We start from the raw sequence: 119,469 nt of genomic DNA, 5'->3' as shown, positions 1-119,469 counted from the left end.
TACAGTATCACAGCTTGAACACCCCTGTCGTAGTGCAATCTGTCCCAACTCAGGCCCTCTCTATAAATATGGATTTCAAGTCCCAGAATCCTCTAAGCACCCATGGTGGGTGGAGAATTCTGGGAATTGTTATAATCACTATGGAGAATGTAGAATGGGAAAAAGTGCTTTAATAAAAGGGATATGGTCTCAAATTCCCTCCCTAGCAGACAAACCACCACCAAATGCTGGGATGTCGTCATTTCAGCTGTAATTTAATTAAAGCAATTTTGTGTTTCTATTTGTGTGTTTCCTGGACTACTGTTCGTAACCTGTTATGATGGGCCACCAAAAGGCTGTGCATCTTTATCAAGCTAAGACTGGGAATGAATGTGAAGAACTGGCAGATATCCTAAGCCAGTTTTCCTCAACCTTGGGAACTTTAAGGGAGGTGGATTTCAACTCCCAGAATCCCCTAGCCAGCATTGAATTCTGGGAGTTGAAGTCCACACCTCTTAAAGTTCCCAAGATTGGAGAAATACCATTCTGTACTGCCTTAATAAAGCAGCATTTTTCTTGACTTCTGGGTGAAGGAAAGAAAGCGGATGTGTAAATAATTCTAGGTTAAATCGGCGTTTCTCAGATTTGTCAACTTTAAGAGATGTGGACTTCAACTTCCAGAATCCCCTAGCCAGCATTTAATTCTGGGAGTTGAAGTTACAGTTCCCAAGGTTGGAGAAACACCCTTCTGTGCTGTCTTAATAAAGCAGCATTTTTCCTGACTCCTGAATTAAGGAAAAAAAGGCAGATGTGTAAGTAATTCTGGGTTAAATTGAGGCTTCTCAAAATTTTGCAACTTTAAGACAGGTGGACCTCACCTCCCAGAATCCCCCAGCCAGTGTGTCCACATGCCTTAAAGTTTCCTAGTTTGAAAAACCCCAGCTTAGATCTTGGCATCTTTGACTATAAAGTTTCAGCAGGGTGAAACAAAGTGTTGTGACCTGTTGGCAGCTGGCCCTTCCAGTGAACGAATCACAGGAGGCAGCGGCCTGGGAGTCAGGATCAGCATGAGAGCTCCTAGGGGGAAGAGGAAATGGAGCTGGCAGAGACAGACACAGAGGCAGGCTGTTGAGGTAATTCCCCGTTAGGAGAATGAGCACATACAGGGAGACATATTTGAGAGTAGTGTTTGAATAATACACACACAGCACACAGATACACTGTACAGTAAATGTAGGTTTTTACTTCCAGAAACGTTAAGCAAAGTTCAAACACAGTCCAAAGTCATTCACAGGTAAGGCAGTCAATTTTCAGTCCAGGGATAATTCAATAACAAAGTCCAGTGTCAAAAACAGTTCAGTAACAGACTTACATCAAATCAATGAATAACGGTCAATTAGGAGGAACGGCAATACTCTCCAACAGAAGGAAAAACAGAGACTCACTGAGACTAAGACTAAACAACCCAGGTTTCTGGCTCCATCTTATGGCCGTTTGAGAAACCACACCCAATTACAGTTTTTTTGCCTTTTCTTAAAGAGACAGTATTAAAATGTCTATCCTGTTTATATATTTCCAACCCAAATAGCTGTTAGGTGACTTATATTCCTAATACAGACCCCCAGGTCCAGAGGTGGCTGATGAGGAAGAGGAGGAACAGCTGGGTCCAGTGCCTAATGCACAGCTGCGCAGAAGGCAAGAGAGGAGAGCAGTGGAAATCTAAGGGCCGGTCCTCGGGACAGAAGAGCCACTGCTGATAGTGAAGCCCCACCCAGCTCTGGAGATAAAAGACAGAGGGCGGAAACAAATAGATGCGGCAGACAGCTATTCATCTTCCGGCCAGCCAGATTTGTTTGCCTGCAGTGAGAGAATTTTTTTGCTGGGGCTGCCGGCTCTCCTAATAAAGGAATATTTGAGTTAACTTCAGATTTTTTTTTTGTCATATTTGGGGAGCTGGGTCAGAACTCAATAATTTCAAAATTATGTCTTTGTGTTGTGGTGATGTGAGTGGGCAGGAAGAAGAAAGAAATCCAGACGTTTCTATTTTTACTGCGCGAGACATTTATTGTGCACCATTTCAACTGTCTACAAACAAGCCGTGCGAGCCGCAGCCTCCTTCAGTGTTTGTTCATTTCGGCTAGCATCCACCGGTGGTTCTGAATAATTTCATGCAACTTGGTGTATTCTTCTACTAACTTCTCAAATTCCGGCCCTAGGACCTCGTATTTCGAAAGGACACTGCGGAAAGTGGCTACATTTATTTCTTCCTTGCTCAAGCTCTCCTGCAGTTCGTCCCTGGAGAAGAATAAAAGTGTCATGCCCTTGTTAGAATCTGACTCCGTGGGCTCTGGCTCCAGAAGTTGTGGGGGAAACTGGGGAAGGGCACAGACCGGTTGGGTATTCAGAGGAAGGCCTAGGCCCATCCCCTCTTCATCCTAGGGCACGCAGGGAGAAACGGATAAGGGAGAAACGTGAATGGCGTGGTCTACGGGGGAGGAAAAGGCCTTGATCCCCTTCACGGGCTGCAGCTGTGAGGACTGTTTAAAAGAACAAACTGCACATGGGCCAATGCTGGAAGCAAAGCGTGAAAATATTTCTAGTCTGTTAGTTCTTATCTGAGTTCTGGCTTTCAATATCTGTGGACATCTTCAAGCCCTTATCCTGCCTAGTCTCATTAATTGCTTCAGTGTAGTTTGTGTTGTTTTTTTTCCTATTTATAATTTATAGATATTTTGAGTTTGAATGGAAGTTCTTCCTTTTTGCAACTGTTTGTGGGGAAGTTTTTTTCTCCTGTCAATGATAATTGGACCTTTGAAGCCAAGTTGAAGGAATTAAAGGGACTTCCCCTGTTTCTGTGACTTTGTTGCTTTTGTATCCCATCCCAGGTCATCACAGAAAGAACTGATAAAACATACACAGGTAGTCCTCGGCTTATAACAAGTTCACTCAAAGGGCCCTGAAAACAGTGACTTTAGGACAATTTTGGCAGAGGATCGACCGTGGCGTTCTACGTCAAAATTCAGACGTTTAGCAACTGGTCTGTATATATGAAGGTTGCAGTGGGTCCGGGGACCTCGTGATCCCTTTTTTGCGACCTTCTGATAAGCAAACTCCACGGGGAAGCCAGATTCCCTTACGCGCCGTGTAACTAACTTTTGTGATTCATTTAACAACGGCAGCAAGAAAAGTTGTAAAATGGGGCGAAGCTCATGTCGAACCCGAAATCGACATAGATGTAGCCATTTTATTTAGCTCTATATTCTCATCATGCATTCCTTTCTCTTTGCTGGTATAAGGCGGGAGGGTTTCGGCTCGCCATCTTCTTAAGGTAGGAGGAATGGTTAGATCCGTGATGGCAAACCTAGCACACAGAGCCATTTCTGCTGGCACGTGAGCCGTCACCCGGAACTGATGCACTGGGACGACAAAAAGATTAGCCATCACTGCGTAAGATAATGAGGATTGTTTTTGGCTAGGTGACTTTCCTTCCCGTAGGAACAGACCTGCCGAGACCTGGAGGTGAAAATTGAAGACACCAGGCGACATTGATTTAATTCTATCGGGGAATGTTGACTTTTGTGGGTTGTTCCTCATTTATAATGCTACAATGTGGGGTAATTAGGTTTGTGTCAGATCCAGAATTACAACAGACTTTGTCCAATTTGATGCTTACCTAAATAAAAGAGATTTGTTTTGGAAGATGGGGCGCTTTGCTGATTTCTTTTTGAATGGGTTTCATGACTTGGAAACCTGACAGCTCACCTCACAACTGTCTCATTTAGGAACAGAAATCTGGAGCTCAACTGTGGCCGTAAATCCAGGACTACCTGCACTCACTTCTAACTACACTCGTGGGACCCTCAAGATTCTCACGTCACTCCTCCACCTGCCACCATAAAGTTATTTTTTTCTCTCCCAAACTATGCAGAAACATCACAGTGGTTGGAATGGGGTCTGTCTAGTTTAATGAAAAGAAGGACTAGGGCAGGCACGATAGCAATGTTCCAGTATTTGAGGGGCTGCCACAAAGAAGAGGGAGTCAAGCTATTCTCCAAAGCACCTGAAGGAAGGACAAGAAGCAATGAGTGGAAACTAGTCAAGGAGAGGAGCAACTTAGAACTGAAGAGAAATTTCCTGAAGGTTAAAACAATTAACCAGTGGAACAACTGGCATCCAGAAGTCGTGGGCACTCTGTCACTGGAGGCTTTTAAGAAGAGACTGGACAGTCCCTTATCTGAGGTGGTATATATTCTCCTGCTTTTACAGGGGGCTGGACTAGAAGACCTCCAGGTCCCTTCTAGCTCTATTCTATTCTGTTCTATTTCTATTCTTTTCTATTCTATTCTATTCCTATTCCATTTCAATTTATTTTATTTTATTATTCTATTCTATTCTATTCTATTCTATTCTATTCTATTCTATTCTATTCTATTCTATTCTATTCTATTCCACTCCCATTCCCATTCTGTTCTATTCTATTCCTATTTGTATTCTATTCTATTTCTGTTCTATTCTTTATTTTATATAACAGCATCGAACATGTTACTTTAAGAAGTAATATACACTTTAAGAAGAGATCAGACAGCCACTGGATTGTTATAAGGGCTTCTGCTTGAGCAGGGGGCTGGACTAGAAGACCTCCAAGGACCCTTCCAACTATTGTATTGTGTATTGTATAGTATTTTGCATTGTATTTTATCGTATTGTGCATTATATTGTATTTTGTATTGTACTGTATTCCCTTCCATTCTATATCTTCCCTTCTCTTCCCTTCCCTCCCATCCTTTCATCAGCTCACCTGATCATCTGATGCACGTTCACTATCTCAGGTGTGTAAGTTTCCAACAGGATCTTCATTTCCTCGACCCTAGAAGCAGCAAAATAGTTTGGAGTGGGGATTGGTAGATGTGAATACTCCAACGTTGGAAGTTTTTTTTTTTTTTTAAAGGGACTTTTGCCACCGATTGGTCTGTCTGGAGAAGGTTTTCTACCAACCAACCAAACCAAACCAACCACTCTTTAACAACATGTGGAAAGTTGCCCACTACAAGAAAAGTCTGTTAGGAGTGTTTTAATTGGGTAAACCATTTTTTTGACTTCCAATTGAGGAAAGGAGCTCACTGTATCTTCAGCAACAAAGCATTGGTTTTCATCTCCATATACTGGATGAGGACCTGGTCCAGGTCGGACTGGGCCCCAAGGCAAAACTCCTGGGCCATTCGTCTCAAGAGGCCCAAACAACGCCCCAAGACCTGAAACGAACGAGGAACAACAGTGCAAAGAGACAATCACAAAGGAAGGCGTGAAACACTTTTTAAGTTATCGTAAACATTTATCCCTTGCCCAGGTCAATCTTGTGGGACAACTGCACCCTTTCCTGGAAGGCCAGTCTCTCCTCAGAGTAATTCATGCCTGAGACGCCTCAAGTGAACCAATCTGCTTTAGTGGCGAAAGTGCTGGGCCAATCACTAGGAGACAGGGAGTTCTAGTCCCGCCTTAGGCATGAAAGCTGGTTAGGTGACTTCGGGCCAATCACCAGGAAAGGATGAAAGAAAGAAGGAAGGAAGGAAGGAAGGAAGGAAAGAAGGAAGGAGGGAAGGAAGGAAAGGAGGGAGGGAGGGAGGGAAGGAAGGAAGGAAAGAAGGAAGGAGGAAGGAAGGAGAAAGGAGGGAGGGAGGGAGGGAAGGGAGGGAGGAAGGAAGGAAAGAAGGAAGGATGGAAGGAAGGAAGGAAGGAAGGAAGGAAGGAAGGAAGGAAGGAAGGAAGGAAGGAAGGAAGGAAGGAAGGAAGGAAGGAAGGGTGATAGATAGAGACGATTAAAGTGCTGGCCTAGAAATCAGGTGCCTGTGAATTCTAGCCTCATGTTAAAACAACCCAGCGTACCTCACGGAATTCTTGTGAGTAAAATTGATGTGGGAGGAAGAAGGAATATCTCATATGTTTGCCTTAAGTCACTATAAGCAATCGTAAAAGTGGGATAAAAATCCAACCGCATAAAAATCTCAATCTAGGCGCCATCCTGACGAAATAAGGAGAGCTCCAGCCTTTGAGCATAATGAGTTTCGCTGGGACAGACGCTACCAGACACCCGCTTGAGGTGAGGGGGGTGGGTTTTACAGCAAGGATTACAGAAGCAAATGATACGTTATCTGGGATTCAAACCATCCCGGCTTTTTCAAAAATGCAAACAGGGTTTATTTTAGAAGCCCGAATGCAGATTGCAGACTTTAAAAGGTTGCTGTTTAAAAGCTTGCTCTAATCTTGGCATTCCTAAAGAAATTGGAGGTTCTCTATGCTGAGCAGAACTGATACGTTGTGGGCGGGACAGACTTTTTTTTCTCCTTACCTGGGAATAAATTGCTTTCTGTTGGCCCAGACATCCGCTCAGCTGTTTCTCCTGAGTTCTGGCCTCCTTCAGTTGCTGCTTGTCAAAGGCTAAACGCTCCGCCAAGCTGCCAAACATAATCATCTGAGGTGCAGCTCCAATGTTTTCTGCAGGAAACAAATTTGGAGGCGACAAGAGAGACAGAATCACAGAGTTGGAGATGGAAGGGACCTTGGAGGTCTTCTAGTCCAACCCTCTGCTCTAGCAGGGCAGCCTATACTGGACACATGGCTGCCCAGTCTCTTCTTAAAAACCTCCAGGGAAGGCACCTGGAGGCCAGACATGGAATAATGGACAGAAACTGATCCAGGAGAGATTCAACCCGGATGTAAGGAGGGATTTTCTGACAGGCAGAACAATCAGCCAATGGAACAGAAGTTTCCTTTGGAAGTTGTGGGAGCTTCATCCCTGGAGGTTTTCAAGAAGAGACCGGACTGTCATCTGTCAGAAATGGTGTAGGGTCTCCTGCTTGGGCAGGAGGCTGGACTAGATGACCTACAAGGTCCCTTCTGATTCTGTTCATCTGTTAATATCTGCTGAATATAACTCCGCATTGGCAACAGAAAGGGCAGCCGACCAGTAAACACTCAGCTCCATTCAGTTGCCCAAGCTCCACCCCACAAAGGATCATGGGAGCTCCATCCCTGGAGGCTTTCAAGAAGAGAAACTAGACTGCCATCTGTCAGAAATGGTGTAGGGCAGGGTCTCCAACCTTGGCAACTTTAAGACTTGTGGACTTCAACTCCCAGAGTTCCTCAGCTAGCTTTGCTGGCTGAGGAACTCTGGGAGTTGAAGTCCAAGTCTTAAAGTTGCCAAGGTGAGACCCTGTGTAGGGTCTGCTGCTTGGGCGGAGGTGGTGGACTAGATCCGTGATGGGGAACCTATGGCACGTGAGGCATGGAGAGCCCTTTCTCTGGGCCCGCGAGCCGCCACCCCAGCTCAGTTCTGCTGTGCATGCGCGCGCCTCCCACAGGCCAGCTGGTCTTCGGGTCTCTGCCGTGCATTCTGCCGTGCATTCACCAGGAGGGGGCACATCGTGAGAGTCATATGTGCATGCGCAGAGGGGTGGGAGAACATGCGTGGCAGGTAGGGGAGTGACACACGCAAGTGGTGTGTGGGGTGCATGCGCAGCGTGCACACACATTGCATTTTGGAGATGTACGCACACTTTGGGCACTTGGTGCCGAAAAGGTTAGCCCTTCCAACTCTGTTATCTGTTCATCTGTGCATTTAGTGCCCCCCCCTCCCAATTTGGGATCCTAGCCTGCACCCTCGGTTTCACCCACCAGCACTGTCTTCCTCCAGGCCACCTCATACGTATTATAATTCCGAATTTACCAGTGTTGCGATGATAGTAACTGAGCAATTGCAAACAGTTGGCCTTCAGAAACTTCCCCACCTCGGCTGGGAGCTTTTTTTGCATTTCTTCCAGGTCCTAGAGAAATACAGACAGAGAAATGTATTCCTTTCTCTGACAAACTTCAGTTGATCACCTGTGCTTTCTGGGACTAGATAGTTCTCCACGTCAGGGGTGGGATTCTACCAATTCGCACCTATTTGCTAGAACCGGTTGTTAACATTCTGAGCAGTTCGGAGAACCGGATGTTAGAAGAAATGACTGGCCTAATCCTGTAAGGAAAGCAGGAAGGAAACATTCTGGTGTTGCTTACAGAAACTGCCTCTCTGTTAACCCTTATTACATTCTTGGCAGGACTAGACTTCCTGTCTCAGGAACTTCTCTGGAGTTTTTTTTCCCTCCTTTGCTGGTACTTTGCTTGTGTGGTGACCATTCAAAGTTACAATGGCACTGAAAAAAGTGACTCATGACCATTTTTCACACTTACGACTGTTGCAGCATCCCCACAGTCATGAGAGGCCAGGCGAGAAGATGCGTGCCTCAATGTGAGTGATATTGAGTTGGCCACACCCAGCCAATAACATGACCACCAAGCCATGCCCACCAACTAAGCCATGCCCACAGAACCGGTTGTTAAAAAAATTGAATCCCACCCCTCCTCCACGTAAGTATGACCCCCATCGAGCCCACGATTTCCATGGCTAAACGAGACAGCTGTGAAGTGAGTTTCGGCCCGTTTCACGACCTTCCCTGACACCGCTGTTCAGTGAATTGCTGAGGTTGTTCAGTTAGGAACAATGGTTGTTAAGTGGATCTGGCTTCCCCGTTGACTTTGCTGGTCAGGAGGTCGCAAAAGAGGAATCGGGTGAGCCCCGGGACACTGCAACCGCCATAAGTAGGAGTCAGTTGCCAAGCATCTGAATTTTGATCACGTGATCAAGAGTCGTGTGAGAGTGGCGTGGTGGCCTAGAGGCGGAGCTCTCGCCTCACAATCAGGAGGCTGTGAGTTCGATAGTAGGTAGAGGCAGATGTTTCTCTCTCTGGGCACAATGAGAATATATCTGCTGAACAAAACTCTGCATTGGCAACAAGAAGGGCATCCGGCCAGTAAACACTCAGCTAGCTTCATTCAGTTTCTACTCCATCCCACAAGGGATTATGGGGTCGTTAAACAATGATGATGATGATGATGAAGTCATGTGAAAGGTTATGTCACTTTTTTCCTGGCCTTTGTAACTTCGAACGGTCATTAAACCAACTGTCGTAAACCAGGGACTATCTGTATTAAGGATTTTATTGCAGACAATATTCTTCTGCTCAGAATTAAGACTTTGAAGCATATTCTTCATGGGGGGTATCCATTGTTTAGGAAAACTTGAACAATGAGTCATTTCCCACAACCCAAGTTGATTGAACTTGTGACATTACAACCAGACCTCAACATACAACCGTAATACAGCCTTGTCCACCACGGCCGTAAATTGAGGCAGTTGTAAAATGGGTCGGTCCCGTGACCGACCTGATTTTACTTTTTTTAAGGGGGGGCCATTAAACAAATCTGCAATCGCTAAGAAAACCAACGGTTCATCACTGAGAGAATGGGGTTGCTGAATAAAAGTCAATTTTTGGCAGCAGCGTTGTAAAAAACACAGTTCTTGGGTGCTGAAAAATGGCTGCCATGTTGTCATGTGACCGTGGAGACCCGGCCGCTGGAACTTTGAATCTGGATAAGAACCCGGAAGCAGACCCCGTCGTAACTTTGGTCATAAATTGAGGAAAACCTGTAGTGTCAATACAACATTGTGGGCTATCTGGGTTCCTAAAGTAGGAGTAAAGCTACACCAGGGAATATTATAGGTAGTCCTCCAGTTATGAAAGATCACTTAGTGACTGTTTGAAGTTACAACGGCATTAAAAAAGGTGACCTATGAGCACTTTTCACACTTATGACCATTGCAGTCATATGATCAGAATTCAGACGCTTGGCAATTGACTCGCATTTACGACAGCTGCCGCATCCAGGAGTCATGTGATGCCCTTTTGCGACCTCCCAACCAGCTTCACTTAAAGCCCATGATCCTAACTGAATCACCGCTGGGATTCACTTAAGAACGGCAGCAAGGCGAAACGGGGCACAAAATTCACTTCACCCCAGTCTCGCTTCGCAACAGAACATCCGCGGTTCAATTCTGGCCATAACTCGAGGACTACCTGTAGAGCAAAGAAAAATGGATTTTACGCCGTTTTGACAGGACAGGCCTCTCTCTCCACAAGGAACGGGGTTGGCCCTTACCTGGTGAGGAGGCAGAAACTCGGTTAAATGCTGGGTTTCCAGGTTTAAGATAGACACACAGACATTTTGCTTGGATAAACAGAGAGTGAGCATCCGTTTAAGCTCGGTTACTAGCAGCTGCTGTTCCAGGCTTTCTGAGAGCTTGAGGGCAGGAAAAGAAGATTTAAGGGGAAAAAAGAGAGAGATAAATAAACTTCACCCAACCAGAACCTTCCCTCCAGACAACACATTAAGCTGTAAAATGTCTGGTTGGCTGAGCCACCGAGCCAAAGACAAACAAATCCAATCAAGGCTTATATGAGTTGGCTGTTAGGTTAAACCACAACGGGGCCTGGGTTTTGCTTTGCGATTTGTGTAAACATGCCAGCGAGTGACTTGTTTAATTATAACGGACGGTTGAGCCGTGTTTGATGGCTGTAGCTTTCTTTTAATATATATAATAATGTTTTTTATTTTTCAGTTTCAAAAATACATACATTCCATTTTTTTTCTCAAACAGTGTGTCATCTTTTGTGCTACGTTTTTCACCATTTACGACTTCTTCACATTAATATTATTTCTCTAAACTTAGAATTAAGATTCATCAAAAAGCTAAACAAGGTATATATATAGGTATATTAACAACTAGCTCGATACCCGTGGTTCACTATGAAACTATGTGGTCGGGCTTAGTTTTTGGAGAGGAAAATAAAGAGAAAAAAAATTCTGCCTGTCTACCAGCATCCATTGGTATTCATCTGGCTAGCGTCCTGTCTGTGTGAGAGTTGAGGGCTGTTTGGAAACTGAAACAGTATTTGCTATGTGAGCAAGGAGGCAGCAAGGAGCCTGGGCGTGGCTTAGCTCAACTGTTCTGTACTAAAGCTGCTTGGTGCTGTGAAACTGAAACTCCTCTCTACTGCTTGTGTTTTGCATTTGGAAGAGATTTCTTTTCAGGTGGGGAAGCGGAGTAGAACTCCTTAGCATCAGAGTGTGTTAATAATACTAATAATATAGGAAATATTCTAAATGCTCTGATAGTCATTTCGAAAAATCCTTTCCTAGTGAGCACCTAGAAGCCAAGAGGAAGATACGTGCCAAATTTCAAGTTTGTAGGCCTTACAAATCATTTTGTGATGATGCGTGAGTGGTATTTCGCTTTTATATATATAGATTATCATCTTATGCCTATCTTTATCTTATCCTATTTTCTGTTCTCCTTTATTCTTCTTCTTCACTTCCAAATTCCTCTTTTATTATCTAACCATTGATAAAATGTTTCCCATACCATACAGTACTCAATTTGGTCTTTCTCCTTGATTGCTACTGTTAATTTGTTTATCTCTCCACAGTCTAATATTGTCCTAATTACCTCCTCATCTGAGATAGGGCCATCAATTCTTCTTCTTTTTTTGAGTTTATGTTTTTTTTTAAATCCAGACAGTTTGAATAGTTTGAACAGTGCATTGTCAAGGCATATCATTTACAAAAAAATCAAGAAGAAAGAAACAAGAGATATTAACGTGTATGCTAATGACAATAATAATAGTGTAACGAAGTCATTTTAACTAGATTTCTCTTTATATTATCTTGTTTATAATTCTGTAAATTAACAGAACATATTTGTAACATATTTGTAATTATAAACCCTCTTTCTTGATGGCTCTGAGCGATGGCTATCAATAATAATAATAATAATAATAATTATTATTATTATTATTATTATTATTATTTTAATCCTGTTATTTCTAATCCTAGCTTTTCTCGGAGAGATTCCAAAGGATGCTCTGGAGGTTCCCCCCACAATTTTTATCCCGGCGGCCAAGTAAATAACTTGCTCGATGCCATTCGACAGGCCTCTGGGGCCGCAACTCAAAGGCTTATGGATGGAAGAGAGTATTCATAGCTCAGGGTCGAAAGGAGTCATCTTTGGTGCCCTCTGAGCTTGGTGGTTTCCTTGAAGACATTTCATGACCAAATTAGGTAACGTCATTACTGCTAAAAGGGACGGGTTTATGGAGAGGAGGAGGAGGATTGTGGGGTCCCTGGTGGTTTGTGAGCTTAAGAGTTGTTATCTTGAAGGCATCTCATTATTAAACTAGAAAACACCAGTAGTACAAGGGAGTGAGGCTGGTGGAGATGAGGAGGAGGAAAAAGGAAGAGGAGGAGGTAGAGGACGAGGAGAGGGAAGAAAAGAAGGAAAAGGAGGAGAAAGAGGAGAAAGGAAAGGAGGAAGAGGAGGAGGAGGAGGAGAAAGAGAAGGAAAAAGGAAGAAAAGGAAAAAGAGGAGAAAGGAAAGGACAAAGAGGAAGAGAAAGAAGAGGAAGGGGGAAGAAAAGAAAGAAAAGAAAGAGGAGGAGGAAGAAACAACAACAACGGGGTCCCTGGTGCTCTGAGTTCGGTTGGGTTTTTTTTTTGCAGACGTTTCATTACCAAACTAGGTAATACCATCAGTGCTCAAAGTTCTGAATCGAGGAACCAAGAACACTCCCACCAAAACTCACAGGGCAAACCCCACTCATCATCACTTGCACTGATGATGCTCCCTAGTTAGGGTAATGAAACGTCTGCCAGAAAACCAGCAAGCTCAAAGAGCAGCCAGGACCCTCCAAAAGGTTCTCTGTTGCACATCAGCATTTCCCCTCTTGGCTCTGAATCGCATTAAGAGCGCTCCGGTGTTGCCTTTTTCAAGGTTGCGACAACACCCTGACTTACGGCCGCTTTTCAAAAGTTACGACCTTTGCAGCCTCCCCACATGGCCGGCAGGATCCAAATTTGGATGCTCGGCCACCGGTTCATACTTACGGCCTTTGCGGTGTCCCAAAGTCACGTGATCCCCTTTTGTGACCTTCCGACAAAGGGCGGAGGGGGAGGGGAAGGGAAGCCGGCTTCATTTAACAACCGGCTGACTAACTTTTATCCATGGCAGTGATTCCCTTAACCGCCGGGTCAAGGAAAGTTTGTAGAACAGGGGCAAAACTCACTTCTCCCATGTCTCTCTTAACAACAGAAACGGCGGGGTCAATTGTGGTTGTAAGCCAAGGACACACACACACACACCTCGTAGGCTGCTTATCCTGTGCTGGATCCAGTTTAAACAGAATGTAATTAGAGAGCTGACATCAAACCCTCTGGCCAAACCAATTAATTTTTATTCCGCTTTTCTGCTCCGTGGAAATTAGACCGCCAAATCTGCTCACCACATGGGATGGTTTAGTTGCTTGCTAACGTAACGCTCCCTTGCTCTTGCCGACTGCCCAGGCCAGCTTTGTGTACTGCCTTATCCAAAGGGTTTCCTGCCCCCACCACCACTTACATTTTGTTTCAGGAGGATGGGGTCGGCTCCCGGCTTCAGCACAATCTTCTGCAAAATCCAAAAGAAGGTTGCCGGCTTTAACCAGTTGGCACGGTGCGCCTGCATCATTTTCCTGGCCTGCGAGAGGAGGGGAGGGGTGGTGGAAAAGGGGAGAAAAAAGGTTTTAATAAGGGCGAACGGGCACTGGCTCAATTACATGAAATAGCCGCTGGCAGGAACGGTCCCCAGGCTCCGGCCCAAATAACCTTGCCAAAGAGAGGAGCCACCATCTTTGACTACAAAACAGCGAGGGGGGGGGAGGTTCCTGGAGCTGTCTGGCAGGCACTTCTTTTAGTGTGTGGGGGGCCTGCATATACATGGGGAAAGAGAGATTGAGAGAGGGAGAGGGAGGGAGGGAGAGGGAGGGAGGGAGCAAGAAGGATGGAGAGGGAGAGGGAAGGAGAGAGAGCGGGAGGGAGGGGAGAGAGCGTGAGAGAACAGGAGGGAGATTGAGAGAGAGGGAGCGAGAGGGAGGGAGGGAGAGGGAGGGAGAGCAGGAAAGAGAAAAGGGGAGGGAGAGAGATTGAGAGAGAGGGGGGGAGGTTGAGAGAGGGAAAGGGAGGGAGAGATTGAAGAGGGAGGGAGGGAGAGAGTGAGAGGGAGGGAGGGAGGGAGGAAGAGAGATTGAGGGAGAGGGAGGTAGCGAGATTGAGAAAGCGAGAGGGAGAGCAGGAGAGAGGGAGAGAGAAAGGGAGATGGACAGAGATTGAGAGAGTGAGAGGAAGGGAGAGAGGAAGAGGGAGGGAGGGAGAGAGCGAGAGGGAGGGAGGAAGAGAGATTGAGGGAGAGGGAGGTAGCGAGATTGAGAAAGCGAGAGGAAGAGAGAGAGAGGGAGGGAGACAGCAGGAGGGAGAGGGAGGGATTGAGAAAGAGGGAGAGCAGGAGAGAGGGAGAGAGAAAGGGAGATGGACAGAGATTGAGAGAGTGAGAGAGTGAGAGGAAGGGAGAGAGGAAGAGGGAGGGAGGGAGAGAGATTGAGAGGGAGGGGAACGAACATTAACTGTCTGTCTACTGATCAACCTTAGATAGGTATACAGACAGATATATGGTCAGAAAGAGATAGATGGATAGAGACATATAGATTCAGATAGATATAAATTGATAGAGACACAGAAATTGATAGACAGTAAACATAAAGGGGACAGGCAGGTAGATGGGAAGATTACCTGTCTACTATCTCTGTTCATCTGTCTCTTTTTGTCTATATCAATATCTACCTACCTATCTAGGTTCGACAGATATATAGACAGAAAGAGATAGTGATGAATAGAAAGACATAGATAGATATGAGGGAGATAGAGATTGATAGAGAAACAGACAGTAGATAGAGGAAGACAGATGTACGTATGTATGTCGAGAGACAGAGAAAGAGACTAAGGCACCAGGTTAGAAAGCGGATCATCAGTTCTAGTCCTGCCTTCGGCACAAAGCCAACTGAGTGACCTTGGGCTAGTCACACTCCTTCAGCCAAACCCACCTTGCAGGGTTGTTGTTATAGGTAGATAGGTAGGTAGAAAGAAAGAAATTAAGAAGTTGATCGATAGCTATAGGTTGATGGAAGTTAGGGAAAGATTGATAGAGATTAGATAGAGACAGAGATATTGACATACATAGCGACTAGTTATGATAGAGAGAGAGATAGACCCGTCACTTGCTGAGCCCCACAAAGGAGGCAAGGGCAAGCCACTTTAAAAAACTTGGCAAGAAAAAGGGGAAAAACATGTCCAGACAGTCTTCAATAATCAGACATGACCAAATGAAAAATAGACGGGGGGAGAGAGAGGGATGGAGGGAGAGAGGAAGAGAGGAGGGGAGAGGGAGAGAGAGAGGAAGAGGGTGGGATGGAGAGAAGGAGAGGAGAGAGGAGGGGAGAGGGAGGGAGGGAGGGATAGAGGGATGGAGGGAGAGGGAGAAAGAGGGTGGGAGGGAAAGGGGGAAGGGAGAGGGAGAGAGGGGAGGGAGAAGGGAGAGAGGGGAGGGAGAGGAAGGGAGGGATGGAGGGAGAGGGAGAGAGAGAAAGAGAGTGGGAAGGAGAGAGGGAGAGGCAGGCCAGCCAAACAGGCAGACAATGTATAGAAGCTGAGACTATTCAGTTTAAGGCACTGAACAGAGATCATTTTGCAAGAAGACACCAAAACACATGACCATATTTTCCCAATACTTTTTTTTTTGAGTGCTAGCAGGGAGAATTAACCTCCAGTTAACTTTATTTCAGCCCTGCTGAATATCCTGGGTCCCTGTATGTATGTATATTTAACCCAGAAAGAATCCGATTCACATAACCTAACAGATCTTTGAACCGAACTGGACAAAACGCAGATTTTCTGTGCGCCCTTAGGAACTAATTAATGTTAAGGTTTCTCCTTATTATTTCTAAAAAGGTTTCCCCTTATTATTTCCGCTGTCTTCTTGTGGTTGGGTAGCTGCTGTATGTATGTCAAGCGCCGTAATACATGAAACGTATGTCTGCCTCAAGAGAACTCGAATTGGTAAATATTTTTTTCTTTGTGGTGTTTATTTTATATCTCTCCGCACTGCAGAGATGATCGACTGGGTTTCTCACACCCTGAGGGGGGAATAGGATCCATTTGCTCATTCTTCCTTAAGATGATCTGCAATGCAACATATTCCTCCCTTAGCACCTTCCTTAAGTTTTACCTCATGCATTTCAACCTTGATCATTGAAGAGGGATGGACTTCAAGTCCCAGAATTCCCCAGCCAGCTAGGCTGGCTGGGGAATTCTGGGAGTTGAAGTCCACCCATCTTCAAGTAGCTGAAATTAAAAAACATTGATTTAGATCCTAATTTTTGCAACACCCAACCCCAAACAAGGAAAAATGGGATTTTTCTAGAATTCAGGCAGTCCTTCACTTACGATGGTTCATTTAATGACTGTTCGCAGTTACGACAACACTGAAAGTGATTTAAGGCCACTTTTCACGCTTATATGACCGTTGTAGCATTCCCAGTCACATGATTTACACTCGGATGCTGGGTAACTGACTCATCTTTATGACGGTCACATAAGGGGTCACGTGATCCCCTTATGCGACCCGACGAGAAAGTTGTGAAAGGGGGCAAAACTCACAGCATAAATCTATGGCTGGCCTTCTACTTATCATAGTTCATTTAGCGACTGTTTAAAGTTACAACGGCACTGAAAAAAGCAACTCACGACCGTGTTTCACACTTGTGACCACTGCAGCATTCCCCAGGGTCAGGTGATCAAAATTCAGGTGCTTGTCCACTGGTTCATATTTATGATGGTTGTGGCATCTCGGGGACATGTGATCCCCCTTTTGTGACCTTATGACAAGAAAAGTCAACGGGGAAGCCCGATCCACTGAACAACGGCATAAGTAATTGAACAATGGCCGCGATTCACTTAACAAACATGGCAAGGGAAGCCGTACAACAGGGCAAAACTCACTTAACAAATTTCTCACTTAGCAACATCAATTTGGGGCTCGATTGTGGTCGCAAGGTGAGGAAGGCTGCCTTCAGAAGTACTGGGAGCTTTCAAGAAGAGACTGGACTGCCGTCTCTCAGAAATGGTGTAGGGTCTCCTATTTGGGCGCAGGTTTGGACTAGATGGCCTACAAGCTCCTTTCCAAGTCAATTAATCTGTATCTGTCTGGAAGGGTGTAGGGTCTCCTTGCTTGGGCAGAGGGGGTGGACTAATGACCTACAGGGTCCCTTCCAACTCTGTTCATCTGTTAATATCTACTGAATATAACTCCTCATCGGCAACAGGAAGGGCATCCAGCCAGTAAACACTCAGCTCCATTCAGTTGCCCAGACTCCACCCCACAAGGGATCATGGGAACTTCATCACTGGAGGCTTTCAAGAAGAGAAACTGGACTGCCACCTGTCAGAAATAGTGTAGGATCTCCTGTTTGGCCTGGGGGTTGGACTAGATAACCTACAAGGTCCCTTCCAACTCCGTTAAATCTGTTAAAGGCTACCCGTATGCCAGGTATTATCCACTTCCTTGCCCCCATCCTCCCCCCACCTGCCCTCTCTCTTCCCACCTCTTCCAATGGTTGGGCCAAAGCGATGCTCATCCCTGAAGAATCCATATGATTTATCAGATGCATAAGGAAGTTAGCTAAGCCAGGATTAGCAGAGAGATCATCGCCTATCAACGAGAAAAAAGGCAGCTGGCTTGTACAATCTGCGGAAAGAAAAACGGGGGCGGGGGGGGAGAGAGAAAGCGAATTACCACCCTTTTTAAAAAAAAATTCCCAGAAATCCATGGTGATGATGACATTGTTATAGGATATTACCTTTCGAATCCCCCATTCCTTCCCGTTTCCTCAGGGAAACTGCCAAGAAAAAAAAAAAAAAGGAAATAAAATCGGAAGAAGCCATGAGAGGGTGGGATATGACTGGGAAATAAATCCGGCGAATTCCTTTCGGCAGCAGAGATGTGTAGAAGCATGCAATGGTTAGATCAGGATTTATTTTATTTTTTAAAAAATTCAACCTGGTGTCCTCCAGATTAATTGGCTGGTAAGCTTTTGAACAGGGGAAGGGATGATTAGGATTCGAACTCGTGCCCATGGGAAAGAGCTACCGGTTGGAGAGGAGGCGGAACCTGACACTTGCTATTTATAGGGTTGATACCAAGTTTTAGGGTGGATGTTTCCCTCAGTATGAACTGAGCCTAAATTCTCTCCTTTCGCACAGAACATGGCTAGTTTAAGGCGCCAGGCTAGAAAGCGGGAGATCATGAGTTCAAATCTGGCTTTAACCATGAAAACTGGCTGGGTGACATTGGGACAACCACCAGGTGACTGTGAGTTCTAGTCCCACTTTAGGCATGAATGGCGGCTGGGTGACTTTGGGAATATCAACAGGTAATGGTGAGTTCTTGTCCCACCTAAGGCAGGAAAGCTTGCTGGTGACTCTGTGCTGAACATCAGGATGGTGAATTCTAGTTTCCCTTAGGCATGAAAGCCAGCTGGATGACTCTGGGCCGAACACCACAAAATGGTGAATTCTAGTTCCACCATAGGCACGAAAGCTTGCTAGAGAGAATCCCAGGGCTGCAAAGGGGCACCAGAGATCATCTAATCCAACTCCCTGTGTAGGGCAGGGCGGGGCTTTATTCTGATTTTTTTTTCCCCTGCCCCCAAGGAAAGTCGCTGCCAAGGGCCCCCCCTCACAACAACCTGCATCCTCTCCGATCCCACCCTTCCAAAAGCCCACCCCTCGGTGGTCCTTGCTATAACCTGCCCAATAGCAGGCAGGATATGCAACCGATAAAGCTTTCCTGCCCCCAGCTCCGCGGCTGCCTCCCCCATCTCCGATCTACAAAGCAATTGCAAAGCCAAGAAATAAGGGGAGGGGAGCGAAAGTGATGGGGATTAAATTCCCCCCTCCCCACGGGCACCCCGCAATTTCTCACCCTAAAGACACCCCCTCTTCCTTGCAAAGCCCCGGCAAGCCAACCTGTGACGTCACGGGAGGGAGTGGCTACTCTACCCGCCCTTTTTTTTTTTAATCCCACGCGCTCGACGCATCCGCCCCGCCCACGCCGAGGACCGACTCAGACCCTCCGCCTCGCGCGCCGAGAATTCTACCGAAAGGCTGGCGGGAGGGATTGGTCCTGAGCGCGAGGGGCGGGGCCGCTGAGTGGAAGCCGCCAATGGGCAAACGAGAAGCGCAAGGCGGGTCGGAGCCGGTGAAAGTGAGGGTGGGGGAGGAAACTGACTCTGAGCGGGTTTTTTTTTTGAAGCATCCTGATTGGTCAGCGCCTGGGATATTTCCCTCCAGCAATCCAAAGGGGGCGCTGACGGACACTTTCTCCATAGTCAGCGTTGAGTTAGCTCGCCTTCTCCAACCGGGCGCCCGCCGCTCAATTCTATCAGATCTGGCTTGCAAAAACTCCGGATTAAAAAACAAAAATCATTTCCTTGGCTTTTAATAATCATCGGGGGGCGGGGGGTTCACCTCTGGGATCTGGAAGCTGTGCCCTCCGTTGTCTATATACACAGACCCATCATCTCCTGCCAGCATGGGCTTTGGCAGGGATGAATGGGAAATCGTAGATATGAAATTTAGGGAAGCTGATTGAAGTGGCTGCGCCTTTCCTTTCTCTGCGCACGAAAATCTGAATTCTGCAAGTAGTAGTTTCCATTTGAATTAATATTAATGCTCAATCCTGGTTTTTCTCTTCAGTATTTTGCTCTTCTGGTGAACGAATTTGCAAAGAATCAAATAAATAATAATTCAAGAATAGAGACTGGATGTAGCTGGGAAGCTAAATTTTACCTGCCTTCTTTGGGATAGGAATTCTTCATGATGCTTGGATCTGGCCCTTGTTTTCAAAGTGAGAAACTGGCTAGAAACCAGGAGACGCGAGTTCTAGTTCCACCTTGGAGATGAAAGCCAGCTGGATGACTTTGGGCCAATCACCAGGAGACAATGAGTTCTAGTTCCCTCTTTGATATGAAAACCAGTTGGATGACTTTGGGCCAATCACCAGGAGACAAAGAGTTCTAGTTCCGTCTTAGAAACGCAGCTGGATGACTTTGGGCCAATCACCAGGAGACAAAGAGTTCTAGTTCCATCTTAGATATGAAAGCCAGTTGGATGACTTTGGGCCAATCACCAGGAGACAAAGAGTTCTAGTTCCGTCTTAGAAACGCAGCTGGATAACTTTGGGCCAATCACCAGGAGACAAAGAGTTCTAGTTCCATCTTAGATATGAAAGCCAGTTGGATGACTTTGGGCCAATCACCAGGAGACAAAGAGTTCTAGTTCCGTCTTAGAAACGCAGCTGGATGACTTTGGGCCAATCACCAGGAGACGGTGAGTTCTAGTCCTGCCTAAGGCATGAAAGCTGCCTGGGTGACTTTGGGCCAGTCCCTTTCCCTCAGCCCAGCCCACCTTACAGGGTTGTTGTTCTGAAGAAAATGAGGGGAAGAAGGAACATAGTGTGTTTGCCACCTCAAGTTATTTATAAAAATTCCTTGTGTGTCCAATCAGACTTGGCCAATAAAGGTGGCATATAAACCAAACACATAAATAAAAACTTCAGCAGATTAAACAGGCTCTCCCACCAACAAATTATAGATCCCAGGATGTCCATACCTTTCTAATGGTCCCAAAAGATTTTCTAATTTTCACCAGTATTCACCAGTATTTATAAAAGACAAGAACAAAGAAAGGAAAGTAACAGATATGGAGGGATGAGAGCCGCACGATGCAAGAAAAAAGACTTTGTTGATTTCTTTTTTTCAAGATTGAAAAATCACAGGTAACAAGTCCAGGAAATCCTCATGATCACAATAGGGATCAGAAATTTTGTTGTTAAGCAAACAGGTTGTTAAGTGAAACACATCTGATTTTATCACCTTTTTTTTTGTTCAGCAAATCACGTCAGTGAACCAGGCCATCATTAAGCGAATCCAGCTTTGCCTCATTGACTTTGCTCCACGGAAGCCAGCTGACCAGCTCGCAAATGGGGTTGGGCTAGATCAGTGGTCGCCAAGGCCGTGAGAAAATTTTGATGAGCCGCAAAGAAATCTCACCCCCAGAGCACCCCCCAAAGCAATTAATCCAGGCTGCGCAGAAACACAAGGCTGTGCCATCCGCATGGCCTGCGGGAACCCTCCCCGCCCACTCACTCCTTACCCAGCAAGCTTGTCTGCTAAGTTGCTATTTTTCCTTTTTCCGACCATCATCTGTTCTGCTGTGCCAGGAGATTTAGATTAGCTAGGAAGCAGGAAATGGTTGGATTTCTTGCTTTCTAGCTAGTCTTTAGATCTTCGGCTCTGCTTCCCTTAGGACTGAAGGTTTGCTTGCAAGCAAATTCAGTGCAGATTCAGGGCAAACAAATTTGAGAGACTGAGCTTGCCGATGGCAGATAGGTAGATTACTGAATGATTCTGTGAGCAATTCAATCTGCCTGCTTTGCCTGATTTTGGGTAAAAAATGCTTTTTTATATAAAAAATTCAATATTTACATACATGGTGTGTTGTGAGTTAGTTTTATGAGTTTGCTTGCAAGCAAATTTTATGAGTTTGCTTGCAAGCAAATTTTATGTGACAGACTGAGCTAGCCAATGGCAGATAAATAGATTCTAAATGAATCTGTGATTCTGTGAGCAACTCAATCTGCCTGCCTACTTTGCCTGATTTTGGGTAAAAGTTGTTCTTTTTAAATAAAAATGCAATTATTTATATATTTATAATATTTACATACAAGCCATGCCCAGCAAGTCACATGACCACCAAGCTACACCCACAAATTAGGCCATGCCCACAGAACCGATTAGTGGTTCCTGGGATATAAAATTATGAGTTTGGTGGTCCCTGAGGTCCGAAAGGTTGGTGACCCCTGGACTAGATAACCTACAAGGACCCTTCCAACTCTGTAATTCTGTTTATCGAGCGCCCAAATTTGTAATCATTGGATTGTGGAGATGCTGCGATGGTTTTAAGTGCAAGGACCGGCTGTAGGTCGGTCCTTTTTTAGTGCCCTTGTAACTTTGATCACTAAACGAACGGTTGTAAGTTAAGGATGGCCTGTTTCATACATTGGGATCATTCTTCCGTTTGTAATACTGAAATGAACCACCAGGGGGCTGTCACGGCTCACCAAGACAGATGCACTAAGCCAACATGACTCCCAGAAATGCAGAAATGATTTTAAGCTGTTCCTTTTTTTTCTCTTACAAACAACGGCTTTAATCTTTCTGCAAATAAAATAGAGGTCTACAGGACTCTAGCCAAAAGGCTGAGCTCAGGGGATAGTAGGGAGGCCACCAGTGTACGGCTCATTGACGGGGGTCCATCAGTACCCAAAACCTGTCACGGCTACCATTCAGGAGGCACAAATATGCAGGTATTCCCTGGGGCTTACTGTTCTGACCTAGGGTTCCCCAAAAAACACTAAGCAGATTTTTTTATCTCGGCAAAACCCCTTTTACTAAACGAAGGTGAATTGCTTGCATTCACCTTCCGCCAAAGGCCTGACAAACAGTCTTTCAAGGGTCTAATGAGGAGCATAGACCTTATATAGCTTGGAGAGCTGCAAAGTAACTATTTCCAAATGCAGTGCTGACAAGGAAGGACTCAGCACGGAGTCTCTGAGAAGCAGATAGATCTTCACACTGCTGCAACAAATGAATTGTTTCCTGCAAAAGCCCCCTCCCCTTTTGCTCCTCTTTTAATCCCTATGGGAGGGGCCATTCACCATCCATCTGTGGCCTTACTCCCATATCGACCCTTAGTTCATAATTGTTCTTTTCTTTTGGCAGCTCTACGCATGCGTAGGCTGGGAACTGACTCCAGCTGTTCCCCCGCCTCACTGCTGTCAGAATCTGAAGGCAGCTGATGATTGCCAGCCTGCCTTGGCCCTATCTCTGCCTCTGATGCAGAGCCCTCATCTGAGCGTTCCTCCGCCTCCAGCACTGGCCCAAGTTCCTCCCCAACCTCCTCACTGTCCAACTCTGCTGCCAACTCCACTAGCCGCCAGCGGGCCACAACACAACTGCAACGGAGTCCAAAATCTCTGTGGTTAAGCAAAACATTCATTAAATGAGTTTTGCCGTTTTACAAACTTTTGTCAACCCTGAAGCTGACCTGATGGAGGCCATTTTGAGGCTTCAGTGTTGCCACACTGGAGCTGTGGGAGAGGGTGGGGAAATAGAGATAGAAGGGGATTGGGGTCAAAGCAAAATATTTTCTCTTGGGAACCAAGGACATTCTCACAGGTGACCAGGGAGAGGCGGAGTGATGTCACCCCGCAACCAGAGGGGACCTTGATTGGACCGTGTGACTGACTGACTGGGAAATGAGAGAAACTTTTACTTTTAATTAGATGAAAACCATGGGAATGTTCAGACTCGGTTTTCACCAGCTTATGCCAATATGGTATGTCCCATAAACCAATTCTTGGAGGAACCTTGTCTCGGAGGTCTGATTATTATGAATGTAATACTCGGGACCCCGACACCTTTATTACGTCCGCTGTTAAGTGAAGCACTGCAGTGGTTAAGTGAGAATCACTTGGTTGTTAAATCCAGCTTTCCCCGCAACTTTGCTTGTCGGAAGGTTGCAAATGGGGATCGTAACTCCAGGGACACCGCGACTGTCATAAATGCGAGTCTGTTGTCAAGCCTATGAATGTACATCACGTGACCATGGGGTTACTGCAATCGTCATAAGTGTGAACAGTGTTCCCAAATCCCTTTTTTCAGGGCTGTTTGAACGGTCACTAAATGACCATACAGAAAGTCCTTAACAACAGTCCATTTATTTTCAACGTCATGGACTTATGACCATTTTTCACACTTAACAACCCGGACGTTTGGCGACAGACTCACATTTACAACGGTCGCAGTGTCCCAAGGTCACACGATCCCCTTTTGTGATCTCCTTATAAGCAGTGGGAAAGCTGGATTCACTTAACAACCGGGCGACTAATTCAACAACTGCAGTGATTCACTTAGGGGCAAGAAAGGTGGTCAAATTGGCCAAAAAGTTCCTTCAAACAGAAATTTGGGGGGCTCGATTGTTGTCGTAAGTCGAGGACTGCCTGTAATAGTGGGATCCACTGGATCTCTTCTGCTCCATAATTGTCATTCTAAAGGGAAGATTCCTCCTTTCAGGTCCATCCTTCTCTTCTTGCTTAATCCAGAACGTGCCACTGGTTTCCTTCCTCAGCTCAAATTCAGACAACCAGAAAAACCTTATCCTCGACTTACAACCACAAATGACCCCCAAATTTCTGTCACTAAGCGAGACCTTTATTAAACAATTCCTGTCCCACGTTTCGATCTTTCTTCTCGTAGTCGCCAAGCAAATCACTGCATTGGATAAGCTAGTCACCCGGTTGATAAGTGAATCGGGCTTCCCCCAGATTTGGCCCACCAGAAGGTCACAAAAGGAAATCACGTGACCTACAACGACACCACAAAAACGATTTTAAGTCCGAACCGTTTGCTAAGCTTTTGAATTTTGCAGAGATGCTGCAAAGGTCATAACTAAAAAATGGCTATTGTGAGGAGAAAAAAAATCACTTTTTTCAAGGCCATTGTAACTTCAAACGTCGCTGAGACCACTCAGAGAGCCCTCGACTTAACAACAGTTCATTTAGTGACCATAGTTACAATGTCACTTTAAAAAAAGTGGCTTACGACTGTTTTCCCACTTAACAATGCTTGTAAGTAACTCCACGGTCAGGTGATCAGTTTGGAGGCAAGTCAGTTTTTTCAGGCCTTCAACTTCGAAAGGTTGCTAAATGAACCGTTGTAAATCGAGGATGAACTGTGAGCAACCCGGTCCCCCTCCCCCCACCCCTTCCTGGTGGTTTTAGTCAGCCGGCCATCGTGGAAAGGAGCCGAGGGTCCTCTACTGGTCCTTTTCTACTTTGATCTCCACAAAGGAGTTGAGCTCGGAGCCGAAAGCTTTGTGGCATGGGGTGCCCATTTTGGGGTCTTCCTCTTGGAAGTGGGGGTTATACAGCTGTGGGGGCAGAAGCTGGACTTCGGCAGAGGGCAGGCGCTCGGAGGGCGGCCCGTAGACCCGGTTGGCTTTGGTGCCATGCTTGGAGTTGGCATCCAGACGGTAGCACAGCTGGCTGAGCGACATCGCACGGAAGCGAGGCGATCGCGCTATCCACACCCGGCTTCGTGGGTGCTGTCTTCCTCGTCCGACATCAGCTCTTCGGTGACCCCTCGCCACAGACGCTGCTCATCTGAGCCCAACAACCGGGCCACCCCCGAACGGTTGGCGAAAAGCTTGAAAAGGGAAGGATGGAGGGGAGGGGAAGAGAAGCCACTTTTATGTTAAGTGAATCTGGCTAAGACATTCGCTGCGCTTGTCAGAATGTCACAACATTTGATCCCACGACCCCAGGACACTGAGGTCCACTTGCCAAGCGTCCGAATTTTGATCACCTCACAACTCCAACTCCCAGAATTCCTCAGGCAGCAGGGAATTCTGGGAGTTGAACTCCACAAGCCACAATTTTGATCGGCCCCTGGTGCAATACGACACAACAGTATTCCCCTTTCCTGACATCGCTAAGGGAAACATCCTGCAACAATCGTAAGTGTGAAAAATGGCCATCTCTTTTTTTCAGCGGCGGCGTAACTTTGAACAGTTGCCAAATGAACTGTTATAAGTCAAGGACTACCTGTACATAGGAGCAAATTGGGAGGCGAGCTGCTGCTTGGGAAAATAATATTTTTGTGGGGGTTTGTTTTAAGAAGCCAGAAGCTTCTCACCCATCATCTTAGGCACATTAATTCAAGGGGGTAGAGAGGAAATTAAATTTATTTCTTGGAGACGTCCATTCATGACTTAAGGAGATGATAACTATAAAAAAAAATATCCCGGGGACATTTTCTTATTAAAGACCTTGCTTGTTTAAGCAAAGGATAAAACTTAAATCATGTCTAGTCTTGTAAAAGGTTCATTTCGGAATTTTTATGCTCTTTTTTTTCCTAGTGAAGTATTATAAGCCTACTGTTGCTTTCTAGCCCTGAATTGGATGATTAAGAGGCGGCTGAATTATTCTTTTTACAAAACTATCCTATTCTGAGGGTTGAGCGGTGTGGTGGCCTAGAGATAGAGTTCTCGCCTCACAATCCGGAGTCTGTGAGTTTGATCCTAGGTAGAGACAGATATCTCTCTCTCTCTCGGGGCACATTGAGAATACATCTGTTGGGGGGGAAAAACTCTGCATTGGCAACAGGAAGGGCATCCGGCCAGTAAACACGCAGCTCCATTCAGTTGCCCAGACTCCTCCCTGCAAGGGATTATGGGGAGGGCGATCCTATTCTGAGGGTTAAACGAATTACTGGGGCGGGGGAATCTGAAATCGGCAAGAAGACTCTACTGAATTAGGTTTGTTTACCCCTAAATAAACCAGGATGAAAATACTGTAATACTTTCTCCCGTGCGTCCCTAGGAAGAGGAGACAGAAAAGGCCATCAATACAGAGATATCACAATCTGTGTGACACTGCTGTGATTTTCTTTTGACTCCTCAGCTTGTTGTTGTTGTGTTTACATGGAAGCACAGATAACAGCTATGACCTGGATAACAATTATTTGTTATCCAGTAATTATAGAAGATCCGTTGGAGTAAGAAGGAACGATCACTACTAGCTCAAAATCCCATTATTGTCAGTAGTCTCTCGGCCGTGTTTCTCAAGCTTGGCTACTTTATATCACATGGACTCCAACTCCCAGAATTCCTTAGGCAGCAGGGAATTCTGGGAGTTGAAGTCCACAAGCCTTAAAGTTGCCATGCTGGGAGACACCCCTCCACTTCCTGGTCTCATTTTATTGCACCATTTTGATAAGCCCGTGGTGCAATACGATACAACGCTATTCCCCTTTATTGACATTGCTAAGGGACGCATTTGTTAAGTGAGTTTGGACTGGTTTTACGACTTCTTCTTGCCACAGTGGTTAAGTGAATCACTGCCTTTGTTAAAGTTAGTCACACAGTCGTTAAGTTAATCTTTGCTTTGTCAGAAGGTTGCAAAAAGGAGACCGTTTGACTCCCAGGACACTGCGACCATCATAAATATGAACCCATTGAGAAACATCTGAATTTTGATTATATGATAGGATATTGCAACGGTCACATGTGTGAAAAAATGGGCATAATGTCACTTTTTTCGGTGCCTTTGCAACTTTGAATGGTCGCTAAATGAACTATTGTAAGTTGAGGAGAACTTGCATGTTCCACGCTGCGATTAATTGCAAAGTGGAGGGATTACAACTTAAATCTAAATTAAATCCAGTAAGGTTTAATATCTCACTTAATGTTGATAGACTGCCAGCCTCAATTGTATATCAGCCCAGGAAGATAATGGAACTGACACTTCGGTAAATACAATTAAAGGGAGGTCGTAAAAAACAGAAGTTTGCATTTTAAAATAAATAAGGCTAAGGCTGGAATTGACAAAAAGCCCAACGTTTTATGGAGTCTAGAAGGAGAAGTTCCCTATATCAATGAAGAAGCTTGAGATGAGCTTGCGTTTAAATTTTGAAATATTTTATATTTGCCTTCTGAATAATTCATATTTTCCTATGAAACGGAGAGGGCTGCATTTGTAGCTATCGGGTCTGAACCTCAGCCTTCTGGGCTAAGCCCCTATTACAGGAAGTCATCAATGTACGACCACAAGGGAGGCCAACATTTCTGTTGTGAACGGAAACAAGGGAATTTTGAGCTATTTCTCATCACCGTTGCTAAGTGGATCACAGCCGTTGATAAAATTAGTAACATGGTTCTTAAATTGCTTGTCAGAAAGTTGTAAAACAGGAATCACGTGACTCCGAGATAAACTGTCATAAATATGAATCAATTGCCAGGCATCTAAATTGTCATCACGGGATCGTGGGGGACACTGCAATGGTTGTGTGAAAAATGGTCAAAAGTCACTTTTTTCGGTGCCGTTGTAACTTTGAACGGTCACTAAACTGTTATAAATCAAGGACCACCTGTATTCTATCACCTGTGAGGGGGAAAATAGCCTTTTCTCTATAGATTTCAGTGGAATATTGGTAATTTCTTCTTCCATACTGGGGCCAGCTTCAACTTTTTTGTTAACAGACATCCTGAAATAAAATCGATGGAAGTCTGTATTGGCTTTTAAAACGTGACCAAAAAAAAAAACCTTGAGTAATAAATGGAATAGTTATTGGCTTATTGGGTCACCTGTAACCAAATAACAAAATGATAATAGAATAACAGAACAATAGAATAAAAATAATAGAATAATAGTTGGAGGGACCTTGAAGGTATTCTAATCCAACCCCCTACTCAAACAGAATACCTTACACAAATTGTCCTGCAATGTCTTCTTAAAAACCTCCAGTGATGGAAAATCCACAACTACTGAATTAACCACCGATTAATTCTTTCATGAAATTTCTCCTAAGTTCCAGGTTGCTTCTCTCCTTGATTAATTTCCATTTGTTGCTTCTTCTTTTGCCTTCTTCTCCTCTCCTTCTCCTGGAGAACAGGTTCAACCCCTCTTCTTTGGGGGCAGCCCCTCAGATATTGGAAGACTAGCTAGATATCCGTGCTTCATGATGAAACTTTGTGATCGGGCTATGCGGGAGAAATTCAGTTCACATTCTGTTGGCTCACTGGTGGTCAGTGATTGAAACACATAAAGGTTTCCTTTCCTTTCCTTTCCTTTCCTATCCCTTTCCCTTCCTTCTCTTTTCCATTCCTTTCCATCTATCCATCATGTATCTATCTGTCTGTCTGTCTGTCTATCTATCTATCTATCTATCTATCTACCTATCTATCTCTCTATCTACCTAATCTATTTAATCTATATCTATCTATCTGTCTGTCTGTCTGTCTATCTATCTATCTATCTCTGTCTATCTGTCTGTCTGTCTACCTACCTACCTACCTAATCTATTTAATCTATATCTATCTATCTATCTATCTATCTATCTATCTATCTATCTATCTATCTATCTATCTATCTATCTATCTATCTATCTATCTATCTATCTATCTATCTATCTATCTATGTCTGTCTGTCTGTCTGTCTGTCTATCTATCTATCTATCTATCTATCTATCTATCTATCTATCTATCATCTCTCTCTCTCTCTCTCTCTCTCTCTATCTATCTATCTATCTGTCTATCTATCCCTGCATATCTATCTATTTATCTATATCTATCTATCTATCTATCTATCTGTCTGTCTGTCTGTCTGTCTGTCTCTATCTATCTCTGTCTATCTGTGTCTACCTACCTACCTACCTACCTACCTAATCTATATCTATCTATCTATCTATCTATCTATCTATCTATCTATCTATCTATCTATCTACCTACCTACCTACCTACCTACCTATCTATCCAGCAAAAGTGTTATAAAATACAATCCTCCAACTGTTGTCCCAAAGGGGCTTTTTTTCAGGAGATAACTGGACTTTCTGATTTTTCTTTGAAGATGTTTTGCTTCTCATCCAAGGAGCTTCTTCAGCTCTGACTGGATGGTGGATAATAAAAATACTAATACCTTTGATGCCAAAGTAGCTTCCTGGTTGTAAGTGTAGTTTGCATCCTTTTAGAGGGTTGTTGAGGCAACTTGGAGGTTTGTCTGTGTCCTTAGGACACCTAAGTGGTGCAAATGGCCATGGACTTAGTGGAATGTGAGTGACTGAATGTGAGGCAACTGGCAGTTGGAGCAGAATTCTTTTGAGGTGGGGAGCGGGAGTAGAACTCCTTAGCATCAGAGTGTGTTAATGACTATATTAAGAAATACTAATGCTCTGATGGCCATTTCAAAAAATCCTTTCTTAGGGAACCCCTAGAAGCCAAGAGGAACATACGTGCCAAATTTTGTGTAGGCTTTACGCTTCTGGAGATTTTGTGATGATGCATGAGTGGTATTTCACTTTTATACATATATAAATTGCTATGTTTCCCCCCGCACACCCCATTCCAAGACATATCCAAAACATGTGGAATTACTAATTGCCTTACCCGATACCGCCTGCTTCGTAATTTCTTCTCCTCTTTCTCCTTAAGCCCTTTGAAGGGATTGAGAGAGTTCCGATATTCGCGTCGCTTAGTCAGAAAGTAGGCCACGCAAGCACCTAAAAGGAGAAAATGTTGTCTGGGCACAAGTGTGCAGAAATCAGCAATCCAGAATGCAGAATTAGGGTCTAGAATAGCCGGCGGCTGCTATAAACGCGTCTCTGCGTACACAATTCAACCTTTCAAATATCATCCATCAGTTGCAGACTAAACGCCAGCAGCTATTGCTAAAGCCAAAGAAAATTTTCTGTTTAGCGAAGCAGAAAGAAGTCATTTTTTTTTCCCAGTGAGGCAGGGGAATGCAGGCAGTCCTCGATGTACGACCATGATTCCAGACCCAAATTTCCACTGCTAAGTGAGCAATGTGTTCAGGGAAGTTTTGCTTTGTTTTGTGCCACAGTTGTTAAGTGACTCATTGCCGTCATTAAGCGAATCCGGCTTAACCTTGACGTGGCTTGCCGGAAGATCACAAAAGAGGACCACCTGACTCCGGGACTCTGTAACCGTCATAAAGCGGAATCCATTGTCTAAATTTTCATTGTGTGACCATTGGGGATAGTGCAACTATGTGAAAAATGGTCTAAGTCACCTTTTCCAGTGCCATTGTAACTCCCAATGGTCACTAAATGAAGCATTGTAAGATGAGGAGTAACTGTACATTCTAGCACTGAAACCCAGAAACCGAACGGGTGCAAAATAAAAAAAAAATTACCTCAGCTCACCTTTTAGTTCCTTATCCGTATAATTATGGTGATTGGAGACTAATTCGTGTTTCAGTTTTTCCAGCAAAAACTTGACTACCGAAATATTCCAAGATGATTTAATGCTGTAAAAGAGGAGAGAGAGTAAAATATTCAGATTATGAATGAAGAACTTCAAAAACAGTACTAAAATTTAACATAAATTCATCACCATCATCTTTTAATGACTCCATAATCCCTTGCGGGGTGGAGTCATTTTGGGTTCAGTTATGGTCAATTCGCAGACTAGCTGTGCAGTTTTTAAATTTTTCACTTGGAAGGACTGCTCTCCGTTGATAAAATGCTTTTTTGCACATAATTTATAAATCAGACTCCGCTGATAACAACGGATTATGGGATCCACTTTCTTACGCAAGCAAGCAGGTAAATAAATTGAAGGAAAATCTTTGCTGGGTTTGGGCATTAAACAACAATGAAACACCCGTTGTGACCCACAGCCTGCACAAATTATACGAAACACCACACCATCTGTTATTGCCTTGTTACAAAGCTCAGCCCATCATGTCCATATGGTTATCCTTCTCTGACAGGAAAGTAAGATCCCGAGACAATAAAAGATATACAGGTAGTCCTCGACTTATGACCACAACTGAGCCCAAAATTTCCATCAGTAAGTGAGAGTTATGAGTTTAGCCGCATTTTATAATTTCTCCTGCCAGTCACTAAGTGAATCGCATAAGTTGTTAAGCGGCTAACACAGTCATTAAGTGAATCCGGCTTGTCCATTGACTTTGGTTGTCACAAGGTAACAAAAGGGGATCACATGACCCCAGGACACTGTGACTGTCATAAATGTGAACTAGTTGCCATGTGGCTGAATTTTGATACGTGCCCATGGGGATGCTGCAACGGTTGTGTTAAAAATGGTCCTGTCCCTTTTTTCAGTGCCGTCGTAACTTCAAATGGTCATTAAATGAATGTTTCTAAGTCGAGGACTACCTGTAGCAACAGCAATATAGCATTTATATATCGCTTCACTGTGCTTTTACAGCCCTCTCTAAGCAGTTTATAGAGTCAGCATTTTGCCCCCAACAATCTGGGTCCTCATTTTACTGACCTTGGAAGGACAGAAGGCTGAGTCAACTTCAAGCTGGTCAGGATCGAACTGCTAGCAGCAGGCAGAGTCAGCCTGCAATACCGCATTCTAACCACTTGCGCCACCACGACTCTTTCTATATGTAATTAGCAAAGCCTGATTTTTCCTCACCTTTCTGCGCCGTCAAACCGTTTTTCATTGGTGATGTGGTTGTGAACATTGTGGACCAATTTCTACCAAGGGAAAGAGAGAAGAATGTGAGGATTGGCTGAACTATTGTGTATCCCCCCAAATAAGCCCTAGCCTTATTTTTTAGGGGTGGGCCTAATATAAGCTCTACCTCAAAAATTAGCACAAGAGGCAGCGAGTGTATGGGGTCCAATGGGGTCTTCCAGCAGTAGCAGCAGCCCCCCAGCCCCTTGGCACAACACAGGTAAGTACGAGCATGAAAGCAGAGGTGGAGGGAGACAGGTGATCCGGACATGTTGTGCAGCTGCCTGGCTCAAATGGTAGCTTCGCGCGGCATCACCGACAGCAGGTAGAGGCAGAGACATGGGTTGGAGACATGTGAGCCCGACATCCCATGTGAGCACATGCCCCGGCAAGGCCACAGGCAAGTCAAGAGATGGTGGGACAGAGTGGGTGGTGCGTTGGGATCGCCTGCCTCCGCCTGACTCCACCGCGCACTTTTCGCCCAGAAAGAGTCTGCTCACAAATGGGGCGCTTTGAAACAGAGAGATTAGCGCATTTGCAAGCAGACGAAGCTTCCAGTATTCCGTCATTTCTCTGTCCGGACGAAAAGTGCATGTTCTCTGGGAATCCCTGTAAGCCGTTACGGCCGCGAGCAAGCAGATGGTAGGAGGGAGCAGACAGGCAGCTACCAAATAAGACATCTCTGAAAATAAGACCTAATGGGTCTTTTGGTCCCCCCAAAATATATATAAGACCTGGTCTTATTTTCGGCGAAACATGGTATTGAAAAACACTATTCAGACAAGCTTTTTGGGTCTGAACGGCGGGTCCCTTGTGGGTCACATGCTCAACCCAAGGAAGGGAATCAACTCACAGATAAGACCAGATCCCTTTTGCGCCTGGCATTTTTCTGCCCAAGGTTTCTGCTCCTGCAAGGAGACCGCGAAGCCTACACAGAAATGGGGTTCAACGTTCGTGGGGTCCTCGTGAGTCGTGCTGCTGGGGGACCCCTCCGGGCAGGAAAGAGGCTCCTCCAGAGGTTGGAAAGGTGGCTGATGGGCCATCTGTGGGGCAGGAGGAGGGACATAGACCAGCGGCATTGGGGCATCTCCTGCAGGACATTCCTCGGCTACCTGGCGGGAGAGGAAGAATTATATACGTCCTTTGCTGGAAGCCCTCAACTTATGACCACAACGGAGTCCCAAATTTTCATTGCTAAGCAAGACAGTTGATAGATGAATACAGGTAGTCCTTGACGTACGACCACAATTGAGGCCAAGATTACTGCTGTTAAAGGAGACATGTTTTAAGTGAGTTTTGCCCTGTTTTATGACCTTTCCTGCCGTTGTTGTGAAGTGAATCACGGCAGTTAATAAGTTAGTAACCCGGTTGTTAACTGAATCTGGCTTCCTTGTTTTTCTTGTCAGAAGATCGTAAAAGGGAATCACATGACCCTGAGACACAGGAGTGGTCGTAAGTATGAACAAGTTGGCATTTGAATTTTGATGCTGTGTTATGTGAAAAATAGTCCTAAGTGTCATTGTCAATTTGAATTGTCAATAAATGAACTGTTTTAAGTCGAGGACTAGCTGTATAATACTCGGCAACCGGCGTGTCTTATGTTTATGACATCTGTAGAATCCCAGTCATTTGTGATTCTCTTTGGCGACCAACCCAGATGTCTTCCGACAGGTAAAATCAGTGTGTGTGTGTGGGGGGGGGGGAGAGCAGGGATCGCCTAACAACGTTATTCACTTCACAACTGCAGCAATTCACTTAACAACTGTGAAAAGTGAAGGTTGTAAAATTGGACGCAACTCACTTAACAACTGCCTCGCTGAGCAGTAGAAATTGCGGTCGTACATTGAGGACTATAAATGCCATCTACAACGCTCTGAGCACGCATTTACAAAGCAAAGCCTTTCCTGATTGCTCAGGAAAAAAAATCATACCAGGCCCAAATGAACACCAGAGGCTTGGGGGCATTTCTCCTCATCCCGCTGGATTTTCCACACTCCTCCGCTGTCAAACCCCCACCCCACCTTGACCCAAATTCTTCATTTGCCCCGAACAGCACCAAACCCAGTTCCAGCTCGGCTTGGGATGGCGTTGCCAACCATGCCGCTCTTTTCGACTCTCGTTGAAGCCTCTCTGGTGCCTGATTTGGTGTGACTCCCGGACTGTCACTCTTTGGAGAGCCAGTTTGCAGGAAGCATGAGAAAAGCCATCAACTATTCATGATGCCATCTGTGCCCGACCGGAGGGACGGGGCTACGGCATGGATTTTTATGGGGTGAGAGAGACAGAGCCCCACGATTTTAGGCTACGTACTCCGCCAAGGCCCGGCACGGGCGAGAAGGCCAAGGGTTCGGGCCGCCCCACTGCTGCCGACGCAGCACCCAGCTGCTTCAATTCTTCGATGACCACCTGGACACCATTCCCAAATTCTTCGGCCTCCAATTCCTCCTCGTTTTCGGGCTCCTCAGGGACCCGCAAGGGGCTGGCTTTGAGGGCCACAAGGGGCCCCCGGCGCAAGGCTGCCACGTCTTCCTCAAGACGTCTCAGGGCTTCATTATTGGCCCTCGCCAAGCTCAGCGCCAGTTCGGCTAAGCTGACCGTCTTTTCAACCCGCTGGTAGATAATGTGGAGCAGCTCTTCCGAGGACTGGACTGACAGCCCCGTGCCTGTGATGGTGATGGGGGTGCAAGGAGAGGACGATGGGGCCTGTGGTGGTGGGGCCATGACAGGAGCCCCCGGCTCTTGCTTGCAAGTGCAACAGCAGCATTTGGCTTCATTAGGGTGGGGTGGGGAGAACAAGATAGTGGCGCTGAACGACATCAAGACTGGGATTTCAGAGGCAGTAGAAGGTAAGATGACCCTGATGCGGAGTGGAAAGCCTCAGGATGCTGCTCTCCCTGTAGACACCAAGCTACCAAAGGAACGAATCAAGGTAAATAAAGCAGCCGAATGAGCATGGCAAGGCCACAAGCGGTTTTGGAACATCGCAGAGATTTCAAATCAGGCACTCTTAACCAATTTCTGCCATCCAGGCAGACACAAAAAACAGGCCGAAGGAAGCAAAAGAGAACTAGCTTGGTTTAATGGTGAAGGCATCCCAGGAGGCCGGGAGTTCTAGTTCTGCTTTAAGGATGAAAGCCGTCTGGGTGACTTTGGGCCAATCCCCAGGAGGCTAGGAGTTCTACTCCTGCCTTAGGCATGAAAGCTGGCTCGGCGACTTTGGTTCAATCACCAAGAGACTGGGAGTTCTAGTCTTGTATTAATCATAGAAAGTCACTGGGTGACTTTGAGCCAATCACCAGGAGATGTTGAGTTCTAGTCCTGCCTTTGACACACAAGCTGGCTGGGTGTGCCAAAAATCAGGAGGCTGTGAGTTCTAGTGTCACCTTAGTCATAATTAGCAGGGTGACTTTGAGCTAATCACCAGGAGAGGGTGAGTTCTAGTTCCGCCTTAGATACGAAAGCTGGATGAGTGTGCCAAAAGCCAGGAGACTGTGAGTTCTATTGTCACCTTAATCATAATTGACTGGGTGGCTTTGGGCCACCCCCTTTCTCGCATCCCAGCCCACCTCACAGGGTTGTTGTTGTAGGGAAAAATTGGAGAAAGATCCATCAGATATGTTTCACCGCCTTGAGCTACTTGTAAAAATAATAAAATACTAAAAAATCGGCCTATAATAAACATTAACAAAGTGGCTGAAGCCACTTCCAGCTTAAAACTCGATTCAGTGGCGCTTCAAAGCCGAAAACACTCCAGAATCCTTCAGATCTCTTGCTTTGTCGTTTCATCTGAATTGTAGTGTCTTCTTGGCTCTTACTCCACAGCATCGGAAATTCTATTAACTCACTGCTGACCTCTTGTAAATTTTATTCATGGCCTCCTGAGTGTCTTGTCAATGGACTCTCGCAATTAACTCAGTGCCGAGAGAGGGAGACAGCGGGGGAACTACCGTACAATGGGATTTTCAAAAACAAGTATTTTCACCAGTGGCGGGATTCAAATTTTTTTACCACCAGTTCTGTGGACGTAGCTTGGTGGGCGCACTTTGCACACATGCAGAGGGTTTGCTACTGGCCTGCTCCTGCACTCTCCCTCTGTGTTAAACAGCTGACGCACGGCAATTCACTGTGCTGCCTGAAGCAGCTGAGCTTGAAAACCAGGAAATAAATGTCAGAATAGAGGCGGGGCAAGTGGGCGGGCCCAGCAGCTGATCGTTGGAGCGAACCGGTTCGCTCATAGATGATCCTCGGAGCTACTGGTTCAACCGAACTGGGCCGAACTGGTAGAATACCACCCGATTTTCACAGTTAACAGGATATTTGGCAGCTTCCGGGATTGTTCGAAACTTATCAGAAAGCCCGGATTAAGTTTTGAATAAATCTCTGCCATATTGGTACATTTCAGGTAATCCTCAACTAACAAATATCCATTTAGTGACCATTCGAAGTTACTATAGCACTGGAAAAAAAAGTGACTTACGACCATTTCACATTTAATGACTGCTGGTCATGTGATCAAAATTCAAGCGCTTGGCAACCAGCTCGTATTTATGACGGTTGCAGCATCCCAGGGCCACACGATCCCCTTTTGCAACGTTCTGACCAGCAGTCAATGCAGAAAGCCAGATTCACTTAATAACTATGTTCCTCACTTAACAACAGTGGCAAGAAAGGTTGTAAAATGGGGCAAAAGTCATTTAACAATGGTCTTGCTCAGCAATAGAAATGTAGGGGTTCCATAGTGGTCATAAGTCAAGGACTACTTGGATTCTGAATAAATCTGGCTGTCCCAGCTCGATATTAGCAAAATTATGGGCATTGTAGTTCAAATATAATACAGGCTGTCCTCGACATACCACCACAATGGAGCCCAAAATGTTATGTTGCAAAGTGAGAAATTTGTTAAGTGAGTTCTGCAACCTTTCTTGCCACAGTTGTTAAGAGAATCATTGCAGTTCTTAAATTGGTAATCCAGTTGTTAAGTGAATCTGGTTTCTCCATTGACTTTGCTTCTCGGGTCACAAAAGGAGATCACGTGACCCTGGGACACTGCAACCGTCATACGTGTGAGTCAGTTGTCAAGCCTCCGAATGTAAATCATGTGAGCATGGGGAATGCTGCAACGGTCATCAGCATGAAAAATGGCCCTAAGTCATTTTTTTCCATTTTTCACCAGTCACTAAGCGAAGTGTTATAATCCGAGGGCTACCTGTACCGTTGGGACATCCTAGAGACTAGTTTTGATTTACGACCACAACTGAGGCCAAAATTTTGTGACATTTCGCACCAGTTGCTAAGGGTGAAAAACAGTCGTAAGTCAAGATTTTTCAGTGCCAGTGGTCGCTAAATGAATGGTTGTAAATTGAGGACTGCCTTTAATGTGCCTTCAGGATCACTCTGATCCTTATCTCTCTTTCTTTCTCCCCTTTCTCTCCCCTCCTTCTCTTTCTCTTACTCCCGTCTTTCTCTCTTTCCCTCTCCTTTCTTTCTCTCTCCCCTCCTCCCCTCTCCTCTTTCTCCACTTTTTCTCCCTTTTTCTCTTTTCACCTTTTTTGTCTTTTTCTTTCCTCTCTTTTTCTCCCCTCTCTTTTTCTTTCTCACTTCCCCCTCAGGAAAGATGGCTCTAAAAAAAACCCTGAACAGCTTCTGGATGCACAAGAGGTCATGAAAATGCTAGGTCCATCGTGTGTGGGGGTGGGGGGGTGGGGGGATTGGGGTTCAAATACACAGACGGCTTTATCCAAATCAGATTAGGAGATCTTGGAGGTCATCTAGTCTAACCCACCCAAGCAGGAGACTTTCTGATAAGAAGGCAGACTCTTCTTGAAACCTTCCCGTGATGAAAGTCTTCCAAAAAAACCCAACCACCCCAAAATGTCCGGTTGTCTCCTGAAAAAGCACCTTGGGGACAACCGTGATTTTGGATGACTGAGAATCTCTCCAGACTTCCAGCGATGAAGCTTCCCACAGCTTCTAAAGGCAATCTGTGCCGTCCGTTTAGCGTTCGCACTGTCAGGGGGGAAAAAAAAAAATCCGGGTCGACCTGTTCACACAACGCGCGCTCGACCCGTGTCCCGACTTCGAAGGCTGGCAAATGGAACACCACGGCGCAGAACGTTCCATCCCGCATGAACAGCACAGCGAGAAGCGCGCGCGTGCCAGCCGGCCAGCCGCCGTGTACACAAAGCCAAGGGCTCCGTGCTTCTCCGCCCCTTTTGCTTTCCCATTGGCCGGCGCGGAAGAACCGGACGCGTCTGATTGGCTCCGAGCCCTGGCGCCTTGCTCCCGGAGACGAGAAAGGGGAGTGGGGGGGCGGGGGAGGAAGAAGGGGCCCGCTTACGGGAGGTTCTCGAGGCTGGATGCATTTTATTTTTAAAGCCGCCTCTGCAATCCAGAGCTTCGACTTCTCTCTGCTGCTTTGAGCCGCCCAGACAGAAGGTTCCAAGCAAAGCGATGAGTTTAAGGCTCAGATGCCTTTCCAAGTCTCCCCGCCCCGCCCCGCCTTTTTCCTGCTTGAGAAGGGGTTGGACTAGAAGACCTCCAAGATCCCTTCCAGTTCTCTTCTGTTCTGTTCTTTTTAATCTATTCTATTATTTCGATTCTATTTTATATTATCTTCTGTTATTCTATTATTTCTATTCTGTTCTATTTTATTCAATTATTTCTATTCTATTTTATTCTGTATTCTGTACTGTATTCTATTCTTTATTCTATTCTGTATTCTATTCCAAAGTATCAGAAATAAATCAGACCAGCGTCCTTGCAACATTTCCCCAAATGGCCCAAAAAAAAAAAAAAGCTATCATGATCCTTGGTTGTATAAACCGAAGCATAGAATAAAAATAACGAGAAGTATTAGTATCGCTTAGTAAGGCTGCACCTTACAATCCAGTTTTCGTCACTGCATTACAAGGAAGATATTTTGGGGAAAAATGCAAAGAAGAGCAATTATGAGGATTAAACGCCTGGAGACAGAAACATACAACAAACGTTTGCAGGAATTGGGTTGGGCTAGTCTAGAGAAAAGAGGACCTCCCAAGTTCCCTTCTGTTCATTTTTTTCGTTTTTTGCAATCTACCTCAGTGGGTCTTTCCAATCTCTGCAGAGTCCCCGAGGGATACCTATACGTCAAGCAAAGCGTTCAAGCACCTGCAAACTCAATTCACTTATTTTGGGTTTCTGGCTCCAGGCCTGCAATCAGCCCGTTCCCCTCCCCCCCCTTTTTTTCAAACAGAAATCCTGCTGCACAAAATCATACAGACCCTCCTGTCAATCCCTGCACATCACTCAGGCGCCGCTTCCTACGGCTAAAGATTGCCATTCCCCTACAGGTTACCTCCACTTAAAAACATCTTTATTTATTTTTTTTAACGGCAGTGGAAACCAAGCCCAGACCAGCTCCGTTAACCAGGCTTCTGGATTTTCGAGTGGCTAGAATAAGCAGCCTGAGAAAGAAACCCTGGTTTGAAACTTGGTGGCTTTGGGGCTGATAAATTGGGGATGAAAATGAGAATTATAATCTCTATAGATAAAAGCGAAATACCACTCACGCCTCATCACAAAATCTCCAGAACCGTAAAGCCTACAAATTTGACATTTGGCATGTATGTTCCTAGGTGTTCACTAAGAAAGGATTTTTCAAAATGACCATCAGAGCATTTAGAATATTTCCTATATTATTAGTATTATTAACACGCTCTGATGCTAAGGAGTTCTACTCCGCTTCCCCACCTGAAAAGAAATCTCTTCCAAATGCAAAACACAAGCAGTAGAGAGGAGTTTCAGTTTCACAGCACCAAGCGGCTTTAGTACAGAACAGTTGAGCTAAGCCACACCCAGGCTCCTTGATGTCTCCTTCTCGCTCACACAGCAAATACTGCTTCCGTTTCCAAACAGCCCTTAACTTTCTCACATACTGACAGGACGCTAGCCTGATGAATACCGATGGATGCTGGTTGGCAGAGGCACAATTTCCCACCTTATTTTCCTTCCCCCAAATTAAGTCCAGCCACATAGTTTCGTAGCGAAGCACGAGTATCCAGCTAGTATTGAATAAGCCCCCCGCATCGTCTCCCACCAACCCAAGCGAGCCGAAATAAAAACCATATGGGAGACTTCATGATGTATCGTCTAGAAAATTCCTCATTGTTTTTCTGGGCCTTATTGCCATAATCGCCTTTTCCTTCTGTTTTTCTAGCCTTTGGGAAACGTTGTCTTTGTCCCAAGGCCTGCCCGCTCCGTCCCAACGATCTCATCCCTGGGAGATCAGTTTTTCCCATTCGGAAGAATCCTTGCACACCCACAAATCTTTGCACACTCAGGAGGAAAGGTTGTGTCGGTTCCTATCTCCTGCAAAACCTCCCCCCGCCACATTTTTAAGAAACCCAACGATGCAATTCAAGTGCCGTCTATCGCGTTGAATGCTTATTTTTCTACCTGTTACCCGTTTATCGCTTCCAAATTCCCCCTTTGGTTAGCTTCCTGTTTTCTCTGTACACGTCAACCTGTCTAGCCATTTTGCAAATATTGTACCATATTTATGGGTGTACACACACACACACACACACACGTACACCATCCCTACCAAACTGTTCTCCTGCACTCATTCCGCTTCCTGGTTGTTTGTCTTATTGGCAAGGCCAAAAAAGAAGGGCAGATTGGGGCCCATTCTCCCTCCCACCATCGCCCTCCCCCCAGTTTCCCTTAATCCCATCCCCTTTTCTCGTGTGCATGCACACACATCCCTGGGCAAAGGATACGGGAAGGCTGCACAGCTCTTTGTATTCGCCTACGTGTCCATGTGTGTGCAAAAAAAAAGGGGGAGGGGAATTGTGCATCCTGCTGCCAACCGCCAAACCAGTTCTCCCCCCCATACTCTTCCCCCCCCCTTCTGCCCTGATTGGCCAGTCTCCTGCACGCACGCACACAGAGTTACACACCAGAGCTGCACACGCATTCCTAAGTAGGGCCCCAGCAGGGAACATCTAGCTGAAGTGGGCACCGCCAATTTTTATTTTCCCCTTCTCCTTGGCGCAAACATTTCACCTTTACAGATTTACAGATGAACAGAGTTGGAAGGGACCTTGTAGGTCATCTAGTCCAACCTCCCCGTCCAAGCGGGAGACCCTACACAATTTCTGACGAATGGCAGTCCAATCTCTCTTTGAAAGTCTCAAGCGATGAAGCTCCCACAACTTCCGAATTTCATGCTGGGTGCTTTTTTGATCGCTTCTCTGGCTGGCTCTAAGCAGCAGTACTGCAAGTTAATCCTCGATTTCACAACCACAAATCAAGGCCGAAATAGATGTTGCTGAGTGAGACCGTTGTTAAGTGAGTTTTGCCCCATTTTTACAACCTTTTACGAATCCCTGTCGTCGTTAAGTCAATACACAGTTGTTCGGTGAACCTGCTTCCTCATGGACTTTGTCGGAAGGTCGCGAATCACGTGCCCCGGGAGACACTGCAACCGTCGTAACTATTAGCCGGTTGCCAAGTGTCTGAGCACATGACCGTGGGAGATGCTTCAATGGCCATAAGTGAGAAAAACAGTCATAAGTCACTTTTTCAGTGCCATTTGTAACTTCGGTCACTAAATGAACAGCTGTAAGCCGAGGACTGTACAGATAGTCCTTGACTTACAACAGTTTGTTTAACAACCATTCAAAGGTAAAAACGGGACTGGAAAAAGTGACTTCTTTTTTCACACTGACTTTTCAGTATCCCGACCATGTGATCAAAATTCAGCCGTTTGGCAACAGCTTCATACTTACGACCGTTGCAGTGTCCCCAAGGTCACGCGGTCCCCCTTTGTGACCTTCCGACCAGCGAAGCCCATGGGGACGCCCGATTCACTGAACGACCAGCTTCCTAACTTATCGACGGCAGCGAAAGGTTGTAAGATGGAGGCAAAACTCACCTGATGACAAAAATCTGCCCCCCCATACCTTCATGGCCATATGTTAAGAACTACCCGTATTTGTCGAGGAGCTCTGAACCCAGGGCAAACACCTCACCCCTCATTTTGCGGGTGTCAGCAACCCGCAGCTCTGAAGCCGCATGTGGCTCTTTGGGCCAACTGCTGTGGCTCCCTTTCGGGTGATCCCGCTACTGGCTGGCCCCGCCCTCACCCTCCCCTCCCTGTCATTCCTAGCCTGACCTGAGAAGGTACAACATTAAAAAAACAGAAATGAGAGGAAGGGGAGGGAGGAGATACACATTTCCCACAGAAAACACCGGGAGCTACAAAACCTGGGTAGATGTAGCGGGGTGTGTCATGTGACTGGGTGGGAGTGACCTTGAGTTGGCCACGCCCACCCTAGTTTTGAGGCTCCCGGTGTTTTGTTTTCTGTAGGAGGGGTCCAAATGGCTCTTTTGAGTGTTTAAAGTTGCAGATCCTTCTAGCGAGTCTCTCTGCAACGGTGCAAAAATTTTTCACGCTCAACTTATCCTTTAGGGGGTGGTTTTGGGCAAACTCTTTCATTCCTTCCTCTTGGTGAGCCAGAACGCCACACTGAAGAAAGACGACGCTTCAAAAGAAGCGGAAAAGACACACCTTTTCCGCAAGTGAGGGCCTGCCTCCTTATCCATTTTATTCCCCGAAGCTGGCAACGACCTTTTCCCTTCCCATTAGGGTATAAGCGTTGAACACACATTATGTCAAGTTGAGAAGGAAGCGTAAAGTAGAAAAAGGGGGAGAAAGTTGAGAGAAAAAGAGACAGAAAAGATTATTGAAGGTGTGAGCCTGTCCAAAATAAAAATAAAAAGATGTTGAGACCTTGGAAAAAGCTCAGAGAGGAGCAACTAAGAGGCCTGGAGACTAAACCGTAGGAAGAACAGTTGAAGGATTTGGATATGGCTGGTCTAAAGAAAAGGACTTAGGGGAGACATGATAGGAGTAGTCCAGTATTTGAGGGGATGCCCCAAAGAAGCGGGGTGGGGTCAAACTATTCTCCAAGGCGCCAGAAGGCAGGAGAAGAAACAATGGTTGGAAACTAATCAAAGATAGAAGCAATCTGGAATTGAGGAGAAATTTCCTAACAGCAAGGACAAGTAACCAGTGGAACTCCTTGCCACCAGAAGTTGTAGGTGCTCCATCACTGGAGGCTTTTAAGAAGAGACTGGACAGTCCCTTGTCTGAGATGATATAGGTTCTCCTGCTTGAGCTGGGGACTGGACTAGAAGATCTCCAAGGACCCTTCTAACTCTATTCCTATCCTATCCTATTCTCTCTACTCTATTTTCTATTCTATTTATTTTCTATTCTAATCTATCGTAATCTATTGTCACCTGTCAAAAATAGCAGGGAAATTTAACCCACTGGAGTTTAAAAAATTGAGCTGGGTTTATTCTGCAAGAACACATCCACGCACGATGACCCCCGGGGTGCCGTTTGCCTTGAAAATGAAAAGAAAATGCTTCAGAGGTTAGTCCTCAACTTACATTCATTTAATGATCGTTACGGAATGACAAAAAGGGACGTGGGGCTGGTTTTCACGGGACCATCGTGGACACGTGATCAGAATTCAGATTCTCGGCGAGTGACTCATATTTATGACAGCAGCAGTGTCCCGGGGCCATGCGATCCCCTTTTCGCGAACTTGGGACCACCTAATCGTGTTGCTATCTGAAGAAATGCAAGGATTTAATAATAACTGCGGCAAGAAAGATCGTAAAACAGGGCAAAATTCACTTAAGAGATACTTCGCTTAGGAACAAAAGTGATTGGGGCTGTATTATAGTTGTAAGTCAACTCTATTTGTCTAACACAGGTGTGGATATGCAGACACTCAGTGGGACTGCAATAGGCAAGATTCAACTTGCTTTCCAATCATCATCATTTAATGTCCCCTTAATCCTTTGCAGGATGGAGAATGGGCAACTGAATGGAACTACAAGAGCGTTTACTGGCCAGATGCCCTTCCTGTTGCCAATGAGAAGTTTTGTTCAGCAGATATATTCTGTGTCGAGAGAGAGAAATATCTGCCTCTACCTACTATCAAACTCACAACCTCTTGATTGTGAGGTGAGAGCTCCACCTCTAGGCCACTGCACCACTCACTTTCCCTTTCTTTCTTTCAATGAGAACACCAAAAAGCTTGGACAAGTAAGTTTAATTCTGAAGAAACTGGACATTTAATTACATAAATCACTGGTCAGATGTCTTCAACAACTTGTGGCCTTTGCTAACAGCTGGAGTTAAAATTTCACCTCTTGATGGTTTAAAAAACACCCCTTTGTAGATCATCCCCAGCCTGCTTCCTCTCTCCCCCCTTTCAGACTATGATTTCAAGCCACGGCTTTTGCGGACGTGTCGAGGAACAATTCTCGCAGATCGGAGACATCGTCGCTGGAGACGTGGATCCAGCCATCCGAGCGGACGTGGTACAGGTTGACCGAGCCACCCGAGTAAGCATCACGGCACGTGGCTTGATAGATCGCCCGGCGAGCCAGATCGTAGGCGTCTTCCACCGAGAGGTTGTGAGAGTAGCCACGATCCATCACCCCGTAGGCGTAGACAGAACCGGAGCCCACTGAGAACACGGTTCCTGAGATGCGGTTCCCTTCGCTGTCCACGTAATACAGACCTGAAAGACAAGGCAAGGAAATCAAGGTTAACGGAGTCCTCCGTAATTTTTCTAAGATGGCTTTAACCATCATGAAGCACGGGGCATTCTTCTTCTTTTTTTTTTTTAAAAAAAGGGTTTTAAATAGGACATGCTTTTGGTTGAAATTTGCTGAATATGTCAACTCCTAACTGTCAGCTGTTTTAGAGTTGCCATGAACAGTGGGGGGTGGGGGAGGAGGGAGATGGAAGGAGCAGTGCTGCAGTTTAAAACCAAAAGTGTATTCCATTCTTATCTTGCAAAGATTGTAACTAAGCTACCGGAATTTCTAACTGATGACTCTCAGCTATGAATATGTTTCGGTTGGAGAAGATGAATGATGATACACTCAGAGGGGTGGAGGGAAAACAGGGTCATAGGTGATAGTGAATTATGTGTCTCAGAAGCCATGCCGACATGTTCGCTCCTAATAAATCCTTTGACGTTTTTAAAGCTTGGCTCGAGGCTCATGATTTAATTAAGACAACTGCCAGAATCCTGACCTGAGTTTCTCCAAATGTTACCACCTTAAAATACAGAGAGTCTGGATTAATATTCTTTTTCTCATCTTTCCTACTAGCCATCTCCTTTTCTACTTACGACCTTAACTTTGTTGCTTGGATCTTTACAATTTACCTTGTTTTATTTAAACTAAACAAAACTGCTAGTGCGGTTTATGTTGATTGCTTATTTAGTATCTCCCATGACTATCACTTAAGTGTTGTTTCTTATGATACTTATTTAGTATCTCCCATGACTATCACTTAAGTGTTGTTTCTTATGATTTATGATGAATGTATTTTTATGATGACTATGATTATGATTTATCACTCATAGCTTTTATGTACAATAAGATTTTATGCACCGAGGACAAATTCCTTCAATCATACTTGGCCAATAAAGAATTCAATTCAATGCAATTATTTTATTCTACCCTACCCTATTATTATTTTATATTTCATATTCTATTCTAATTCTGAATTCTATTCTAACACTCCAAATAAGAGGAGGAGGAAGGGAAAGAGGGGGAAGGGGGAGATGGAGGAGGAAGGAGGAGGAGAAGAAGGAGAAGGGGAGGGGAGAAGGAGAAAGGAAAAGAAAGGAAAAACAGCAGGAAGAGGAGGAGAAGGGAAAGAAGAGAAGGAAAAAGAGAGAGGAAAAGAACAGGAGGTAGAGAAGAATGGGAGGGGAAGGGAAGAGGAGGACAAGGAAAAAGAGAAAGCAAAAGGAAGAGAAAAAAAGATGAGGAGGAGGGAGGGAGAAAGGGAGGGAGGAGAGAACGGGAAAGAAGAGGAGAAGGAATAGGAACTCTTCAATATTGGTGTCTGGTCTTTTATTCTAAACCTTTGCTAAGAAACCATGCTATAGTCGTCGAAACAGCAGAGCTGCTGCTGTCTACAGCAGCGGTCGCCAACCAGTGGGCCGTGAGAAAATTTTGGTGGGCCGCAGAGAAATCTCACCCCCAGAGCACCCCCCAAAGCAATTAATCCAGGCTGCGCAGAAACACAAGGCTGCACCCACCACATGGCCCGCGGGAACCCTCCCGCCCACCCACTCCTTACCTGGCAAACTTGTCTGCTAAGTTGCTATTTTTCCTTTTACCGACCATCATCTGTTCTGCTGTGTCGGGAGATTTAGATTAGCTAGGAAGCAGGAAATGGCTGGATTTCTTGCTTTCTAGCTAAGCACAGCCGAACCTCCCTTAGGACTGAAGGTTTGCTTGCAAGCAAATTCAGTGCAGATTCACAGCAAGCAAATTTGAGAGACTGAGCTAGCCGATGGCAGATAGGTAGATCACTGAATGATTCTGTGAGCAACTCAATCTGCCTGCTTTGCCTGATTTTGGATAAAAGTTGCTTTTTTAAATAAAAAAAAAATCAATATTTACATGCACGATGTGTTGTGAGTTAATTTTGTGTTTCCTTGCTAGCAAATTTTATGAGTTTGTTTGCAAGCAAATTTTATGTGACAGACTGAGCTAGCCAATGGCACATAGATAGATTTCTGAATGAATCTGTGATTCTGTAAGCAACTCAATCTGCCTGCCTGCTTTGCCTGATTTTGGGTAAAAGTTGTTCTTTTTTTAAATAAAAAATTCAATATTTATACATTTACATACAAGCCATGCCCAGCCAGTCACATGACCACCAAGCCACACCCACAAATTAGGCCATGCCCACCGACCCAGTCAGTGGTCCCTGGGATCTAAAATTATAAGTTTGGTGGTCCCTGAGGTCCAAAAGGTTGGTGACCCCTGGTCTACAGGGATAATCATAGTGTAACCTACAGATGGGTAAAACCGGAAAGAGAACCATAGGGTTATTCAAACAAAAATCTACGGAGGGTTCAAATTAGAACAGATTTGTAGGGGGGGGAGAGACAGAGAGAGACAGACAGGCAGACACAGTCTGTACTGTATTTACAGGGAACCAATGACAGGCTTAGAATAGAACACAGCTGGCTGGGGAATTCTGGAAGTTGAAGTCTTAAAATCGCTGAGGTGGAGAAACACTAGTTTGAAACCACAATTCTACAGCACAGAAGGACGGGAGGGACAAAGACCATGCGTATGATTGATATCCCACTCTAAAATTTATTTGCTTCCTGTTCAGGTACTTCGGCAGAATTTATTCTCCCTGTGTTATTTCTGAACCTTAATGCCATCCACGCACATTTTGTGACATTTTTCTCAAGTACCAGCCAGCTGGATCCCCAGAGTTAATGGAAACGGATCTATTTACACAACGCTCCGAGAATTTCTAGAGGGGCTTCGGGGACCAAAAAAACCTTCAGGCAGCGGGCAATTTAAATGAGATTTATAGCCTTTCCCCCTCCTCAGGATGAGGGCAAACCTGAATCAGCAAACGAGAACAGAACCACAACTCCAACACAACAGCCAAAGGGGTTTCAGATTTCTGGGTTATCTGTTGTCAAGCTTTGGCACAGCCAAAGAGCAGGGGGGAAAAGTCATGTACAGCCGTGAACATCGCATACTTTGCAAAAAATAGCGAGTTGCGTGCCTCAAATTTATAGCCTAAGATAAAGATGATTCAATAAATAAACTATGAAGTCTCCATTAACACTGTTGGCATTCCGCTTTGGGAAAAAATAAAATAAAAGGCAAATTGCAAGATAGAATCAGCCTCAAATCACAGTCGTCTCCCTCTCGGTAACCTTGCGAAAATGCCTATTTGCAATGCTAGGAGTTTCCAATGTCCCTGACTACCGGCAAATTCTTGACTTACGACCACAATTGAGCCTAAAACTTGTCTTTCTAAACGAAACAGTTGTAAAGTGAATTTTGTCCCTTTATACTGGAGGCAGTGATCCTTTGAGAGCTGCAGGCAATGAAATTTCATTTTAATGTATGCCGATCAGTGTACATTCAAAGTGACAATGAAGTTGTTATTCTATTCTATTCTATTCCATTCTATTTCCAATTCTATCCTAATAATTATATTCAAATACTCCTCTAGTAATTCTCCTCTCCTCTATTCCATTCCATTCAATTCTAATTCTCTTCTAATTCTATTCCAATAATTCTATTTTTTCTATTCCAATAATTCTGTTCTAATTCTATTCTATTATTCTATTCCATTCCAATTCTCTTCTCTAATAATTCTATTGAAATTCTATTTTTATTCAAATTCTATTCAAATTCCCCAATTCTCCTCTCCCCCTTCCATTCCCTTCCAATCTATTCTATTCTAACCTCAATTGAGCCCAAAACCTCTGTTGCTAATTGAGACATTTGTTAAGTGAATTTTGTCCCATTTCTTCCCACCGTGAATCACTGCAGTTAAGTTGGTTGAATGGCTCCTTACGTGAATCTGCCTTCCCTGTTGACTTTGCATGTCAGAAGGTGATCACATGACCCCAGGATGCTGCAATTGTCATAAATGTAAACCAGCTGCCAAGCAGCCGAATTTTGACGTGACTGTTGGGGACACTGCAATGGTTGTTTAAGTGTGAAAAATGGTCATGTCACTTTTTTCAGTGCTGTTGTAACTTGGAATGCTCCCCTAAACGAACTGTTGTAACTTGAGGACAACCTAAGTGACCTACGGCTGTTTTTCACACATGACCCATTCGTTTGCAGCATCCCCAAGATCACTCGGTCAAAATTCGGAGTCACTTGGCAGCTGACTCATCTTTATGACGGTTGCAGGGTCCCTGAAGATCATGTGATCACCACCTGATGGGCAGAAGTGCATGGGGAAGCAAGATTCACTTAACTACAGTGTGACTAACTTAACAACCGCAGCGATTCACTTAGCAACCACGGCAAGAAAGGTCATCACACGGGAAGGGGGAATTCGCTTAACGAATGTGTTGCTCAGCAACAGAAATTTTGGACTCCATTGAGGTCCTAAGTAGAGGACTATTTCTAGCCTCCCATTCCGATCTGATCCAAGTTAGCTGGCAGAAACCAGCCAAAGTTGTACAGCAATCCAAAATCAGAATAGAGCTGGAAGACTGCTATCCTGTCCCCACTGGTCCTTCTTTAGACTACTAGCCAAATCCAAATCGGGCAATTGTTCTTCCTATGTTTTACTTTTCAGGCCTTTGATCATCAATCGCGAAGAGGTGGAGAGGGTTGGTAGCTTTTAATTTCTGGGCACTTCTATCTCGGAGGACTTCTCATGGACTATAAATGCTAACATGCTTGTGAAGAAGGCACAGAAGAGGCTGCACTTCTTGAGAATGCTCAGGAAGATAAATTAGTATCTACTTCTGTCCTACTACCACAGCACCATTGAGAGTGTCCTGACACAAGGCATTCTTTCATGGGATGGGAGCATAGCAGACAAAAAATGCTCTACAGAGGAGCATTAAAACCACCCAGAATATCATTGGGCTCCAGCTACCAGCCCTGGATGACATCTTCGCATCTCGCTGTTTGAGGAAATTGCACAACATTCTCAGAGACTCCTCCCATCCTGCTTACAATCTTTGTGAACAGAAGATACAGAACAATTCTGGCAGAAGATACAGCACAATTAAAACTCGGACCACACAGCTTTTATCCCAGAGCTATAATTGCACTTCATAATGAACTTAAGGACCACCATCAGTGAGCTGTTGGACAGGATTACTTGGTGTGGATGCTTCTGTGTTTTAGGGGGCGGGGAATTTTGGCGGGTGGGGAAGTGTTTGGGGATTGTCATGCGTATGTGCATGTTTGGTCTGGTCTCTGGGTGTTATGTGAATTTCCTTGTATGTATACCGAGTATATACATACAATGACAATAAAGAATTCAATTCAATTCAATCTTAGTTGCTTTTCCAAAGTCTCAACATCTTTTTTGTAATGTTGGTGACAAAACTGGATGCAGTATTCCAGGTGTGGCCTTACTAAGGCTTTATAAAGGGGTACTAATACTTGACGTGATTTTTGATTCTATGCCTCGGTTTGTACAACCCAGAATTGTATTAGCCTTTTTGGCTGCTGCCGCACACGGCTGGCTCCTGTTTCAGTGATTGTCCACTTGGACCCCAGGGTCCCTCTCACAGTTCCTGTTTTTGAGCCAGGTTTCACCTAATCTGTACTGTGCCTTTGGTTTTTTTTCCAGCCCAGTGTAAAACTTTGCTTTTCTCTACATTAAATTTCATTTTGTTGGTTAGGGCCTACTGTTCAAGTCTGTCCAGATTTTTTTATCTCCTGGAGAAGTTGAAGCTACATAACTTCGCAAAAAAAGACACTGGCTATCATTTTTCCCAGGGACCCCTGGACAATTTCGTCTGGCCCAGAAAACTCTTGGCTCATCTTCTAGTAAACATTATACAGGGTACAGACAGTCCTCGACTTACGATCACAATTGAGCCCATTTCTGCTGCTAAATGAACTTTGCCACCTTTTATGACCTTTCTTGCCACCATTGTTAAGTGAAACACTGCAGTTGCTAAGTTTGCCATACGAATCTGACTTCGGTATTGATTTGTGCCTCAGAAGGTCGTAAAATGACCCCAAGGGCACTGCAACTCTCATAAATATAGGCCAGCGGGCAATCATTTTGCTCATGTGACCATGGGGATGCTGCAAAGGTGATTAAACGGTCATTGGTCCCTTTTTTTGGTGTGGTTTTCATTTTGAACCGTCCCCCTAACAGAAAGGTTGTAAGTTGAGGACTATTTCTGTTGTGTAACCAAGAGTACAGCATAACAGAGAGAACAGAAAGAAAGTCAAGAAAACAAACGGAATAACCTACATCAAAATTCAGGGTTGTTGTTTTTTTAAAAATGTATTAGCATGTCGCAAAAGAAGACTTGGAAATCTGGTTTTGAGTAACTCAATTGAAAGCAGCTTAACCTTTTGGTTTGGAGACGGGCTCCAAGCAAAAGAAAGCATAGAAAAATATCCAATTCCTGGAAAAAATGGAATTTCAAACCAGTGGATAAAGAAACATAAATGCAAAACAGGCAATTTGATGCAGTCTTTAAAAGTTGCCTTAGAAACCGGAAGATTAATTTCTTAGTCCTGCCTTAGGCATGAAAACCAGCTGGGCCAGTTCTCTCTCACACCGACCCACCTCACAAGGTTGTTTTGGTGGGGAAAACAGGAGGCAGGATTAAACATGTCCACTCCCTTAAACTGTATCTTTCCTAAAAAAAGGGTACAAATCCAATAATAGAGTGGTGCAGTGGCCTGGAGGTGGAGCTCTTGCCTCACAATCAGGGGACTGTTTGTTCAATCCTAGGTAGAGGCAGATATGTTTCTCTCTCTGGGCACAATGAGAATATTTCTGCTGAATATAACTCTGCATTGGCGATAGGAAGGGCATCTGGCCAGTAAACACTCAGCTCCCTTCGGTTTGCACAGACGCTAACCCACAAGGGATTATGGGGTCGTTAAAAGATGATACAAATCTAATCATAAATGAAATGCACAACGCGTTCAGAAAGCATTCAGACCTTCGTCACTTTTGTTACGTTACAACCTGATTGTTGAAAATTCAATTGTTTTTCCCCTGCTTGTCAATCTACAAAACAAACTTGTTCTGTTTCCTCACCTGGTCCTCTTTTGTCCCAGCCACAGATCATGGTGCCCATGGACAGGCCCATGCCTTTGTACTGGTACACCATATTGGCCAAAAGCTTGGAGGCAGCCGCCACCGAGATCCTCTCCTTGTTGCGGAGTTCGTAAATACGACACTGCCGGGCGAGGAGTCGCTCCCAGAAGCTGCAGTCCGCTGCCCCGCCAGCCATGGTGCCCAGCAGGTAAGGGTTAATCTCAATGATTTTTTTGACGGTCTGCGAAGCGACGTAGACGCCAGCCGTCGACCGTGAATCCGCCGCCACGATCACACCGTGCTGGAACTGGAGAAAGAAAGCAAGGGACCACCGAAGATTAAAAGTGTATTCAATCTACAGGCAGACTTTGATTTAATGGCCACAATCGAGCCCCAAACTTCCATCGCTAAATGAAACCATTGAGCGAGCTTTGCCCCATTTTCCACACACACACCCCCTTGCCAACGTTAAGTGAATTACCGCAATTAAGTTGGTAAACTTGGCTAGTAACTTGCTGTTGTTAACCTGGGCAGGCAGTTGTTAAGTGAATCTGGCTTCCCCGTTGACTTGGCTTGTCAGAACGTCGCAAAAGGGGATCACGTGACCCTCAGGACATTTCGACCGTCATAAATGTGAGTTGGTTGCCAAGCGTCTGAATTTGGATCAAATGACCACGGGGATGTTGCAAGGGTCTTAAGTGTGAAAAACGTTCGTAAGTCATTTCCAGCACTGTCGAAACTTCAAATGGTCACTAAATGAACTGTTGTAAGTCGGGGACAAAAATGTATTACAGATAGTCCTCATCTTATGACCACAATTGAGCCCAAGATTTCTGTGGCTAAGTGTGATGTTTTTAACTGAGTTTCACCCCGTTATATGAACTTTCTTGCCACAGTTGTTAAGTGAATCATTGCGGTTGTTAAATTAGTAACTTGGTCGTTATGCAAATCCGGGCTTCCCTATTGAGTTTGCTGGCCAGAAGATCACAAAAGGGGGGGAACATGACGTCCTGGGACACTGCAACCGTCATAAACAGTAGTCAGTTGCCAAGCGTCTGAATGTTTTAAAAAATTGATCTTCTATTAAATACAATTCTTAGTGCTTTATAAACATTGTGTCGGTATTTATTTGCTTTCAAGCGTCTGAATTTTGATCATGTAATCATGGGGATGCTATGTTGTAAGTGTGAAAAATGCTTGTAAGTCATTTTTTCTAGTGCTGTTGTAACTTTGAACAGTTACTAAGTGGGTGTTGTAAGTTGAGGACTACCTGTACAGATATATTTTGGGTCATTTGCGAAAAGAAAAACGGAACTCACAGATTCTGGGTGTTAAGAAGCTGTCAAGTCAACAAAGATGGGTCATAATATTTTATTTCTTACAGCAGTTTCTCAACCCTGGCACCTGTTTTAAGGTGTAGGAACTTCAATTCCCAGAATCCCCCCAGCCAGCCAGGAATTCTGGGAGTTGAAATCTTGACTGTCAATTACCTAGTGTCAATTACCTGGACTTTCAATCCAAATAGTTGTGAATTGCCAAGGTTGAGAAACACTGGATTATATCTTCATTAACTCCTTTTAATCAGTGATCCCTTCTCCTATTTTTCTGTGAACTGAGGACCCTGCAGAAAAATCTGGGTTAAAAAGAGATTATTCTAAATTCAACCCCATAGCTGAAGAATTTGGAGGGCTCCAATGGCACCTTTTCCAATTAGAGGCAGTCCTCAACTTACAATGGTTCAAAGTTAGCGAATGTTCAAAGTTAGAATGCCCCTGAAAAAAAGTGACTTATGACCATTTTCCCACTTACAACTGCAGCATCACAATGGTCACATGATTAGAATTTGCTCGGCAACTGACTCGTATTTATGACAGCTGCAATGTTCCCGGGGTCAAGTGATCCCTTTTTGTGACCTGACCAGAAAAGTCAATGGGGAAACCAGATTCATTTAACAACTGGGTTACTAATTTAACAACCACAATGATTCACTTAACAACTGTGGCAAGAAAGTTCCTATCATGGGGCGAAACTCAGTTAAAAACATCACGCTTAGCCACAGAAATCTTGGGCTCAATTGTGGTCGTAAGTCGAGGACTATCTGTAATACATTTTACAGGTTGTTCCTGACTTACAATAGTTCATTTAGTGACCATTTGAAGTTACAACAGCGCTGAAAATGACTTATGACCATTTTTCACACTTATGACCCTTGCAACATCCCAGTGGTCATTTGATCCAAATTCAGATGCTTGGCAACTGACTCACTTTTATGACGGTCGCAGTGTAGCAGAAATCTTAGGCTTAATTGTGGTCATAAGTCGAGGGCTACCTGTATTAAAAGGCACTTGCAAAGTGCGATTGTCCACTGCCCTCCAACCCAGGCTTATACAGGCAGTCCTCGATTTACAAGTTGATTTAGTGACCGACCTTATGACTGTTTTCTGCACTTACGACCTTTGTAGCATTCCCATGATCGCGTGATCAAAATTCAGATGCCTGGCAACTGCTTCACACTTATGACCGAGGTCATATTGCAACCTTCTGATCAGCAAAGACAATGAGGAAGACGGTGTTACTAACTTAACGACTGCAGGGATTCACATAACAACTTTGGCAGGAAAAGTTGTAGAATGGGGCAAAGACTCACTTGACCACTGTCTCGCTTAATAACAGAAATCTTAGGCTCAATTGTGGTCGTAAATCGAGGACTACCTGTAAAACTAGGGCAAGAGGAATGGAATTTCGGTTTTTAAAAAAAACACTTTCCCGTCCTCTGGCAGAGCCCCCACCAGCTCCGTAGAGCCTCCAGCTCCTCTCAAGTGTATCTTGATTCCCCCGCCGTCGGCCTACCTTGAAAGCCAGCGTGGTGGTCCCGTGTTCTAGCTCGATTTTAGCGTCGCCCGCCGTCAGCCCGGCGTAAGGGGGAGCCAACGCCAGGTCCCCCGACATCTTCGCCCCGCCGCGAAAGCTCGGCGCCCCCAGACCGAAAAAGCCGGGCCCATTCGAGGTGAGTTGCGGCTCCAACAAACTAGCCAGCGCCATGTTAAATGAGGGCAACTCACCGTGACTCAGGAAAGCACTTACGGCCTCCGGGCTATATATAGACGTCGGGAGCCATGTTGAGTGAGGGCAAAAGACAGCGTCACGTCTCAAAAAAAAGCGACTGCGCCGGTCTAACATTTGGAGAACAATGGAAACGCCGTGTTGGATGAGGGCAACGTTTAGCTTCGGCTCCGGATTAGCCGCTTTGGATAACAATGGAGGTCGCCATGTTGGATGAGGGCAAAGATAAGCTTGCCCGGCCGGTTGGCAATGTTGTATGAGAAGAAAAGAGGGCGAACATCTTTGGGGCTGATGTGCTGGGAAGAAGAGAAAAACATGGAATTTATTGCTGAAATTCAAATTTATTCTACGTTAGGGAAGTAAATAACCCAAAAGGAATCAGTTTTGACTTCTGCAGGATGCAATCACAGAAGTTCTCTGGAGGAACTCACTGCCTCTTGATGACACGGAGTAAAAACAGATTTTAAAACAGCAAACTGATACTGTAATGTTCACACAGGAGGCAGTTCTGTGTAGTGGTTAAGGCATCAGGCTCCAGAAATAGGAGACAAATGAGTTCTAGTTGTGCCTTGGGTACCAAGCCAGCTGGGTGACTTTGGGCCGGTCACTTGCTGAGCCCCACAAAGGCAAGCCACTTTAAAACACTTGGTAAGGAAAAGTGCAAAAAAATGTCCAGAAAGTCTTCAAGAATCAGACATCATTGAATGGAATTAGACAGACAGACAGACAGATATGACAGATTAGATAGATAGATAGATAGATAGATAGATAGATAGATAGATAGATAGATAGATAGATATGACAGATTAGATAGGTGACAGGGATAGATAGATAAATGAATATATGCCCATATGCACACTGTTCTTCTATTAATGGTTGTTCTTTTACCCTTGGCTGTGATGCTTTGTATTGCTACAGTACATGCTTTTGTACAGTTTATTTTTGTATTTTTATGTATGTATGTGTTTATTAGTTTATTGTTTTACAAAGCGAAGCCACATCAGGCCAGGTTAGTACTTGCGTGGATGGACCCCCTCCAACGACCACCCCCCTAGAACACTTACCTTCTTTCCCGCAGAAAAAGGAAATTCAATTCCAATTTTATATCTGTAGAAAGCTTTAGTACTGTATTAATAGTTTTGCTTCCATGCTGATGTCCTGAACATTCTCCATGGGAAGGTGTCTCTTAAGATTTGTGATCTCTACTCTCTTGACTGAAAATAGCTTTTTTTTTTTCATTTTGTTCCTGTTTACTCCCCTGTACCTGGCTTTCGTACTCCTCTTTAATCTTCTTTAAAAATGATGAAGAAACTGATGACATTTGGCCCACCAATCTTTGCATGGCTTCCCCTTTTGAATCCTGTGCAGGTAGTCTTTGACTTAAAGAATCACAGAATGTTGGAGGGGACCTTAGAGGTCTTCTAGTCCAACCCCCTGCTCAAGCAGGAGACCCTACCTCATTTCAGACAAATGGCTGTCCAATCTTTAAAACCTCCACTGATGGAGCACCCACAACTTCTGGTGACAAGCAGTTCCACTGGTTCATTTAGCAACCGAATCATCACTTTAAAAAAATGACCTACGACCGTTGTTCACTCTCAAAACCATTGCAGCATCCCCCACAGTCTCATGATCCAAATTCAGACTCACATTAGCAACTCACTCACACTTGTGATGCGACCTTCGGATGAGCAAAATCAATGGGTAAACCCAATTCACTTAACAACCAGGTAGCTAACTTCACAGCTGCCACGATTATCTTAACAACAATGGCAAGGTTGTAAAATGGGACCAAACTCACTTAACAAATGTCTTTGCTTAGCAACCAAAATGTTGGGCTCTATTGTGGTCGTAAGTCGAGGATTACCCATAATAATAACCCAATTTTATTTTCTTCCAAAAGATGGAACTGGCAGAACTAAAATAGCCACTTCAAGTCTCTCTGCTCCTCTTTCTCTTTGACCCAGAGAGAAGTTTTATATCAAAATATATTTTATTATTTATGCTGTTTCCATCTTCCCTTAAAACATTAATGGAATCCCCAATGGATTCAGAATTAGCGTCTCCACTTGATAATGGACAGTCAGGTTAATTAAGTAAAATTAGAAAAAAAAACAGAGGAAAATCCTTTTATTCAAACTTTCTCAAATGCCCTAATCCACATATCAAAGGATAAGGTCTGTAAACACAAATAGAGTGAGATGAGATTAGATTAACAGAGTTGGAAGGGACCTTGTAGGTCATCTAGTCCAACCCCTGGCCCAAGCACACCCTACACCATTTTTGACAGATGGCAGTCTAATCTCTTCTTGAAAGCTTCCAGTGATGAAGCTCCCCAGCAGAACTGCATGTTCACAAGAACAACCACCTATAAACATACATGCAAACACCCCTGAAGTGGTCACCCTAAAATCCACCCATAAGACACTTCCACACCCCAGCCAAACTCCCCCTATGAAAATCTGTCGCCATAGGAGTGGGCTGTTACCAGTTTGCCCCAGTTCAAGCGAACCGGAACTGAACAGGTAGCTAATTTTATGGCCTGTTTGGTGAACCGGCAAATCCCATCCCTGTCTGACCTCTCCCGCCCTGCCCCTCCCAGGAGTTACCACACAGCCCATTTTGGATCCCAGGTAAGTACAGGGCCCACGTGAAAACTTGGGGAGGGCAAAAAACGAGCTTCCCAAAAGCTGCTGAAGACCGGAAATGGGCCTGTTTCTGGCCTCAGGAGCCTGGGGAGGCCATTTTCGCCCTCCCAGAGGCTTAAGGAAAAGCCTCTGGAGCCTGGGGAGGGTGAAAATGCCCCCCTCCCGGCCCTGATGCAGGAGGCCAACTAGACCATGGCCACGCCCACCCAGCAACCGGCAGAGAACCAGTTGCTAAAATTTTTGAAGCTCACCTCGGCTGTACCCCATTTCTCTGCAGCTGCCCTTAAAGGCAAACTGTTTGCTTTCGGGAATCAAAATTTCTTCTTTCCTCACAGCTGTTTGGATCTCATTTTTTATGCTTGCTTGCTCAATTCCCGGCTTGAGTTGGAACCCCAAATTATTCTTCTGACAACCGCAATGTTCAACATCTGGAACAAGCGCCACAAATATTCCCCAAGATCCCAGCCAGGATCTCAGTTCTTGGAATGGTTGCCCTGAAGTTAAAACTGAAAGCTGCTCAAGAAGTAAATTGGAATAAATTTGAGAGAATCTCCACTGGATTTTGGAGTGCAAATGAAGTGTGCAAAGTCTCCCAGCTGTCTCCAGCTATTGGGATGCACACCTCCGGCACATCTGTGGCATGTACCCTTTTTTTTCTTGCTTGCTCACAGCACGCGTGAGACTCTTCGCTTCCCAACCTCTGGAAGGACACACGGAAAGGGTGGGGTGGAGACTATTCAGCGTCCCGTCCTCCCCCCAGAGGATGCAGATAGGAAAGACTGACAGCTGTTAACAAGATAGCATCATTTGGGGGAGCAGGCGAGGAAGGGACAAGCCAGGAATAACCTTGGAGAGAGAACAAATCGTTTTTAGGTTGGGAACACCGGGTCTCAGCTGTGGGGAAAGTCAAACCTGAATTAAAATGTTCTTATTTTCCAATTATTGTCCTGTCCTTGAATTTCAGGACAGGTAACCAAATGACACCGAAGACTTCATGCAGCACAGGGATCTTGGGTATCAAAACACAGCTGCCGGATTGCTCAAGAGAGTTCATCCTAAAAATAGCGTCTCCAGAAGTCCCAAGAGTAAAAATCAAGTGGTTTCCCGACCCTCCCAAGAGAGACCCTCTCAGTTCAGCAGTGGGTACCAATCAAAGACACCCTTGGGAAAAAGAGAGATTATTTCCTTGTCTTGTGTTTTGCTCAGCCCCTAGGCCAAAGATTAGGGTTAGGGTCAAAAATGGTCATGTTGGGTTTTTTTTAGTGCCGTCGTAATTTTGCACGGTCACTAAATGAACTGTTTGTGGACCGGTGTGGGGGCACAGAGGTGGAGCTGTTGCCTCACAATTGGGAGGCTGTGAGTTCGATCCTAGGTAGTGGCAGGTACTTCTCTTTCTGGGCACAATGAGAATATATCTGCTGGGGGGGAAAAACTCCACATTGGTGACAGGAAGGGCATCCGGCCAATCAAACACTCTGTTAGCTGCATTCAGTTGCCCAGACTCCACCCCATAAGGGATTATGCAGTCATTAAATGATGATAATGATGACGACGACTGAATTAATGAACTGTTTGTAAGTAGAAGACTTTCTGTACTGGGTTATCACTGAGACGATCCTCTGAGACCAATTCTTATGCCCCTCTTCCCACACCCGCACGCTTTTGTAAGACTGCTTGGAATAGAAGTCCACATTCAAATCCAGAGAAAGGCACACCATACCACTCTTTAGGAAAGCTTGAAGCTGGGGGCTGAGATAGGCTGCGGCATCAAATTCCATCCCCTTTCAGTGAAATTATCTAAACCTTTAGAGAGAGAATTCAGCCCCTGACACGGGCCCAGACCTGCTCTCTGACGCGTGCAACCGAATACTGCCTCTTCTCCCAAACCTTGCTCTGTGTCCCAAGAAACACAATCCTTCCCTCCACTGCCTCATGCTTCCCTCTTCACCCCCCAGTTGACCTGGGTCCCCTCCTCCCCATCCAAGCGAAGGAGCTCATGCTCAACCTTTAAATACTCGCCTCCCCTCGCTCTCTATTTTCTTCCCAAATGGCTCTCCAGGATGTTGTTGGCACAAGGGACCCTTTGCAGGTGCCTCCCTGGGTCCAGCTGCAACCCAGTGGGCCCGAGGTGCCCCGTCCCTTCCTGCTGTCCCACGGCACCACCACACTAGCCTTCCGCTGTAGCCATGGGGTGGTGGTGGCAGCGGACACTCGGTCTTCCTGCGGGGCTCTGGTGTCCGATCCGTCTTCCCGCAAGGTCATCACGCTGCACCGACACCTTCTGGCAACCACGTCAGGGACCTCGGCCGACTGTGCTACCTGGCTGCGTCTCCTACGCTGTGCGCTCCGCATGAGGCAACTTTCAGAAGGCCGGCAGCCCAGTGTGGCCGGGGCGGCCAAGCTGCTCGCTCTCATGCTGAAAGGATGCGCCCAGAAGGATCTCTGTGTGGCCACGTTGCTGTGTGGTTGGGATTGCCAGGGACCCGGTTTGCATTACGTCTACAGCGACGGGACCCGTTTCTCCGGGGATGTTTTGGCTGTGGGGTCCGGATCCCCTTACGCCTACGGTGTGCTGGATGGCACCTATCAGTACGATCTTCCCCAGGCGGAGGCATTCTTGCTGGCCCGCAAAGCAGTGGCTCACGCTGCCCACCGAGACGCCTATTCCGGCGGCAACGTGGATCTCTACCATGTCCGGCCTGACGGTTGGGTCTGTGTGTCGCGGGAAGATCTGAGTCAGGTTTATCGTGGCTTGGTGTTCCGCACTGAAGAGGATGGAGACGGCAAAGAGGATGCCCAGGAAGAGTCCAACTAACACCCATCTTTTCTGCTTGAGCATCAGCGTGGGCTGAAAGTTTTCCGAGGTCCCTTCCAACTGTTATTCGGTAACCCCTTAGAAATCCATCGTTCTATATGATTTTGAGCACAGAGAATGCCCTAGATTGATTGTCAGGTGAGGAAGGGAGCCAGGGTGCAAAAAATAAACCAGCTTGAGCGATATCAGAGGAATTATTGAGTCTGTCATCTGCACCTCTAGAATTGTCTGGTTTGAGTCTGCAACGCAACAGGACAGACATAGACTTCAGAGGATAATTAGGACTGCAGAAAAAAACAATTACTACCCACCTGCCTTCAATTGAGGACCTGTTATACTGCATGAGTCAAAAAGAGGGCTGTGAAAATATTTACAGACCCCTCACATCCTGGACATAAACTGCTTCAACACCTTTCCTCAAAACGATGCTACCAGAACAACTAGACACAGTTTTTCCTGAACACCATCACTCTGCTAAACAAATAATTCCCACAAGACAGTCACTACTTAATACAACACTACTTAGTAAGACTATTACTATTCTTCTGCTCATCCTTCCTATTACCTATCTCTTCCCACTTACGACTATAAACATGTTGTTTGTATCTTTAAAATTTATATTGTTTTATTTGTTCCCTAGTATTGATTGCTTATTAGGAACCTATGACTATCACTAAGTGTTGTATCTTATGATTCTTTAGGAATGTATTTTATTTTTCTTATGTACCTTGGGAGCACATGGACCAAAGACAAATTCCTTGTGTGTCCAATCACACTTGGGCATTAAAGAATTCTGTTCTGTTCTATTCTCAGCCTGACCTCTTTTGATCATTTTAGAATCAATCCATTTTAAGGAATTGCAGCAAAATGAAATAATTAACCAACATGGTGGGGAAAAATCGACACAAGCCACCAACTTGAGCCACTTTAAACCAGCATGGCCTCACTTAAGCTAGACAATATGGGGAAGGAACAGCCGGCCACATCACATCCATTACAGGAATCTGATGGGGCAGGCCACACTGTCTTGCCATGAAGGAAACTCGGGGCAAGATCAGTCAGACAAACTGCGTTACAGGGCAAGCAACTCAGTTACATCCAAGTACTGGTTGGGAGAGGATGGGCTCACACGGGGGCCTCACTTTGTGTGAATCAAGGGTTCTCAGATACCCTCCAAGGACATTGAAGATGCTGGAAGCTGCCAATCCAGACCACCGGATGAGCAACCGGCAAGGTTGCCAACCTGGCTGCGTTAGCTACTATAGTTAATTTATTTCTAAAGCTTGCACAAACTCCGATCGAGGGCTTGGTGTATTGCATCCGTCCAGGAATTGTGCAAATGTGACAAAACAGAAGTCAGCCTGCCTGGTCTTTGCTTCTTGGAAGGGGGGGGGGCAAGGGACCCCCAGTGGGAGGGGGTCTGTTCTCACTCCTGTTCTCCAGCGCTGCAAAGAACGGGGGGAAGAGTTGGGAGGAGATAACCTGCCCCCCAGGGGAGGGCATGCCTTAAGCTGGGGAAGAGCAGTGGAAAGAAAAGGACCCACCCGACCCCCGTGGTCATGATGGGCTGGGCTTGGAGAGTGTGAGTGTGTGTTGGGTGGGGTGGGGGTCCTAACCGTGCCTGCCTGGAGCTGATTGCTATTCTGGGTGTGCGCTGCATTTCAAGGCTGGCGTGGCACACGGTCTACCGCTATCTTAATTGGCATCTCTCTTGCACAGTCAGGCTGGCTTTTTTTGGAAGGGGGTGGTGGCTCACCTGCCAACTTGCCTGCCTTTCTCTCCAGGTGTCCCCTCCCCGTGTCCTGTGCACCCCCTCTGCCTATCCCCAGATGGCTTTGCAGCCCCCTCCCTTTTCTTTCTTTCTTTCTTTCTTTCTTTCTTTCTTTCTTTCTTTCTTTCTTTCTTTCTTTCTTTCTTTCTTTCTTTTTCCTTCCTTCCTTCCTTCCTTCCTTCCTTCCTTCCTTCCTTTCCTTTTCCTTCCTTTCTCTCTCTCTCTTCCTTTCCTTTCTCTCTCTCCCTCCTGCTCTCTCTCTCTTCCTTCCCTTTCCTTTCCCTCTATTCCCCCTCTCTTCCTTTCCTTTCTCTCTCTCTCTTTTTCCTTTCCTCTCCCCTCCTTATATCTTCCTTTCCTCTCCTCTGCTTTAGCTATATTCCTTTCCTTTCCTTTCCTTTCCTTTCCTTTCCTTTCCTTTCCTCTCCTCTCCTCTCCTCTCCTCTCCTTTCCTATTTTCCTTTCCTTTCCTCTCCTCTCCTATTTTTCTTCCTTTCCTTTCCTTTCCTTTCCTTTCCTTTCCTTTCCTTTCCTCTCCTCTCCTATTTTTCTTCCTTTCCTTTCTTTTCCTTTCTTTTCCTTTCCTTTCCTCTCCTCTCCTCTCCTATTTGTCTTCCTTTCCTTTCCTTTCCTTTCCTTTCCTTTCCTCTCCTCTCCTCTCCTTTCCTTTCCTCTCTCTCGGTCTACTGTGCATCTACGCCTCTGCCAGCCACGGGACAAGGGGGTGTATGCGCCAGCCACTGGAACCGTCAATCAATGCCATGGAGCTGTGGGGAGTCAGTCCATTAGCGGATGTTGGGGTGTGCAGGGGGGAGGTAATTATCGGCTTTTTGGACGCTTCACCTGCAGGCGGACAGAAGGGGAAGGAGAGGGAGCATAGAGCAAGTGAGTCCAGGCAGTGGGAGGGAGCGAAGCAGGGCAGAGAAGATGCCAGTTGGCTTTTTTAGGCCAGGGATGGGAGACCATGAGGAGAACCCAGGGATGGAGAAAAGCCTGGTCGGGCTTTCTTTTTTTTAAGCCAGGGAAACCACGAGGAGACCCTAGGGATGTAGGAAAGTCAGGACAGGGAAGCAGCCAGCTGGCTGGCCAGGGATGGGAGACCACAAAAAGAGGTAGGAAGATCTGGCAAGCTATCCCCGAACAGCCACACACACACACACACACACACACACCAAAAAAGAAGACCTCCAGTCATCTCACCCAGTGTCTCTCAACCATGGTCGGTTCAAGACACGTTCCCCCCATCTTTAACTAGCCAAGGTTGAGAAACAGCGATCTAGCCCTCTATTGTCCCACCTGAAAAAAGGAATGGGGCACCACGAAGTGAGCTCAAGATCGGTACTCCAGATTGGGAAATGGGAAGAGGGAGGGAGGCTAGAAAAAAGTGGAATAGATAGCACCACCACCAGATGGATTTGCAACTGGCTGGCAAACATACTCAACGAGTAGTCTTTAATGGGTCTAAGTCTACATGGAGGGAAGTAAGCAATGGGATGCCACATCTTAGGCCCAGGACTCTTCAATATCTTCATTAACGACTTAGATGAGGGAATAGGAGGGGAACTTACCAAATTTGCAGATGATACTAAGCTGGCAGGAATAGCCAACTCCCTAGAAAATAGTCTCAAGATCCAGATGGATCTCGACAGATTAGACCCCTGGGCTGTATCTAACAAAATGAAATTCAACGTAAGGAAAAGTCAAGTCTTACACCTAGGCAAGAAAAATCAAAAATACACATACAGACTGGCTTAATAGCAGTGACTGTGAGAGGGATCTTAGTGGATAACCAGCTAAACATGAGCCAGCAGTGTGCAGCAGCAGCCAAAAAAGCCAATGCAATCCTAAATTGTATTAATGGAGGGATACAATCCAGATCAAGGGAGGTACTAATACCAATCTATAAAGTCTTAGTAAGGCCACACCTAGAATACTAGTTTTGGTCACCAGATATTAAAAAAGATGTTGAGACAGAGAAGAGCAACCAGAATGATGGAGACTAAAATATACGGTGAACATTTGCAGGAACTGAGCCTGGCTAGTCTAGTGAAGAGAAGGACCAGGGGAGACAGGATAGCCGTCTTCCAATATTTGAGGGGCTTCCCCAGAGAGGAGGAAGGGGTCAAGCTATTTTCCAAGGCACCTGAAGGACAGACAAGGAATAATGGATGGAAACTGAACAAGGAGACATTCAATCTGGAAATAAGGAGGAATTTTCTGACAGTGAGAACAATCAACTCATGGAACAGAAGTTGCCTTTGGAAGTTGGAGCTTCATCACTTGAGACCTTCAAGAAGAGGCTGGATTGCCATTTGTCAGAAATGGTATAGGGTCTCCTGCTTTGGAGTGGGGGTTGGACTAGATGACCTACAAGGCCCCTTTCAACTCTTGTGAATCTGTAATTTGTTCCAGCTTGCTCTCCGGAGACCATGTCGATTCCTGGATCCCAGTCCCTTTCTGATCAGTCCCGAGGCTTACCAGGGCTAGAAGCCAGACAAAACAGATACACCTGGGAATGCGGCTCCTTGGACGCCCCACAAGCCCCCCGCAGAAAGGGAAAGTCTTCATTAATATGCTGGCAGAGGAGCAGCCCAGCCCTCCTCATTTGCATCTAAATTAAAACTCCAGACAAAGCCGCAGCCGCCAGCCAGACTTTCCAATTCCCGCAATCCCTGCATCAGCTCCCGCTGGAGCTGCCTGCGGGGATCCACGTAGGGACACGTGTGGCACAGGCTGAGGCCGGACTAAAGCGGAGATTTTTCATTCCGCCTCAGCCAAAAGACGCACGCGTCGAGCAGCCGAACCGGGAGGGCGCTCCCCCATGACCGCCGCCGACGCGTGTCGACTGCCCCCCTGCGAAGCGGCGAAAGCCGGCTGGTCGTCTGAACGGGCGAAAGCAGCGAAGCTTCGTCGCTGGAAGCTTTCAAGGAGAGACTGGAATGCCATCTGTCAGAAATGGTGTAGGGTCTCTTGCTTGGGCGGAGCGGGTGATTGGACTAGATGACCTACAAGGTCCCTAACGACTCTGTTTATTCTATCCTATCCATTTCTATTTTCTATTCTATTCTATTCTATTCTATTCTATTCTATTCTATTTTTATTCTATTCTATTTTCTACTCTATTTTCTATTCTATTCTTTTTCAATTCTATTTTCTATTCTTATTCTATTCTACTCTTGTTTCATTTTCTATTCTACTATTCTTTCTATTCTATTATTCTATTCTATCTTCTATTCTTTTTCCATTCTATTTTCTACTCTATTCTACTCTACTCTACTCTACTCTATTCTATTCTTTTTTGGTTCTATTTTCTATTCTATTCTTTTTCAATTCTATTTTCTACTCTACTCTCTTCTTTTTCCATTCTATTTTCTACTCTATTCTACTCTACTCTACTCTATTCTTTTTTGATTCTTCTATTCTTATTCTATTCTACTCTCGTTCCATTTTCTATTCTACTATTTCTATTCTATTCTATTCTATTCTTATTCTGTTCTATCTTCTGTTCTTTTTCGATTCTATTTTCTACTCTACTCTACTCTATTCTATTCTATTCTATTCTATTCTATTCTTATTCTGTTCTATCTTCTATTCTTTTTCGATTCTATTTCCTACTCTATTCTATTCTATTCTATTCTTTTTTTATTCTATTTTCTATTCTTATTCTGTTCTACTCTTGTTCCATTTTCTACTCTACTATTCTTTCTATTCTATTCTTATTCTATGCTATCTTCTATTCTTTTTCGATTCTATTTTCTACTCTATTCAATTCTACTCTTTTTCAATTCTATTTTCTACTCTATTCTATTCTTTTTCAATTCTATTTTCTACTCTACTCTACTCTACTCTACTCTACTCTACTCTACTCTATTCTATGTAATTCGTCCTTGGTTCTCAAGAAGGGATGAATGGGTTTTGGTGGAGAAGTTCGGTCTGGTCCCAAGCAGCACCTAAATTCACATTATAAACCCATGTCCATGTGACAAAGTTACGCCTGTGTCTTGGATGTTCTGACAGTACAGGTAATCCTCGCTTTACACTAGTTCATTTACTGACTGTTCAAAGCTACAAGGCCACTGAAAAAAATGACTTAGGATCATTTTTCACACTTATGACCATCACAGTATCCCCAGGGTCACGTGATCAGAATTCAGACGCTTGGAAACTGGCTCGTATTTATGACGGTCACAGCATCCCAGGGTAACTTAACAGCTGCAGGGATTCACTCAGAGACAAGAAACATCGTAATATGGGGCAAAACTCACTGAACAAATGTCTCACTTGGCAAAAGAAATGTTGGGCGTACAATTGTGGTCATAAGTCGAGGACCAGCTGTATAGCCCTTGTCAGGTTTTCCTAGCCTGGATGATTGGTAGTGAAAGGATAGGTCAATCTTTTGTTTTGTAAGCAAATAACAGCTTGGCCAGTAACAGAAACTTAAGAACTATATCATCATCATCATTTAACAATCCCGTAATCCCTTGTGGGGTGGAGTCGAGGCAACTGAATGGAGCTGAGTGTTTTAATGGCCGGATGCCCTTCCTGTTGCCAATGCAGAGTTTTTGTTCAGCAGATATATTCTCATGGTGCCCAGAGAGAGCAATATCTGCCTCTATCTAGGATAGAACTCACAGTCTCCTGATTGTGAGGTGAGAGCTCCACCTCTAGACCAACGCACCACTCTAAAGTTAAGAACTATATCTGGGCTGGAAATTTAGGGATGGAAGACCATGAGGAAATCTCGTGGTTTCAGACTCAACAGGAAAATTGGACCCTCAACACGGAAGGAGGAAATGGTGCATCACTTCCATATAGGTGTACTTCTTGAACCCCAATTGAGTGCAAGCGAGACAGCTGTTAAGTGAATTCTGCCCCCTTTTATGACTTTTCTTGCCGCAGTTGTTAAGTGAATCTCTGTAGTGGTTAAGTTAGGAACATGGTTGTTAAGTGAATCTGGGCTTCCCCACTGACTTTGCTGATCAGAAGGTGGCCAAAACGGATCCGGTGACCCCCAGGGACACTGCAACCGTCGTAAATGTGAGTCATTTGCCAAGTACCTGAATTTTGATCACATGATCATTGGAAGGCTGCGACGGTCGTATGCAGGGGTGGGATTCAGCCAGTTCGGACCGGTTCGTGTGAACCGGATGTTAAATTTATGTCTTATTCGGCGAAGCGATAGTTCTGACGACCGGCTGGCCCCGACCTACCCGACCCCTCCCAGGCGTCCACACACGGTCCATTTTGGATCCCAGGTAAGTGGAAAACAGGGGGTAGTGGAAAATGGGCCTCCCACAGGCTCGTGGAAGGTGAAAACGGGCCTATTTCCAGCCTCCAGACGGTTTCCGGAGCCTGGGGAAGGCCATTTTTGCGAAAACGCTTCCCCCCACTATGGTGCAGGAGGCTGACTAGGCCACGCCCACCCAGCAACTGGGCAGAGAACCGGTTGCTAAAATTTTTGAATCCCACCACTGGTCATACGTGTGAATACGGTCGTATGTCACTTTTTTCCTTGCCGTTGTAATTACGAATTGTCCCTAAACGAAGTCAAGGTTTTTCAGGGTTGTAAGAGATTTTATGTTTAATAGGATGGGGGACTTAAGCGGTCTGTCTGGGGGAATTCTGGGAGTTGAAGTCCAGGCACTTTCAACCTGCCAAAAAACTCCCCTCTAGATAATCCCATGTCTGCCAGGTTAGCATTTCCAAGAACCCTGTTTAGAGAGGAATTAGGAGAACTCTACCCATGTGTGAATGTGATGTTTTTGGGTTGATCGTTGTACCGAACAACCGCTGTTGAGATGGCACAGGGTTGTGCATTTTTGTTCCTGGCTGATCAGCAAGGCTGCACATCACTGAATAAGGCTAAGCTCAGCTGTTAAGGGACAGTGGGAGAAATATTTATATTTATATTTATTTTTATTTTCTTTCCCCGAAGGGCAGGCTTTTTTCTTATTTTGTTTCCCTCTTGCATGCTCTTTTAGATTTCGTCCCTGTGTGCCAGAGAAAGAAAGAGAAAGAGAGAGGGAAAGAAGGAAGGGGATGGAAGAAGGGAGGGAGGGAGGGAGGGAGGGAGGAAGGAAGGGAGGATTGAGGAAGGGAAGGAGGAAGAAGAGATTGAGGGAGGGAGGAGGAAGGAAGGAAGGAAGGAAGGAAGGTAGGAAGGAAGATAGGAAGGAAGGAGGGAGGGGAGGGAGGGAAGATTGAGGAAGAAGGGAGGAAGAAGGAAGAGATTGAGGAAGAAGGGGAGGAGGGAGGAAGGGAGGGAGGAGGAAGGGAAAGAGGAAAGAAGGGAGGGATTGAGGAAGGAAGGAAGGAAGGAAGGAAGGAAGGAGGGAGGGAGGGAGGGAGGGAAGATTGAGGAAGGAGGAAGGAAGAAGGAAGAGATTGAGGAAGAAGGGGAGGAGGGAGGAAGGGAGGGAGGAGGAAGGGAAAGAGGAAAGAAGGGAGAGATTGAGGAAAGAAGAGGGAGGGAGTAAGGGAGGGAGGATTGTGGAAGAGAGGGAGGAAGAAAGGAAGGGATTGAGGAAGGAGGGAGAAGGGGATTGAGGAAGGGAAGGAGGGAGGGAGGAGGAAAGGAAGGAAGGGAGTGGGAAGGATGGAAGGAACCCTATCTCCCACTGCCCGTTTTACAAGCCGCTGTTTCTCCCAAGGAGAGAGGCGGAGGAGTGGCTTTCTCCAAAGGCCTCAGGATCGATGTGGTATTAGGCCTTGTCACTCTGCCAACCAGCCAACCATGCTTGAGGTTGTGGGGTCGGGACAGCCGAGTTCAAGGAAGGGCTTTGGATTCTGGCTGGCTTGAAAAACAGGTCTGAACAAACCACGTGGCCAGTTACGGTTACGGTTACGGGCTGGGGCTGGGGGTTGAGCAAGGAAGTTGAACCATGGCTTCGAATCCCCTCAGAAATAATTTCCCTTTGGATAATGTCCAAATCTTCGTATTTTGGAATATACATATACATATACATATACATATACATATACATATACATATACATATACATATACATATACATATATATATATATATATATATATATATATATATGTCAGTACCCACGAAAACTTAAGAAAACAAATATATATATATATATATATATATATATATATATATATATATATATATATATGTATATGTATATATGTATATATGTATATATGTATATATGTATTCCTTCGTATACAATAATTTCCCATCTTCGTATTTCAGACTCAGCATTTCCCGACGGGACACGTTACAATTACAAACTCCATCATCGCGGAAGGATGGGGCTGTCCAGGCCTGTCGTATCTGGAAATTGATTTGGAGCAAGGGGGCCCCAGAGAGATCCCACCACCACCTCCTTTTCTCTCCCTGCAACCCCCACCCCCCAAAAAACCAGCTTTTTCTGCAAATCCAGGGAGAATTTCATTTCCTTCCCGGCCTCCATTTAACCCAGCAGTCAGTGGAAAGTGGGGGTGGGAGAGAAACCTTCCACGTTCCCCCGCTTTTTATTTGCCAAAATCTAATTCTCTTTCCAAAGCTATTCTGGCCTTCTTGATTTGCAGGCTGCCGAGGTACGGCACGACGATGCAGGCTCCGTGTTCAGGCAAGCGTTTTCCCAGGCTTTCTGTTTAATATTTCATGCTGTTTTTTTGGTGGGTTTTTTATTGGGAGGGGGTGTGTGAGTGAAAAAAACAATGATCTGTGTCTTTTCGGTGCCAGATTTGAACCTGTATATGGAAGAGATAGGTGGGTAATAGACAGACAACGATAGATAGATAGATAGATAGATAGATAGATAGATAGATAGATAGATAGATAGATAGATAGACAGACAGACAGACAGACATAGATAGGTAGGTAGGTAAGTAGGTAGGTAGAAATAGGTAGGTAGGTAGATAGATAGAGTAGGTAAATAGATCATTATAGTACGTAGATAGACAGACAGTGTTACAGACAGACATGATAGATGGATGGATGAATGGATGGATGATATATAGATGATAGAGACAGATGATAGATAGGTAAGTAGATCATGATAGAAGTAGGTAGATAGACAGTTACAGACAGACATGATAGATGGATGGATGGATGGATGATATAGACATGATAGAGGTAGACAGGTAGGTAGATAGATAGATAGATGATATACAGATAGATGATAAATGGATAGATAGATGATAGAGACAGATAGAGGTGTGTGTGTGTGTGTGTGTGTGTGTGTGTGTGTGTGTGTGTGTGTGTAAATAACCACATTGCCCCTCCAGGAAACTGGCAAAATTGGCGGGGCAATGTGGTTATTTTTAAACGGCAGGAGAAAGAAATTAAGAATTTGGAGATGTGTACATGTCCCCGCTTCAGGTTAGGGTGAGCGGATGAGGGAATAAGACAAATTTCACGGATGTTTTTGGCAGCTATTTTACGTGCCCTTGTTTGAAATAGTGCGAGGAAGAACGAAGTAGAAAAATAAAAAGGAGACACAGAAGGCTTTAAAAGCTAAAATAATGCAGGGAGTCCTCGACATATGATCTCAGCTCAGCCCTGCTTTTCTGTTGCTAAGCAAGGCATTTGTGAAGCAAGTTGGGCCCCATTTTTACCATCTTTCTTCCTTGCCTATGGAAATCATGGCGGTTGTTAAGTCAGTCACGCGGTTGTTAAGCGAAACGGGGCTTCCCCATTTGACTTTGCATACCAGAAGGTCGCAAAAGGGGATCGCATGACTCCCAGGGGGAGACCGCGACCGTCGTAAATAGGAGTCAGTGGCCAAGGGTCCGAATTTTGATCACGTGAGGCTGCAACAGTCGTAATGGTGAAAAATGGACATAAACGGCACTTGTTTGTGTGCCGTTGTAACTTCAAGCGGTCACTAAATGAACTGTTGTGAATTGAGTGAAATGGGGCAGCGGGTTGGGCTAGAAGAATTCCAAGGTCTCCTTTCAAGGGTGTTTTAACTCAGAAAGATTGATAGGGACAAAGAAGATTTGAAAAAAGAAGCAATTAGTCTCCTATTATAGATAATCGCATACTTACATCCATCCATTTAGTGACTGTTCAATGTTACAATGGTACTGGGAAAAAATGACTTATATGACCATTTTTCACACTTAATGACCATTGCAGCAGGCCTACGGTCAGGAGATCAAATTCAGACACCTGGCAACTGACTCATATTTATGACGGTTATGGTATCCCGAGGTCTTGTGATCCCCTTTTGCAGCCTCTGGATGAGTCACAGTCAAAGGGGAAGCCAGATTCACTTAACAATGGTCTTACTCTCTTAGCAACGCAGGGATTCGCTTCCCAGTGATGGCAAGAAAGTTATAAAACGGGGCAAAACTCACTTAACAACTTAACAAATGGAAATTTTGGGCTGGATTATGGCTGTAAGTCAAGGACTGCCTGTATTTAACAACCTTTGATCCACAAAGGACAAATATATATGTGTGTGTGTGTGAGTGTATATATATGTGTGTGTGTGTATATGTGTGTATATATATATGTATATGTATGGGTATGGGTGTGTATATATATATATATATATATATATATATATAGCCTCCCTACAGTGACGTACAACATCTTTAGGATGTTTGCAAATGCCCCGGGATCACGTGATCTACATTTATGATCTACTCAGCGGGTTTCTGACCAGCAAAGTTAATGGGGAAAGCAAGATTCATTTAGTGACCGTGTGATTAACTCAAACACTGGTTTGATTCGCTTAACAGGCGAGGCAAATAAAACCGTTAAAATCAGGCAGGTTGGAGTTAAATGCCTTGCTTTACAATGGAAATTCTGGTTCCAACTGTGGCAGTTAAGTTGAGGACTTGCCCGTTTCCATTTCAACATCTTTAAAAAAAAAGTTCTTTTTTTTTCTTGCCAATCCATTTTAATCCATCGCTTCTGCTTGCAATTATAAAGGTCCTTGAGAGACCAGTATATTAGAAACCACTTATGTCCACTTTCTGGGAATTTCTGCAGCCTGATCAAATAAAAATCTTCCCTCCAATTAGTTATGTCAGTGACAGATAGCGGGGCTCTCCAGAAAACCCAGCCAACTGGAATTTTGAATATGCAGCCCTGTTTTGGTAATAACCCCTTCTTCTTAAAAGAGAAGAAAAAGATTTTAATCCACGTCTATAAATCAGAAGGAGAGGTTTAAATTTAATGAGCTGATTGTAGTTAGCTGGATTTTTATTGGTGTAATATCTAGATAATTGAAAGGAAGCAAGCTTTTGTGTACTTTTGGGTTCCAGGTTTGTAAAGTGGCTTTGAAAAATAAAGATTTGTTTTTCTATATAAAATGCTTGAGTAATTTTTAAAGTTTGTAAACTATTATCAAAAGTGAACTTTAAAGGATGTCTGCTAAGAGGAAGTTTTAAAAAAAAGCAAAGTTAAAAAAAGATGTATTAGAAATTGATTTTAGAAAGTTGGTTTTAAAATTTAGAAAAAGTGGTGTGTTTTTTTTTTCCTTTTAGGGTTAAACAATTTGAAAGAATGTAGTGAATTTTATTAATATAAATTATGAGAGTGTATAAAGATGAATGAGTAAACAAAAATATGTATTATTTCCCACAGCAAGGAAAAGCAGAGATTGTTAAGTCGATTCCTTTATCTAAAGAAGAGAATATATTTAATTTTGTTTCTCTTTGGAAATCACTTCTGGACTTTTTGCTTGTGATTAGGGGGAGGGGAGGAAATTTTGATTATTTTTGTTGTTGTTAATTAGATAGGTTTGTTGTTATAGAAATGGCTAGCATATACTATTGTATAAGGGTAAAAAAGTTAAACCAATCAAAATAGAGCTGGAAGGGACCTTGGAGGTCTTCTAGTCCAGCCCTCTGCTCATCCCTAGTCCATTTCAGACAAGTGACTGTCTTGTCTCTTCTTAAAAACCTCCAGTGATGAAGCCCTTACAACTTCTGGTGGTGAGCAGTTCCATTGGTTAATTGTCCTCCCTGTTAAGAAGTTTCTCCTTAATTCCAGGTTGCTTCTCTCCTTGATTGCGTTGTAATATTATTATGATGTTAAATATAATATCTTCTACGGTGCCAAAGACAGTTGGAAGCCATTGCCTCTCCTTTTTCCCTTTCTACCCAACATTTCCCCTTCTTTCCTTTCCCCTTCCCCTAGTTTTCCATTCATTGCAGGTAGTCCTTGACTTACGACCGCAATTGAGTCCAACGTTTATGCTGCTAAGCGAGACCTTTGTTTTGAACGAGTCCTACCCCAAGTTACGACTTTTCCCACCACATCGGTGAGGTGAATCCCAGCGGTTCTTTCAATTAGTCACACGGTCGTTAAGTGAATCCGGCTTGCCAGAAGGTCGCAAAAAAAGGAATCACGCGACCCCGGGAAACAGCGTGACCATCATAAATAGGAGTCGATTGTCCCGCGTCCGAATGTAAATCACGAGACCACGGGGACACGATGACGAGAGAGATGCGGCTAGAGACTTATGATTTGAATGGGGGTGGATTTGTCGGAGCCCTGACAATGGTCATTATGTGAAGTGTGGCAAGTTGAGGGCTACCTGGGCTTTTTATTTTCCTTTCTGTCTTATATTTTGAAAAATTAATTGATAAAATTCGAAAACCGGGAATAAAAATTAAGCTAGTACGAGACCCGGCTTTCTGGCTCGCGCACACAACTCACCCCTTTGGTTTTTTTTGTTTTTGCTTTTTTTTTTTAGAAAATAAATTTGTTTATTACGAAATTATAACATGAATGTTCCCACCTGACACTGATTTCGCCTGAATTCCCCTAGATTGTAGAACGATAGTCTGGAGATGCAGCATTTTCGCCCCCCTCGCTTTGGTGTCAGAAAGGAGGAGGGCGCCCCCCCAAAAAAAATCCATGGTTTTTTTTTTAGTCCTTCCGCGAGGGGCCTTCAAACACCACCGATGGAATTGAAGAGACTTGACGGTCACCCCAAGTGTGGGTTTGGCTCTGCTGTCAGGGCTTGGGAGATGCACTTTGAATGATAGAGGTCAATCCATGCTGGCAAGACTGGATAAGTATAGGATCCAGGAAGGAGGAAGGAATCTGGAACCGAGGGATTTGGGAGAGGGGAAAGATGAATGCATAGAATATTTTAGATAGGAATTTGGAGTGGGGGAGGAAGGAAACGTAAGAAACACAGCACCAATCATGTCAAAAATGAAAAGTAGACGGGACGAAAGGTAGTCGAGACAGCCAGGAGAGGGGGCGAAGGGGATACGAGCAATTGAAAAGAGGAAGACGACAAGACAAGGAAACAAGAATTAAGGGGACGGTGGACAGAGAAAGATGAGAACCCTGAATGATAAAGGAAAAAAAGGAGAAGAAAAGAGAAAAGAGAGAAGGAAAGGGATAGGAAAGGAAGGAAAGGAAAGGAAAGGGGAAAGGAAAGGAAGATAGAAAAAGGAAAGGAACGGAAGGAAAGGAAAAGAACGGTGAAGGGAAACAAAAGGGAGATAAAAAAAGGAAAGGAAAGGAAAAGAAGGGAAGGAAAAGAAAAGAAAGGAAAAATAAAGAAAGGAAAGGAAGATAGAAAAAGAAAAGAAAGGAAGGGAAGGAAATAAGGAGAAAGGAAAGAGGGGAACGGAAGGAAAGGATAGGATAGGAAAAATAAGGACAAGAAAACAAAAGAGAAAAAAAAGGAAAAGGATATACAGACATAAGAAAAACATTGGTGGTTGACAAACACAGCAAAACAAGAGGAGGTCAACAGGAAGGATTTGGGAATCCATGAGATGATGGAGCTTGTCATGGACAAATCCGAAACTGAGAACAAGGAAGCAGGTGGACAGAACAGAGAACGAGCAACTGAAAACAGAGGAAGGGGTTCGAGGTCCACGCTCTTCTATGGAGGCATCAGGCCCAGAAGGGCTCAGGTTGGAGGAGGACCCTCTGGTGCCCCGTACAGCTCAGCTAGCGTTCGGAAGAGGGGCCCCCATTCTTCCAGATACTCGTACCCACCGGTGTCGCTGTCCCCAGCACAGGAAGAGCCGGGGGAGCTGAGAGACCCGGCGGAGGAGCCCTGGCCTTCGTAGCCATACACCTGGATGGAGTCGTACGGAGGCATGGAAGGATCAGCATCCACCTCGCTCAAGCGGGCTGTCAGAAAACTGGCCACATCATGGGGTTGCGGTGGCACTCGGGTGGACAGGGATGGTGGGAAGTGTGGACGGGGCAGGACGTCCCGCCGGAGGAGGCGCCGTTGTTGTGAGGGCGCAGGGGCAGCATCCGGGTTCTGCAGGGCGGCCATGTCGAAGGCCTCAGTGTCTTCCTCTCCACCACCTTCGTCGTCGTAAGTGATGATGTTCTCACGGACATCTTCCTCTTCAAAGGGCAGCAACGCAGCCTGTTTCTGCCTCCGGAGGGCGACAAAGAGCAGCACCAGGGCTAGAGGCGAGCGGGAAGTTGATGCATTGGTGAAGTCGGATGGACCAATGGGAGGAGAAGGTGAGATATTAATCACGATAACAACCTATTGCAAATACCCTGTGTTGCTTCTTTCTATATGTAATGGTAGGTGGGGATGGCCTTGGGAGACAGAGAGAAGAGACGCAACTGAGGGAACAATTGGATAAAAGGTAGTTGTGCCTGCAGCTGTATAGTGGGCAGTCATCTCAGAAGACTCCCTAGTTTCATGGGCTGTCAAGGCGACAGGAAAGAAATGTACTTTCAGACTTATAAGATGATGTTGTGAGGTAAACCAGATAGGAAGTACAACAAACTAGCGAATTCTCCTTTATTGTAAGGTTATATTAACAGAGGGCAACAGTGACTCAGTGGTAAGATACTGGACTTGTTGGCTGGAAAGCCAGCAGCCCAGGTTCGAAACCCAACCTCCATGAGACTGAGTGAGTTCCCGTCCTCACCCCACCTTCTGCAACCCAGCAACTCGAGAGCACACAAATGCAAAATAGATAAATAGGTACCACTTTGTCGGGAAGGTAACAGTACTCCGCCATGTCATGCTGGCCACATGATGTCTTGAACAGCCCTGACTCAATGGTCTTGGAACGGAGATGTAAAACTGCCCCCAGTTGGCCACAACTAACGTAGTAAACTCCGCAGGGACTCTTTTATCTACTTTACCTAGAACACTGCAAGTCTGAAGAGACATTTCTCCCACCCTCTTGTCCCTTTTACAGCCCATGAAACTTGGGAGGGGACCCTCCTGAGATGCTTCCCTGGTCGGCATTCCTTCAGGAAACTCAGCTGCCTCTAATCTGCCTCTTGTCTAGTTTGCAGCTCTTCCTCCTGTTTCCCAGGGTCATTTGCACATACCGTTACACTGTTGTTCTGACCCAGCTCCCCACATACGACAAACCCCCTGAGGTAAATTCAAAAGATTCCTTTATTAGGAATGCCTGCAGCCTCTCAGAGGCTAACACGGCTGGAAGATGAATAGCTGTCTGCCACACCTACCCATCGCCCCCTGCCTTTTATCCCCAGAGCAAGAGTGGGGCTTCGCTAGCAGCAGTGGATTTTCTGTCCTAAGTACCGGCCCATAGATTTCCACTGCTCTCCTCTCCTCTGCCTTCTGTGCATCCATGCATCAGGCACTGGACCCAGCTGTTCCTCCTCTTCCTCATCAGCCAGTTCCAGACCTGGGGGCTGTTGACTCTCCATCTGAGGGCTGACGGATGGCCCAGGCTCCGCCTCTGTCTCTCTCTCTGTCAACTCCATTCCCTCTTCCCCCTCGGAGTTCCCAGGTTGCCCTGATGCTGACCCTGACTCCCACACCTTCTCCAATTCAGCTAGTGGAGGATCCAGCGGCCAACAGGCTACACCGTCCTGGAGAAACCCAGCCCAACTATCCAAACATTCCCCAAGTTTCAGTGACCTTTCTCGACATTGCAATGTTGATCCCTCACCTTATATTGTCGAGTCACTTCAAGTGTCTTATCTTCTACATGAGAAGTTCTCCATAGAGCCTTACTAGGATAAGTAGCCTCAAACTGGCTGAAAGTCCCACAGTACAGGTAGTCCTTGACTTACAACCTTTCATTTAGTGACCGCTCAAAGTGGCCACTTCACCGAAAAAAATGACTTCTGACTGCTTTTTCATGCGACCGTTGTGTCATCTGCATGGTCACGGGACCAGTATTCAGGCAATAGCAATAGCACTTAGACTTATACACCGCTTCACAGTGCTTTATAGCCCTCTCAGTGGTTTACAGAATCAGCCTATTGCCCTCAACAATCTGGGTCCTCGTTTTACCGATCCCGGAAGGATGGAAGCCTGAGTCAACCTTGAACTAGTGAGAATCGAACGGCTGAACTGCTGCCTGCCAGCAGTCAGTGGAAGTAGCCTGCAACACTGCACTCTAACCACTGTGCCACCACAGCTCTTGACAACTGGCATGTATTTATGAGAGTGGCACTGTCCTGGGGTCATGTGATCAGTTTTTGTAACCTTCCCACCTGTCTTCCGACAAGCAAAGTCAACAGGGGAAGTCAGATTCACTTAAAAACCACATGATTCAGTTAACAAGTGCTGCGATTTGTTCTGGCCCAGCTCTTCAAACACAACAAACCCTCTGCAGTGAACTCAAAAGATTCCTTTATTAGGAGTGCTAGCAGCCCCGGCAAAAAGTTTCTCTCTCAATGCAGGCTAATAAGTCCATCCAGCCGGAAGATCTGCTACATCTATTCATCTCCGTCCCCTACCTTTCAAAGCTAGATTTGGGCCTTGCTAGCAGCAGTGGCTGTTCCTTCCCCAGGACCGGCCCATAGATTTCCACTGCTCTCCTCTCCTCTGCCTTCTGTGTATCTGTGCATCAGGCACTGGGCCCAGCTGTTCCTCCTCTTCCACATCAGCCACCTCCAGACCTGGGGGCTGTTGACTCTCCATCTGAGGGCTGATGGATGGCCCAGACTCTGCCTCTGTCCTTCTCTCTCTGCTAGCTCCATTCCCTCTTCCCCCTCGGAGCTCCCAGGTTGCCTTAATGCTGACCCGGACTCCCATGCCTCCTCCTCCTCCCCTGATTTGGCTGTGAGAGGGTCTGGCGGCCAACAGGCCACAACACAACTTGTGGCAAAAAAGTTCGTAAAATAGAGCAAACTCACTTATAGTAACTGCCTAGCACAACAGTGGAAACTTTGGGCCCCATTGTGATCGTAAGTAAAGAGCCACCTGTACTGTCCTCCTTTCTCTGCCCACCCATGCCACGAGCATACAAACTCAAAGTCTCACCAAGTAGGGTACCAATGCAGGCGAGGATGGCCAGCAAAGCCCCGGTGCTGAGGCCAGTAGGAGATCCATGGGCCTCAGGACCACAAGTTTGCAAGGCCCCGTCTCGCCGACACCGGCAGATGCTGACTGTCAGAGTTGGGGAGCCCGTGCGAGTGGGGGAACCACCATCTACTAGTTCCAGGGGCACAAGCAGAAATCCACCTTGGGGAGGCAGGCGGGTAGCCCGGAGCAACAAGGAGGCCGAATTGTCTGGAGATGAGAAGATTTGAAAGAGAAAAGTGAGTGGAGGCCTGTTATATTTTTGAAATGTTTCCTTCTAGGTAGTAATAACCCAAGCCTTACATCAGGATTGTCAAACTCAAAGCCGAGAGGCCAGATCTGGCCTGCAGGGTACTTAGATCTGGCCCGCGTGGCTGCCCTGGAAATAGCGAAAGTCTGGCCCACGATGCCTCTGCCAGTGAAAATGGAGCTCGGGCCCTCCTGAGCTCCGTTTTCACTGGCAGAGGGTTGCAGGAGGCCGTCATAGCCAAAAACAGAGCTCGGGAACCCATTTTTGCTGGCAGGGTGCTTGGGACACCACGGGTGCTCCTGGCATGAGTGACATTGAGCCGGCTATGCCCTCCCCTGGCCATGCCCCCCCCCAAGGTCAAACACAACCCTGATGCAGCACTCAATGAAATTGAGTTTGACTTCCCTGCCTTACATTGTAGGTCTAAAACTATCTTAAAGGGGACATATAATGTTGATTGATACAGGGTTTTTTGTATAGATTTCTGAATGACAAGATCAGTGTTTCTCCACCTTGGAAACTTTAAGAAGTCCGGATTTCGACTCTCAGAATCCCCCAGACTGCATTGCCAATTCTGGGAGCCGAAATCCAGGACCTGTTAAAGTTGCTAAAATTGAGAAGGACCGCTATACATTCTGTACACCGCTCGTGACCTATTCTTGAAAATGTCTACTCTTCTTTTATCAACCGTGCAAGTTCATAGTCCATAAGGAACATTCTGAAAGGGAGGCAGATTCTTTTCTACATTTTAGGACAGGCGTCCGTGTCTCACCCTTGTTATCCCGCACAGTGACGTTTGGTTCTCTGATCCCGGACGGAGAGCGGATGATGATCCGGCTCGTGTTACCATCCTCATCTTGGTCGACCGCTCGGATCAACTGCACCAGCTGGAAAAAGAAAAAAAGAGGTGAAAATTCTTCTCAATCAGTGCCTTTCTCTCCCACCCACCCAGACCCATCAGTGTCCTAGGGACCCCTTACTTTACCTGGCCCGGGATGGCGTTATCACAGGCGAAAGGCTCGTAGCTCTGTTCCAGCAGGGGTGAGTTATCGTTGACATCCAGGATTTGAATGGCCACGTGAATCTGGGAACCTTGTGTGGGACTGTCTGAGAGTAAGAGCAACATGGAACCACACAGTGGGATTTGCAGGGGGATCCAGTCATAAAATGGGGTAGGCAGGAAGATAACACCAAGAACACCCGAACGAGTAAGTTGACCGATAACGGATACACCAACCAAATGGGACAAATGATTCAGCCATGCGAGAAAGCCATACAGGTCATCCATGGGGAGCCAATGCGATCCATGGTCCCAAATTCGGTAGGGTTGGGTTGGATCCCATTCATAACACCCCCGTCCCCCGCCCCAAAAGAGTCCATCGTTGTACCACCGAAAGAACCAGACAGGCAAGAATCACGTCAAGAGGTGGAAAGACGTGGGCAGACGTGTAGAGTTAAGGGGACGGAAACGAGCAACAGTGCATGATGAAGCACATTTGCACATGGGTGGGCAAACATAAATGTCCAACGTGACCAACAAGTGAAATAACAGGCCGCCGATATAAAGCCATCCAACCGACATAGGCAATCAATCAATCAATCACAGGGAAACACGCAGAAAGCGCAGCCCCACTCCACGATGTCGGAGTGCAAAAAATGCACCATTCCGCATGTTTGACACGCACGACAAAAACACCATTCCAAGAGAGCAGCAAACAGACACGGGGATGTAGAAAGGAAGAAGGAAAAGAAAGGGAGAAGAAAATTAATAAACAATTGTCGTTGCTTTTTTTAATTACAGATAAATCCTCAATGTACGACCACAATCAGGGCCAAAATTTCCATTGCTAAACAAGGCGGTTTTTCCAAACAAGTCCTGCCTGATTTTACCATCTTTTTTGCCACAACGATTAAGCAAATCGCTGCCCTTATTAAGTGAATCACATGGTCGTTAAGCAAATCCAGTTTCCCTCACTGATTTCACTTGTCAGAAGTCAGTAGGGAAGGTCACAAATGGGGATCACTTGACCTCAGGACACTACAACTGTCGTAAATACATGACCAGTTGCCAAGCACCGGAATTTTGATCATATGACAGAGGGGAATGCTGCAACAGTCATAAATCTGAGGACCGGTCGTAAGTCACTTATTTCAGTGCTGTTGCAATTTTGAGCAGTCATTAAACAAATGGTTGCAAGTGGAGAACTACAGGTAATCCTCAACTTATGACCATGTTTGAGCCCAAAATTTGTTTGTTTGTTAAGTGCGTTTTGCCTCATTTTACGACTTGTCTTCCTACATTTGTTAGGTGAATCGCTGCAGCGGTTAAAATAGTAACACGTTTGTGACGTGAATCTGGCTTCCCCATTGACTTTCTTTGTCAGAAGGTCGTAGAAAGGGAATCGCATTATCCCGGGACACTGCAACTGTCATAAATAGGAACCAAGCATATAAATTAGACGAACATGGAGATGCTGCAATGGTCATTAAGTATGAAAAATGCTCCTAAGTCACTTTTTTCAGTGCCATTGTAACTTCGGTCATTGAATGAACCTGTTGTATGCTTTATATCAGGGGTGTTAAACTGGATTTCTTTGAGGGCCGGATCAGCATTGCAGTTCTTCTCCATGGGCTGGGCAGGGAGAGGGTGGCCCACTCTGCCCCGTTTTCGGCCTGAACAGCCTCCTGCAGCACTTTACCAGCCCAAACTGCACACCTCATTTTTGACCTCCATGGCCTCCTGCAGCATTCTGCCAGCCGGAAACGGGCTGAAAATGAGCCTCCGCGGCCCAGGTGGGCCCCCCGCATGGCCCGTTTTAACTGGCAGAGACACTGCGAGTGGTTCTTTGATATTTCTAGGCTGGCATCGTGGGCCAGATTTAAACACCCCGTGGGCCAGATCCGGCCCACAGGACTTGAGTTTGACACCCTTGTTTTATATGTTTCATTCCAAACATATAGTTTTCGTATCTGTACTGTCCCGACGAATCAAAATACTACAAAATACTACCCTGTGCTTTCAGTGAAAAACTTCCACTATCTTGGAGCCTCCTGGACTCCCACCCACCATATCAAACGATCCACCCAGCCCTTACCAAGTTCCGTTGCCATTACGGTCATATTGTGCCAGGCCAAAACTTCTCGGTCGAGTGGCACCGAGGTCAGAATTGCGCCATCCTGCGGGTTGATGCTGAAATAGCGCTCAGGGTCCGTATGCTGCAGGATGGAGTATCTGGAAGATGGAGGGTGGGCACCTGGGGTATCAGGTTGTCACGGCAACGAGGTATAAATGGAGTAACTGAAACTTCACACACACACAAAGACAACAAACACCGGTTTCCCACCCTGCAGCATCGATGTTGTCCCCAGCCATTACCGGATGACACTGCTGGGCGTATCCAGGTCCACTGCCATGACTTTGCCCACCAGGGTCCCAGGTGGGCCATTCTCATAAACGGCCAGATGGTATTCAGGACGGGAGAAGACCGGAGGTTCATCAGCATCTTCTACCGTCACCCGGACAGTGGCCACGTCCTTGAAGGGGCCCTTCCGGATGTACTGAGGGTCGATCTGCGTGTTGGTGGCCTCGACTCGGAAGGTGTAAGAGTGGCGGGACTCGAAATCCAGAAGCTGCCCCGCCCATCCAAGCCGAGAGGAACGACAACGAGAGAAAAACTCATGATTGGAATTGAACAAAGAGCAGGCAGTTCAATGAGTGGGTGAAGGACGGGCAAACCACCAAAGAATGGTGGGTGAGGTGTCTAAGATCCTGTGTCATCCGACAAAAGAAAATGAAAGTCAGTTTGGTCTGGTGGTTAAAGCACCAAGTTAGAAAGCAGGAGACGGTGAGTTCTAGTCCTGTTTTAAGCATGAAAGATGGCTGGAGGACTTTGGGTCAATCACCAAGGGACAGTGAGTTCTAGTCCCACCTTGGGCATGAAAGCCAGCTGGGGGATTTTGTCCCATTCACTTTTTCCCAGCCCAACCCACCTCACAGGGTTGTGGGGAAAAGAGGTGGAGGAGACTCTGATGGCCATTTTCGCTGCCTTAAGTTATTCATAAAAATACGAGTCCTATAACAACAGTTGAGGAAGGAAGGGACGGAGGGAGGGAGAAGAAAATGGAAGGAAGGAACAGAGAGAGAAAGAAGGAAGGAAGGACAGGAGGAAAGAAGGAAAGAAAGGAAGGAAGGAGGGAGAAAGAAGGAAGAGAGAAAGAAAAAGAAAAGGAAGAAAGAAAAAAGACAAAAAAAGAAAAGGAAGGAAGGAAGGAAGGAAGGAAGGAAGGAAGGAAGGAAGGAAGGAAGACAATGGCTCCCACATCAAAGCTCTTACACCAAAGTTCCAGGAAGGAAGAGAGACAGGTGAAGCTCATAATTCTGGGGCTTCACACACCTTTTTCAAAGTAATGATCCCATCCTGTCCCAACATGTCCGTGTGAATGGCAAAGGCCTCGCCTCCATCTCCTCCATCCAGGATGCTGTAGGCAAGGAGGGCGTTCTCCCCTTCATCAGGATCGTGTGCACGCAGCCTCCCTACTGCGGACCCAGGAGGTGCTGTTTCCACCACGGAAAACTGGTAGGAACCTAGAGAGAAATGGGGTTGAAAGACAAGCAAGTTTCTACAGCCTTTGGAACTTGGCCTCCTCCAGGTGCATTGGACTACAAGTCCCATCCTACTCAGGCACAATGTCAGCCATAAACCAGACAGGAAACACAAATGGATGAGCTAATTTACATTATTGCAAGAATCTTAATTCTTGCAATAGAATCTTGCAGGTCTGAAAGTACAAGTCTCGCGCTGTCTGTTTTAGAGCCTGAGGAACTAAGGAAGGTTTGTTTTGAGTCCCCCCCCACTTTCCCATTATGCAGCTCTGGGCTTGGTTTGTTCTTATCTGACCATTCCCTAGGTAGCATTTCTTTGCCCCGTTGCCCATAGTCTTCCTCACATTTAGACATGCTCTGGTGACAGAATAGGACAACACACTGGGGAACCATGGGACAATCCAACAATTCAATCTACAGGTAGTCCTTGACTTAACAACAATTGATTTAGTGACCAAAGTTACAGCAGCACTGAAAAAAGTGACAGGATCATTTTTTTTACACTTATGACCATTGCAGCATCCTCAACACAATGCTGATGATCAAACATGATCAAAAATTAGACACTTGTCCACTGACTCGTATTGTCAACAGTCGCAGTATCCCACAATTATATCTTCAGCTTTTGCGACCTCATAATCAGCAAAGTCAACAGGGGAAGCCAGATTCACTTAACAACCATGTTACTAATCTAACAGCTGCAGTGATTCACTTAACAACTGTGGCGAGAAAGGTCGTAAGATGGGCCAAAATTCATTTAGTAAACATCTCACTCAGCAGCAAAAATTTGGGGCTCTGTTGCGGTCATAAGTTGAGAACTACTTGTAATTATTTAAAAAATAATAATTAAGGTTTGCCATTCACATTTCATGTTGTCCCTTCTTTTACATCCTTTCTTTACTGATTCTCTTTCATCATTTCTTCAATTTTAGCGTAAGTCTTCTCTTGCAATGAGTTGGCTGTGGCCAGTTGGCCGTGGTTAGTTGGCTATAGCAAGTTAGCCACAGTGAGTTGTCCTAGGGGTGTCAAACTCAAGGCCTGTGGGCTGGATTCAGCTCACGATATGGACAGATCCGGCCCACGGGGCCGTCCTGGTCTACCCAGTGGGAAGAGGAAAGATCTGGTCAATGTAGCTTCGGCCCAGTTTACCCAGTGGGATCAGGCCAGCGTGGAGTCGGCCCGGTCTACCCAATGCGAAGAGGAAACATGCCAGCAGTTTGGGGAGTGGCATCAAACTGGCCCTGCCCACCAAGTCAGCAATGCCTGCCCGCCCACTGTGATCAACCACAGACCTGATGCAGCCCTCAATAAAATCAAGTTTGACATCCCTGTCCTAGACCCTTCTGGGGAGAAATACTTTAATGACTATGATTGGACTGACTTCAAATCCATATTCTTCCTTTGCTATTATCTGCCCTGCTGCAAGGCTGGATGATTTCCAGGGCATTGTTTACTGGGCATAATTATTCCAGATGTTGGGTTACTTCCTCTGATCGTTAGTTCCTACCTCTCTGGCCAATCAATTTCACAGTCATGAAGATGAACCTGTCAGGTAGCTGTTAAAATTGATGGATGGCTTGGCTGGCTGGCTGAAAATATTTATAGGTGTCCCCCCTCCAACCTCCCCCCTCTGCTTTCCAGATCATCTGTTGATGTGTTGCAAACCATAAGAACAACCTCGCGATGTAAATATAAGAGGCAGCGCAGTAACCCCGAGAGACACACGTCTGAGGGACAACAGACACATGGACACCGTGTCCCAGATACGAGAACGAAAAAGCCAAGCGTTGAAAGGCAAGACAGATATCATGCTTGATATGCCTTGACATCCAAGGAAAGGACAAGGCAGAATCTGTTCACTTGCATGCTCAGCGCATCTCTTGAGTTATGCACTCCAGGAGTCCTCAGTCCTTTTACACTAGGAGATACCAGAAGGTCCTTTCATTCAGGTCCTTGAGCTTAAGGACATACCTTCATATTTGGGGTCCAAGCTACCCCATTTCCCCGAAAATACGACCTACCCGGAAAGTAAGCTCTAGCTTGATTTTGACATGTGTGCCCAAAATAAACCCTACCCCCAAAATAAGCCCTAATTAAGATCCCACCCACTCCAGAGTGGGCGGGTAAATATTAAGCTACGGTGGAGCTGCTCTGCTACTTACTTTTGGACAGTTGTAGCCAGGCCTCGCACACCCCAACACCTGCCTTGCTGGCCCATTTTTTCGGCAGCCGGCAAGGCTTTCCTGAAGGCCTCCGTAGCTGATATGAAAGCTCTGGATCGATCCAGAGCTCCATTAGAGGATGCAGAGGCCTTCAGGAGAAGCCTTGCTGGCTGCAGAAGAAGAAGCTCCTAAAGGCCTCTGACAGCGAAAAGGAGGCCAGAGGCGACATGCACAAGTAAATAAATCGATTTGTAGCTAATTCCTGATTTCTTAATCATGTTTATACTTATACCTATTACCTTGCAAGTGATTGACAAATAAAATAAGATAAAGTAAGTAAATAAGACCTGGTGCCTGTTTGGGTGGCAAAATAATAATAATAATGAGACAGGGTCTTATTTTTGGGGAAACACGTGTATTAAGAACCTTGAATGTTGTTGCTTAAACCAGCATGTTCAACTTTAGCAACTTTAAAATAGGTGGACTTGAATGGCTCGGTGGCTGGGAGAATTCTGGGAGTTGCAGTCCACCCATCTTAAAAGTAGCTGGGGTTTGAGAAACCTTGGCTTAAACCTTGGGAAATGCTGGCTTAAACCTTGAAACCTTGAGAAATGTTGGTTTAAATCTTGAAGTCCAGAAGATATGGACCATTAAGGCGATTCATTTAGAGGCGGTGCTATGTGGTCATAGACTCATAGAGCTGGAAGGGACCTTAGAGGCCTTCTAGTCCAACCCTCTGTCCAAAGTCTCTGCAGGATGTGTAGAATAGATATGGGGGTCATATCTTGCACCAGTTACAGATTTTAAGTCATCACGGGGGGGGGTAGAACACCTCGGAAGATGTGAGACATTTCATTACCCAAACTGGGTAACATCATCAGTGCTCTCTCGTCGGCATTGATGATGTTCCTTAGTTGGGTCATGAAATGTCTGCAAGAAAACTATCAAGCTCAGACAGCACCAAGGACCCTTCAGTCATTCTCCCCTCCTCCTCCTCCTCCTCCTCCCCCCTCCACAAACCCTCCTCCCTTCTAGCACTGATGTTGTTCCCTAGTTGGGTTATGAAACATCTGCAAGAAAACTACCAAGGCTCAGAGAGCACCAAGGACCCCACAGTTCAACTCTGAGCTGCAAATTTCCTGCTTTATTGGTACAACTGGGAGGTTACTGGAGCATGGGTCATAGGTCAGCCTAGGCACAGCTTCCTATGGGTACTCGGGGCCATCAATGGTAATTAAGAACACACTAACGGTGGGCTCCCAAATCACCCCCTACAGACATAGTTGTCTTCTTTTCATGTTCAGGCGGCTCCACATCTCCACCTCTTTGGGTCTACAAATACTGCCATCTCTTTCTCCACAACTCTTCCCTTGTTCTGAGCAGCTCTTTCTCACTTACTCTGTGGGAAGCGGGGAGGATTATCATTGACGTCACTAAGTGTGACCGTGACAGTCGTGCTTCCCGAAAGTCCGCCAGTATGGCCTCCCATGTCCTTGGCCTGCACCACGACAAGAAATTCCTGTTGAGTTTCCCGGTCCATGTTGGGGGTGGCTGTTCGAATCACACCTACGATCACATGGAGAAGGAAGCAAGAAGAGAATCAGAGAAGGAGAATTGGTTGATAGGTCAGGTAGGAAAAGACATTTGGGTTTCAGAGCCCACCTCATGATGGAGAAATGGAGGAAACCAAAATTGTGGACAACCCAAGACACGGCTGAGCACACCACATGCACATCTCGATTGTATGGAGGAACATGGGCAGGTGAACCAAAACTTTCACTGGTCTCTAGGCTCAGGTGATGAGTAGGGTGGATGGGAGAAATGGATGGAAGGATGGAAAGAATGGATGGAAGGAAGGAAGGAAGGAAGGAAGGAAGGAAGGAAGGAAGGAAGGAAGGAAGGAAGGAAGGAAGGAAGGATGAATGGATGGGAAGAATGGAGGAATGGGAAGGATGAATGGAGGGATGGGAAGAATGGAGGGAAGGAAGAATGGGAAGAATGGATAGATGGAAAGATGGATGAATGGAAGGGTGGAAGGATGGAAGGATGGAAGGATGGATAGATGGAAAGATGGATGAATGGAAGGGTGGAAGGATGGATTGGGAAGGATGGCTGGCTGGCTAGATAGATAAATAGATGGAAAGAATGGATAGAAAGATAGATGGACAGAAGTGGATAGAATGATCGGAAACATGGATGGATGGAAGGATGGATCGATAGATGGCTGGGTGTGGATGGATTGGTGAATGGAAGGATGAAGGATGGAAGGACGGATGGATCAGGTGGAAAGCTGATTGAATAAAATTAGCTGCAGAAGGATGACTGTTCCAAATAGGAGCTTCTGTTTCTACTACGTCGACAGTTCCAACAGAGAAGAGAAGAAGGCATCTTCTCCAACCAGGGGCATCTACCCAGCAACCCATAGGAGCTCTACTAAACCCCGATCTCAAAAGATCAGGAGATGTGTACCCAGAGCTAAGAAAGCAAAGAGTGTAAGACCATCGCCTTCAGGGCCAAGTGAGATATCTCTTAAAGACGTTGCCGGCTCCTTGACATCTGTAAAGTTCAGAGCATCTGCTGTCCCACCCGGCCATCCCCACCAACTAGTTCCCCTAGACACCTGCTATTCTGACCTAGGCTCCTCCCAAAAAGCACTAAGCAGGTTTTTTCTGTCCCGGCAAAACCCCTTTTCTTAAACAAAGGTGAATTTCTTGCCTTCACTTTCAGCCAAAGGCCTGGCAAACAGTCTTTCAAGGGTCTAGTGAGGAGCACACACCTTATCTAGCCTGGAGAGCTACCAAGTAACTATTTCCAAACGCAGTGCTGACAAGGAAGGGCTCAGCACAGAGTCTCTGAGACGCATAGATAGATCTTCCCACTGCTGCAACAAACGAATTGTTTCCTGCAAAAGCCCCCTCCCCTTTTGCTCCTCTTTTAATATCTGTGGCCTTACTCCCACGTCAACCTTTAGTTCGTAATTGTTCTTTTCTATTGGCAGCTGGATGCGCAGGCTGGAAACCGGCTCCAGCTGCTCCCCAGCCTCACTGCTATCCGACTCCGAAGGCAGCTGATGACTGCCAGCCTGCCCGACCCCACTCTGCCTCTGATGCAGAGCCCTTGTCCAAGCCTTCCCCCGCCTCCAGGACTGACCCACGTTCCTCCCCAACCTCCTCACTGTCTGACTCTGCTGCCAGCTCTGCTAACCGCAGGCAGGCCATAACACTTGCTTTTTTCTCCCCCTACAATGCGGGTGGGTGACATTTGTAGCCCTACATTCTTCCCCAAAGCTATCGCCCCCTCCCCATTGTGTACCCGTCTGGGGGTCGACGGAGAAGAACGGCAAGCCCTCGAGTACCGTATAGACCAGCTTGGCGCTGTTCCCATAGGTCGGATCGTCAGCATCGTGGGCCGTCACTTGGATCACGGACGTACCTGGGGGAACAAAGTGGGAGAAGGAGAAGAAGGGAGCTGGTTGTGTGAAGGGCAGCGGGAAGGAGAGTCTAGGATCATTCAGAGCTAGCTAGCTCATGATCTACATAAGACTCACGCTGAAATAGGTTAGTTTGGGGCTCAATCCAGAAAGCCAAGCGGTGGTCTTAGCAGGTTGTGTGAACTAGACCATGGAGGTATCAGAATATAGCAGAATCACAGAGTTGGAAGGGACCTTGGAGGTCTTCTAGTCCAACCCCTGCCCAAGCGGGAAACCCAATCCCATTTCAGACAAATGGCTGTCCAATCTCTTCTTAAAAACCTCCAGGGATGGAGCACCTACAACTTCTAGTGGCAAGCTGTTCCACTGATTAACTGTTCTAACTCTCAGGAATTTTCTCCTTAGTTCTAGGTTGCGTGTCTCCTTGATAAGTTTCCATCTGTTGCTTCTTGTCCTGTCTTTAGGTGCTTTGGAGAATAGGTGGACCCCCTCTTCTTTGGGGCAGCCCCTCAAATATTAGAAGACTGCTATTGAGTCATCTCTAGTCTTTATTTTCCTTAAATGAGACCTATCCAATTACTGCAGCCGTTCTTCATATGTTTTAGCCTCCAGCCTCCTAATCATCTTTACTGCTCTGCACCCTTTCCAGAATCTCAACATCTTTTTTATATCTTGGCAATCAAAATTGGATGCAACCTTCCAAGTGTGGTCTTACACACTTAGAATATAGAATAGAATAATATAGAAAATAATAATCGAATAGAATAATAGAAAAGAACAGAATAATATAGAATAAGAATAAGGAAAGAATAGGAATAGACTAGAATAGAATAGGGATGAAACCTGAAAGTTATAGTAAAGAAAAATCTTAATTATCCATGTATTAACTGCAGCTAGAATAGTATTTGCTCAAAACTGGAAAAGTGAAAAGATTCCGATAGAAGAATGTATTAGGAAAATATTAGTATGTGCAGACATGAATAGATTAACACTGGCAATTAAAGGAAAAGAACAATCTGAATATTATATGATATGGAAATTACTTTATCAATGGTTGGAAAAGAAAAATGGAAATTAGAAATTAAATACATAAACATAGAATAAATATATATATATATTTCTTAAGTTTTCGCAGGTACTTATATGTATGGTATTCAGCTTTGTTCGGCTATTTTCCCATGTCATTATAGTTGTGCTTTTAAAGTTGGAGCAACATTTCAGCAGAATCTCATTTGCCATCATCAGGCTTCTGTATTGTGTTCGTCTGTGAGTCAGCCTTTCAGACTTTTGTCTGATATATATATATATATATATATATATATATATATATATATATATATATATATATACATACACTATAGAAAACCCCAGCCACAGAATTATCAGAGAAGCCATAGAAATTGAAAAAGACCTGAAAGCATGAATAGAAGAGATGATTCTACCAGACTGTCAATCATTTGGAAACCTGCACTCACAAACAAATAAATCTCCACACCACAAGCCAGGCAAACACCTGGGCACAAACAGATCCCCCCTGATACCTCCAGCTCAAACACACCCCAACCAGGCACCCAGATGAAACCTAGCTTCCTAACAAATGATAGCCGTCCATTTACTCGGAGCCAAGCTGCACTAAAAGCCTCCAATAAAGGAACACAGTGTTGCTAGCCAATCAAGACACAAAAAAAGCCACAAAACACACAGAAGATATTAGAAACACCAATCAAGCAGAACACAGCAAACTCCAAGACACAGACCAAGACTCCCAACCAATCAGGATGAAGAAAAAAACATTCTGGCACAGCAGTAGGCTAGCCCCAAATTTAAAACTGAAACAACTGTAAAAGTCTGACTCACAGACGAACACAATACAGAAGCCTGATGACGGCAGATGAGATTCTGCCGAAACGTTGCTACAACTTTAAAAGCACAACTACAATGACGTGGGAAAATACCCGAGCAAAGCTGAATGCCATACATATACATATACATACACACACACACACACACACACACACACATATATATGAATATAGAGAGGAAGGAATTAAAAAGAAGAAGATTACAAAGATAAGATATATTATGTGTATTAGTTCAAAATAAGAATGTAATGTAATTGTTGTTGTCATGCTAAGGAAATTGTACTAATCACAAATATTGTGCAGAAGACATTTGTACCCAGATGACCCACTGTGAAAAGAAAAGATGGGATGTTTGTAAAATAAAATAAAAACAGTTTATATATAAAAAAAGAAATAGAATAGAAGCTGGAAGGGACCTTGGAGGTCTTCTAGTCCAGCCCCCTCCTCATGCAGGAGACACTATATCATTTCAGACAAGTGGCTGTCCAGTCTCTTCTTAAAAACCTCCAGTGATGGAACACCCACAACTTCTGGTGGCAAGCTGTTCCACTGGTTAATTGTCTTCACTGACAGGAAGTTTCGCCTTAATTCCAGGTTGCTTCCATGGTATGCAGTAGTTTCTTGCATTCAGCAGACGCTAGGAGTGCACAATACAGGTTCCTGTGAAAATCCAGCAGCTCCCTCAGAAGAGCGCATGGTGGAAAGGAACTTTAGAGGTCACCTAGTCTAAGCCTTTCCCAGCCAGGAATCCACAGCACCTCTTAAGCAAATTCAAGAGCCAACCTTTGCATTTGGATGTCCTTAGACGTCGAGGGAAAAAAAACAATCAGCACCAAACAAACCGAAAGATTTCACCCACCCTGGAAAAACTGAAAATCCGCTCTTAAATCTGTTAACTCCATTAGAGAATGACTGATTTATTTTCCTTTTTTTTCTTTTTCTTTGCAACCTGTGGCCAGCCTGTGCTCTATTATTTCTAGGGAGAGTTGAGTTCTTTCAAAATATAACACCCGGTCTGCCCAGAGGCTTACAACAGAAAAAACAGTTCAAAAAGAGCTCCCATAGCAACATAGATCAAACCCTCCAGAAACAACCAAATGTGCAACGATCTCAGTTTAAAAGAAGCCAAGAACAGTTAGATCTACAAACAGAAGGCTGGGGAGGGAGTTGAGGCCTTCCCCAACTCAATGCAAGTGGTGCCCAGTTTACCAAACAAACGTAAAATAAATTGATTTTAGATCAGCGTTTCTCAAACATTGGACAGTTTAAGATCGGTGGACTTCAACTCCCAGACTTCCCCAGCCGGCATGTGTGGATTTTCAACTCCCAGACTTCCCCAGCCGACATGTGTGGACTTCAACTCCCAGACTTCCCCAGCCGGCATGTGTGGACTTTCAACTCCCAGAATTCCCCAGCCAGCATAGGTGGACCAACTCCCAGAATTCCCCAGCTGGCATATGTGGACTTCAACTCCCAGACTTCCCCAGCCAACATATGTGGACTTCAACTCCCAGACTTCCCCAGCCAGCATGTGTGACTTCAACTCCCAGACTTCCCCAGCCGGCATGTGTGGACTTCAACTCCCAGACTTCCCCAGCCGGCATGTGTGGACTTCAACTCCCAGAATTCTCCAGCCGGCATATGTGGACCAACTCCCAGAATTCCCCAGCTGGCATATGTGGACTTCAACTCCCAGACTTCCCCAGCCAACATATGTGGACTTCAACTCCCAGACTTCCCCAGCCAGCATGTGTGGACTTCAACTCCCAGAATTCCCCAGCCGGCATGTGTGGACTTCAACTCCCAGAATTCCCCAGCCGGCATGTGTGGACTTCAACTCCCAGACTTCCCTAGCTGGCATATGTGGACTTCAACTCCCAGACTTCCCCAGCCGGCATGTGTGGACTTCAACTCCCAGACTTCCCCAGCCGGCATGTGTGGACTTCAACTCCCAGAATTCCCCAGCCGGCATTTGGGACTGAACAGAATACCTTGAAACTGCTGGCTGGGGAATTCTAGGAATTGAAGTCCACACATGGTACCTGGGGAATTCTGGGACTTGGTCCATACTTGCCAGCTGGGGAATTCTGGGAATTGAAGTCCATACATGCTGGCTAAGGAATTCTGGGAATTGAAGTTCACAAATGCTGACTTAGGGAATCCTGGGAGTCAAAATCCACACATTCTAGCTAGGGAATTATGGGAGTTAAAAGTCCCCACATGCTACCTGGAGAATTCTGGGAGTTGGAGTTAACATATGCTGGCTGGTGAATTCTGGGAACTGAAGTCCACATATCTTCAAGTTACCAAGTGTGAAAAACAATGGACTAAGCCAACATTTTGGGCTGTTCAAAATCCTTGTGCATTCTTCAATTATAATTCAGGAAGGAAACCCATTCCGGCTCAATAATATCATAATGTTGACAGATAATGTCAACACGCCTCACTTTAAATTGGCTTTTTTAATTAAGTCTCCGTTCATACAATATATTTAAGGGGGTGGCAGAATTAGCCTCTAAGCTGGGTATCAAAGCATACCTTAACCAGAAATAATGCAACTGGCTAGTCTGGATCCTACTTTTAGAGCAGAAAAATCAGAATACAAGTAGTCCTTAACTTACAACAATTCATTTAGTGACCATTTGAAAACAACACTGAAAAAAAGTGACATGACCATTTTTTGCATTTGTAACCATTGCAGAATTCCTGACCATGTGATCAAAATTCGGGTACTTGGCAACTCGTATTTATGACGGTTGCAATGTCTCGGGGTCACATGATCCCTTTTTGCAACCTCCTGGCAAGCAACAGGGAAGCCAGTTTCACTTAACGACCATGTTCCTAACATAACCACTGCGGTGGTTTACTTAATAACTGTGGCAAGACAGGTCTGTTCCGGGTTCTAGAATATCTCAAAGACTTTCTATGGACACCCAACATCCAGAACGCCATCAAAAAAAGCACGAAAGAGAATGTTCTTCCTGCACCAACTCAGAAAGCTCAGACTGCCCAAAGAGGTGGTGATAACAGTTTAACGGAGGGATGATTGAGTTTGTTATTTGTAGCTCTGTAACCATCTGGTTTGGCACAGCAACCAAACAGGACAGACACAGACTTCGATGGATGATTACCAGCCTGCCTTCTGTTGAGGACCTGTATATTCTGTGGGTCAGAAAGAGGGCTGAAAAAATATCCCCACTTGGACATAAACTGACAACGTTTTCCCTCGAGATGACGCTGTGGGGCATTGCACGCCAAAAACAACTAGACAAAAGGACAGTTTTTTTCCCCCTGTGTCATCACCCTGCTAGACAACTCATTGCCACAACACTGAGTAATACTTAGTAGGGCTGCGTTACTATTGTCGTTCTCTTCTTTCCTATGACCTATTTTCTTCTCTTCTTATGATTATAACTTTGTTGGTTGTAGCTTAGGATTTCTATGGATTGTTTATTGAGTATCCTAGTATGATTTGTGTTGGTTGCTTATTTGGTATTCTATGACTATTAGCAGTTATGATTATGATAAATGTCTTTTATGATGTTTATGATCGCTATTTATCACTTATTGCTTGTATTACACTGAGAGCGTATGCACCAGGGACAAATTCCTTCTGTGTCTGATCACATTGGCAAATAAAGAATTCTATTCTATTCTATTCTATTCTATTCTATTCTATTCTATTCTGTATTCTACTCTATTTCATATTCTATTCTACATTCTATTATTCTACACTCTGTTTTATTCTATATTCTACTTCACTCCATTCTTTATTCTATTCTGTTCTATTCTATATTCTATTCTATATTCTACTCTGTTCTATTTTCTATTATATTCTGTTTTGTATTGTATATTCTATTCTATATTTTGTATTCTATTCTATTTTATATTCTATTCTATTTCTGTTCTATTTTATGTTCTACAGATAACAAATAATCAGAGTTGGAAGGGATCTTCTAATTTATCTTCTTTTTTAATTTATATTCCATTCCATTCCTTTTTATGACTATAACTTTGTTGCTTGTATCTTAAAATTTATATTACAGGTAGTCCGTGGCTTACAACAGTTCATATAGTCACCGTTCAAAGTTACAATGGCCTTGGAAACAGGACCATTTTTCAAGTTTATAACCGTTGCAGCATCCCATGATTATATGATTTATATGGTTATAAGACTTGACAACTGATTCATATTTATGACAGTTGTAGTGTCCTGGAGTCACGTGATCTCCTTTTGCGACCTTATGACAAGCCAAGTCAACGGTGAAACCAGGTTCACTTAACAAACCATGTTACTCATTTAAGAACTGCAGCAATTCACTTAACAAACATTATAAGAAAAGTGGCAAAAATGGAGCAAACTCACTGAATGCATTTTTCATTTAACCACAGACATTTTGGGCTCAGTTGTGGTAAGCTGAGGTCTATCTTTAATTATTTTATGGAGTATCCTACTATGATTGATACTGGTTGCTTATTTAGTACCTATGAGTATTGCTTATGATTTATGACAGATGTATTTTACGATGATTGTGATCATGGTTTATCGCTCATTGCTTGTATGTACAGTGAGAGCTTATGCACCAGAGACAAATTCCTTATGTGTGTCTGATCACCACGTGGTCAATAAAGAATTCTAATATCATTGGGATAATAAATTAGAAATTAGAGCTCCTTTCCTGTGGGAACTCAAGAGGGTCAGGAATTCCACAGATCATCTGAAGATCTTCTCCTAATTTTCCTCACAACCAACTCACCGACATTGCTCATCTCCGGCACGGTGGCATGATAGGGGCCCTGAAGGAAGACAGGTGGATTGTCATTAATGTCCTGGACTTTGATAATGAACTCAGAGGGGGGCTCCAGAGGCCGGTTGGACGCCCGATCCACCGCTTGGGCCAGTAACGTGTACTGTGCCTTCTCCTCTCGGTCCAACGTCTTGGTGACATGGATGTTGCCCGTCTTCTCATCGATGACGAAGACTGTGCCGGCCCCTTCTCCAGTCAAGACATACTTGATGCGACCTTCCCCATGATCCACGTCCGTGTGCAACTGCCAAAGAGAAGGAAGACATACAAGTATGGAGGTTGGCCAACAGGATCTGCAGAGTAAGATCAGGTGGGCCAATCTTCTTGAGATCATCTTCTTCTTCTTTTAACGACCCCATAATCCCTTGCGGGATGGAGTCTGGGCAACTGAATGGAGCTAGCAGAGTGTTTTAATGGTCAGATGCCCTTCCTGTCTCCAATGTGGAGTTTTGTTCAGCAGATATATTCTCAGGTGTCCAGAGAGAGAAACATCTGCTTTTACCTAGGATCAAACTCACAGCTGCCTGATTGTGAGGCAAGAGCTCCACCCCTAGGCCACCGCACTACTCGGCCAATCTTCTTGAGATGAACATAGAATAATAGGGTTGGAAGAGACCTTGGTGGTCTTCTAGTCCAATTCGCTGCTCAAGCAGGAGAAACCTGTACCACTATGGACAAATGGCTGACCAATCACTTCTTGAAAACCGCCACTGACGGAGCACCCACAACTTCTGAAGGCAACCTGTTCCGCTAATTAATTGTTCTCATAGTAAGGAAATTTCTCCTTAATTCTAGGTTGGATCTCCAGTCCTCTCAGGCTGTGGACTTCCTATGACTTGAAGAGGAGTGAGTTACAATGGACCACATCCAAGATTTTCCAGACCCCAGGTAGAAGAACCAGTTGGTTCTCAAGAGAGGTAGAATCAGGGTTGTGAAGTGTTAGTACCACTTTATAATGGCTGGATAAGACCACCTTTGGAATATTGCATCCAGTTTTGGTTGCCACAATATAAAAAAGATGTGGAGACTCTAGAAAGAGTGCAGAGAAGAGCAACCAACATGATTAGGGGACTGGAGGTTAAACATATAAAGAATGGTTGCAGGAATTGGGTGTGTCTCGTTTGATGAAAAGAAGGTTTTCTAAACCTTCATAAAATGTTTTACCATTGGCATCTAGCACCAGCAAGACTGGCTAAAATATACCCTAACATAGACCGAGAATGCTGGAAATGTGAAAATAAGCAAGGTACCTTATTTCGCATGCGGTGGTCCTGCCCTAAAGCAAAAAAATATTGGAATTAAAATAAGGAAATGGTTGCAAGAAATTACCGGTCTCCAAATAGAACCTAGGCCTGAAATGTTTTCTTTAGGGATAATTAGAGGGGTATTTAAGAAAGAAACTAAATATAATACATGTACTAACAACAACAAGAATAACTGACGCACAAAGTTGGAAATTGGATAGTATCCCCACGGATAGCATGATAATAAAGAAAATAATGGATTGTGCAGAAATGGTCAAACTTACACTAGAATTACAAGATAGAGAAGACATGGAATACTATGCGGTATGGGAAAAATGGTACAATCGGTTAGACTGTAGAAATAAAAAATAATGTAAATATGTATATACTGACTTAAATGGTAATGTTGACGTCACATCACTGCAAAGACTGCAAATATGTTGTTTTTATATGTGTTGTTGTTTTATGTGTTGTTGTTTTTTAAATGTGAAAAAGTTCAATAAAATTATTTTTAAAAAAAGAAAAGAAAAGAAGGACTAGGGGTGACATCCTAGCAGTATTCCAGTATCTTGGGGCTACCCCAAAGAAGAGGGGGTCAACTTATTATCCAAAGCACCTCAAGGCAGAACAAGAAGCAACGGATGGAAACTCATCAAGGAGAGAAGCAACCTAGAACTAAGGAGAGAAATTTCCTAACAGTGAGAAGAATTAATCCGTGGAACTCCTTGCCACCAGAAGTTGCGGATGCTCCAACACTGGAGGTTTTAAAGAAGAAATTGGACGACCCTTTATCTGAAAACGGTAGAGGTTTTCCTGCTTAAGCAGGGGGCTGGACTAGAAGACCTCCAAGGTCCCTTCCAACTCTGTTATTCTGTTAAGAGATTAGGTGTACGTGTATTGTGTTGCAGTTATTCTGCCTGCCACCCTTGGCCAATCATTGTTCAGTATTAAATCGCCTATGAAGGCCGACAACTGCCTTGTTGTGATGAGTTCACAGCTCAAGCAAGATCTGAAATCAGGATTTCTTCACCAAGAACTAGTTGGAATTAATACTGTCTATTATATTTTTTTCCCCCTGTATTCAGCTCCAATTAGCGGACTCTTTATTGACTCTGAGCTGGCCTTTGATTGACTACGGAATTTTAAATATTTTTTCCCCTCCCCAGGAGGGTAATTCTAGGGAGATAATAACATCACGACCACAAGAAGTCTGAGAAAGTTTGCAATTATTTCTAAAATGCACAGATTTGAGGCCATTGGTAGAATTGACCGGGGAGAATTTGAAAGAAGGAAAGATCAAGAAGGAAGAATCTCCAAGAAGAAGAAACTTCCTGAAGGACTTGAATCCAGAACCCTGAAAGAGGGAATCCAACCTGGGGGGAAATTTTTCCAGAAAACGAAGATACCTCAAAACTACAAATTCCATCTCTCCCGCTCAACCATGGAGGATTCAGGACTCACCCTTCCGATAAGGACAGGTTCGGGACCAGAATATTCTTCAATGACGAAGAACTGGTTCCACACCCAACTGCGACGGCTTCTGAAGAGAGGTCGTTCCCAACGTTGAGACAGGTTTCCCCGGAAGGATCCGGTCTTGTCTCCCTGGCTGGGAGGCATCAGACGGCCGGCACAACCACACCCTCCCAGCCAAGCGAGGAGAAGCTGCAGGAAGCTGACCATGGCTTGTCCTCTCAGGTTCAGATTTCTCGCAACGGGACACTTAGTTCTTCTGCATGGCCCATGAGGACCAGTTACCCCATCTGGTGGGGGTGGAGATCTGGACACAAGGAAGAAGGTTGGAGATCAAACACGGCTCTCAACCATGATCAATTCTCAGAAGAACCCACCAGCAGAACATCTGGGCATCTTGGGGTTCCATGTCTCCAGCTCTACATGCCTTGTGGTCAGATTATTTGAAAGACTGTCTTTAATTGATGACATCTGGCCAGGTTTCCCCGAAAATAAGACTGTCTTATATTTTTTTTGCCACCAAAAGAAGCACCAGGTCTTATTTTCGGGGGATGTCATCCACTGACTAACCTCACTTATTAGTCAGCCTTGGTAGCACAGTGGTTAGAGTACAGTACTGCAAACTAACCACCAGCTGCATGCAATTTGGCAGATCGAATCCCACCAGGCTCAAGATTGACTCAGCCTTCCATCCTTCCAGGGTGGGTAAAATGAGGAGCCAGACTGTTGGGGGTAAGACGCTGACTCTGTAAACTGCTAAGAAAAGGCTGTAAAGCACTGTAAAGTGGCATATAAGTCTAAGTGCTATTGCTATTGTGCGTGTCCTGTCCCCCGGCCTCCTTTTCACTGTCAGAGGCCTTCAGGAACTTCTTCTGTGGCCAGCAAGGCTTTCCTGAGGCCTCTGCAGTGGGTAACGGAGCTCTGGATCGATCCTGAGCTTCGTTACCAGCTCCAGAGGCCTTCAGGAAAGCCTTGACGGCTGCCAAAGAAATGGGCTAGCAAGGCAGGTGTCAGGGTGTGCGAGGCCTGGCTACAACTGCCCAAAGGTAAGTAGTAGGGCAGCCCCCCCCATCCCCACCCTACCTTAATTTTTAGCTGTGCACTCTGGAGTGGATGGGGTCTTATAGGGCTTATTTTGGGGAGTAGGGCTTATATTGGGCACACGTGTAAAAAATCAAGCTAGGACTTACTTTCAGGGTAGGTCATATTTTCAGGGAAACAGTGTAATCTGACCCACCAGAGCAGGGAAGCGGTTATGGGTTATGGGTCCTTCTTCTAAGGAAGTCCCTCTAGGGAAGAGGTCTCGGCCACTTTAAACTTCGTGGACTTCAACTCCCAGGATTCCTCCGGCTGGGGAATTCTGGGAGTCAAAGTCCACCAAAACCTGGCAACAGGTTTGGAGAGGGCCTGCTCTAGTGGGAACCAAGGAGAAAGGCCTTCTCTGTGGGGGCTCTTTCCCTGGGGAACATCAACCTTGCAGAAATAAGACTGGCTCCCCTCTGGATATTCTTTGAACGGCCCCGAAGATCTGGTTTTGCCCATGGGCCTAGAGACCCCAAGTGGTACGGAGCCCACCAAGATGTTGGTTTGTTTGTTGTCACCAAAGAGGTGGGTATTTATTGGGGTTTAAATTGCGGTTTTATTTTTGTAAGCCGCGTGGAGTCGCCCTGAATGAGCATGGGCAGCCCTGTACATTTTCTACAGAAATAAATATTTGCATGGGAAATGGATGAAACAATTCAAACCATTTTTGGATTCTGCGGTTAGTGTGAACCACAAGATCACATCCCAGAGCCAAGCGTGTCTCTCTCTCCACATATGTGTTTCTACTCGGTGCCTGAACTCCTCTCTGCCTGCAACCGTGGGGCTCAGCTGCTTCTCCTAAAATGAGGTGCCCCGGTGAGGTAATTTCCAGCAAGATTGATTTCCCAGAAGTTGGCTCTCCTCTGGCCAGATGGATCCCTGAACGTTTCCCCTGTGTTTCTTTTCCAGCTGAGGACGAGGTCCCTGTTCTCTCTCCAAAAGGTTGCAGCCTTTGGTTCTGGATTAGCTTCTCCCTACGTCCAGCAAAGTTCTGGTTGCCCAGTAGAAAAATAGAACGGAGATAGATAGATGATACATGAGAGATGACAGATGACGGAGAGAGACAGAGGGAGGGAGGGAGATAGAGAGGGAGAGGGAGGGGGGAAAGGCAGGCAGATGAAAGATTGGATGGATGGATGGATGTATATGTATATACTGTATATAGAAAGAGAGACAGAAAACATGGATGAAGATAGATGATTGGATGGATGGATCGATGGATGGAATGGATATATACATACTGTATAGAATGAGAAAGCGACAGAAAGAGAATGCATGAAGATAGATGCAAACAGACAGATGATATAGATGATAGACAGATAAATAGGATCATTGGATGGATATGAGGATGTGGATGTATGGATATATATGTGGGTGGGCTGTGGGGAGAGAGAGAGAGAGATCGGTAGATGATAGACACACATGGATGGATGGAGATAGAGAGAGAGAATGAGAAGAGAGAATAGATAAGATAGGAAGATGGATGGATGGAGATAGATGGAATTGACGTAGAGATAGAGAGATACAATGGATGGATGGATACATAGAGAGAGAGAATGAAGAGAAATAATGGATAGATGGGTAGATGGATGGATGAAGATAGCTAGCTAGCTAGAGATAGATAAATAGAATAGACATAGAGATAGAAACTTACAATAGATGGATGAATGGATGCTGATAGATGATAGACAGACAGATTTAATTGTGATTAGAATAGATAGGTACAATGGCTGGATATCAGAATTACTGGATGGGGGGGAAACGGGGAGTGATGCCATTTGAATGTGTCTGAAATGCCAATTTAATCCATATATAAATCCCTGGTTGAGGGATTTGTAAGCATCCAGCCCTAACCCTCCGATGCATGTCGATATTTTGTGCTGCAAGCAGTCCATCCCGTCTTGAAACATCTGTGTGAACCAACCAGCCCATCAAATTAAGCCATGGCGACTTTAAGCTGTGTGGACTCCATCTCCCAGAATGCCCCAGCCAGCAGGCTCCCAAGCACAGAAGCCCCTCCCTGTGCCCCAAAGCACGCTGACCGGGGGAATTCTGGGAGCTGAAGTCCACGCACCTTATTATATACATTTCAGGCATCGCTGGCAAGGTGAACTCAACACTCCCTCATCTTCCACTAGAAGTCTCTAATTCTGCCTCCTTTCCAATGCCCAACTTAAACCACCTGAGGCCAAGGCTACCAGTCCTCATTGAGGCCCTGCCTTGCAACCCCTTCTCCAGCTGGCCTGAATCCTGAACTCCCCGGATCTCAGTCCAAAGCCTCCCGGAACCTTTTATTTCCTAGTTTCTCCTCTTCCTCCCCACTCCCTGCACACACATTCCTCTTTTTCTTTCAACACCCAACTTGTGCGTCCACCTCCGGTGCCCCCCTCCTCGCTTTGTGCACCAGTCCATCAGCTGTCCGTCCACCGAGGCCCCTTTCGCTATTCATTGGAGCAGCCACCTGCCCATCCATCCATCCATCCATCCGTGAGGATTATTTATCTCTCCCTCCGTCTCTCCCACCCCCATCCTCACCTTGCCACCCCCCACAACCCATCCTCACTGCCTCCCACCCTCCTTGCCTGCCCATGCATTCATCGCATTCGCCCAGCTGTCCTGCAGACAAGGAAGGAGAGAAAAATAAAATAAAATGATGGATGGATGGACAGAGAGAGGGACTGAAATCACCAGAGGCCTGTGCGAGGAGAATGACAAATGAGGGGGAAAAAGCACCCTCAAATCTCCCCCCTGGGAACCATTGCCAAAAACACACACACACACGCAGTGAGATTTGCAGCTTGAACCACGATGCAACCTGGTTTAAAGTCTTGTAAAAGGGCCTCTGGCAATGATTGGTGAGTTGGTCAGCAACTGTTTTTTTAGGATGCTTGGCATCTCTGACGGTTGGTTAACAGCTGGCTGAAGCAGCAGTTTTTTAGAAAAAAATATATATATATATATAGTATTCATCTTAAATTTAACACACACACACATATATATTCTGCAGTAAAACAGGTGTCATGCATCAAATAGGATTGAAACCATCTTTCCTGGAGATGGAAAGCCATATTGGCTGGCTTTGATCTGGTTTGCAGGAAAAGAAAGGGACTTGGAGGGGTTAGCCGGGGAATGTTGGCTTGTTTCTGGCTGAACAGCCCGATTTCAAACAACCATGTTAGATTGGGATTATGTGGGTTGGGTATCTGGGGTTTGGCATCTCGTGGGGATGTAGGGATTTAGTTTGCCTTGACAACACAGTGTTTCTCAACTGGGACAACTTTAAGATGGGTGGACTTCAACTTCCAGAATTTCCCTTAATCCCAGGAGAACTGGGATTAAGCCTGCTGGACATCCAGTTGCCCTGGGATTAAGGGTTATTATCACCCTTTTTGAGCCAAACTCAGTTCCTGTCGAGTTCATTGACACTTTCCTGTTGTTTCTTTGGTTGTAATGGCCAGAAGATTTGTGAATGTCTTTTTCTGGAACAATACTTTGACTTCGCAGAATATCCTATGATCCTGAGCTGTCCTAGTGGTCTCCTATCCAAGGACTAAACCAGAAATCCAGCCTTGCTGAGGCAATTCAGATTATTGGAGGTTGGCCAAGTGCTGCCCCCTGGTGGGGCCTTCTAAGCAGTGCAAACCTTCCTTCTCTCTCCTTCCCATCGACATTCCCTTCCTTCCCCTCTTCTTTCCACCCTCCTTTCTATCTTTTCCTTCCACCCTCCCCATCTTTTCCTTCCTTCCTTCCTTCCTTCCTTCCTTCCTTCCTTCCTTCCTTCCTTCCTTCCTTCCTTCCTTCCCTCCTTTCTCCTTTTCACCTCCCTCCCACCCTTTCACCTTCTTTCCTTTTCCTTCCTCCTCCCTCCTCTCTCCCTTCCTCTTTCCCTTTTCTTTCTTTCCTCCCTCCCCTCCTCCCCCTTAACCCCTCCGCCCTCCCGCCTTTCCCCTTTCCCTGCCTCTCTCTCTCCCCTCTTCCCCCATCACCACCCTCTGGAGCCCCTCAACCCTCCGCCCTTCTCTGCCCTCTCAGCCTTTGCGCAGCTGTTCAGGAGTGCCAGGGTCGCCCCCTCCCCTCCTCTCTCCCTCTCCCTCCCTCCGGGTTCCCCTCAGCCGGCCCTCCTCCTCCTCCTCCTCCCACCCGGCGTCTCGAGCAAACGGCTCGTAATCACCGCCATTCATTCCGGGCGACGGAGGAGTCCCTCACTTGGCCTTCCTTTCTATCGATCGGGGAAAGGAAGATAAACAGCGGGGAAATGAGTAAAAAAAGGGGGAGCGGATTTCTGTTTTGGACCCCTTTCTCTGCCTGGCTGTGCATCCCTCAAAATCAGTGGGGGTGGGACTCTCCTGCCCCAAAACCATTACTTGCATTCCCAAATGAGGTGCTGTGAGCCTAGCGCAGAGTGCCTTCTCCTCACCCAAATGCCTGGCTTGGCCCCAGCCTTTTTTTGAGAGGGGGTGGGAGGCTGGGGCCAAGCCAGGCACTTGGGTGAGGAGAAGGCACTCTGCACAGGCTCTGAGGCACCTCATTTGGGCACCAGGCTGACAGCTGGTCTTCCACTTACGACAGTAAGGGAGCCAAGCCTGCCCATTCCAGTACAGACGGTCACAAAATATAGGCATCACCTGGTTTTACAAATCTTACCCCTCCACACACATGCAATTGTTAAGTGAAACACCCCAATGGGCAAGCGAATCGCACGGTCATTAAGTGAATCCAATCCCCCACCCAAATGACATTGCTTGTGGGGAAGCCAGCTGAGCACAAATGAGGAAGGTCACCATATCCCAGGATGTGACCAAGGTCATAAATACGTGTCCATTGCCAAATGTCCAAATTCTGATCATGGGACGCTGATGGTTGTAAGTGTGAGGAATGGTTCTTTTTCAGTGCCGCGTTATAACTTGGAACGACTGCTAAACGAATAGTAGTAAATCAAGGACAGGTTTGGGCTACCTGAGCTAGTAAAGCATTTGTGCAAAGCAAGAGTCCAGTCAGAAAGACTGCCATTTGCCCTCCCCCCCAAAAAACAGGTAGTCCTCGACTTACGACCCACAAGGGAGCCCCCAAATTTCTGTGGTTAAGCAAGAGCTGTAAAGGGAACTTTGCTTCATTTTATGGCCTTCCTTGCCACGGTGGTTAAAGGAATCACTTCGGTTGAGTTAGTAAAACAGTTGTTAAGTGAATCGGGCTTCCCCCCCATTGACTTTGCTTGTCAGACGGTCGCAAAAGGGGATGGCGTGGCCCCCGGGACACTGCAACCATCACAAATACATGCCAATACAGTTGCCAAGCATCCAAATTTTGAACATGTGATCATGAATATTCTACGCCGGTTGTAAGAGTGAAAAATGGTCCCAAGTAACTTTTTTTTTTCAGTGCTGTTGTAACTTTGAACAGTCACTAAATGAATGGTTAATTCAGCCTTAATGACCCCTGGCAGGCCACTAACCCAGATTAGAATCAGCCATGGGAAACAGAAGATAGAGAGGAAGCTATAAATTCTAACCCAGAGATTGGGAATGATGGCCTCCTTATGACTTGCGGACTTCAACTCCCAGAATTCCTTAGCCAGCATGGGGATCTATGGAGTCTTTATGGCTTGTAGACTTCATCTCCCAGAATTCCTCAGCTAGCATGGAGAACTATGGACTCCTTTTGGCTTGTGGACTTCAATTCCCAGAATTCCTGAGCCAGTCATGCTGGCTCAGGAATTCTGGGAGTTGAAGTCCACAAGTCATGAAAGGGGCCTTAATTCCGCATCCCTATTCTAACCCATCTTTGTGATGTGAGAAGAAGCTGTTAAATAAAAAGGAGAATATTCTAAATTTGCATTTCAAGAATATCTGAAAGCCGTCTTAACATTGCTAGTGGAAAAGCCAAAAAGTTTGTCTGTCTATGTGTGCGTATCTCTCTCTCTCTCTCTGTGTACGTGTGTCTCTGTCTGTGTGAAAGCTCTAAGACACAGAAAGATGTTACAGGACCAAGATTTTCAAGGACCACAAAGGTGTGTGTATGTGTGTTTTTGTGCGTAAGCTCTGAGGCTTTCCTTCATGGACCACAAAGAGGTCTGTGTGTATATTTGTGTGTGTGTGAGTTTGTGTTTGTAACCTTTGAGACTCAAGAGTGCAGCCATGAGGAGAACATTTCCATTCATGGACCACAAAGGTTTTACAGATTACAGATTAACAGAGTTGGAAGGGACCTCGTAGGTCATCTAGTCCAACCTCAATGTCCAAACAGACCCTACACTGTATATGTGTGTTTGTGTTTGTATGTAAACGCTGAGACTCGAGTGATGCTTGAATGCCAAGATTTTCATTCATAGACCCCAAAGGTGTGTGTTTGTGTGTGTGTTTGCACATTTGTGTGTAAGCTCTGAGGTAAGTAGTCCTTGACTTGCAACCGTTTCTTTAGTGACCATTCGAAGCTATATCAGCACTGAAAAGAGTGGCTTACGACATTTTTCACACAATCGTTGCAGCATCCCTGTTGTCCCGTGATCGAAATTCAGACATTTGGCAACTGACTCGTATTTATGACGGTTGCAGTGTCCCTGGGATTGCGTGATCTCCCTTTTGCGACCTTCCAACCAGCAAAAGTGAACAGGGAAAGCCAGATTCACTTAATGACTATGTCCCTAACTGAACAACTGCAGTGATTCCCTTAACAATGGGGGCAAGAAAAGCCGTCCAATGGGACGAAACTCGCTGAAACAAATGTCTCGCTTAGCAACAGAAATCCAGGGCTCAATTGTGACTATAAGTCAAGGACCAGAGGTATCTAAATCCCGAAATCCCTCAGAGTCAGCCTCAAATATTTGGGTTTTGCTAGAAAGTTGAGGAAGGGTTGCAAAACTTGCATTTTTAAGATCTTTTCCCCTCAAAAATAATAAATAAAATAAAACAGAATTTTAAAAAAGTAAAATAAGATAAAATAAAAAAATAAAACATAGCAAAATAATAAAGTAAAATAACATAAAATAATAATAAAGAAAAATAAAACAAAACAAAACAATATAATAAAGTGGTTAGAAGCCCCTACAGTGAATAATAAAATAAAATAATAAAATTAAAGTAAAGTAATAAAATATAAAATTAAATTAAAATAAATTAAAAAAATAAAATAATTAGGGGTTAGAAGCACCCTAATTATTTATTTTATTTTTTATTATTTTATTATTTTTCCCTATTATTTATTACTCATTACAGTGAGTAATAAAATAATAAAATAAAATAAGAAAGATTAAAATAAAGTAATAAAAAGTAAAATAAATAATAATAATAAAATAAAGTGGTTAGCAGCCCCCTCTAACAGTGTAATAAAATAAAATAATAAAATTAAAGTAAACTAATAAAAAAATAAAATAAAATAATAAAGAGGTTAGAAGCCCCCTCTACAGGGACCTAAGATTTCTTGCCTGAAGGAAGAATTTCCCTTATGCCAGGGATGCACCTTGAACCATGACGGCTATAATGGAGAAAATTAATTTGAGGATAAATCTCTCCGGGAATTCTGGAGGGCAGAAGCACCAACCTTTTTTTAATTCGCACGTGATTATTTATTTTTTTAATCTAATGATTTGTTTTCCTCCTCAGTAATGTCTGAGTGCTGTGTATGATGGAAAAAATTAATTTGAGAGTAAAATCTCTTTGGGAGTTTTGAAGGGCAGACTTTTTTTTTCTTTGCTGCCTTTTTTTTCTTTGTTGGAAGTTCCCTGTTTGTGCGATTTCACCCTCCCCTAGTTATTTCCTTTTCTAGTGCTTTTGGCAATGGGGAGAGAGGGCACTGGACCCATTTTATATTTTATTTTTTAATTTTCTTTTAAAAGAGGGGAACCCGGCGGGATTATATCTGGCGGGGAGCTCCAATTTCTCCTCTTTTGGTCTCAGTTGCAATCCGAAGGCTTTCATCTGCCAGCGCTTTTAAAGCTTGTGTTTGTTGCTGTTGTTGTTTCTTGTTTCTTTTGGGACATCACAGCCCTAGGAGTAGCCAATTATTTTATTTAGCTTTTAAGGAAAGATACACTGCTTAGGTGGAAGGCTTACGTGCCCGTTGCTCGAAGTAGTCCGAGTAAGCGCAAACCGATTTAAGAAATAAATGCTGCTTTTGATGAAAGGGGGCTTTTTTTCCCTAGTGGATAATAACAGAAGCTTTGAGATGGGATTGGAGGAGGCAAGGGGATGGAACCTGAGGTAAAACTTCTTTCCTTTCTCCCTTCCTTTTTCCTTTCTGCTTTTCTCCCTTCCCCTTCCTCTTCCCCTTCCTTCCTTCATCCTTCCTTCACCTCTTCCTTCCCTCTCCTTCCCTTTTCTTTCTGCTTTTTTCCCTTCCTCTTCCCTTCCTTCCTTCATTTCTCCTATCTTCCTTCCTTTCTTTTTCTTTCTGCTTGCCTCCCTTCCTGTTCCTCTTCCCCTTCCTTCCTTCCTTCCTTCCTTCCTTCCTTCCTTCCTTCTTTCCTTCCTTCCTTCCTTCCTTCCATCCCCCTTTCCCTTGTCTTGCATTTCCTTTCTTCCGTTCCTGGTTTTCTCCTTCCTCTTTCTCATCCCCTTCCTTCTGTTCCTTCTCTCCCTTCCCTTCTTCCATCTTTCTTGTCTTCCATCCTTTTCCTTCCTTCCTTCTCTGCTTTCTTCAGTCACATTCTTCCTTCCTTCCGTTCCTTGTCTTCCCTTTTCTGCTTTTCTCCCTTCCATTTCTCCCTATCTTCCTTCTTTTTCTTTCCGCCTGTCTCCCTTCTCATTCCTCTTCCCCTTCCTTCCATCCTTCCCCCTTTCTTGTCGTGCCTTTCCTCACTTCCTGCTTTTCTCCCTTCCTTTTCCTCTTCTTCTTCTCCTTCTTTGGATTCCTTCTCTCCCTTCCCTTCTTCCATCATTCTTATCTTCCTTCCTTTTCCTTCCTTCCTTCCTTCCTTCCTTCCTTCCTTCCTTCCTTCCTTCCTTCCTTCCTTCCTTCCTTCCTTCCCTTTCTGTTTTTCTCCTTCCTCTTCCCTTCCTTCTGTTCCTTCTCTTCTTCCACACTTCTTGTCTTCCACCCTTTCTTTTCCTTCCTTCCTTCTCTTCCTTCTGCCCTCCCTCCCTCGTCCCTCCCTCCCTCATTCCCAATTCCTTTACCACAGACCTGGTCAATATATATATTGTTCTCCCATCTCTTGACTTCCAGGCCAGAGAAAGCTTATATATATATATATATATATATATATATATATATATATATATATATATATATATATATATATATATATATATATATATATAATAGAAATATATGTTATATTTCTTCATTTATTTCGGACTGAACCAGAAGCAACCTCCTGAAACCCCAGGTCCAAATTCTTCTAATTTCTCCCTCCATCCTTCATTTTATTCCCCCACCCCTCGACTCAAAAGAGCCTTTCTTGTGTGTGTGTGTGTGTGTGTGTGTGTGTGTGTGTGTGTTGTATGAGCTGCCAATTTCATTTTCCTCTGTAAACAGATATTTTGGCACGTCCCCTCAGGGCAGGTGAACAGGCACCCCAATTTCCAAATATTACATTTAACCCTCCGCAGGTCTTGTTTGTTTTAATTAATTCCTCCCCCTCCCCCCCCTGCTTTCCTTCTCTCTGTCTGGCAGCTTTGCCCAAATCTAAGCGGATTGTTTAGGATTAGTTATTCCCAGATGCAGATGGGGGGGGGGGTGTTAGAAAATAATAATAATAATAATAATAACCCAGAGAACAAAACCCAATAAATCTTATTTTGCCTCGTCAGAAAATTGACTCCAGAAGAATCGGGTGGAAAAGGGGAAGGTGTGTTGAAGGAGGCAGCGGAAAAAGTGTGTGTGGTTTTCCTTGGGGAGGGAGGAAAACTGGCCATCCCAGAGGGATAAAACGGGGAGGAGGCTGCTTGTGGGAGTTGTGCATTGGTCTGGACCGCTGAGGCTGGAAAGGGTTGTCTTTTTTTGGGGGAGGGGGCAGATTGGACCCTCCTGGTTCCCCCTTCGCTCTTCTGCCCCCATCACAGAGATGTCAAATGGGGGCAGGCAGCAGAAGAGGGGGAATAGATGGAGTTGTGTGGTAGCCTGAAAGGGATATTTTTAGAGATGGAGGGTGGGGGGATTTAGACCCCTTGGTTCCCTTGTCCCATCAGGGGGAATGATGTCCCAATTGGGGGCTGGCATAGGGAAGAGTGGGGAGGGGGCTGCTGGATTGCAGGCAGGGTGCGACAGGCCAGTCTTGGGGGTCCCCAAGAGCCGGCGGCCCCTCCCCAAAGAAAAATCCTCCTGGGGAGGGGGAGGCAAAAAAGCAGGCTGAGGGGCAAAGGTGGGGGTAAGGATATAGCCAGAGATGGATTGTTGGGGAAGGGGCGCCAGGAGGTCGGGATGCAACCCAGAAGGGGAGAGGTTATTGGGGGTAGGGGTGTTAGATGTTGAAAAGAGAGAAGAGGGGGGGTTATAGATCTGTGTTGGGGGGCAGAGGGGTCTCTCCCGCAAGAGGAGACGAAGGGGGGGTCTTGGGAGGAAGGGGCTGCGAGAAACGAGAGACAGCAACGTGACCCAGGCGCGCTCCCTCCCTGCCTCTGTCTCGCCCAGCCTCCCCTCGGGGACGCTGGGCTGGAGGGCGAGGGGACCCCCGGACCTCCTCCTCCCGCCGTCCCGCCGTCCGGGGTCTCCCCGAGCACCCCCTCCCTCCCGGAGCCACCCACCCCCGCCGCCTCCCCCCGCGTTGCAGTCTTAAGACTCCCGGGGTAGATTTACAATCCGGAGCTGCGTGCTTGCAATCCTTAATCAGGAGCTTCGCGAACCGGCGAGTAGGGGGGATGGAAGCAGCTGAGCCTGGAGGTGTCGGGGCGGAGGGGAGAGACCCTATGGGTGGCAGGGGATGGGAGGATTGGGAAAGAAAGACGCCCCCCACCCTCCGGCCCCCCTAAACCCCCCGCCCGAAGGGGAATCCCTCCAGAACCCAGCCCTGGGAATTCTCTCCGGACTTGGAAGGAGGGAAGGAGAAAGCGCGGCGGGTGGAGGAGGGCAGGCGGTTGGGGACCCCCCAAGTCCCTCTCCTCCTCCTCTCCCCAGTCCAACTTCGAACCCTTTCCCTCCCCCGCCCCCGCCCCCCCCAGACAGGGATGGAGAGATGGGGGCGAGACAGAAGGAAGGAGCCGGAGAAAGAGGGGCGCCCACCTGCAGCGGGGGAAAAGCGGGGGGGGGGAGGAGAAAGTGGGAGGGACGGAGAAAAGCAGGACCTGAGCGACCCCTCCTTTCCCCACCACCCCAAATTTGCCTACTTTGTCCTCTGCCCCCAATTCCCCCCCCTCAACTCAAGATTGCGCAGATCACGTCGTCTCCCACCCCCCAACGACCCAGGGGGTTGGTTGCCCCCCCCAACCCATCCAAAATAAACCTCTTTGTGGGGGGCTCCACTTTCTCCCGAGAAGGGACACGGGACCTACCTGGGTCGCTGGGTGTCAGGATGGAGGAGGAAGAGGAGGAAGAGGAAGAGGAAGGAGGAGGAGGAGAAGGCGAGGGAAGAGGGGGAGCCGGCGGGACGGCAAAGGGCAGAAGGAGGAAGAAGGGAGCGCGGCAGGAGCGGCGACGGAGGGATGCGGGGCTGCCCGTCTTCTGCGGCGATGCTCGTCTGAGGCTCCCACCTCCCTCCGTTCGTCTTGCTTGGCTACTACGCGCTCCCCCTCCCCTCCCCTCCTCTCCCCCCCATTCTGTCGTGTGGGGAGGGGAGTACATAGAGGTGCCTGAGCCAAAATTCAGGCTGGGGGAGAAGGAGGGAAGGGAGCAACCGACACCCCCAATGTCTGGCACTGCGACAAGATTTCTTCCGCCCCCCAACCGACCCTGGTTTAGCCCCTCCTCACACTTCTACTGGAGTCTCCAGATTGGGCAGCCCCCTCCTCACATTCCCTGGGAATCTCCTCTGCTTCTCTCCCTCCCCCCACCAGGAATCTCCTTCCAGGAGTCTGCCCCTCCCCTTTTCTCTCCTGGGACCCCCAACCTCCCCAAATTGTCAGGGTCTCCCCCTTGCACCCCAAAACTTCAGCCCTTCTAGGTTGACCGCTTGGGAGGGAGAGGGGGGTCCTAGCTTCAACCCTGACCTCTATCTTGACCCCCTCCCACACCTCGGTAGTCTGGATCCCCAAATCTGACCCATGGATCCCCCCCACAAACCCTTTTCCTAGGAAAAGACGTACCCTAATCTCTCCCCTTCTTTCTCTCCCTCTGGAGGGGGTCGTAGGGCCATCTCCCCCCCATGAAAATATATCCTCCCCAAACCAAAGGGCCCCTCCTTAAACCCAGATCCTTTTCCTCCAGGGGTTGAAACCCCTCCCTTAAAATGCCCCCCTCCCTCCTCAATCACAAATCTTTCCTAAGATTTTTCCTTGGAGCCAAACTGACTTCTGGAAGGATTTTACGGAGCAATGCAAAAAAAGAGAGGAAACCCCCCTCAAACCCCCCAAAACTGGAAAGCGAGGGCACCTCTGAACATGTACAGAGGGCCCAGCAACACCCTCCTTTCTATCTCCCCAAGATGAAATGAGGTGGGGTTTCCTTGCAGGGAAAAAAAAAAAAAGACCCGATTTTAAAAACCCGAATGGAGAGAAAATATCCTTAAAAAAGAAAAGAAAATTAAATCGAAGGGGGATCCAATTTTCTCAACTCTACTTGGTCCCCACTCCTTCCTCCAACACTCTACTCCCCAAATACTCCATGTGAGTAAACAACCCGCCCCCCTAAAAAAAAATTGTTTAACTGCAATTGCATTTTAATGAAATTTTTTAAAAAATGAGAAGGCAGGAATTTGGCCTGTCTGCAATTTGGGGTGTCAGCTCAGAAAGGGGAGAAGTGGGGGGATCCAAGGCCAATCTCCCTCTCTCTTCCCCCGCCCACCCCTTGAATTTGGAAGAGGGGAGACACACGTCCTCCCCAGAGCCCCCCCACATTCTCTCCCTCCTGCTCATCCTAATATGCCCGGTTTGTTTTGTTCCACGGATTTATTCTCCAGGGGAGACTTTGTGAATTTCTAACAAGGGTTCACTTTAAAAAATTAATAGGGGGAGTTTAGAGGCAGAACAAAATAAGGGTTGCATTTTCTTTTATCGTTTGGGGAAGGGGGAGAGCAGAGAAGGGAGGGCCAGCGGATTAAGAGGGAGGGGGCCGACCAAGGACCCACAATTTCAAAGAAAAAAAATAAGGGTGCAGGTAGTTCTCGACGTACAACTGTTCCTTTAGTGACTGTTTCAAAATGTAATTATTTATTTACAAAATTTATAGAGCTGCCAATTCGCTCCCAGCTTACAAGCAAAACAAAAACAAAAAACAGTGTAGAAAAAAAGATTAAAAAACAATAAATCCCCCTTCCTATAATCCACAGAAAAATAAGCCGTTAGTAATAGCAAAGGCACCAAACAAGGGACTCATGACCAGGTTTTCATACCGACCGTTGTAGCATCCATCCCTGTGGTCAAGTGACTCAAAAATTTGGCTCGGCCACTGCTTCGTATTTATGATGGTTGCAGTGTCCCCTGGGGCCAGGGGACCCCTTTTGCGACCGTCAGACGAGCGAGAGTCCGCAGGGAAGCCGGATTCGCTGAACAACCGTTGTACTCGCTTAAGGACCGTGAGGATTCGCTTAACGATGGTGGTCAGAAAGGGGAGGGGGAAAAAATGCAGTAAAAGCACGCCTTTCTCACTTAGCCACGGGAATTCGGGGCTCCACGGTAGCCATAAGGCGAGGACTTACCCGTATGAGCCTTCACGCATGAGGCGTTTTGAGAATTCACCTGCGAAGGAAAATGAAAGGCAGGGGGAAAATATTGGAAAAGAAAAAGGGAATTTTTACGGTATGTTAGGAAACTGAGGAAGGGTCTGAAATGAGGCAGAAGATGGGGCCCTTGGGGTCAAAGGTCAGGCAGTCCCCCCCCCCCCATGCTGATTTGGGGGCGGTGTTAACCAGGATAACAGCATTGTGGGGGGGCATTAGGAGAGCCTATGAGTCACCCCCATCTGCGCCCTCCCAGCGAGGCGGCTGGAATATTCATTATTGGACTGCTTTTAACGATCGATTGAGGTTTAATTAACTGGTTGCGATTATTTGAGGGAATTTAAATAGTGTAATTAACCTGCCAGGTTGGGAGTGGGTGGGGGAAATTGGGCTCTGGGAGAGACGAGAGGCAGGACAATCTGGAAATAGGGGAGATGTTGGGGGGTCTCAACGGGGGGGGGGCATTAACTCGTTTCCTGGAGAGAGCTACAAGGAGTTTTCTCCATTTTTAACCTCTGGGAAGTTAAAAGATGGGGGTTTGATTGGGGGAGGGGTCTGAGCGGGCCACTGAGTGGAGAGGAAAGCCTGCTCAGAGCCCCCCTTCCCGAATCAAACACTCCATCCTGAAATTTCCCCACCCCCCATGGGAAAGGGAGCAGAGAAGGAGGCCGGGGAGGGGACAAAATCGAGCAGAAAATCCCGTCCCAAACCACCCCATTTTTGAGGAAGTTTGAGATGGTCAAGAAAAGAGAATAAGAGTGTAGTAAGAGTTGGAAGGGACCTTGGAGGTCTTCTAGTCCAACCCCTGCTCAAGCAGGAGACCCTCGACCATTTCAGACAAATGGCCGTACAGTCTCTTCTTTAAAAGGAGGAGGATAACAGAATTGGAAGGGGCCTTGGAGGTCTTCTAGTCCAGCTCGACCAGGAAACCCTATGTGCCATTTCAGACTGTCCAATGTCTTCCAGTGATGAAGCAAATATAACTTCTGGTGGCGAGCTGTTCCACTGGTGAATCGTGCTCACCGTTAGAAAATTTCTCCTTAATTCCAGGTTGCTTCTCTACTTGATTACATTCCACCTGTTGCTTCTTCCTCCCCCCCATCTTGATAATATTTAGTTTGTTTGAGAAAAAATTAATTAAAAATTAAAATACAAAACACCAAAATAGTGAGAGAGAAAAAAGAAAGAAAAAAAACACAATAAACAAGACTTTTTAAAAAAAAGTCTTTAAAAAAAGATTAAGTCATTGACATCATGATGCAAATATGTGTTAATCTACTGGTTGCTTCTTTTTTTAAAAAAAAGTTTTATTGTTTTTTTTAAGACAAACATGAACAAACACAACATAAAAACATCAAACCATCTTCCAAATATGTACATACAGCGTATCGGTTGGTTTACAACTTGTTTTGTGCTTCTACTTCGAAGTCTTCGATTAGAATTACATTGTATATGTTCTCATATTGTCAATCAAATATTCCTAAATACATTAATATCATTGCTAATCAATCATTTGACTATACTATTATTCATTCACGTTTTACAAAATAATCCATATTTTACTTAATTTATTTTATGACAGTTCATATTTCCAACTCAAATCTATCCTATAATCATTTTGTAGATATAATAAAAAATACATCTTTATATATTCATTATGTTCTAAAAATCTACATATTTCATTACCATTTTTAATTGTCTAACCATTAATAGATCCCAAATTTTATAAAATTGTTTATCTTCTTGTTCTCTGATTTCAAATGTCAATCTACTCATTTCAGCACATTCCATTATTTTCTTAATAACTTCCTCCTGTGTTTGTATTTTCTCATTTTTCCATTTTTTACCAAATACGATCCTAGCCGCTGTTAATACATTTACAATCAGGTATTTCAATTCTTTATTATATATTTCAGGCAAAACTCCCAATAAAAATATCTCTGGTTTCAAGTCTATATGCTTTTTTGTCATTTTTTCCAACCATGTGTGGATTTTAGTCCAATATTTTTTGGCATCCGCGCACGTCCACCACATATGGTAATATGAGCCAGGTATCTGATGACATTTCCAACATTTTTCAGACTTGTTCCTGAACATTCTTGCTATTCTTGTTGGGGGGAAATGCCACCTGTAAAACATCTTATACAAATTTTCTTTATATGCTGTTGACATTGTCATTTTATAATTTTGAGACCACAATTTTTGCCATTTCTCTAAATCAATCCCATATCCAAAATTCTTCCCCCAAGCAATCATAGTTTCTTTAACTTGTTCTTCTTCTAGTTTAATTTCTAATAAATATCCACAGTTTTTTAATCACCTTTTCATCAGTACCTGTCAAAATCTTATCTAAATCAGTCAACTTATCATAGAAACCTTCTGTTTTAGAATCTTTATCATACCTTGAATGTATTTGCACATATGAAAACCAATTTATCTTTATACCTTGTTCCTCTAATTTTTGCATAGATTTAAGTTCGCCCTTTTCATTCAATATTTCACCATATCTAACTGTTCCTTTTTGTATATTATAAGTTAGGAAAATGCTTCAATAGTCGATAGCCAGACCGGAATTTTCAAATAACATTGTCTTTTAATCTTCTCCCAACTTAAACACAGAGACTCCCGTATATAATGTCTTCTAAAATACCCGTGTTTTAGTTCCTTTATACCATAAAAAAGCATGCCACCCCAACAACAGATCATGTCCTTCTAGTGTCAACAATCTAGTATTTCTTAATGTTATCCATTCCTTAACCCACATCAAATTTGTAGCTTGGTAATACAACTCCCAAATAGGCAAGGCAAATCCTCCTCTTATTCTAGCATCTTTCAAAAGTTTTAATTTTATTCTCGCTTTCTTACCTTGCCATATATATTTCAACACAATTTTATTTAAATCTTCAAAATAGTCTTTTCCAAGCCTAATTGGCACTGTTTGAAACAAATATAAAAATCTGGGTAATATATTCATCTTGATTGTTGATATTCTCCCTATTAATGACAGTTGTAAATTTTCCCATTTCACCAAATCTAGCGCTATCTGCTGCTTAAGTTTAATATAGTTATTCTCTTTTAGTGTACTACATCTTGCTGTCAAATGTATCCCCAAGTACTTGATCTTATTTGTGACCTGGATTTTCAATACATCCGCCAATTCTTCCTTTTGTCTTGATAACATATTCTTTGTCAAAATCTTTGTTTTCTCTTTATTTATTTTCAAACCAGCCACCTTCCCATATACCTCTATCGTTTCTATCAATTTTAATGCTGTTTCTAGTGGGTCGTCTAAAATGAAAACCAGATCATCTGCGAATGCTTGCAACTTAAATTCTTCCTTTTTAATTTTCATCCCTTTTATGTCCTTTTCTTCTCTAATATTTCTGTTTAGCACTTCCAAGATTAACACAAACAACCGAGGTGATAGTGGGCACCCTTGTCTCGTTCTTTTTCTTATATCAGTAGAGTCTGTCAGTTCTCCCTCTATCATAAAGAAAAGGAGAAATAGAAGGGAAGGGGTTTTTTTTTTTGGGGGGGAGAAGAGGTCAAAGGTCATGCCAGGGCTGGGTCCTTTGCCAGAAGCAGCCCTCTTCTTGGGGTGTCCACTCAGCAGATTTCCTAAGCAATTCTTTCTCCAGGAAGAGGTGAAGGGGAACAAAGAAAGCCTTGGAGAAAGATAAAAATAGACCAGACCTGTCGGAGTAAAGAAAAAAAATGTGGGAAAATCCTCTGCCCCATGCAAAGCCACCCCACACACACACACACACACCGGCAAAAGAGGGGGCCATTTTCTCAGCCATCTTCCTCTTCCTCTTCCTTTGCTGCCCCGAAAGCAACACAGCCAGGGAACAAGTCTTAATTCCCCTTTTTATTGCTCCAATTTTGTTCCCAAACATCCCCACGTTTACTACAAGTCCTGGAGCAAAGCTCTCACACGCGTTACACACAAACACACACATACAGTGTAGGGACTAGATAACCACTGTCTCGCCTAGTGACAGACATATTGCGCTCAATTGTGGCCGTAAGTTGAGGGCTATCTGTAACAAACTACATCCGAACTCAGAGAAAGAATCCAAGTTTTAATACTTTGGTGCTTGCAGCCAAAATAGCTGGCCTTTAAGTTCAGTCGGGACCAAGCACCCAATTTTTCCTGGACCCACCCCCACCCACCCAAACCACGGGGGTCTCTCCCAGAGAAGCAAGCCGGATTGACTGAAGGAGGGGATAGAAGGCACCAGATGTTGGGATCTGCAGAGGAAAGCCATGGATGGGGAATATATAGATCGGTGTCAAACTCAAGCCCGCAGGGCCGGCTTGGACGCAGCAAAGGGCCAGTCCACAGGGCCTCTAGCAGCCAAAACAGGGCATGCGGGGTACAAGCCCCGTTTTGACCTGGGCAGCCTCCTGCAGGACCCTGCTGGCCAAAATGGTGTAGGAAGTTAGCACCCAGCCCTCTCCTAGACAATTGAAATAGCCTAGGAAATATTAAAAAGGGCAGAATATTTCTCCTAAAAAGAGTAGAAACTCGGAAGCAGAAACTCACCTCAGAAGCAGAAACTCGCCCCCACCTTTGTTTATTGGGTGGGCCATTAAGGCCTGGGCCAGAATACTTTACATAACAAAGATCTCCAGGTAAAACCATAGCAATTGCTCAAAAGCCCTTTCAGTGCATCATCATCCAGCAAGGCTCAGCCAAGCCTGGAACTCAGGACAACCTACAGAGTTGCTCCTGCATGGCCTCATGGGAGTCTGACATCCAATCAGAATACAAGCTCCAGTTCAAATCCCAACAAAGGTTATAAAACCCAGGCACTCTCAGCACCTCCGCTCTTCTTGACCTTCTCTTCTCACTTTGAAGCATGCGATCATCCTTTTCACTTTGGAGCTTCAAGCCATGTGGTCTTGCTGTCCAACATTAAACCACTTTTCCCAACAGCCTCCATGTTTCCAGTGTCTTTTTCCCCACTTGGAACTGAACCCAGAAGGATATTTCTTTTAACAACAGGGCACGGGGGACCCATGTGAGGATTTGGCCAGCAGGGTGCTGCTGTTCTAGCAAAAACGGTATGGGGGGGGGTCTCATGCAGCCCACCCATGCCCCATTTTGGCCGGCAGGGTGCTCCAGCCCGCAAAGGAGAACTACAATGCTGATCCGTCCCTTGAAGCAATCCAGTTTTGACACCCGTGGTATATAGATGGTTTACACCCTTGTGCATGCATGCTCTGGACCGTTTGAGAGGATGGGGGTCTTTTTAGGGGGTGGGGTGGTGGGTGGTGAAAGATGGACTGGGGCCTTAAAGCCTTGCAAAATGTGATTCCTTTGGTTCACACACACACACACACACACACACAAGCCCCAACGCCAAACGTTGGCATCCGAAAAACAATCTTAGGAGGCAGGAACAAAGAAAAATAGGATGATAATTCTCATTCTCCAAAGCCTTGCCCAGGGAAGAAGAAAAATGGGGAGGGGAAATTCGGGGAGTGGGGGGGCAGGGTTGTGTGAAGGATGAAAAGAAAGAAGACACGGCAAGGGAGCGAAAGCAAAACAGATGTCTGGAAGCAGGGAAAAGGACAGGGTCACAGCTGCAGATATTCCTTGGGGGCCAGTCGAGCATCTTGTGGTTCTGGAGCAAGGGGAAGGAGGGACAACAAACCACGATCTTAGTGGGGGGTGGGGGAGGTTAGAAAATGAAAGAGACCAGGATCTTAGAGGAGAAATATTATCCGTTCTTGCTCAGCCCCTTTCCTTTGTACAATTTGCCCCCTTGGCCTGCGTGTGTTTTTTGTGTATCTAAGAGTAGTGAACTGCCTCCATCCTTTGACCAGGTTATGTGGAAGACCGCTGCCATCTATCTGCCAAGAAGGGAACAACCACATCTGATAAATCCTGGCGAAGGTCTTTTTATTTCCATTTGGGGGAAGAGAAACCTTCCGTAAATCATCATCTGTCATTGTGGTGTTAAGCCAGATTGTGCGCGTGCAAATCCTAGCCGGAAAGCTCTGTCGTGTGCATCAATCACACCTCTCGATTCTTTGTAAGAGCAGAGCGGGAAAAGGGAAAGGGAAAAAGAGACGCAGACGCCCCCACAAAAGCTCTTTAAGAAGGGAGAAAATAGAAGTTAAGAAAGGAAAAAGGGTTTATTTATTTAACTTTGGAGGAAAGAAAGGGGGGAATGTTTGCAAGCTAATTCCAACCCCAGCGCAAATCTTTTCAGTTTAGCCCTTGCGTTAAGACATTCAGCTATATTTGGATCTTATTGGAACATTAAAGATAATCGTGTTTATGTAAGTTTCTAAACAGTCTTAAGACATCAAGCCAGTTTTCCAGCTAAGGTTTTTGAAGCCTATTTTTCCACCGCTACAGGGTCTTTATTAACGCCGTGGCCTAATTTTAAGAGTCCTGATTTTAAAATTTCCTTTTCTTTTCAGATATTTTTTCCAGCCTTTAATTTCCTTTGCAGGTGAATTCTCAAGTCTCATGAAAGAAGGCAAATATAGGCAGTCCTCGACTTACAATGGAGCCCAACATTTCTGTGGTTAAGAGTTTTGCTGCATTTTACGACCTTTCTGGCCACGATTGTTAAGTGAATTGCTGTTATTGGTTAATAACCCCGCCGTTAAGTGAATCCGGCTTTCCCACTGACTTTGTCAGGTCGCACAAAGAGGACCACGTAACATTGGGACACAACCACGGTCGTATGAACCAGTTGCCAAGCATCTGAATTTTGATCACATGAACATGGGAGGTTGCAAAGGTCGTAACAGTGAAAAACGGTCATTAAGTCACATTTTTC

The 119,469-nt window shown here is 45.3% G+C and overlaps 5 protein-coding genes across 7 annotated transcripts; 1 reads left to right on the top strand and 4 right to left on the bottom strand.

Moving 5' to 3' along the window:
* Positions 1-1,197: 1,197 nt before the first annotated feature.
* HAUS4 (HAUS augmin like complex subunit 4) lies at positions 1,198-29,889 on the bottom strand. Of its 3 annotated transcripts, none has more exons than XM_087915477.1 (10): positions 29,836-29,889; positions 17,634-17,672; positions 17,379-17,521; positions 13,307-13,423; positions 10,015-10,155; positions 7,703-7,799; positions 6,326-6,471; positions 5,101-5,231; positions 4,778-4,846; positions 1,198-2,274 (listed from the first exon to the last, which is right to left on the bottom strand). In XM_087915477.1, exons 2-10 carry the CDS (start codon positions 17,647-17,649, stop codon positions 2,097-2,099), a joined length of 1,038 nt encoding a protein of 345 aa, XP_087771603.1. In that variant the 5' UTR covers positions 17,650-17,672; positions 29,836-29,889; the 3' UTR covers positions 1,198-2,096. The 3 variants fall into 3 exon arrangements, with proteins under 3 accessions (XP_087771603.1, XP_087771601.1, XP_087771600.1); XM_087915475.1 differs by lacking the exon at positions 29,836-29,889 and adding an exon at positions 18,802-18,937; XM_087915474.1 differs by lacking the exon at positions 29,836-29,889 and adding an exon at positions 18,758-18,836.
* CZH14orf93 (chromosome Z C14orf93 homolog) lies at positions 24,600-40,761 on the bottom strand. Its single transcript, XM_026719543.2, is given in 9 exon segments — positions 24,600-24,983; positions 24,986-25,100; positions 29,836-29,948; positions 30,612-30,715; positions 31,858-31,919; positions 32,753-32,819; positions 32,821-33,011; positions 34,210-34,807; positions 40,656-40,761. Coding segments are annotated over 8 exon segments (1,431 nt in total). The 5' UTR covers positions 34,717-34,807; positions 40,656-40,761; the 3' UTR covers positions 24,600-24,711.
* Positions 40,762-43,989: 3,228 nt separating this feature from the next.
* Positions 43,990-54,578, bottom strand: PSMB5 (proteasome 20S subunit beta 5). Its single transcript, XM_026719517.2, has 3 exons — positions 54,359-54,578; positions 51,509-51,815; positions 43,990-44,480 (listed from the first exon to the last, which is right to left on the bottom strand). The coding sequence occupies exons 1-3, from the start codon at positions 54,548-54,550 to the stop codon at positions 44,182-44,184; spliced, it is 798 nt and encodes a 265-aa protein (XP_026575302.2). The 5' UTR covers positions 54,551-54,578; the 3' UTR covers positions 43,990-44,181.
* A 4,652-nt stretch (positions 54,579-59,230) lies between these two features.
* PSMB11 (proteasome subunit beta 11) lies at positions 59,231-60,034 on the top strand (the record flags this gene model as incomplete). The annotated part of the gene is made up of 1 exon (XM_087917309.1): positions 59,231-60,034. A coding segment is annotated over one exon (804 nt), but the record flags the coding sequence as incomplete, so codon positions are not given.
* Positions 60,035-74,656: 14,622 nt separating this feature from the next.
* On the bottom strand, positions 74,657-110,551 carry CDH24 (cadherin 24). The gene is made up of 12 exons (XM_026719503.2): positions 110,349-110,551; positions 97,834-98,149; positions 95,078-95,372; positions 88,341-88,460; positions 86,427-86,594; positions 82,658-82,848; positions 81,640-81,893; positions 81,359-81,495; positions 79,249-79,370; positions 79,036-79,150; positions 77,975-78,223; positions 74,657-75,171 (listed from the first exon to the last, which is right to left on the bottom strand). The coding sequence occupies exons 2-12, from the start codon at positions 98,050-98,052 to the stop codon at positions 74,657-74,659; spliced, it is 2,385 nt and encodes a 794-aa protein (XP_026575288.1). The 5' UTR covers positions 98,053-98,149; positions 110,349-110,551.
* Positions 110,552-119,469: the final 8,918 nt, after the last annotated feature.

Source organism: Pseudonaja textilis, chromosome Z (assembly GCF_049901715.1).
Source record: "Pseudonaja textilis isolate UNSWEBS1 chromosome Z, rPseTex1.2, whole genome shotgun sequence".
NCBI lineage: Eukaryota > Metazoa > Chordata > Lepidosauria > Squamata > Elapidae > Pseudonaja > Pseudonaja textilis.
This window is presented reverse-complemented; position numbering and strand designations above follow the sequence as displayed.

Bases quoted from the DNA above. Each gene is read 5' to 3' on its own strand.
- HAUS4 (XM_087915477.1), bottom strand. The intron at 10,156-13,306 runs GTAAGTGGTGGT...CCTGCCCTCAAG, and splicing joins CCATCCTCCTGAAACAAAAT to CTCTCAGAAAGCCTGGAACA. The intron at 7,800-10,014 runs GTAAGGGCCAAC...GTATTTCTCTAG, and splicing joins AGTTTCTGCCTCCTCACCAG to GACCTGGAAGAAATGCAAAA.
- PSMB5 (XM_026719517.2), bottom strand. From the start codon at position 54,550: ATGGCGCTGGCTAGTTTGTTGGAGCCGCAACTCACCTCGAATGGGCCC. The intron at 51,816-54,358 runs GTAGGCCGACGG...TTCTTTCTCCAG, and splicing joins CCACCACGCTGGCTTTCAAG to TTCCAGCACGGTGTGATCGT. The intron at 44,481-51,508 runs GTGAGGAAACAG...CTTGTCTTTCAG, and splicing joins CTGGGACAAAAGAGGACCAG to GTCTGTATTACGTGGACAGC.
- CDH24 (XM_026719503.2), bottom strand. From the start codon at position 98,052: ATGGTCAGCTTCCTGCAGCTTCTCCTCGCTTGGCTGGGAGGGTGTGGT. The intron at 79,371-81,358 runs GTAAGGGCTGGG...TCTTACTCTCAG, and splicing joins CGTAATGGCAACGGAACTTG to ACAGTCCCACACAAGGTTCC. The intron at 79,151-79,248 runs GTAAAGTAAGGG...TTCTTTTTCCAG, and splicing joins ATAACGCCATCCCGGGCCAG to CTGGTGCAGTTGATCCGAGC.